Raw genomic sequence first — 129,870 nt, forward strand, 5'->3', positions numbered from 1 at the left:
TATCTGTGTATTGCATGTATCTAATTGTATACATCAGCTTTTTCAGGAAAAAACAATCACACTGATCATGTCGAGAGCTTCAAAACTCATGTATCAAATATGATACGTTTCGTGTTATAGGGTTAAATATGTGAAAAATACCCATAACCCCCTGCAGCATTCAGTTGAAGGATCAGTCTGGGGATTTCCTCTACTTTTGTTGACAGTGTTTGTGTAGATGCGTCAGATAATTCACTTCAGTTTATTGGGTAAATTAACTGCTGCTGGTTTTGAGTCATTATCTGAACCGGACTGATCCTTAGACCTGATCCAGGTCTGAGTCTGAATGTGGGACCTTTAATCCTCCAGAGTTTTCACTTGACTTGACTCGCTGTCTTCCTCAGCACAGCATGAATGCATTATTATTATTATTATTATGATTATGATTATGATTATTACTCTATTTTATTATACTCGTCCTGCAGTAGGAATGTGTACAGCGGTTACCATGGTGACAGCACCGTCACATCACCGTGATCAACAATAACTTTACTAACAGCCTATGCACGGACACTGACAGTGACACGTGGTGTTTCTTCTTCTTCTTCTGTTTTGTGTCACACTGACTTCATTTCTCTGGGTTTGTGGAGTTTTGAGTGACATTGCACTCGGAGGGGGCGGAGCTGCATGCCTTTGCACTCACATTTAGGACTGTTTGTATAAAACCGACATCTGGGTGACAAACTGCAAACTGCTGGAGGACAATTTACATGTGTTTTGTTGTTGTAATCTCAGCTCAGATTCTGACACACCTCATTTACCAAAGAAAAATGTAAGTTTTATACTTTAAAATGTGTATTTACTCCAGAAAACATGTGAAAAAACAGCCATTGGTTTTTAGATGTTATATTATGTCAGTCTTATATTTTATTTCATACATTCTATTCTTTTCTGCCACATAATTATGAGTACATAGGACTTAAAAATCACTTTGTCAAGTTGAAAGTTTGTGCAAAATTAGAAATAAAGTCCCTGAAGGTCCTCCTAAGGTATTACATTCAGTAGAATAGAAAGGCACAACCCTTCTTGACCTTTGACCCCTGAGATCATTTCAGTTCATCCTTGCATCCATTTGATCATTTATGCCAAATTTTGCTACATTCTGTCACACCACTCCTGAGCTGCACTGTACAAATGTAGTGAAAAGACAGTGTTTTATGACACTTATGATAAATAAATGTAATGTAAAGCCAACAGGTTTTTCTTCTGCGTAAATATGAGACAAAAATCTGACTAAGAACAAGTTAAATGTTTGCTTTGAAATATTAACCTGTTCCTTTCCACCTGATTTGTGTTCATTTTCTCCTTTTTACCAATTTCCAAAGCTTATATCTGAAGAACCACAGGGACAAAATTAATCAATGCCATCGCATTTGAAAGGTCATAACCTCTAGTTTCACAAAATGACCTTTTTCAGTAATTGGCTCAAATACAACCTGAACTACATCAGGTTAAATTTAGCAGAAAGAGGGGTGTTTTTTTCCTTTGATTTTTTTTCCATCCATTTTTAAATAAGAATGTAACTAATCATGGACTGGACCGGTCATGTGACCTCATAGGTATAGCACATCTACGTTGACAAAGGTTTTATTGTAGGATCTTTAACATATTTTTAGACCTCTGGACGTAAAAGGGACCGGTATCCTAATAGACAAAACTGGGCAGACTCTGATGATGACAGATCTAACCATTCTCCAATAGTTTCAATAATTTGCTTCTGAAAAGGAAACACCATCGGGCATTCCCACAGAAGGTGGATCTTTAACATATTTAATACAAAATGGTGACTGGATCACTGGACGTTAATAAAGAAATAAACTGAATTTAATTGACCACAACAACAAAAACGATCAATTACATGATGATAACAGTGCAGTTAATAACTCTGTCTCAGGACTTGTGATTTTTGTGTAATTACCACATTTGTAGACAGTTAATGCATGTTGTTTTTGTTTTCTTTATTAAACTTCTTGGGTTTTTTTTTTGGTTTTTTTTTATCATAACTTTTCGATGTCCCAGGAGTTCATTTTAAGATCCTGACTCTTGCAGTTTGCAGGTTTTGTCGCCCAGACTTTCAGCCAAATATTCCTTCAACTGTCTGACAACCAAAACACTTTCAGGAACAAACACCCAAAGGATGCTCTGGGCATTTTACACAACATTATATATATATCTATAAACACATCCAAACTGTACTGTTACAAAGGTGTTCTTTGGTTTCTCTGCTGTGAGACTTTTCTGCTTCTCCCAGTTTTCTTAGTAAGCTGCATATGTTTGTAATTCTTTCACCTCAGACTCTGACTGAACAATTATAATCAGAACATAATCTGTTAATTAATACATAATGAAAATTATCTGAAGTTACACATGTACAAATTACATTAAAATCAGTCTATTTTCATGTAAAAATCTGCAAATATGTTTCTACTTTTCATTTTAAAAACAACATCATAAAAGTATTTGTGTCTCTGGCTGAAAACCTACTGCAGATGATAATTAAAACCACTGACTGATCAGATTTCTGTCAGTTATTGATCAGATAAATCGTCTGAACTTCAGTCAGATCTGAAACCAGTGTGGTGTCGCCCTCTGCTGGCAACAACTGCAAACAACAGGAACCAAAACTTCAGTTCTTCTCATGTCATTTGATTAAACTTGACAGTAATATGCAGGGTATTTTGTATAAAGTGTATTACTCTATATTTGAAGACAACTGTTGCTTTATTAATGTTATTATGATGAGTATTATTCTGATTATTATCACTGAGCACCAACTGTTACTAAAGACATGTGTGTATGTGTGCGAGGGGAAGAAAATATGAATACACACTTTGTCACCCACAGCCTGGTGTTGTTTTTTTACTACTCATAAATCATCATATCTATGTTTTTTTTTTGTTTTTTTTTTGTTTTTTTTTTATTAGACAGATGTTTAGATAAAGTGTTTCCTAAAGAAGAAACACGTCACCTCATGCAACATTAATAACATATACTTTATGCTTTTTATGACCATCCATCCATAGAAGAAATAAAGAATGTGATATTTTAGAACTGATTACATTTCATATTTCATACATAATTGTTTGTTTTTGGGTTTTTTTTTGCAGTTTTGATATAATTTCCTGATGCTAAACAGAAGATTCAAAGTGATGATTATTAAAGTAATATTCATAAAGTGCAATAAAACACACAGAACAGGTTTTGATTTAGGTTTTATTGGAGCTTTTGGACTGAGAAGACCTGGATCCATCTGAGGACTGAGGTGTTGATCTACATGGAACAGAAAAATCAGGTAAGAAGCAGAAAGACTGAAATAATCAACACGAAGTCATGCAGTAACTTGGAAATGGACATTTTCACAGCAGGAAAAATCAGACGATCATAGGTTTTTACACTGTTAAGGTATCATTATTTTAGTATTTTTACTTAATTTACTTTTGTTCACATTGTGTTCAGCTGTAAAGTACATCTCTCAACATTTATATGCACTTATAGTCGAGTCTGTTCATATTCATGACAACATTTCTTCCAAGTTTGTGGAAAATGTTAAGATTTCAATGAAAAATGCATAATATCACTTAATTTTGAGACACCAGGACAGTGTTTTTCAACCTTGGGGTCGGGACCCCACATGGGGTTGCCTGGAATTCAAATGGTGTCGCCTGAAATTTCCAGTAACTGATAAAAAAACCCAACATATTAAGAGAAAAAAAATATATATGGTGAGTTGACAGAGACAATCATAATCCATAAAAGACATGACAAACTGAAGCTGAAACTGAAGCACTGTGGTTCTGTTTATCTTTCAAATGTTCATTGTGGTCAGTTTCAGATGCTGCAGCTCTTTCATAATTCATAGTTTGAGTTCTTGTTTGTTCAGTAATAATTGTCAGCCTTGGAAATCCAAGCTGGACTGACTGTACATATCCTGACCGAGGAAAATCCAATTCTCCCTTTGTGCAGTAATCTACACCTGACTTTACTGCCTCAATCCAGAATAATATACATTATATAGACTAAATGTTGTCTAAAATTAACCTTTATTTGCAACAACTATTACATGATCAAAAACAAATTAATTTTAGCAACAAAAAAAAGTTTTGAATGTTTGGGGTTGCCTGAGATTTGTGACGTTAAAATGGGGTCATGAGCCAAAAAAAGGTCGGAAACCACTGGTCTATGCTGTTTTATACATGTGTTGTATAAAGAATATAAACATCGCTGCCTTTTTATAAGCGTGTGGTGTATTGGGATCCGAGAAGTGCTACCAAAACGTCACAGTATTTAAAATTTACCTTGAAAAGCCATTAGCTTTAGATACTTTAGCGCAGGGGTGTCAAACTCATTTTAGTTCAGTTCCACATTCAGCCCAATTTGATCTCAAGTGGGCCGGACCAGTAAAACAATAACAGTGAAAAAAAGTTACATTTATATTATGGTCAGGTTTACATCTACAAAGTTTCCTTAAAAATCTGAAAAACATGAACAACTTGAATTGTCTGAAGAAAAACAAGTGCAATTTTAACAATATCCTGCCTCCGTCCATCAGTTTATCATTTACACATGTGCATTACAGTCACACAAAACATTTAGTAACAGGCAGAATACACTGGTCTACAATTTTTTTAGAAATGATTTGCTTCAGAGATTAAATGTGCTAAAAGTTACGTATTTTAATAAGATTAACTGGAAAATAAATGACAAAAGTGCCGGTTTGCTGATGTTTTCAAGATATATGATTAAGTGTTATTACACATATTTATTGGTTTATGTACATTTATATAATAGTTTTATAAATCTTCCACTAAATAGAACCTGTAAAGTGAATGTATTCTAATGTGCAGACAGTGTTTTGAAGTAGATCTTGTAGCTCTGAGACAAATATTCCTTTTGAGTCAAACCCATTCTCTCGTTAATTCTTGAGTTTCACATTTTCACCCAAGGCTGTATCTTGGAAAGTTCAGCCAACCAGCATTTTTGACTTGATTTTTCTTTATCAGTGACTCATGTGGTAAAATTTCATTACTTTTATTCTGGAAGCATTTTCCTTGTAGACCAATGATATTGGTAAAATTGCATTTACTTTTCTTACGACATTTCCGTTTGTTCATATTTGTTCAGGTTATTCACATTTTTTGTCAAAGTATAGTTTGGTAATGTAAACATTTTCATGTAATTTTACTTTTTTACACCAAAAAAAAAAAACAGAAAATTTGGGGGTTGTCATTATTTATAGGTTATTATGATAATATTTTACTGGTTCTGACCCACTTGAAATCATATTGAACTGTATGTGTCTGTATGTGCAACCTGAATTAAAATGATTTTGACACCATTGATTGTTAATGTCTTCAGTGTAATATTTGCATTTCACAAATTCATCCTGCAGGCCGGATTGGACCCTTTAGCGGGCTGGATTTGGTCCCCGGGCCGCATGTTTGACACCTATGCATTAGCATTAGCATTTTTCAGTTTGAAGCAGTCAGAGTCAAGTCAAACTTACAAAGAAGGAGAAAGTCAAATTCAATGACCTTATTAACAATCATCAGTAAATTACCTGAGGTTTGCGAATAAAATAAACATTTATCCACAAGTAAAGTTTACTTGATGATCGCCCTTGTAGAATTTAAGGTAATTACAATTCTAAGTGCAAATACGTTCCTAAATTTTCCTAAGTAAATAACATCCCCATTTTTTTTTTTTTTTTTTTAGTGAACATGTCTCTACTCATGACTGTGGCCCAGAATGTTTTGCATTTTTTTGACTGAACATACAAGAAAATCAGTCAAACACAAGAATGTTGGATGCAAATCAGAAGAGCCGATGCTGGAATGAAGCCAGGCAGGAAAATAATGGGACAGGACGTTCTTTTTTAGCCGAGTGAGGGTCTGCAGGCTGTAATTATCCCATCAGCCTCGGGGAGACGGTGGAGAAGATGCTAGTGGTAGTAATAGTCTGTTCTCTGCAGCTGTAGGTGCACTTATAGGGCTGTCACAGAACGTATAGAACAGGGGGGGTCCAACTTATTTTAGTTCAGAGGCCACATTAAGCTAAATTTGATCTGAAGTGGGCCAGACCTGTGAAATAATAACATAATAATATAGAAAAAATGTCCAAACTTTTCTCTATGTACATCACATGCTTTTCATTTTAACCAAAAATCTAAAAATCTGATTGCCTTCACCACTTTTTTAGCTCGTAAATGGAAAGATAAACAACCTCCGACATTAAATTTTGGTTTCTGGATCTTTTTTTTTTTTTTTTCCAAAATGTTTTTATCACATATTGAGTCATCCAGAAAAGCAAAATAGAGTCATCAGTTTGTTTGTTTGTTTGTTTGTTTTTTTGTTTGTTTATACCCAAACCCATGAACATTCCCCTCTATCTATCTATCTATCTATCTATCTATCTATCTATCTATCTATCTATCTATCTATCTATCTATCTATCTATCTATCTATCTATCTATCTATCTATCTATCTATCTATCTATCTATCTATCTATCGTTCTATCGTTCTATCGTTCTATCTATCGTTCTATCTATCGTTCTATCTATCGTTCTATCGTTCTATCGTTCTATCTATCTATCTATTGTTCTATCTATCATTCTATCGCTCTATCTATTGTTCTATCGTTCTATCATTCTATTGTTCTATCATTCTATTGTTCTATCGTTCTATCGTTCTATCTATCTATCTATCTATCTATCTATCTATCTATCTATCTATCTATCTATCTATCTATCTATCTATCTATCTATCTATCTATCTATCTATCTATCTATCTATCTATCTTTTGATGAAGAACACACTTACAGTATAATTAATTGATAATATGTGTAAAAGTCTTGGTCCAACATTCTGTTTGTTGGTTTATTACAGTTCTAGTCTCCACACATATGCATTTGTTTGTGTATTGAGATCCAGTCTGATATATGTGAAGTATGAACAGCAGGAAAAACAACAGTTTCAGGATAAAAACAGCTTCTATAAACCACAGTGGTTGTATTTAGTGTGACCTCCCTTTGTACTTTAACATGTCTTCAACCCTTTTGTTCAGACAATATGAGATTTATGGCTTTAATTTTCTGATGTTTTCTACCAGGTTTCATTCAACACATGTCAGATGGTTCTAATTGTTTGTGCTGCTTCATTTCATGGGGTCAGAGGTCAAACTAAATAGTGACTTTAACATTTACAACACATTTAGTTGAGGTTTTTGTGTGTCTTTTAAGGCTGTGCATATATTTTCTGTATTTTTTGTTGTATATGAAGAAAAGAGAATGAAAAATAAACATGTAAGATCATTTCAACTCTGAAAAACAACAAAAGTAAAGGTGGAATAAGACTTTTGAGCTCTATTGTATATTATTTATTAAGCTGAGAGAAAAGTTAGAAGGGACTATCTGATGATGAGTAAACCAGTGAAAATATTGTACTCTAAAAATGCTTAAAATTATGACTGATGCTTATATTCAAAGCACAATATGTAACATTTCCCTAAAAGATACAATAGCATCCTATAATAATAATATTTTAAGTCATCCCTTCTGTCCATTTGTCAGCGTGTGATACTGTATTTACCTGCAGATGCCCCGCCCTGTTTCTGTATTGTATATTTTCCTCATGTTTTGCTGTATTCAGGATGTTTCTGGTTGTCTGCCTTTAGTTTCAGCCTCTAACAGAACAATATGTGGACAGAACAATATGTAAACAAAGGGGTTCATTCTGCTCTTCTCTGTACTACGTTAACATTGTGATGCAGTTCTGTCTGCGAGACAAAACACAGACCTTTCAACACAAAACCGAACACAAGAAGGAGGCGACAGACACACAGGAGGAGCCTCATTTACTTGCATTGTAAAGGTGAGGGTGTGTTTTCTTCACTGTAAAGGTCATTGAATGTGGAAAAAAATCAGGAAATAGCATTTTATTATTCAGTTTCTCAGCTTTTTTCTCGCTACTGCTCTCTATTCATTTTTTTTACTGAACAGGACGTTAAGTTTGACTCATTTGCTCATGAACACAACAAAGAAATATTACATAGTTTACCTTTAAATATGTAAAATCTTCTTACGTCGGCAGCTAAAATCTATTTTGTCTTGTCCAGGATTGTTTCAATTTCTTTGTAATATTTTATTTTTCCACCAAGGGGCGCCACAAACTTCAACTTTATCCTACTATATCATCGAGGAGTCTCATTTTCCAAACGCAGGTGATTATGGGTAATTAGTGTTTCAAGCCATGATTTCAGCTGCAGATTTTATTGCATCATTTTAAAAGCAGATTTTTAAAGAAACTGAATTAAAAGAATGCAAAAGAGAAAAATCACTTCTTCTTTTTATCTTTTTATATACACAAATTCTCCCAGATATGTGCAGAATAAACCTTCACCAGTCATCCTTTTATGTTTTTAGCTGTTGATTGTTTTGTTGCCTTTTCCTTTTCTCCTCACAGAGAGAGTGAAGACAAATAAATAATAAATCACTAGTACTTGCCATATGATTTATCACCTTTTCTTGCAATAGAAAATGAGGAAAGGAAAAGACTTTTACCTTAGTAAATTAACATTCACAGGTGTAGTGGTGGATAGAAAACCACTGTGGATGTGCAATTGTGTGATATTCTTTCAGCTTTATTTAACTTTATTCAACAAAACATGTACATATGTCAGGTGCTCAAGGACACAATACATACAGGGCACATAAAAAGAAATATATAAACAGTGAATGTAGAAACAAGCACAGAGCACAGCGCTGAACAGTACATGAACAATGTGAAAAGAGTCAAAAAGAAAATGTTGAAGACATCTAAAATTATGTACAAAAATACACCATAACAAACATTTACAATAATAATAGAATGGTAAACAGACAGACATAAAAATTAAAGGCAAATAGAAAATCACTATGGATATTAGATTATGTAATTATAATTGTAATTTGCATCATAACAGTGACGTGTAAATTAATGAATGAATAAATGCATGAATGAATAAATAAAAGCATGAATGAATGAATAAAAGCATGAATGAATGAATAAATGCATGAATGAATAAAAACCATGTAGGAATATTAAAAAATAAAGGAAAAACAGAAATTAAACGTGACAGTAAGGGGTAAATATTGTAAATAAGATAGGTAACATGACATTGTAGGAGCAATAGAAAAATACATAACTTGATAAATTAGCCATAATAATAACAATAATAATAATAATAATAATAATAATAATAATAATAATAATAATAATAATAATAATAATAATAATGGACTGACAAACGGCCTGACGTAAAAACTGCCGTCGCAACCAGGAAGTGACGTAGCTGCCGTCGGCTCGTCAGTGTGTTGATGTTTTGTGGAGTGGACGCTGAGAGGGAAGAGAGAGACGCTTTTTGTTTTTGTTCAACTAAAACACCGAAAACCAGCAGAGCCGTCGGTTCTGTCGTCCGCTTCGGTTCACTAAGGCCCTTAGCTCGGTGATTTTCGACGAACGGCCGGGCCGGAGGGCGAAGAGACCGAAACATTTGATCCAGAAAGGGAGGACTCGTCACCCTCTGACCCCCCCCTGCTCCCCCCCTCTCTCACACCATGACGATTCTTCCGAAGAAGAAGCCCAGCTCCGGGGTCGGCGTCTCGGACCACGCCGATGACAGTGACCGTCGGAGCGGTACAGACCCCCACCAACACCCGCACCCACACCCGCACGCCGGACGGACCGGAGCCCGACCGAGGGCTTCACCTCCGCCGTGGTCCTATCAGTCCGCTCCGCCCTCCGCTCGGGACGACAGGCGGAGCATCGAGGCGAGCTCCCGGCCGCAGCAGGCCTCTCCGCCGCCCGTCGGCTCCGTTTCGCCTGTAGGACCGGGCGACGGCCGGGACAGCAGCGGCGGAATGGTGGCCGGGTCCCGCGGGGAGCTCGTCGTTTCGGCTGGTGTCGTCGGCTGCGGCGGAGGCATCGGCAGCTGCTGCTCCGGGCCCGGGCTCAGCAAGAGGCGACGGCAGGCAGGCACCTGCTCCGGTGGGGTGGTGGCAGCTCTGGCCGGCGGAGGCCAGCCCGGGGTGACCGGCCCCGGGGGAGTAGGGTCCAGCCAAGACACAGAGGAAGGAGCCGGGAACAATAGCGAGGACGAGTACGAGAACGCCGCCCGGCTGCAGTCCATGGACCCGGCGACAGTGGAGCAGGTAGGAAGCTAACGTTAGCTAACACAACATTAGCACTGGAGCTACAGAGCTAATGCTACTGAGGCTGCACAGGTAGGTTACCTGTGAAAGGACGGCTCTTAAGAGGTTAGCATTAACTTTAACCGACTTAAACCGGTTAACTGTAAGACAGGAACTAGAAAAACAGACTCAGAAGGTTTCATAATGACAACTTCATGTACACAGCACCTATCAAAACAACCTTTACACAGATAAAACCAAATGTAAAGAAGACAGAATAAACCACAGAATGTATAATCACTGCCCATAAACTGGAAAGACAATTTAAAACACCTAAAACGGGATAAAATAACGGAATAAAACCGGCCAATATGTAATTAGGAAAAGGCCAAATGATAAAAAATATGTTTTGACAGGTTATATTAAATGAGCCAATGTAAGAAAACAAAACACTCACTATGTTCATGTAATAAGTTACAGTGTGTTCATTGTAAACAGACCTCACATCCATCAGCTCATTGTTTCACCTCGGTCACAGTGTGAGGTAACCATAGCAACACCACTGATAACCCAGGTTTGGACAGACAGGTAACTGACAGGTTAATTAACTACTGTAACAGTCTGTAGTTGTGTTTATAACACACCTGTCTGTGATAAGGAGGTGACAGAACACACTCTCAGGTGTGTTTTTTTTTTTTTTTTCACAGTTTTAATAACAAACAGTAGGTATATATAGAAAAGTAACCCACTCATATTTTATATGAGGTATGATCGCTTCAGGGTTCAAGAGTTTTTCTTTATTTAGAGACTAATAGGAGATTTTTGATTTCAGAGTTTACGTTCAACAAATGTGATGCTAGCATGCGTTGTAGCAGGTAATAGAATCAGATAAATGATATTGTATTGATTTACCATAGGTGAAGAGTGACTAATAATACATCATCACATGAAAGAGAGAATTCAGGATCAATATATTTGGAGATAAATGTACAGACAATGTGGAAAAGATAACAGTAAATGAATTAAATTTACTTTAACTGTTGACAAAGCGAGCAATCCACATTAATGTCCTTTCTATTACATTATATAAATACCTCGGTGCAATGAAAACAATGATCAAAAGTCATGTTCTTGACCTGATTTTTAATCAGATATTAAGTAGATTAGGTGTCGTATCTCCTCATCTTATATATGAAATGATGAAATCAGTCTGTAAATTGACCACTTGACTCATAGGTGTCAACATGAACCTTTAGGTGTTCACATATGTAGAGCTTTAACAGTGTCAGATCAAAAACATTGTGGTTCATGTGAATTATGTATTATCAGAAGATATCAGCGGCTCTGTTTCTAATAGGGATGTATGGATATATTGGCTGAACACGGGTATCATCTGTAATGACAATTAAAATTATATTATTGATGCATGGCTGACATTTATTTATGTTTTTTCATGCATTAGTTTGGCTGATTTTGATTTGTGCTCATTTAGAGATAACACAATGAAGGCCTGAAAGACTTAAGAACATGTTTGTTAGTTTTATTATGATGAGACGTTCTTTGTTTCCTCAGCACAAACGGGAATAAATATTTACATGAATATAATAGACAAAGAGAAAAGAACATCTTTTTTTTTTTCAACATGCATATCTGTACTGACTCAGAATTTTCTCATCCCTAGTTTATTTATTCTATTAAAATTTAAAAAGAAAATTTATCTAGAATGTCTTGAAAAGATGCACATCCACCAGTTTTAATACCAGAATGATATAAATATAATTTAGCCACTTTGACTTAGAAATAATTTGTGTAGAGGTGATTTCTTTTGGTAAACGTTTTCATATCAGTCAGTATCAGTAATTGTCATGATAAATGCCTTATTATTATGTTTTTTTCCAGTTTAGAGTCTGATTTTTGGATGTGAATAAAAGATGTATAAATCAGATGGTTACTGTTCATTTTAAAGTATTCGAAAATCCACAACGAGACAGAAACGATATAAAAGACACAAGATGAACAGGATGTAAAAGACCAAAAACTACCTTAAATGGAGAAACAGGATGTCTAAAAGAAAAAAAACACGGCAACTAAAGTGTGCATTTAGTCAAAGTTGAATCAGACTAAAGGAAATCTGCGTCTCAGTTCTTCTTCTATAGGGTTGGAGTTAGGATTTTTCAATTCAATTTGTATAATATGTCCTAGACAATATATTATCAATATGATAATTAGAGAAATATACATAAATACATGTGAAAAACATTATTGTGTTATTAGAAATTCTGAGGTTATAATGTGGATGTGTGGTTTTAAGTTTGTCTGTAGTGCCTGATCACAAATGAATTAAAACAGCAAAACATTGAAACTTTTAGTTTTGAATGTGTTTTAAGTGGGGGAAAAAAAAAAAGTAAAAACCCAAAGACTTATGTAAACTGCATGTAATCATGAGCATTATTGTGAGTCTGTGTGTAGGTCCAACCCTCAGGTGTTTTTCCTGTTCTGAGGTGAAGTTAAAACACTTGAGCACCACATGTTTTCTTTACAGTCATCTCAGACATGTACAGGTTAAACAGGGAACATTTAGTGCAAGTACACGTGAACAAATGCAGTATAACAGCAGACTGACAGCAGTGGTGGATATGTAGAGTGAATATTTGTGTTTGTGACAGAGGTACATTTATAAATATACATATACAGGTTATAGTCTGTGGTATGAACCTAAATAGTCTGATGCTGTTATGCACTGTGAGCAGTAAACAGGAAGAAATTAAACATGTGAGTATGCAAACTATAATAATTTATATCGTGATTAAAGAAGATATGCGCTTCATTGAGTAGAAAGTTGTATTTTACGTAGAAACACACACTACATGGACAAAAGTATGTGGACACGTTGAATTCAGGTGTTTCCTTTCTAACAGGGGTCTGGGATACAAAACAATAACTAATGTCAGAATATAGTTTTATACTGGGATAAATATCATTACTGTGGTTAGTTTGGTTTACATTGTTATCTTTGCTTCCAAAATGTTTATAAACTATACAGACAATAATTTTGGGACACATCATGTCTACAGCTGTTAGATGTCCTATTCATGATGATTTGAGATAAAAACATCAAAATTTCCTTAAAGTTTAATGGGAGATTTTTCTTCCTCAGTGAGATGTGAATAAAATAAATGGTTAGTTGTGGTAGAAAATTATTATTTACAGTCAGAGCATGAAAAATATTTTAGAAATTTAGAGGTAGAACATTTAAAATCATAGTCATGGATAAAAAATAAAAATGAAAACAACAAAATAGTGTTGAGAGAAATTAACCATCTCTGAGTCATTTTGGAAGGAAAGATAACAATTTAAACTAAACTAACCAATGCAATGATGTTTATCCCAATATAAAAGTATATCAGGACATTAATCATTATTGTTTTGTATCCCAGACCCCTGTTAGAAAAGAAACACCTGAATTCAACGTGTCCACATACTTTTGTCCATATAGTGTAGTACAAGAATACAATGGAGGCATAAAATACTGGGGTTAAATGTTTTAAATCTCTTTTTCAGGTAGTTTTTCCATCTTAAATCGGTCTATTTGTTGCCTTATCAGTAAATATGACCATATTTTTAATGGTGTGTTTGTGTAAAACATGTCATATGTTGTGTATTTTGTGTGTTTTACTGCAGACAAACAGTGTTGTTGTGTTGCATTTAGAAAAACACAACAAAAACAATGCATCTGTTGTCTGTTGTGTAATGCACTGACATGTGACATTTTAATATTTGGGTTTATACGAAGGTTAAAAAATAGAACACTGCTTTAAAACATAATTCAGTGTCCAGCTGCTTTCTCTGATAGTAAAATGACAGAAATAATAATAATATTTGTTGGGTCTGAAGCTGCATTTTCAACAGTCAAAAGCTTAAAAATGGTGAGTTAAAGCAAAAAGAAGCTGCAGATCTTTATTGTTTTTCAATTACTGACTAAATGATCTTGGAAATGCACTGGTGGTTTTTAATGCCTGTGATTAAAACGATCCATTCATCAGTTCATGTGGTGAAGGTTAAACTTACTTTTCAGGTGTTTATGGAAAACTCTTGAGTGACGATGTGTGTAAATGTACAGTTTTGATCCAGTCTCTGTTTTCTACGAGTCTGAAATATTAACAAGTCAAAAGAAATGATGCACATTCCTTGTTAAATCTCCTTCTTGTGAGATATTTCTGTGTAAATATGTTGGCTTTTGCTGGTATTTGATGGTACGCAATGAATTTTAATGTGAAAATCTACAACCTGTGTGTCAGATTTTATTACGCTGTAATAATAATAGTTAGTAATTAATGAGAAAATAGTGTTTTTTGTCAAATAATATTACATTTTGTTCTGGAAGAAAACCCAAAACCTCTGACTCTATTTTTTCCAAAGTTTTGCTTTTTTTTTGTTCCTAAAGCAATGAAATTTTACCTCGAGTTGCACTTTTTATTGTTAAAATATTAAGAAAACATCTCAAACAAGCATCGAACAAATGCCCATTGAGGAAACCCACACACAGTTCCACTTCTGCACCTAATCAAGTACTTTTAAATGTATTTGCAGAAAAAGCAGCGGTTGTCTTGTTTAATATCCTTTGTCTCAGCACAGTTTTCTACTTAATCATCTCAGCTGCTGCACCCGAGTCTTATAATAGTAAAAAAAAAAAACCTTATATTTTCTGTTTAAGATGTTTGATATGTAAAAACATTTGCACATCACATTCAGAATCTGTGTCTGTTTTGCGGTTTTTACTTCAGTGGAATGTTATTTTTCATGAGCCATTAAGTCAGCTTAGTAAGAACTGTGTCTCTTTTAGAATAACTGTAAAAAACAGAATATTTTGGGCACAGTATCATCATTATCTTTGCTCTGCTATAGGTGTACTGATGTATGATGCTTGATTTTTCTCATATAAAGACACGTAGCGGTCACTAACATGAACATCTCAGCAGATTTAATCACTGATTCACGGTTTCAGTTTTTTCAGTAAAACGGGACAAACATTTGCTTCTTAAATGTGCAGTTTTGTCCAGTTTTCACCCCGTCTTTTTGTCGTGTTGTGACTTTACGTGGCTGGAGATTACCAAGGGCTTTGTCTGTGTTTTGACGTTTTATGCAGGAAACTATTCATCCAGAAAATTAATGAAAACACTGTCGGTTGTTGCCGTACATACGATGCTCGGAGGTAATAACACTGTGGTGCATCGTCCCTTTAACCTTTATATCTGCCGCAGAAAGTGGCAGATCCTCCACAGTATTAAATACAGTATATGGACAAAAATATGTGGACACGTTGTATTGAGGTGTTTCTTTTTTTACAGGGTTCTGGGATACAAAACAATAATGACGAGTGTTGTAATATAGTTTTGTATTGGGATAAACGCTAGATATGGTAATATTTTTTAACCTTCGTATAAACCCAAATATTAAAATGTCATATGTCGGTGCATTACATAGCAGATAACAGATGCATTGTTTTTGTTGTGTTTTTCTAAATTTACTGATTAGGCAACAAACAGACTGATTTAAGGTGGAAAAAACTACCTGAAACAGAGATTTAAAACATTTAACCCCGGTATTTTATGCCTCCGTCCTATTCTTGTCATACACTATATGGACGAAAGTATGTGGACACGTTGAATTGAGGTGTTTCTTTTCTAACAGGGGTCTGGAATACAAAACAATAATGACTAATGTTATAGTATAGTTTTATATTGGGATAAATATCATTGCATTGGTTAGTTTGGTTTAAATTGTTATCTTTGCTTCCAAAATGCCTCCGAGATGGTTTTGACTTCATTTCTCTCAACATTGTTTTTGTTTTTTTTTATCCATGATTATGATTCTAAATGTTCTACCTCTAAATTTCTAAAATATTTCTCATGCTCTGACTGTAAATAATAATTTTCTACCACAACTAACCATCTACTTACCTCACATCTCACTGGGGAAGAAAAATCTCCCATGAAACTTTAAGGAAGTTTTGATGTTTTTATCTCGAATCATCATGAACAGGACGTCTTACAGCTGTAGACATGATGTGTCCCAATTGTTTTGTCCATATAGTTTCAAAAACATCAATGTATTATGGTATATACAGTATAAAGAGCCTGTAAAGTGAATGTATTGTAATATACAGACAGTGTTTGCTCTGAGACAAACATTCCTTTGGAGTAAAACACATCATCACTCTGAACTCTCACACGTAATGCCCACAGCCATCATTATAATGAACAGTGTGTAATATATATAAATACATAAGTACGTCAACATTCATTCATCTCATGCAATATAATCATTCCCACGTGTTATATATGTATATCATCTGTGAATATTAATCACCATGTGCACTATAGTTATTCTGTATATATTGAACCATGTGCAATACATTCTTACATTTTTTATACTTTTATTTCTATCCTTTTATCTTCACCACACTGCCTTGTAGGACTTTATCTGTACATATTTTGCACCTTATATTTTTGCACCTTATATTTTATATATGGTCACTTGTTTGCACTGAAAAGGCTCTCCAATCTAACTGTACGTTCTGTAAAATGACAATAAAGGGCATTGTATTCTATTCTGATTCACACAGTTTCACATTTTGGTCCAATTCTGTATCTGTGAAAGTACAACCAACCAGCATTTAGACCAGACCTGGGCATTGTAAGGCCCGGGGGCCACATGCGGCCCGGCAGCTGACCCTAACTGGCCCACATGAGGTCATTGGCAAATTAAAAGTCAATGCAAATATGTATCATCATAATAGACGTAACCAATACAACGCCACTGCTTTTATTTTGAAGGATCTGCTAATTTACCGTTTTTTTTTTCACACATACTTCCTGTACTTGCATAAGGTTTATGCACTGATTGGTTTGTTGGTCAGTTTCAGCTCATGAAGGTGTCAGCTAACAGCAAAAAAGAACGATTGATTCCAAATGCAGAGTTTTTAACAAGACATGGACTTGAAAGTATTTATTTACTGAAGTCAGAGGTAAAGAAAAGGAACTGTGATATGCAAACAAAGCTGGATGCATTCATAGTTTTTCATGTAAAGTTAATGTGGAGCCGGTTTTGCACATTTTCAAAAGTCTTTTTGCGGATATTCATTAAATAGTTGTATTCTGCGCTCCACATTTTCATTTTATTGTTGTATTGTTGCATTTACTGTTTTTGTATTATAGTAAAGTATATATATATATATATATATATATATATATATATATATATATATATATATATGTCAGGGTAGAGACTGCGATCTGGTAGGATCGGCGATTCTACCAGTAAAGACTCCGATCGTAGTCTCTACCAGTAGAAACTCCGATCAGAGTCTCTACTGGTAGAAACTCCGATCCTAACCCTAACCCCTAACCCCTAACCCTAACCCTTCTACTGGCAGGATCGGAGTTTCTACCAGTAGAGACTGTGATCGGAGTTTCTACTGGTAGAGACTACGATCGGAGTCTCTACTGGTAGAATCGCCAATCCTACCAGATCGCAGTCTCTACCCTTACATATATATATATATATATATATATATATATATGTAGAGAGAGAGAGAGATTAAGGAGAGCTGCAAGTGTATTGATCCGGCCCTTAACAACTGTCAAAGTTTCTCATGTGGTCCCATAGGAAACTTAATTGCCCACCCCTGACTTAGACTGAGTTTATATTTAGTAGTGACTCAAACTTAAACTAAAGTTTCACTACTTTTATTCTGGAGGCTTTTTACTTTTAGAGCAGTGTAATCTGAGGAGGCATCAGAATGTAAAGTTTAATGATGCTGTATCCTGGGGTGCCAATAAGGGGGGGGGGGGGGGGGCGGATGTAAACCTGACAAATTCATGGGGCCCAGTGTTTGTGGTGGGCCCATAGAGCAGTGGAGGGGGCCCAGTGGATATAGAAGTTGTGAAAAAGAGTGTTAAGTTTTGTTTTTGTTTTCACAGTATTATAAGTGATGTTGTGTATGGACCGCACCCCCATGTACATAACCCCACCCCTCTCCGGTCTGACAGATCGAGAAGATAGTCAATTTCTGAAGGCTCCACAATGGTTATGCTTTCATGGGGCCCATAATTTGTAGCGGTGCCTCTGGCTGTATCCATAGCAACGCCTCCATGATGCTTCAGGCTGTTTGTGCACCTGTAGCTCTCAGAGCCAATAGGAGGAGAGCACGAGTCCCAGATGTAAAAAAAAAAAAAAAGACAAAAAACAGTTATTAATCAGTCAGGTAACAGCTGCTGCACACCTCTTCACGCTGTAGAAGATTTGGTCTCCATGGCGACACTGTCAGTCATCTGGGCCCATATTTGTTTACTGTGGAACAGATTCTAAACAGTGTTCAGGCTTTACATAGTTTTATGACACATTCATGAGACTTTAGTCATTAAGTCACATATTTGTAAATGAACCCAACCTCAGATTTCTGAATTTATCTGATCTCTTAAAGCAGTTATCCCAAACATTTTTCTTTCAAGAGACCCTCTTAAAAGTGATAAACCAGCAACAATCCAATTAAAAGTAATAAACTTTATCTTTCAATCACAAAATAAGAGAATCTTGAGCCCTTTGACAACCTCATCACATCATAATATTGTAATATATAATTTATAATATATGTAATTATATGATATAATTCTGTCCTGTTCAGCCACTTGTGTTTGTTAATACAACCAACGACTGAACATTTTAGGTAATCGACTCTAAGTTTGGACATATTTTCATCAGTTTTAACTACAACCGCTGCTGCTGACAAACAATTATGTCGTACTCAGAGAAATGTTCATTGGAAGTCTTGACCTTATTTGTACAAATGTCAGAACGTAACTAGTTATAAAACGTAACAAATTAAGCAGAAATTAAAATGGGTTGTAGAAATTCATTAGATTTTTGCCAAAATAAATATAAATTAAAATTCAAACTGTATGAACTATTAGGGTCCAAATACACAAATAAATGAACCAAAGACTAATAAAAGTGGGTTTAGATAAATATGACCTCTTTAATGTATGGAAAAAAGTTTCTCTCATAGTGGAGTTTTAGATAATGTTCAAAGGCACCTAGTCTTGTAAGATAAGAAGTACCCAAGCAAACATAAAAAAAAAAAAAAGTCTATGATTTCAGTAACCAGTCGGTACTGGAAGGATTCTGGTGAAACTTGTTTGTGTGATATTCATGCACTTTTGTGATTTTCATGTGAAAACGTCTCTGTGAATAAAGCATAACTTCACTGCGAATTATGCATTTATTCATTCATACATTTACAGGGATCCCACGTGTCCTAGAAAACCTGGAAAATGATTGACCAATTTTCCAGTCATAGAAAACAAATGAGAAAAAGGTCAAATGTCCTGGAAAAGGTTTAGTTATCCTGGACATTATTTGTCCACCCCCTGCCTTGTGACCCTGTGTGTCTAAACTGAGATGAAACAAAGGAAATTATTTTACAGTGATTTATTGAAAATATGGAAATATTTTTGGGGAAGTGCAAAAGAGAAAGTAAGAGAGAAGAGAAAGTTGAGTAGGGTCTAGTTGAACATTGTAACTGCAGTTTGTCAGGCTAATGAAGTACTCCCCTGTTATCTGTGGGTGTTTTTGCATCGTTCAAGGATACATTTGTCATAATTATTTTTCATAGATAAATTATAGCCATAGACTGCGCAGCAAATGTCTGAGTCACAGGGATGTAATGATTACCGCTATAACAATAAACTGCGGTAAAATTCCTGATGGTTATTATTACCATTTAAATTCTAAAGAGAGAGAGAGAGATGTATGGGACAGAGGTACGGGTGTCTCTCTCTCTCTCTGTCTTTCTCTCTCTCTCTCTGTCTTTTTCTCTCTGTCTCTCTCGCTGTCTTTTTCTCTCTGTCTTTCTCTGTCTCTCTCTTGTCTTTCTCTCTGTCTTTTTCTCTCTCTGTCTGTCTTTTTCGCTCTATCTCTGTCACTCTGTCTCTCTCTCTCACTGTTTTTTTTTTCTCTTTCTCTCTCTGTCTTTCTCTCTCTTTTTCTGTCCCTCTTTCTCTCTCTGTCTTGCTGTCTTTCTCTCTCTCTCTTTCTCTGTGTTTTTTTCTCTCTGTCTTTCTCTTTTTCTGTCTCTCTTTCTCTCTGTCTCTCTTGCTGTCTTTCTCTCTCTCTCTGTCTCTCTCTCGTTGTCTTTTTCTCTGTCTTTTTCTCTCTCTCTCTGTCTCTTTCTCTCTCTCTCTCTCTCTCTCTCTCTCTCTCTCTCTCTCTCTGTCTGTCTCTCTCTCTCTCTCTCTCTCTCTCTCTCTCTGCAAGTTACAACTGTAGAAAAGAGCACTTCCAAAGAAGGAGGGGGAATGCATTAGTGTATGATGTGATAACTTGTCTCTGTAGCAGCTGAAAATGTCCTGGAAAATAATTTCAGGGAAAGAGTGGGAACGATGATTTATTAAAATGAACTTTTCTACGACACACAACAGGTACAATCTCACCCAAAAACAGTAGACACACAAGTATAAAAGTACATAAAGTCAAGGTCTGGAGGCGGAAAAATAGCAGTTTTGAAAAAGTCTGGAATTATTATTTGGATAAAAAGCAAACAGCTGTTAAAGCTGTGCACATATTTCTTGCAATTTATTCTTGTATTTGAAGCAAAGTGAATCAGAAATAAGTATGTATGCACTTTTCAACAGCAAAGATAAAGGTGGAATAAGACTTTTGCACACAACTGTGTATGTTCATTTTATGCCTGTTATTGAAAACATAATCTATACATAAAATGTATAATATTGTTGTGGTGCAGCTGCAGGAAACTGTATGTAAAGGAAACCCTGGTGTTAGTGTTTGAAGCTGATAAATGATAAACTACAGACCAACTTTGTGGAAACACCTCTGTGACTTGTGGATGTTGCTTATCGTCTGAGACAGATTTTCTTTTCTAAACCTTTATTTAACCAGGAAAAAAGAATCATTGAGATTAAAAATCTCTTTTGCAAGAGTGTCCTGGCCAAGACGGCAGCTAAGGTTACAGAAAGTAAAAATTACAGCCATACATCAACACTAAAAACATTACATAAAACACTAAACTAATAACATACGTATAAAACACCTTTAATAAATCAAAAGGTACTAAAAATATAGGACAATGTTCCTTAAAAGCATCTCAAAGCAGAACCTGATTCAATCAAAAAACAACTCTATCCAGATTCATCCTTTTCCCATTCCTTTAAGATGACTTTGATTGTATTTAAACAGACCGGTTCCTTCAGTTTTATCTCCTTCTGTAGCAGAATATTTCAAAACTTTCTCTCTCAGTTCTATTCTTACTTTTGAACATATACATGATTCTTATTCCATATTTTAAATGTGGTTTTGAGTGGAGTTTTCTCTTGCTGGAACCTGGACTTTGGCGTGTCACCTCATCTCGTGTGGAATTGTGGGTAATGTTAATGTTTTCCTGTGGTGGTGCCGGTCCACTAAGCAGCTGACCATGTGTGTGTTTGTGTGTTTGTGTGTTTGTGTGTGTTCAGCAGGAGCACTGGTTTGAAAAAGCTCTGAGGGAGAAGAAAGGCTTTGTCATCAAGAAGATGAAGGAGGACGGAGCGTGTCTGTTCAGAGCCGTAGGTGAGTAACGCACACACACACACACACACACACACACACACACACACACACACACACACACACACACACACACAGCCTCAGCCCATTGTTGTTGTGTTATTGTCAGGGGTGTTTGTGTGTGCAGCTCCTGTGTTGGCCAGCAGGTGTCAGTGTTACCTCAGGTTTGGAGCTTCATGCTCTTTGTTCTCTCCTGTTAGTTTTATCCACAGGGGGGTCTCATCACAGCTCCACAGTTTGAGTGGGTTTGATGTGCAGGTTGCAGAACTCGTAGACGTTCATTCTGCAGCATGAAAGTGTTGAAAACAGTCTGTAAAAAATGAAAACAGTTGAACATTCCAGACACAGACTACAGCAGAGACGTCAAACTCATTTTAGTTCAGGTTCCACATTCAGCCCACTTTGATCTCCAGTGGGTCGGACCAGTACAATAATAACATAATTACTTATAAATTATAACAACTTCATATTTTTGTCTTTGTTTCAGTGCAAAACATTGAATTGAATCATGAAATTATAAAAATATTTATATTTACTAACTATCCAAACAAAAAAAGACATGAATATCCTGGAAAAACTGAAATTTATTCTTTTCTGTTCTATTCTGTTCTGTTCTGTTCTATTCTGTTCCATGTAAACACACCTTCTGTTTTTCTATTCTATTCTGTTCTACGTAAACACACCTGTTTTTCGATTCTATTCTATTCTGTGTAAACACACCTTCCATTATTCTATTTTATTCTGTTCTATGTAAACACACTTTCTATTCTATTCTGTTAACACTCTTTCTATTCTATTCTATTCTATTCTAGGTAAACACACTTTTTATTCTATTCTATTCTATTCTATGTAAACACACTTTTTATTCTATTCTATTCTATGTAAACACACCCTCCGTTATTTTATTTTATTCTATTCTATATAAACACACATTCTATTCTATTCTATTCTATGTAAACGCTTTTTATTCTATTCTATGATATTCAATGTAAACACACCTTCTATTCTATTCAATGTAAACACACCTTCTATTCTGTTCTATTCTATTCTATCTCAACACACCTTCTATTCTACTCTATTCTTTTCTGTTCTAGTCTATTCCATTTTATGTAAACACACTTTCTATTCTATTCTATTCTATTCTGTATAAACACATCTTCTATTCTGTTCTATTCTATTCTATTCTATTCTATATAAACACACCTTCTATTCTATGTAAACACACTTTTTATTCTATTGAATTCTATTCTGTTATTCTATGTAAACACACATTCTATTCTATTCAATGTAAACACCTTCTATTCTATTCTATTCTATTCTGTGTAAACACACCTTCTATTCTATTCTATTCTACTCTATTCTTTTCTGTTCTAGTCTATTCCATTCTATGTAAACACACTTTTTATTCTATTCTATTCTATTCTATTCTATTCTATGTAAACACACTTTTTATTCTATTGAATTCTATTCTGTTATTCTATGTAAACACACATTCTATTCTATTCAATGTAAACACACCTTCTATTCTATTCTATTCTGTGTAAACACACCTTCTATTCTACTCTATTCTTTTCTGTTCTAGTCTATTCCATTCTATGTAAACACACTTTTTATTCTATTCTATTCTATTCTATGTAAACACACTTTTTATTCTATTGAATTCTATTCTGTTATTCTATGTAAACACACATTCTATTCTATTCAATGTAAACACACCTTCTATTCTATTCTATTCTGTGTAAACACACCTTCTATTCTATTCTACTCTATTCTTTTCTGTTCTAGTCTATTCCATTCTATGTAAACATACTTCTTATTCTATTCTATTCTATTCTATTCTATTCTATTCTATGTAAACACACATTCTATTCTATTTAATGTGAACACACCTTCTCTTCTATTCTGTTCTATTCTAGTCTATCTTAACACACCGTCTGTTATTCTATTCTGTTTAAACACACTTTTCATTCTATTCTATTCTGTTCTAGTCTATTCCATTCTATGTAAACACACCTTCCGTTTACTGCTGCTTCCTCTCGCTGCCAGCAGAGGGCGCAGTCCCGCCTCCACGCCGCTCACCTGTTTGTGAGTGTGACTGTTTTGTGCCTCGGAGGTAGACACTGAAATCTTTGATGGTGACCCACATTTCCACATACCTTCCCACCGCACTCACAGCGGCCCATTCAGCCGGGTCCAGGTTGTGTTTCAGATAACGGCTATTATACCGCTGCAGTTATGTCATCACACTGACCTCAGCTCTGTGTGACTGAGTTCCACCTGTAAACTCACACCTGTCTTCCTGTGCTCCCGTTACATAATAAACTCACTGTGGCGTGGGTTTGTTTGCGCCGAGCCGTTTCACCTGCTGTTTACGAGCTCGGTATTTGACATTCGTATATAAAAAAAGAGGTGTTCAGATGGTTTATAGGCACGGTTTGGCAGCACAAAGGGCATTTATCTGATAAATTCGTTATGTTTCTAAAATCCTGTACTAATGTGAGTTTGACGCAGAGTTTACACTTGACTTTTGGATCAGATATGACTGTTTTTATTGAAGAATCTTTTGGGTGTAGACAGCACAGTTTACATAATATGCAGAGTCAAGACAAAGTGCAGCACAACACAATATATATGCATTAAATGGAAAATAGCATAGATGTACAGTGTACCAGAGATGTGAATACTCACCACTGAGGCTGATTCGATACAAGAAGGGAAGGTTAACAACAAAAAAAAAAAAATTACAATAATCTACACCAAACTTATATTTTTGGGTAGGTAATTACTTATATTTTCAGGAAAATGTATTTTGAAATGAGAAAAAATTTGTGCAAAAAAAAAATTTGAGGAGTTTTATGAGTGTGAATGTTTGGAAAGTGACGAAGTTTTGTGCCGTCATTCTGTGTTCATTTTATAAACTCTCATAAATAAACTAAATTTATTCCAAATACGTTGATATTTGACTATTATATTATTTATGTCATATTCTAAACACAGTGTTTAAAATTAGTTAATGTATATATCTACATCTACATCTATCTATTTAATACATTTGAATATAATGTTAATATTATTTGTATGTTGTAAATATTGTAAAAAAAAAAAAAAAAATGTATATGATATTGAAAATTGATGGTCCTTCCTCGAGAATTTTTTTTTTTTTTTTTTTTACAATTTTTCAATAAATATATAGGATCACATCATTTTGGTCCATAAATATTACAATAAACCATGGAAACCTGCTGAAGAACTCCAACCTTTGACCAAGAACAACCATTAAATGTTAGAAAAGCCCTTTAGTTATGATGCTCTCATGCTGATTTTAATTTAATTTGGCTTCGATGCTGCGCTTCAGCCTTATGCTGTTAATGAAAACCTTGAGTGCACAATATGGTACAAGTACTATGTGCTAATGCTAATGCTAATACTCATGTAGGTGCAGATTTCCATATTTTGTGTATCAGCTGAAACCAGTGTTTAATTAATAAGCACTACGGCTCATTCATCATTATGTAACATAAATACATACATATTTTCACTGAAAAATTCAAAATGCTACAATAAATACTACTAAATCACATAGGAAAGGTGAAATATAAATATAACTAGAAAAGCACTCGGAGAGCGCAGACCTCCGCCAAGGCTGATCAGTGGCCCCCCCCCCCCGTGGGCCCCCCCATGCCAAGGAGGTTATGTTTTTGCCAGGGTTTGTTTGTTTGTTTGTCTGTCCGTTAGTGTGCAATTTTCAGGGTTTGTTGGAAATGGGCCCCCCCGTGGGCCCCCCCACCCCCGATCACCACCAAAATTTAATCATTTCTTCCTTATCCCATTTCCAACAAACCCTGAAAATTTCATCAAAATCTGTCCATAACTTTTTGAGTTATGTTGCACACTAACGGACAGACAAACAGACAAACAAACAAACCCGGGCAAAAACATAACCTCCTTGGCGGAGGTAATAACCTCTGAATTTACTTTACATTTATGAATTTCTCCACCATCAAATTAAACACTGAAAAATACCAGATTTTCACTGATAAAAGAGAATAGTATTATAGTAAATTCTTATAAATTGATTTATTTTCTAATCTATGAAATGTCAGAAAATTTTGAAAATTGTTTCCTAAACCCAACATGAGAGGAGAATTTAACTAAAATATATTCTTAGAAGCTAAATGGACAACAAAATAGATATACAGTATATCTGTAAAGCATCTTTTATTTAGTTTCAGTGTTTTTAGTTTCCATATTTTGTGTATCAGCTGTAACCAGTGTTTAATTAAGAAGCACAAGTGCTCTATCAACATTACGTAACAAATAAATACGTATATTCACTGCATTGTTTTAATTTGATAAAAGATAGAGGTCTAAATTTCCGTTTCCATTTCAGTTTTGTCATTTGTACTCACATATGAGGACTGGAATGAGCTAAACCTCGTTTACTCCTGATCATATACAGTACAAGCCTCAGATTATGTGCATAATGAGGCACTTTAAATGCTAAGATGGATGTTATTTACACTGATTGGCCTACATAGAACCGCATAATTGGATCCTTTAATGTTGAGGTATTGTTTGTTTGTTTGTTTGTTGTCTGTTTTGTTCTTTGTTGAGGTTGTTTTGTTTCTATATATTATTGTCGTCTAGGTTACTGACTTTATATCTTTTCATATATGAAGACATGTTGTATTCATGTAACCTATGACTGAAAAAAAAAACTCAATAAAATAAGTTGGAAAAAGAAAATAATTTAATAAAAGGTCATTAGAGCAGTAACTTGATTGTTAGAAGGGGTTTATTTTGCGGAACACTGGAGTAATTTATTACATTATAAGTACAAATTAACCCATAAAGACCCAAACACACACCATCGACCTAAAGCATCCACTGATCTAAACTGTTTAATACCTGTTGATCCACTAATCCTATCAATACATGTAAATAATTGGTGTAAAATATAGTTTATCATCTTTTTATAGTCATTAGATATGACCCATTTGGAAGAAGCTCCATAGTTACCATAGAAACATTGTCATCTTCTACAACATTGATTCACCCGTAAGACCCATGGAGTTGGATCAATGACAGTGGATGGACACACTGGGTTTATGTTCAGTTTATGATAGATTTAGCTGAAAAGGTCAGTTTTTCTTCAGTTTTCTCTGTTTTTGATACAATAACCCTTAACTTTACTCTGAGCTTCTATGAACGTATACATGATCAGTAAATTAAATGTAGAAAAATGACTGATTTCACTGTAAAATACAAAACACAAAATACAGAGCATAATATTACAATAAATGATGATAAATCACTTAAGGACAGTTAAATATAGAGAAAAATTCATTTGGGAACTGCCACAGTTGTCACACTGGTCTTTATGGGTTAATAAATAGTCTTTATTGTTACACTCAGTTGTCATCTGACTGTTTTCTGTCTGCAGATTGGTGACTGATTATTTAGATCAGCAGAGGGACATAGTGTGTATATATAATAATAAAAAATTAAAATGTATAGATCTAGGGTGTCAAACATAAGGGCTGTGGGCCAAAACTGGCCCGCCAAATGATCCAATCTGGTCTGCGGGATGAATTTGCAAAGTGCTGAAATTATTAACAGTCGAGGGTGTTCAGGGGCCCTATAACTCAATGTGATATCCAGTAAAATAGTTGTAAATTAACCTATAAAGTCCAAATTTTCTCCTCGGTTTAACCCATAAGGACCCAGTGTGACATTTGTGGCATTTCCCAAATGATTTTTTTCTCCATATTTACCCATCCTTAAATGATTTATCACCATTTATTGTAATATTATCTTTGTATTTTGTCTTTTTTTCAGTGAAATCAGGCATGTTCCTACATTTAATTTACTAATCATTCTGATGTTCGTAAAAGCTAAGTGGAGGGTTATTATGTCAAACCTAGAGAAGACTGAAGAAAAAGGGACTTTTTCAGCAAAATCTATCATGAATTGAACGTAAACCCAGTGTGTCCATCCACTGTCATTGATCCAACTCCATGGGTTTTACTGGTGAATCAATGTTGTAGAGGATGATGGTGTTTCCATGGTAACTACGGAGCCTCTGAACATCCAAATGGATCATATCTGATGACCATGAAAAGATGAATAACTGTATTTTACACCAATTATTTCCATGGATTAATGGGTCAACATGGATTCAACAGTTTAGATCAGTAGATGATTTTGGTAGATGGTGGATGTTTGGGTCTTTATGGGTTAATGTGAAAAATGTAAAATTATATTATGAAAATATTTACATTCACAAACTATCCTGAGGCAATAAAACATGAATAACCTGAACAAATATGAACAACGTGAAATGCCTTAAGAATAAGAGCAATTTTAACAATATTCTACCTGTAAATGAATCTTTTCTGCGTTTGTAGATTCACTGTCAACTGTGTTAATAAGATGAGACATAATATTGTTGAAATTGCACTTATTTTTGTAATAAATATTTGAGGGTGTTCATGGTTGTTCAGGTTTTTCACATTTTCATATTGTAATTTAACTTTCATACGAAAACAAAAACCAAAAATTCAGTTATTATTTATAGGTTGTTATTTTTCTGGTCCGGCTCATTTTAGATCATACCGGGCTGAATGTGGAACCTGAACTAAAATGAGTTTGACACCCCTGGTCTAGATGGATTTCTGGATATGAACTGTTGTCAGCGATACCTGATCCAGGTGTGTGGTTCAGTGTCTGCATCGGCACATCCATAGTGATGATGGTCAACATTACACCTCTAACCTGGAATTAGTGGCTTTGTGGGTAAATAGTGATCCAGTTTGGTTTTGAGGGTTAGTTTCATGGTCAGTGATTCAGTGCAGCTGCTGTTTGCTGAGTAACTCTATCCCTGTCATATCTCAGTGTGATATTATGATGTAGGGCAGGGGTGTCAAACATGCGGACCGTGGACCAAAAATGGGCCACCAGTAGTTTCAATCCAGCTCGTGGGATGAATTTGTGAAATGCAAAAATTACACTGAAGATATTAACAAACAGGTTTCCCTTATATAACCTTATTTTGGTCTCAAGTGGGTCAGACCAGTAAAATTCAGTCAAAATAATATGTGAATAATGAGAACTCCACATTTGTCTCTTTGTTTTAATGTTAAAAAAAGAGGAAAATTGCATGTAACTGCTTACATTTAGTATCCTTTCTCAAAAAATGGGAATAACCGGAACAAATATGAACAACCTGAAATGTCTTGATAGAAGTAAGTGTAATTTTAAAGGGGTCATATTTATCTAAACCCACTTTTATTAGTCTTTGGTTCATTTATTTGTGTATTTGGACCCTAATAGTTCATACAGTTTGAATTTCAACCCTCCAGGTGCTGCAAAGCTATCTTTATATTCATTTTGGTAAAAATGGAGTGGATTTCTACAACCTGTTTTAATTCCTTCTTAATTTGTTACGTTTTATAACTAGTTACGTCACGACATTTGCACATATAAGGTCAAGATTTCCAACGAACATTGCTCCGAGTACGACATAATTGTTTGTCAGCTGCAGCAGTTGTAACAAAAACTGAGAATATGTCCGAACTTGGAGCTGATTACCTAAAATGTTCAGCTGTTGGTTGAATGGGACAGAGCAGCACAGCCAACAACCTGGAGGGGGCATTTGCATTTAAAGGGCCAGCGCTCAAAATGATCTTTCTGGTGTCATTACTCAGAAATAGGGTTGAAGATGGACCTGTGGAGTTGAATTAAAGAAGAATTCAGACCCGAGCTTATGTAGACCACAGGGAAATGTTTGAAAATGAAGAATTCCATTTAAAAATAGCAAAATATCACTCTTTTGAGACATATCAGGTTGCTCATGGTCATTTTTAAAGGATAGTTTGTAGATGTAAACATTTTCAGAATGTAATTTTACTTTTTTCACTGTTATTATTGTACTGGTCTGACCCACTTCAGATCACACTGGGATGAATGTGGCCCCTGAACTGAAATGAGTTTGACTTTGATTTAAGGAGAGGTTATCTGGCTAAAAGATCATATAATACGACCTTTTGAGGTAAAAATCACGATCTGCCACCTGACTGAGTTTTCTCACCTCTTAAGTTACAACCAAACTAGGTTGTCGTCCAGTTTTCAGTGGTTTTCGAAGGTTTAGTCTATCTGTGTTGACTCTGTGTTGTTGTATTTGACCAGAAAGCTCTGATTTTGGACCTGAAGTATTCCAATGTTTTGGTGATATCCACATGAAATGAACAAAAACATCCACATTTTTCTGCTGCAGTGTTTTCATTAATTACCTCGATTGTTGCCTATTTTGCCCTGTTGGAGTCTGATAATAAACCAGTTCTCACACTTACATCACTCTCAGACATTTGCGGTCCATCTGGAGTTGCACCTGCACCTGAGTCTTCATCGTTATTTTTATTTCAACATCGACAAAACAAGACGTTGCACAAACTCCTCGAGTTAATACGGACTGAAAATGAACACTTTAGAGCAGACACTGAAGTATCACTGCAAACAGACTGAAATAAACGTTCTAGTGACACCAATACTACAAACCCACAGTTAGTGTAAAAGTCTCTGTTAAACATCATAATGACGCTGATAAACACGATGTTTAACCCTTAGGTCCCCCTCAGGCTTTTTTGTACATATTTCTCTTTTTTTTTCATTTGGTGGTTTCATTTTGGCTTTGTTGCAGCTTTTGGCATGAAATTTGGCAAGAACTTTTCTATTTAGTTTTATTTTTGAACTCCAGTGTCTTTTACTCTGGTGGAATACAGTAAATGTCAAATATCATTAGTTTTCTTTAAAATGAAATGGTGACATTAGCAAATGTACGGCCTTGTTTCCAGAGTATGTTCTGTTGACTTCAGGCAGAAGGTACAAAGTTCTGCTGTGGAGATTCAACCGTTTTAAACATTCTTTTGTCCCTCTGTCAATCAAGCTCATTAATGTGCAGCTACCAAAGGGAGGTAGCCAAATGTTGTGTACAAAGGGATGTATAGTTGCAGAGAAAACGATTAGACCATCAAAAGTCATCAAAAACAATGGTTATGCAATCCAGTCCTAACTCTTGTATGTATCATGTGACTAAAACAGACAGAAAAGAAAACATGGAATGTCTTAAATCACTGTTTTTGTCAGTACAGTGCCATAGATATTGATGTAAGCACTGAAGTGGTTTTGTTTTTTAAGAAAACCATGGAAAATGGATAGATATCAGCTCTAAAATTAAACTTTTTTGAGCTATTTTTGTTGTTATCATTATATTCGTCCAAATAAAGGTACCTCTAGTTGTACCAGGCATTAAAATGAACAAGAAATTGAAGGAAACAAGGGGTGGTCTAATAATTTTTTTTCGTAACTGTATGTTTGGGGGATATTTGTGTATTTTAGTTTTTTTCCCTTTATATTATTTTAACTTATTTATTATATGTCACCTATTTTATGTGTTTTTAGTAGCATGTGCTCTGTTTTATGTGTTGCAGTGCAGCTTGCATTTGCCTTTGTCTAAGTCAAATTTTGCCCACGGGAGACTATAAAGTGAACCTTGAACCTTATACAGTGTAATGGCTGTGAGATTAAAAAATGTGATTATAATGGAAGTCAATGGGACAGTCTTGTCCATGAGGGAGTATCTGACACTACAGAAAAGATACTAATGCAATCCAATCAATTTTGTTGCTAATCTTTTAAACATCCAAGTCTCTAATCATGAAGTTTCCTCACTTTGGGATAAATAAAGTCTTATTTTATTTTATTTTATCTTATCTTATCTTATCTTACAATAAAGCACAAACAGTCTATTTTTATAGTGAGTCGGCCTCACTCACTGCTCTGTGTTTTGCCCCCCGTTACACTGGTGAGGGGGTGTACTGAGCATGCCCAAATGTCTATGGAAAGCACAAGGTCTATTCTATCAGCACGTTTTAAAATTTTTTCTATTGAGCAAACGGTTTAATTTTTACAAATATTTAAGTTAAATCATTCAGAATGCTCACCGTAGTCACACCAGCAGTTAAAGGGTTAACTGATTGTGTGTTGTGTTCTTTAACATTTAGCTTTAGTTGAGATGTAAAGGTCCCGTCACTTCTGTTTATGATGATAATGATCTGAGGGGCTTCAAGTCCTCATCATCATCATCATCACGTCTAATGTCAGACCCTTTTCTCTTCTCTCTGTTACATTTCACTGAAATGAGGTGTCAGCTGTCGAGACACACACACACACACACACACACACCCACACACCTGCCAACCTGAAACAGAAACTGGACAACAAGCTCAGAAAACAGTTCTGACACATTAAACACAAAAGGAAACTCACAACTCTTTGTGGATTCACAGGTCTTTGTGTTTCATGTCAGGGTAGTTTCAGTATGAATCATCACCACTGCTGATGTTCACACCTGGTTTTAATGTTCAAATTAACATCAGCGTTTACACTAAACCGTAGATTTCCAACTAAATGACCAGCGTTGGGGACACTTAAACTAACTACGTAGTTCATCTACATTTTTTGCTGTAACTTGCTGGTACTTTGTCACTGCTGTGCTTCATGGCTGGACCCTTCAGCTGCACCCTTCATCTGTTCTGTTGATTGACAGATCTGTGTGTATTGTGGAATGTGTCTAGTGTCTAATATCCTGTCTTTTGCTGCGACCCATGTCTGCAGACTGAATTGCCCCTTGGGGATAAATAAAGTGATCTGAATCTGAATCTGGTAGTTCAGCTACATTCTGCTGTAACTTGCTGGTAGTTAAATTACATTCATATTTTGTGTCACGTCAAGTAGTTCAAGTACTTTTTGGGTAATTTTTTGTAGCTTAACTATTCAATTTGCAAACTACAATTTTGGGCAACAAAATAAAATTAAGGTTGTTTTTTTTTTTTGATTAATTTTTTGTAATATAAATTGTTTTTCAGCATTGAATCTCTGACAGTCTTTTTTTCTTTTATCCTAAATTGCTTTGAAGACACGATCATGTCATGACATCACAGCTAACGCTGCCTCTGATTGACTTGCCCTGACAGTACTCCAGTGCTTCGCAGATGTATGATCATTACTAACGTGTGTTCGTCACCACCATGGCCAACCCTCCCATCAGCCCCACCCTCGATAGTGACATGCCACTCCAACCATGACCATATTCTGTTTCCTATTCACATGTACGTTCTCAATTTAACGCTGAAAATACAAAGTAGTTGCTAAAACTGCTTTTCTCCGGTTGTAAAAATGTAGTTTGTTTGGACTACTGCCGTCATGAACTAGACTTGTAGTATCTTCCCCAACACTGTAAATGACAACCTGCATTTAGACAGATGTAAGTCCAGAGGAGTTCATAATGTCAGCAGTTCTTCCAGCGGTCACACTAACCCTCATAGACCAAAACCATCTATTGAACTAAAATGTTTAATACCTGTTGATCTACTAATTCTATCAATACATGTAAATAATTGGTGTAAAATACAGTTTGTCATCTTTTCATGGTCATCAGATATGACCCATTTGGACGTTCAGAGGCTCTGGAGTTACTGTGGAAACACCATCATCTTCTACAGTTTGACAGATGACAGTGGACATAGACACTTGTTTTCACATTTGTTACCGATATATTTTGCAGAAAAAGTCACTTATTCTTCAGTTTTCCTTCTTCTGATAGAATAACCTTTGAATATACACTGGGCATTTATGAACGTCCATGCAATAGATAAATTAGATATCAGAAAATAGCTGATTTTCACTGAAAGCAAGAGGATAGTATTATAATAAAGAGTAGTAAATCCTAAAAAGAGGAGGAGTAAACTAAAATATATTATTAGAAGCTGGAATCTAAGACTTTGAACTGGATCCTTAAAAATGACTCAACTGGATCCTCAGTTAATGAAATTCTTGCCAACTATTCAATTAAAACAGTTAATTGCTGCAGCTCTAATAGTGTTTATTTGGACTGATTTTAGTGGAATGAATTAAAATATAAAACTGATCTGATTGTTGCTGCAGTATCTACCAAACAACATGTTCCCTAATGTCTTTAAGTGTATGATTTGTACCTCTGTAGCACCAAAATGCTTCCTTTATTATGTGTTCTTAAAAATATTTACTTTTTATCAATGTTTTTGTTTTATATTTACCTACTGTGTTTGTTCAGCACAGCAGGAAAATCATCAGGACATCAAAATACACCAAATAAAACATCTACTATCCGGGATGTTTCAGTGCTATCTGATGCGCCACAAATGCGAAAACTATTTTGTTTACATGCTCGACACACACATACACACACACAGAACAAGGTGTGTGTCCTGTTGTTGAGTAACGTTGGTACAGTGTGATCAAACCCATCCTCACACCTCAATGTACTTTTGGTTTCAGAGTGAGATCTCTCCAAAACAGTAAGACGCCCTGGTTCGGTCATTGTCTAAACGAGGCCCGACCTGTTCAGCAACATCATCAGCTGATCACAAACACACACCTGATGCATACCGACACACACAACACACCTGTCAGCTGCTTCAGTCTGATGATGAAACCGTCCTCTATAAAAACATCCGTCTGCTGATTTTCTGTTATTTTGTTATTGTCAACAAATCCTATTGAAATACTATCAGCAGCAATGAATTCATCCTACAAATAGTATATGTAATAACACACTATATGGACAAAAGTATTGGGACATGTTGAATTCAGGTGTTTCTTTTCTAATAGAGGTCTGGGACAAAAACAGTTATAACAGATGTCATAATATTAAGTAATGCATAAATACTTTTGTACATGTATTGATGTATATTTCATATTCGTTGATAATATATTGTCCAGTACATATGTGTATTTGATATTTATTTATTTATTCTGATGTGATGTTGTCCACACACCATTAAAATTATGCCTATATATACTGATTAGGCAACAAACAGACTAATTTTTGGTGGAAAAACTACCTGAAAAAGAGATTTAAAACATTTAACCCTTGTATTTCATGCCGCCGTTGTATTCTTGTCATACACTGTATGGACAAAAGTATGTGGACACGTTGAATTCAGGTGTTTCTTTTCCAACAGGTCTCTGGGATACAAAACAGTAATGACAAATGTCATAATATAGTTTTATATTAGGATAAATATCATTGCATTGGTTAGTGTTGATTAAATTGTTATTTTTGCCTCCAAAATGCCTCAGAGATGGTTTTTACTTAATTTCTCTCAACATTGATTTTGTTTTTTTTTTAATCAATGACTATGATTTTAAATGTTCTACCTCTAAATTTCTAAAATATTTTTCATGCTCATATTGTAAATAATAATTTTCGGCCATTTTTTTTATTTTTTATCTCAAATCATCATGAACAGGACATCTTAAAGCTTTAGACATGATGTGTCCCAGCATTTTTGTCCATATAGTTTATAAACATCAATATTTCCTTCAAGTTTAATTGGAGATTTTTCTTCCTCAGTGAGATGTGAAGAAAGTAGATGGTTAGCTGTGGTAGAAAATTATTATTTACAGTGAGAGCACGAAAAATATTTTTAAAATTTCAGAGGTAGAACATTCAAAATCATAGTCATGGATAAAAAAACAAGTCAATGTTATTTGATTTTTTTTATCCATTACTATGATTTTAAATGTTCTACCTCTGAATTTGTAAAATAATTTTCGTGCGCTGACTGTAAATAATAATTTTCTACCACAACTATTTTTTCATGTTTTGTTTTGTTCCATGTTTAGTGGTAGTTTGTATGTATGTGGGAAGGGTGGGAGGGAGGGGATTTGTTTGGTTAAACTAAGAAAAACAATTCAAGACACTGTGTCTAAAATGCATCATATATTGTTTTTCCTTTCTTGAATAAAAGAAAAAAAAATCAATGTTGATAGAAATTAAGTAAAAACCATTTTTGAGAATGGATGTGTGAAGATCCCCCAACACTTTTGGACTGGATACATGTTAGGAATGAAAACTGTGACATGGAAAGGCTGACGTTCTCATTAAGACTCACTGCTGACAAATGTAAAAAAAATATTGGGAAAAATAGGATGTTTTTGTCAATCAAAGAAATCCTTGAACTTGTATAATCCTATACTTATGTATGCTTATTTTGACTTTTTTGCTTAATTTGTCCTGAACCTGCCTGTGCTGTGTACTGTAAAAAAAAAAGTGTATTTAAAAAATACTTTAAAAAAAAAAAAAAAAAAAAACCCTCTGAGGCATTTTGGTAACAATTTAAACCAAACTAACCAATGCAATGATATTTATCCCATAATATAAAACTATATTATGACATTTATCATTATTGTTTTGTATCCCAGACCCCTGTTAGAAAAGAAACACCTGAATCCAACATGTCCACATACTTTTGTCCATATAGTGTAGCATAGCATTGTTGTGTATTTTATTATGACTGCTTTTGTTGTCAGTGAAAGACACGTCTGCAACTCAATTTGGGAAAGACAGCCTTACATTATTATATAAAAAAGTCCCCCCTGAGCAACAACACCTTGGCAGCAGCAGACTAGAAAAAGCCCCTTCGAGCAGGAACCAACCTCACACAGAACCGGTGTTACGTCGTGCATTCCCAGATCGTTGTTTTCGTGTTTTACCAGTGGCCTTGGGCGCCATCCACAGCGTGCAATGACAATTCTGATCACTGAGACATGAACACATTATGTATGAACAGAAGTCAGACCGGTTTGACTCGCGTGTTGTTGTCCTCAGGTCTTCACGGTAAAAGACATATGAGGACTTTTATTGAAAATAGTGATAAAGACCAGATTGAGTTATTACCGGTAAGGATGGTTAGAGGGATTGTAAAGATAAAAAAAAAAAAAAAAAAAAAACAGGTGCATATAGTCAATTCTCCTGTCGTTGCTGATGAAAATCTGGAATTCATCCTAAAGCAGTTTCAAAAGCAGCTCCTAATGCAGTGTTTTTCAACCTTGGGGTCGGGACCCTACGTGGGGTCACCTGGAATTCAAATGGGGTCGCCTGAAATTTCTAGCAATTGATAAAAAAAATGAATTAAAAAAAAAAAAAAAAATTACTAATAAAAAACAAATGGTGAGTTGAGAGACACAGTGACAATACATAAAAGACATGACAAACTGAAGCTGAAACTGAAGCACTGTGGTACTGTTAATCTTTCAAATGTTCATTGTGGTCAGTTTCAGATGCTGCAGCTCTTTCATAATTCATAGTTTGACTTATTGTTTGTTCAGTATTAATTGTCAGCTTTGTAAATCCAAGCTGGACTGACTGTACATATCCTGACCAAGGAAAATCAAATTCTCCCTTTGTGCAGTAATCTACACCTGGCTTTTCTGCCTTTGTCCATAATAATATACACTATATAGTCTAAATGTTGTCTAAAATTAATTAAAGTTGATTTGCAACATAGTATAGTAAACTATTACATGATCAAAAACAAATTAATTTTAGCAAAAAACCAAAGTCTCTGTTTTGAATGTCTGGGGTCGCCAGAGATTTGTGACGTTAAAATGGGGTCACGAGCCAAAAAAGGTTGGGAACCACTGTCCTAATGTGTGCTAATGCTAATGCTAATGCTAAATCATGGGTTGGCAACCTTTGCTGTCTAAACGACAATCTATCTCAACAGCAATAACCACCCTCAGTGCCATAAAAAACAATCTCTAACACAACACATATATACAGTGATGGGATCATACAATGACAGAATGAATGGCTGTGTGTGTTTGTTTCTGTATTTATTTATTATTGTGGTGTTTTGTGTCTGTGTTGTTTTTTTTTTTAACTATGCACCGATTGTTTGACACTTTTTTAATTTCGTTGTACATGTTGCATGTTACAATGACAAAAAAGGACTATTCTATTCTAAAGAACAGAACAGAAATAGAAAAACAAAATCGTCTCGAGCCAAAACACATTCCTAAATGTTTTACCTCAAAGTGATGACTGTTTAAGAAGCTCTTTAGGATTAGTTTGCACAGAATATGTTGAGAATAAATCAAAGTTTTGATGCATTTACAGAAGTACACTAAAGAAAATGCCATTATTGTGTTGTGCAGCAAAAATTTACTGCCATCTGAATGCTTTCTTCGCAATGGAGAATACAGATGAATACTGTCAGTCTCATAAAATAAGAAGTACTCTACTATTACTACTTCTACTGTTTCTATTTTTAGATTCATTTGGAGTATAGGCTATATTTTTACAGCTGCATGACATCAGATTGACTTTATGGTTCCAACAATAATAGCAAAATGTGTAAAAAATAAAATAAAATTTAAAAAAGCATTAGTGTTATTCATTTCCATATGTTGTTTTTTTTTGACAAAGCCACATGGAGCCACTAGAAAAGGGCCCAAGAGCCAAATGTGGCCCCGGAACCACAGGTTGCCCACCCCTGTGCTAGATCAAGGGTGTCAAACATACGGCTCATAGGCCAAAACCGGTCCGCCAAAGGGTCCAATCTGGCCCATGGGAGGAATTTGTGAAATGCAAATATTACACTGAAGAAATTAACAGTTAAGGACGTCAAAATCATTTTAGTTCAGGGGCCACATACAGACCAATATGATCTCAAGTACATCAAACCATTAAAATACTGTCATAATAACCTATAAATAATGACAACTACAAATGTTTCTCTTTGTTTTTTTAATGTAAAATATAAAGGAAAGTTGCATGACAAACTGAATAACCTGAACAAATATGAACAACCTGAAATGTCTTATGAGAACTAAGTGCAGTTTTAGCATAATTTTGTTAATGTTTCTTAAGTTTTTATTCATTTTTCGGCTTGTTTTGTTCCTGTTATTGCTTAATTTGATCCCGTTTGTGTTTTTTTTTTTTTTTTCCTGTTAATTGTGTTTATGTTTCTCAAATTTCTCAAACGTACTAAATGTTTTGTGTATTTCTTTTGTGTATAATGTTAAAAAAAAAAAAAAGGAAAGTTAGTTGACAAAAACTGTGAATAACCTGAACAAATACGAACAACCTGAAATGTCTTAAGAGAAGTAAGTGCAATTTTAACATCATTTTGTTAATGTTTCTCAAGTTTTTAGCATTTTTCTGCATGTTTTGTTCCTGTTATTGCTTAATTTTTATCACATTTGTTGTTGGTTTTTTTCCTGTTAATTTTGTTAATGTTTCTCACATTTCTCAAAATTACTAAATGTTTTGTGTATTTGTAGACCAGCTATAATCTGTTAGTTATAATGTACATGTGTAAATGATAAACTGAGACATGATATCCTCCTGAGACCCAGCAATGCATTTTTGTCCTCTGTAGGGGACAAGAATTTCACAGCTTTACTCAAAAAAAAAAACAAAAAAAAATGCTGTCCACTGCAAAGGACATTCCATAAAAGAAATTTAAAAATCTATCTGAAAAAACTGTTGCAAGGTAATTATGTAATGTAAAAAAGGCCAAACTTTTACTTTCTTGGGTCTCAAAAATTAAAATTGCACTTATTTTTCTTAAGAAACTTCAGGTTGTTTGTAGTTGTTCATGTTTTTAAAGATACTTTGTACATGTGAAGATTTTCATTATGTAATTCTTACTTCTTTCAGTCTTTAACACAGATAAAAATTTGGAGTTGTTCTTATTTATAGGTTATTATGTTGTTATTTTACTGGTCCTGCCCACTTGAGTCCACATTGGGCTGAATGTGGCCCCTGAACTAAGACGAGTTTGACACACCTGTGCTAGGTACTGTGTTTGTTTTATGGGTAAAGTACAGAGACTGAATTTCCCTACAGGCATAATATGTTAACCTTAACCATTAGCTTAACATTGTGTCATAACAGCACTGTACAAACTTTCCCACTCAGTTGCCATTTCGTTTTCCATCCTTCAAGTACCAGTGCTAAGCTGACCTGTTTGTTTCAGTCTCTGTTTACTGATTCTGAAACGTCTTTATGCTCTGAATCGGGGGGGTGGGGCAAACTCATTTCAGTTCAGGTTCCACATTCAGCCCAATAAGACCTCAAATGGGTCAGACCAGTAAAATCATAACATAATAACCTATAAATAATGTCAACTCTAAACTTTTCTCTGTTTTACAGTGAAAAAAGTAAAATTGCATAAAGGAAAATCTACAAACTATTCTTTTTTTTTTTTTTTTTTTTTTTTTTTTTTTTTTTTTTTTACTTACAAAATCACAACAAGAAACTATAAGTCACTAGAAATGGAAAAAAAAAAAAGCAATAGGCAAAAACAAAACAAAAAAAAGACAATAGCCACGAAGGAAAATCAGAAAAAACATAAAACTGATAGATGACAATAGACAAGAACCAAGACAATAGACAAAAATCACAAAAAAGAGAGAAAAAAAAAACAATGGACATAATATACGTTTGTATATATACACACACACATTTTAGAAGACAATAGACAGAAAACAAAGAGACTAGACAGGGAAAAAAAACAAAAAAATGAAGGGACAATAGACAAAAAACAGATTAAAAAAGATGATAGACAAAACCAAACAACAAAAGTACCTTGGAGTCCTAAAAATACCCTGTCATCATTTAACATAAAAAAAAAACTCATAATAAAGACAGTAGAATATCAAGGGGAGCTTTATATACTTTATGGAGTTTCCCTTGGCAAAGCAAATTTGCTTAGCACCAAAAGGAGCCAGACTACCATTCTGCTGTTAGGATGCTGGACAAGAGAAGTAAAAAAAAAAAAAAAAAAAATCAGTACATCCCAACAGGTTCCATCTTCCTCCTCCTCATTCCAAGAATCCCTCTCAGCTGACAAACTATTCTTTAAAAAGAACATAAATAACATGAACTACCTCAAATTTCTTCAAATGTCTCAGTTTATTCTTTACACATGTACATTACAAATTACAGATCACAGTGCATCTACAAATACACAAAATATGTAGTAACAAGCTGAATATTGTTAAAATTGCACTTATTTCTCTTTGGACATTTGATTTTGTACATTTTTGTTCACGTTATTGACATTTTTTATGAAAGGATAGTTTGTACATTTTAATTTCATCATGTCTTCTTTCATTTTATATTCCAAAATCAAACATTTAGAAATAACTGATCTAATTGATGTGTGCTTAGAGGAAATGGCCATGGCATTTAACGCATTTCAGCCAATCAGGATCCAGTACCAGACCTATCTGTTTAACCCTGAGGGGTCTGAGCCTATTTTGGCTGTTTTTGAGTACTTTTGATTTTGACTTTATATACTATATAAAGAAATGTTTACTATACCCATATTTGTTTTTTTCAGCACAACTTCATCTATCTCATCTGCCTATTATTTTTTCACTTTAACCTACTATAGCAACATAAAATCCAAAAAACACACAAAAAAGTTAAAATCCGATCTGAAAAATTAGTATAATTTATTGCGTAAATAACACAAAGATGCTTAACAAACCTTTTCAAAGACTTTAAAATTGAATATTGGTTCCAAATATTGGGTATATAAAATCAAAATTGTAATAAATTAAAACTATACTCACATATTTGACATAAAAACAGATCTGTACATAGTCGTTCTCTCCAGTTGTCTCACCCCACCCACCCCCTCCCCGGTCCTCCCGGTTTCAGGTGGGGGGTCATTCTCACCCTTACCTGTAATGCTAATGCAGTCTGTGGATTAGAATCCACACATTTCGGCCAGTTTTGTCTGTTTTGAAAAAGGACAAAAAATGATGAAGATATGGTAGGAAATCTAACGCCCCCCTCCTCATTTTCATACTTTTACTCACGTTTGTTTGCTCCAGTTTCAAAACATCATATCTCCGGTTGTATTTGCTCTATCAACATCAAATAAAAAGTGGGAGAGTGTTTCAAGTCCATACTTTCGAATGCAATTGCTCGCAGTGGTCTATGTGACCGATTTCAGGCGCTATGAAGTGTTGAAAATGTCATGTGATTCAGTCTCGGGGCCGTGAACGTGGACCCCTAAGGGTTAATGGTAATGGTTTTATATCAGAAGAAGCAGACGTGGGGAGTGGTTTTCTTGGCTCTGAACCACTCAGAGTAAAGTTCAGATATTTGGAAACAGCGTCTACGCCACAGTTTGTCGTAAACTATGAAATCCAGGGCCCAGTCCCAGGTCACCCCTTGCCCCCCTTACCCCTCCCCCTTGGTCCTTGCACTTGGCACTACAGTAGTGGTTGAAACATTCCCCTATGAAATGAGACAACCCTTCCAGACCTGTCACATCATCAGCGGTCATCAATACAGCTATAAACAGATGCAGCAAATCCCCCATGCCGTCATCTGCTGTTACCGTCTCTGTTCCATGGGCTTTGGGCATCTTTTTGCAGTAGAAGTGTAAGAAAATTTCGGTTCTGCAATATATCGTGATATTTAATTTCACGATACTGTATTGATATTAAAAAGTACTGTATCGATATTTTTAGGTATTTATTCAAATGCAGATATGGCGGAGGTTCATTTTTGTTTTTTGTGTTTCTTTATTGTTTATATCTTATTTATTATTATTTAACACTGTTTTATTAAATAATGGTTATTTGAAGCATCCTTAAAAGCACTTTTTACTGTCTGAGAGGCAGATGTTAGTTCCTTGGTTGGGACTGCACAAAAATAATGTTATGATGTTTGTTATGAACTAATAGAATATGAACATTTGAACAGGATCTTAAACTGTAATGTCTGTAAAACATAATTTAAGTTTTAACACAGGAACGTTTTGCGATATCGCATTAGATCCTGTTGTGATCAAATAAAAATGTGTTTAGTATTTGTGCATATTTCGGGTGTAATTAAATTCTTCAAGAAAATAATCATAAAAAAGAGACAAACAAAAAATGGCCTTTTAACAGTATCATGATATGTCGTGATATATCGTATCATGATATATGACATATTGTCATTTGTGTCGTATCGTCAGATTCTTGCCTATACACACCCCTATATTGCGGCTATCAAGTGCATACCGCAAAAATGCAATCTATAACACATTGAAACAGTATTAAAAGGACGATCAAATGATTAAGTTGTTTTACGAAGAAAGTACGTACGTTTGTGTGTTTTTCTTTCATCACACTGCTGCACTTTTTTGCGGTGTTTACCTCCATTTTGCAGATAATTTGAACAGAATTATGGGAGATTTCTCATACCCCTCCGTTTATAGTGTGGTTATGAAAAATCTCCGTTTCGAGGACCAAACAGCCCCCCCCCCCCCCCCCCCCCCGACTCTTCAAGAATCAGGACACTTCTACCCCTTCACGTGAACACGCCAAATGGAGGGGTAGGGGTAAAGGGGAGGGGCCAAGGGGTGAATTGGGATTGTGCCCAGGACTTGTTGTTGTCTCCCAGCATGCACTGCTTCTGATTGCCCTGCGTACAGACTGCTGCTCTCTCTGTTGGGACATTTTGTAGTATTTTGATTGAGGACAGATTGTTTTCTGTGACGCGTGAATCACAGGCGTCAGATTGTCTTTGGAAACACATGGTAAATGTGATGCAGAATAAGAACATGTTGACAGGCCGTGTGTGTACCTGTTAAACCTGTCGCACACGCACCTGACCGACTTGTCTGATTTGCATCATCTGTTATTGAAGATGTTGTCACAGCAACCCCTCAGCCAAAACATCCTGTTTACCGTCAGTGTGACACAATCAGGGCAGAATCCAGAACAGCTGATTACTGGACAGTAAGGAGGCAGGAGGTGGAATTCTGGGGTTGTTATACGCTCTTATTTTACACCTTTAAGATCAGGGGTCACATTCAGCCTGATGTGATCTCATATAGGCCGAACCAGTAAAATAATAGGCATAATAACCTATAAATAATAATCCAAATTGTTGTAGTGTGCACTGGAAAAAATCTAAATCTTACCAAGTGTATTTTTCTCATTTCTAATCCAAATATCTCATCACATTAAAAATAAGACATAATCACCTAAAGAGTAACTTCTCAGTGAGATATAAGAGCTTATTTTTAGGCAAAAGATCTTGAAAATCTTATTTCAAGAAGTCTTATCAAGGTAATTTTCACTTGTTCCACTGGCAGAGTATTTTTGCTTGAATTAAGCAAAAAAAAAAAAAATCTTGAATTAATTAAGAGTAAATGTCATCTGTGAATGTGCATATAGCACCTTGAATTTAAGCATTTTTCAAAGAAATGAAGTATTTTCCCCATGTAGATATTCAGATAAATGTAAATTCGAAGTTCAAAACTATAGAAAATTTGACTTTTTCAGGAAAATATATGGGGATAATAGTGAGTTAACCTTAACATTGTGTCATCACAGCACTGTACAAACTTTCCCACTCAGTTACCATGATCTCAAATGGGCCAGACCAGTAAAATAATAACATAATAACCTATAAATAATGTCAACATCAAACTTTTCTATATGCTTTAGAGTGAAAAAAGTAAAATTACGTTAAGGAAAATCTTTACATCTACAAGTTATTCTTTAACACTTTCAGTGCCATGGGCCGATTAAATCGGCTTTACGAAAACAACCTTTAAAGTGCCACGGGCCGATCAGATCGGCTTTGGAGAACACGCCACATTTGTGTACAAACAAACCATCCACCCCCATTTCTTTCTCACATTTCGATGACGTTCTTTCTGTGTCCCCCTTTTGAGACCAAGCAGACGGGAATTTGAGGTCACGCGACCGAATAATATTTTTATATCTTTTTAATGTTTCTTATTCTCCGGTGTTTCATCAGAGGGAGCCCTCCATGCCGGGGGGCGGCTGTGGACTCCGGGGGCTGTGGCACCTTCTCTCACTGGGGTCCGCTCCTTTCTGGTGGGTGGGGGTCCCAGTTGGCCCTCTCCCACTAGCTGGGATGCGGGGCTGTGTTGCTGGTGCCTGGTCGCCGGGGTCGGCGGCTGCCTCCTGGTGCGGATGGCTCCCTGAGACAGCGCCTCCTAAATTGATCTTTTACTTTTACTTGTACATTTTTGTTCTGGTCTACCTGTGCTCAGTCAGTCTTCTTAAGTATGTGTGAGCTTGTGGGTTTGCATGTATATGTGTGTGTGTGTGTGTGTGTGTGTGTGCGGGTGAGTGGGTGGGTGTGGGTGGGGGGCGGTACTGATTTTTAAACTGATATGTAAAGCACTTTGTGCTACAGTTTTTAATGTATGAAAAGTGCTATATAAATAAAGATTATTATTATTATTATTATTATTATTATTATTATTATTATAAATTATGCAAATTACGATCAATAATGAATCGGCTGCATCCGGTGCATTTTGAATCTAATCAGCAATCGGTCGGATGTTACCGAGCGGTTTTCTGCAGGATTCTTCAAATATTATAAAAACGACTCGAAATACTGAAAAACGGCCAAATTCTGTGGCACTTTTAAGGCTTATTAGCCCCTTAACTGTCTGGCACTTAAAGAGTTAAAATCAATGTAACCTCAAATTTCTTAATAAAAATAAGTGATTTTTAACGGTATTATGTTTCAGTTTATGCTTTACACTGAACATAAAAACAAGCGTCTCCATCCACTGTCATTGATCAAACTATATTAATTTATTTGTGAATCAGTGTTGTAGAAGATGACGGTGTTTCCATGGTAACTACGGAGCCGCTGAAGGTCCAAATGGGTCATATCTGAATACCATGAAAAGATGACACACTGCATTTTCACCAGTTATTTACATGTATTGACAGAATAAATGGATCAACAGGTTTTAAACAGTTTAGATCAGTAGATGGTTTTGGTCACTGATCAGGTCTTCATTCATTCTTTCATTTTCTGAACCCGCTTTATCCTCACTAGGGTCATGGGGGTTGCTCGGAGCCTATCCCAGCTACATAGGGGCGAAGGTGGGGTACACCCTGGACAAGTCGCCAGTTCATCGCAGGGCTGACATAACTGATCAGGTCTTTTAGAGTTAAATTTATCCAGATGTTGTCATAATCTGATCCTAAAGCATTCATTCAAGTAAAATTTTTAATCCACATTAAAGTTATGTCCAAACTTGTCATCTCTGACACAATCCGAAATCGGTTTCAAAGGTCGGCAACCCCTGCTAAAATCATATTACAACACTGAGGAAACAGCTGTAGTCATGTTGTTCTTCAGCGCCGTCACATGACTGGCAGATGGATCTTATGACACCTCTGTCGCTGCTGAGTCACGACTCGGACTCAAAACGTAGCTGTCACAGAGATGACGAACACTGACTCATCGCTGGACTCAAACCAGCAACCATTTTTGGACGACTCCACGTAATCACATATTTAAATCTTAAAATAAATGTGTGTGGAGTGCGAAATGTATGTAGGAGCACCTGTTTGGTTAAAAATGTGTTTAAAAATCCACCAAAATAGCTAAAAATTGATAACTGTGATGCATTCATTGGCATTGCATGTTTCTTTTCATACTTCAGGTCATTATTTCCTTCCTGTTTAAAGACTTATTTTTGGTTCTGATGGAAAGTTGGAGAAGCCAGGTGGATATTTGTGGTTTTAAAGTATCCATAAAAGACATAAGACGGAAATTATGTAAAAAATGAAGCCAGACAACAGTGAAACAGTAAAATATGCAACAAAATACCAGCAACCACACAAACATGCACCTGTAGTTTCTGAATTAGTTCTTAGACAGTGTTTGTTTCCTTAACGGTGAATTATTACCCACTAACAAGAGCGTTTTCCTGCCCAAAAACACCTGAATCCAAATCAATGTCAGTTGCATGTTTCCGTGGATGTTGTGACGCTCATACATCACATCAGTGGAAACCGTGAGCCAATCAGCCGCCTCCGTCAGCTGCTGTTGAGTCACCGTGTGTTCGTGACCCGGGTTACTGTTACCGTGATCACGCTGACAGATGTCAGTTTGTGTCCAGACAGTTGCGTAAACTTCAGTGTGAGTAAAGGGGAGACTCTGATGTTTCCTCATCAGATCCTCCATCCACATCAGATACATAGAACTGTATTGATCCTTTGGGCAAACCCTCAGGAAATTAGTGTTCCAGTAGCAGCACAACACCCAAAGTGAATATATAAGAAATATTATGAGACAAAAAGGAAAGAAAATAGTAATAACAGTAGTTATATGAAGAAAGTCATGAAAAATGGGCAATTTAACATTAGAAAGTACTAGTAGAAATAAATGATAAAGTAGTAATAATAAGTAATAATGATGAAAAATTAATTTTGTGATATTATAAGACAGACGGACGGACGGACAGACAGACAGATGGACGGATAGAAAGACGGATGGATGGATGGATGGATGGACGATAGATAGATAGACACAGACAGATGGATGATGGACGAACGGATGGATGGATGGATGGATGGATGGATGGATAGATTGATAGATGGACAGATGGATAGATGGATGGACAGACAGATACATGGATGGACAGACGGATGATAGATAGATAGATAGATAGATAGATAGATAGATAGATAGATAGATAGATAGATAGATAGATAGATAGATAGATAGATAGATAGATAGATAGATAGATAGATAGATATGATGTGCTCAAAAGCAGATTATTTTGTAAAATAAGAAATACATGAGGAAACATAAAAAAAAAAAAACAGAACATGTACGCACTTGAAAACTCTCAGCCTTCAGTCAACACCAAAGTTTTTGCACATAAGGACACTGCGCAGGACACCCCCCCCCCCAAAAAAAATCGAGTTTTAGAGGAAAAAACGGGGATTTTATTTTTGGCCAAAATCGCACAGCCCTAGTTTCTGTCAGTAAAACAAATTTGCAATAATGTGAATTTTGCATTCATGCCTTTATTAAAATGAACTTTTCTACTATACACAACAGATACAATCACAACCAAAAAATTTGCCACGCAAGTATAAAAGTACATAAAAACAAGGTCTGGGAGAAAAAAATAGCAGTTCTGAAAAAGTCTGCAATTTTTATTTGGATGAAGAGTAAAAACCCTGGAATAAACCCCATTGCACCACAGAAGTGCAATCCAATCCCGATAAAAGGGCTCATCTCTGTTTCTGTTCTGTGAGCTCTGAGTCACCTGGTCCATGTGGTGCTTGTTGTGGTGTCGACGGGGCGTTCCGGTGGGCATCCCCTTCAGGGCGGCACAGTTCGAACTAAGAACGGCTTTATTCTGTTTTAGACCAGGAGCACATTTAAGTACTGGTCTGTTCCAGTCCACGTTTAGTCACAAATACAATCATGTACTGTCAGCGCTGCACAGATTCTCCTCAGTCTTCAGCTGTTTTCATGTGTCCTCAAAGGAGTGGTTTGATCAGATTTTATATTTTGTATATCAGAGATGTCGCAGTTGCCTGAGAAACAACAAACACACAACGAAAATAGCAAGTTAAGTTGTTTTTAGTTTATCTGGGTTTTTTTTGCATCAGTTCACTGAATATGTCCATGGACTGGAATTAGGCATGGCTACACATAACACTTATTTATACCAATACTTATCAATAGTCTTATAATAATAGTAATAATGAGCTTTATTTTTGTAACACTATAAAAAAACTGCAGTTTGTAATGTGCCTTGACTATATTCAACTATTAGTAAATGTGATACCATTTTACCAAACAGTAGTGAACACAGCTTAGATAAAAACTGAAAAAAGAACTGTGAAAAAGGAAAATTATACAGGAAAATCTAGAATTAATTATATTAACCTCCTGAGACCCTGGACAGTGCAAGTAGCTCTTTTTTTTTTTTTTTTTTTTTTTTTTTACATTAAAAATACATAATTAAAAAAAAACAGCATGATGAAAAAATCTTTTCAGATACATTTTTGATTATTTTTTTTAAAATAATGTCCTTTGCATTGTATTTATTTACTTACTTCTTTATTTATTTAAGCCGTAAAACTTTTTCATCCACAAACATGGCCAAAAAACTCATAGCTGGTTCTCAGGAGGTTAAATAATTAAAAGAAAACAAAAGAAAAATCAGTAGGATCAATCCTGATAAAACTCAAATTAGAATTGTGACAATAACCTGAAAAAACAACTGATAAAAATACAATTAAAATACCATATTGATAAGCAGTATCAATAAGAGTAGTAGTGTCATCCCTACTAATAACATTAGCATTGATGCTGAATCTGTAAGAATTAGACCAACAGACATTTGTTTCCATCACCTCGCATATCAATCTGAAAACATATGAATCACTTTAGTTTATTTCATTAACGTTCGCTTTTTGTTTCATGTGCTGGTTCATTCTCTGATTAACCCTTTCATGAATGAATTACCTAAAAATGGAGCCAATCACACATGTCCAGTTGGTTTCAGTGTTTATTTTGAGTGACATACACATCTGCATATCGATGGTTTGAATGTACTTTAATGGTAAATATCATATTTTGCATAGACATGTTTATAAACACAGTGGATTTATGACTGATTGTCTCATCAGTTGCCACAGTCATGACTTAATAATACATTAAAACAACTGGTTCCGGGCACAACAAACCCTGCCCCTTGCACGTATTGTAGCTTATTTTGGCATCGATCCAGCTGATGTCATCATGTCTATGCATGTGCTGATTTCAGCATTTCAATTGCGTCTATCTGTATATGTGCCAAGTTTGAAGTGAAGTGAAAGTAAATTGAAGGAAGAGGGACATGTATGTATCATTAATAATATTTTATGGAGAGGGGGTGGGATTAAATACATTGCACTTCTTCCCACCCCTTTTTGGGAATGTATATGGAACTGTTGTGCTGTTCTTCTGTCTAAGATTGTTAGGATTGTCGATATTTGTATTATTATGTATGTTTTGCTTGTTCGCATATATGTTTAATTTCATTGCATGTTTGGAATAAATCACACACAAAAAAGATGTTTTTATAGATGTGAATTTTTCCAATTATAAGTAAATGGGTGGGAAAAAAGTTTTCAAAAATTCATAAAAAATTGAAACTTTGACTTACTTTTCCCAAAATGTAATGACATCTCTTCTGGACCACTGGCAATCTATAAACCCAATTTGGTATGAATTCAACCAATTGTTTTAACAAACCAACAAACCGAACCAAAAACAATACCCCTTGCTTCCCCTTCAGAGGGCGGGGTAATATCAGAAGCATTAATTATCAGGTAATCCATGTGGCAGTTATGGTGTTGCAGTGCTACACTGTTCTGTTAATATTAGTTTGGGTTAATTATTGCAATTATTGTGGTTTTATTTTTTTACACTTAATTTTAATTGGTTATTTTAACATTTTGCAGTACAAAACATAACACAACACATAACAAACAACATTCGGCAGTAGGTACTCGTTACAATCCAGAAGCATAAATCATAAAGGCTACAGTTATAAAGCAGAAATTGAATTACATAATCAAATTTTAGCAGCAGTTCACTCACACTCTCAGGATTATGAGACAAACCAGACATTGTCTTTAAAGAAACTAATCCACTTGTTCCACCTTCTCATATTAAGTTCAGCCTGCAGTCTCAGCATAAATGTTAATCTCTCCATTTTGTGAACCTCATCCACTATCCTCATCCAGTCCTCCAGCATCAGTGGCTCAAGTCGATTGCAGTAATTATTGTGGTTTTAATTGAAGTTTGAATAGCTGTACAACATGCGTGAAAAGATCAAGTTTCTAACGTTTCTTAGATTTATATAAAATATGTTACAACAATGCTTGCTAGCAGGTGGTAGCTAAAAATCAGTACGCTACTAACTGTTTTTGCATGTAAAATAATAATAAAAAATCAATACAGCATTTTTACATGTAGTTACAATATCACAAAATGTCATATTGCTATATTTATATTTATCAGTGTTTTCTCACACCCTTAGTTCTGAGTAAGATCTAATGTTAATATAAAGTCCTGACCTGAATGATCTTGTGACTGATTTTACTTCAGTGCCTTGCGTTCAGGTCAGATGGTGTTTCGGTTTCACACTGACCCGTGTTTGTGTATTCATGCAGCTTCATTTTCATCTGTATTTATCTGCAGTGACACACATTTAAAGTAAACAGTGAGCAGTGAAGGAGACCCAAACAAAGACGTGTCACATTGTGGCGATGAACTAAGAAACTCTTCATTAGAACTGGGACACTGAGGAAAAAGTCATGTGTTCATTCAAGCGTTTATTTAGATCTTATTAATGATGGAGAGAATATGAATAGACGAAGCCATAAAAATGATAGTGAACACCAGAGTACAGTTCAGTTAGTTATATTTAAAAGCACAATCATTTTCAGTGGATGGATTTTCACTGTTATGGTTGAACTGAGCCTCCATCCCTGACTCCGCCCCCCCAGGTCTTCTTAGGTAAACGTGGGTGTAACCGTAGAAGAACGAGCAGCTTCACCTGACCTGAACTCTGTTGGGTTTTTTTACTTCTCACTGGTTCAGAGGTCAACCTGTCCGGTCACCTTGAGCTGATGACCACACACTGACCCACAAACACCACACACCAACCAGGCGTGCTCAGTGTTTGAATCAAAGAGGAGTTTTCTTACTTTGAAGTGTTTTTCAACCTTTACGTGCTTGTTTTCCAGTTGTAGTCGTCGAGTAGTGCTGATGGAGCTGTAGACTTTCTTACTGATATGTTTTTTTTGTTTGTTTTTTTTATCGAGCTAATCATTTTGTCATTCAGTTTGTGGACGAGTAATAACTACAGATATAGGGATGGTTTTTAGCTCAAAGGCCGATTTCTTCAAACATGACGAAACTACTGGTCGGATTCATTTCAAATTTAATATGTAGTTTCCTTGGGACAACATCCACAAACTTTATTCACAGTTTTTAGAAATTTTGATTTTTGAAATTTTGAAGAATTTTTTAAATATCACAAATTTCCCTTTACTTCTAATGGGCCATATTTTTTATTTATTTATTTATTTTTATTTTATTGGTTTAACTAATAGGGACCATGCATATTTATGAACAGTGTTGTATAAAAAAACTCCACCCATGTAAGTATGCCAGAATTAATAAAAATTACTACTTTTCATCTGCAGTCCCTAGGCAAGTGACAGAAACAAGACAGAAACAGCCAACATGAGTACATCACTTGTTCACTATAAATTAAAAAAAAAAAAAATACAAATACAAATAATGATGACATAGGCATAATCAAAACAAACAAATATACATAGTATGATCACAGAGGCATTAACTTATACATTCACCTCTGTACATACATACAACTAAACAGAGAAAGTGTATGGGTGATGAATTTTGATGGTTTATAACAAGTAAATGGTTACAAGTATCAATGTTTTTACTATTGAGCACTGATAGGAACTCATGTATAGACTTTGATTTGGGTCTGTGATCTTTGACCTTGAGTGACCTTGAAGGGTCAAACTGAAGGTCGCCAGTGTTTATATTTCAGCAATCTTCTCCCTTAAACTACTGGTCAGATTCTTTTTTTTTTTTTTTTTTTTTTTTTTTTATGTAGCATCCTTGGGACAGTGTCCACAAACTTTGTACACAGTTTTTAGAAATTTAGGTTTCTGACTATTCTATGAATTTCTGAAATATTACAAATTTGCCTTTGCTTGTAATGGTCCATATTTTGATGGTTTATAACATGGAAATGGTTACAGATATCAATATCATTACTATGGAGCAGAGCACTGATAGGAACTCATATATGGACTTTCATTTGGGTCCATGACCTTTGACCTTGAGTGACCTTGAAGGGTAAAACTCAAGGTCACCAATGTCTATATTTCAGCAATCTTCTTCTCTGAAACTACTGGTCAGATAATTTTTTTAATATGTAACTTCCTTGGGACAATGTCCACAAACTTTGTATACAGTTTTTAGAAATGTAGGTTTTTGACTTTTTTATGAATTTTTGAAATATTACAAAATTGCCTTTGCTTGTAATGGTCCATATTTTGATGGTTTATAACATGGAAATGGTTACAGATATCAGTATAGTTACTATTGAGCACTGATAGGAACTCATATATGGACTTTCATTTGGGTTAGTGACCTTTGACCTTGAGTGACCTTGAAGGGTGAAACTCAAGGTCAGCAATGTCTACATTTCAGCAATCTACTTCTCTGAAACTACTGGTTGCCTGAATTGAAAAAAAAAATGTATGTATGTATGTAGATTCCTTGGGACAATATCCACACATGTTCACAGTTTATAGAAATTTAGATTTCTGACAAATTTTTTAAATACAAAAAATTTGCCTTTCATCAGATTTCTGTGGGGGAAAAAAAAATTATGTCCAAATACTATAAATAGTATTGTGGGGCCCTTGCAACAAACAGTAGAGTACAGTGGCTGATAAGGGTCATTTAATGTCACAGCTTACAGAACACAAAGATAAACTTCTGCAGAAGAAGAAAAAGCCGCAAACCCTGTCATACACATTATTTTTAGATATAGCATTTTCTGCTGATGTCACTTCCTCGGTTGTTTGTCCGGACGTTAGGTTAGCAGTGGGCGGAGCTACAGAGCTGATAACCTCTTCCGAATAGCAGTGACGCACACTGGTGTGAAGAGGAACTACACTACCCACGATGCTCTGTGGGACATCGACCACAGTGAAGCCTGTTAGGCTCAGATAACACGGCCGTCGACTCAGGCTCCGCCCCCTTTTCTCAGAAAACACTGTGGCTGACCAATCGAGGAGGTTGTTGTGGTTTCCTGTGAGTTTTCTAAGTTCTGCTGAATTTCGTGTGAATTAATACCGTGGCCTCATCCTGGTTCAGACTCAGGACGCCTGTGACTCAGTACTTCTACTATATTTGAGTCGAACTATCATATACTTGTACTTTACTGGTATTTCCATTTCATGCTGCTTCATACACCATCTCCACTGCATTTGTCTGACAGTGTTAGTTCCTTTTCAGATGCAATTCATCACCATCCTCTTATTTAGTAAAAATAAACAGTGTTCCTCCAAATTATTTTCAATATTTTTGATTAAAATTAAGGATAAAGTGCTTAATTTATGACTCACATTTTCTCCTTAATCTAAATAAACTCTTGAAAAACCATCTTGGGCGAGAATTTAGTTGGAAAAAATTTAGTACGGTTCTTTAAAGCTAACGCCAAAACAACAGTTTTGTAGAAACTTAAATGCTTCTACATGCTGGAGGTGTTACGGGGACACAGAGGCAAACCACACCCACATTTTTTGGTCCTGTATGAAAATCACAACTTTTTGGAAAGATATTGAAAGAAAAATAGAACTTTTTTTTTTTTTTTTTTCATTTATTTGGATCTCCTTTAGCTTTGGCTTAGGCCATCACTATTCTTCGTGGAGTCCACACCCAACACAATTGTCTTTACACTGCAGTACACAAACTACCAAAAACACCTACACACAAAACAACACAAACAACAACTGAAAACCATTCATCACAATTACAAAACAAAAACTTTTGGGTTTTAAATTACAGCAACCCACTTTGTTACTATTGTTAGGAGATGTTCCTGATCATTTGACAATAAATGATAAATATCTTCTAAAAAATAATCATAATGGCTTCAACTTGACCCTCCGGTGCTGGAGGTTGAAAATTGTTGATGAAATTCACAAAATGGAGAGACTAACATTTATGCTGAGGCTGCAAGCTGAATTTTACATCATAAAATAAGGGCTAAAGGATTACTTTCTTTAAATACAATTAATGTGCGGTTTGTCTCATAGTCCTGTGAAATGCTATATAAACTGCTGCTCTAAAATTTTAATTAATTCTGTAACTTGATTACTATTTCATAACTGTAACCTAGATTATCGTTAGCTACTATTAGATTGTGACTATTATCTGTTACCGATTGTTGTTTATGTTCTGTATGACAAAATGATAAATAACTAATAAAAAATAAGTGGAAAAAAAAAACATCTTGGATTTGCTAGAAAATACATGGTCACGAAACTGACAACAGTTCTGTTTTTCTGAGCTCATTTCTCCAGTTCTGTGTCAATATATTCTCTAAATCAGAGGCGTCAAATTTATTTTAGCTCAGGGGCCACATTCAACCCAATTTACTCTCAAGTGGGTCAGACCTGTAAAATAATAACATAATGGCAACTGCAATGTTTCTCTTTGTTTTAGCACAAAAAAGTACAATTAAATAATGAAAAGTTTTACGTTTACAAACTATCCCTTCACAAAAAAGCTTCAATAACCTGAACAAATATGAACAATGAGAATTTTCTTCAGAAAATAAGTGCAATTTTAACAACATTATGCATCAACTTATCATTTATACATGTGAATTACAACTTACAGAACACAATGGATCTACAAAGACACAAAACATTACATACGAATTTATAAATAAAATCAGAAATGGTCTAGTAGGATTTATTATTTCCAAAACTGCATTTAATGTAAAATAAGCTTATTTGTTATGTTGCATTGTGTTTATAAAATTGCAAATGCACTAACAAATAAAACACTTGCACCATATTATGTAATGTAATGTTCTTTTTGTTAAAATAAAAAATTAGAGCCAGTAACGAAGAAAATTTTAACACCCAGCCATGTCACGTTGTACTTATTTCATCATGTTATACTTAATTACGACTGTTTTACTCCACTATGTTGAAAATGTAGCTGCATATACAGTTGCGGAAAAAATTATTAGTCCATCAAAAGTCATCAAAAACAATGGTTATGCAACAATGGTTATATGTACTAACTCCTGTGTGTATCATGTGACTAAAACAGACAGAAAAGAAAGCATGGAATGCCTAAAAGCACTGTTTTTGTCAGTACATTGACATAGATATTGATATAAGAACTGAAGTGATTTTGGTTATTATCAAGAAAAACATGGAAAATGGATGGATATCAGCTCTGAAATTAAATTACTATGAGATATTTTTGTTGTTATCATTATATTTGTCCAAACAAATGTACCTTTAGTTGTACCAGGCATTAAAATGAACAAGAAATTGAAGAAAACAATGGTGGTCTAATCATTTTTTTCGCGACTGTTTATGAAAGTAAATGACTGGAATGCACACATTTTAAAGCTGTGAGGACTGATCACGTTTTAACAGTTATGGTTTAACGCTTAAATATGTCCACGCAGCGTTAAACAGACACATAAAGTGAAGTGGAGCGAAAAGAGTCAAAACAAAACTATCACACAGTTATGTTTTAGCAGGAATCACCAACACATCAACCGTGACTGTGTGTGGTTGAGAAGCTGAGGCGACGTGATGTGGTTCATGACACGAATGATCTTTTCAAACACTGTCACGCAGAAAATATGCATAAATCACACAAATAATCAAACCAAGGCTCTTTTTATGCATCTGAAATGTATAGGTTAGTGACTGCTGTTTGTCTCAGTCCATAAATACACCTATTGCACTATGTGGATGCTTCCGCTGCTGAAAATAGTCCCTGATCAGGAAACTCTGCTCAGGAAAACGGGTGTCACAAAAGCTCAGAGGGAATCTCCCTCCAGATCACCCACTGTCAATGAATAATCACATGAAGTTTCCACTGATTCATTCAGACGTGAGCAACAAAGGAAGGAGTATTCAGATCCTCTGCTGCTGTAGAAGTACATCATGGGGTTTATTTTATACACAGATCAGCCATAACGTTCTGACACTGACAGGTAAAGAGGTATTAAAGTTGATTATGTCATTCCAATGGACCTGTCAGCGGGTGGATAGATTAAAAAATTAATGAAAGAGAACACGATAGTCAACAAAATGAACCCCAGAGTCAACACAATGGACAAGAATGAACAAAATATACAACAAAATTAACAAGAAATGGGCAAAAACTGACCAAAATGTACAACAAAATGAACAAAAATTATCAGAAGAGAACCAAAAACTGAACAAAAGTAAACAAAACCAAACTAACCAAGAAATAAATCTAATAAGAAAGAATACGTTTGTCCTCGAAGTAGAGAGGTGGACCTCCAAACACTACAACTATGTCCACACCATTCTAGAGCCAACTTTATCCTGCAATTTTTTATTCATTTTGTCATAATCTTTTCCTTAATTTTTCTCAAATTTGCTCATTTTGTTTTTTATTTTGTTCATTTTTTGTCAACTTTTTGGATTATTTTCCTCATTCTTGCCCTTTGTGTTGAATATTTTCTACATTTTTTTATTAGCTGAGGAGACGTGATAAGGTATATGACATGACAGATCTTTTCAAAGCTGTTACATTGGGAAATATGCATAAATCAGACAGAAATAATCAAACCAAGGCTGTGTTTATGCATCTAAAAAGTATAGGTTAGTGACTGCTGTTTGTCTCAGTCCATAAATACACACCACGGCACTACATGTGGATGCTTCCGCTGCTGAAAACCATATATTTTTTATTAGTACGTTTTTTTTAATATTTTTATCAATTACTAGAAATTTCAGGCGACCCCATTTGAATTCCAGGTGACCCCACTTGGGGTCCCGACCCCAAGGTTGAAAAACACTGGTTTAATATCTGTTCTCTGACTTTAGCTACATCAGTGTGAAACTCAGGGAATCACTGTCCAAGTAATTTTCTTACGAGCTGCAACTCATGAGTATTTTTGTTTTGAAATACAAGGAAATCTGTAATTTGTGCGAACTTCATGCTAGCTGCTACTAGCCAACACTGAGGTCATACCTGCAGCCTCCACTCGCTCAATTCACCTGTTCATCTGTTGAGGCAACATGGCCATTGTTCTTTTTTTTTTTTTGCATTCTCTTTTATTAGGTTTATAGAGTTATTTTCTTTCAACCGCACTTTTTCTGTTTCAAAAATCCTTAAAGATGTTTAAAGAACCCAGAGGTATTGTAATGCTATGTTTGCTTTTAAGTCAGAAATACCGAAACTGTAAGCACCCAGGTCATATGTTCGTTTTTGTTTATTTTTGGGTTTTTTTACACTTTTGTATGTATAAAATAAGAAATACAAAAAGGGCTCTAATAGATAACATCTGCATGAATGGTAATGTTGGAGATATTTTGCCACCTTTTTCAATAAAACCAAACAAAAAACAAAACAAAAAAAAAAACTCATTGGATTTTTTGGGGAACTTTTTGGGGCTGGAACAGATTAATTATATTTCAGTTAATTCCAATAGGAAAAAGTGATTCGTAAAACAAGTAAATTACAAAACGAGCGTGGAAATGGAACAAATTAAACTCACACTGCAACATTCTTCTGTATGTGATAAAATATTGAAACTCAGCTTATATATAAAAGAAATGAGTTGCCTGAAACAAGAGAAAGAAGGTGTAAAACGTGATAAAACCAGTTAAAAATAAAAGGGAGTCTGAGTCCCAGCTGCACAGTTTATGGTTAAAACTAGATCCTGAGACGCGCCCCTGACAGCGAACTTACATGAAACACACACACCGCTGATGAGAAAGAGGAAGTTGCCGGGGTGATTCTGAGAATCACTGTGGCGACGGACCATGTGACTTGCTGGAAGTCAGACCGATATGATGCTCATTTGCATACCGCTTCTCTGCTACAGGAAGGAAGTGTGTGTGAGGTCTGTGTTTACATGTTTATGTTAGAGGGGTTTCTGTCGACAGGTGCAAGAGGTCAGAGCTCCTGCAGCATCCACACTGTCGATTAGTGTCATTGGGTTCACCGTAACCTTTAACGAACCCGACTGGTCCAACCTGTCGGTGTTTCGAGTTGAACAAGTCTGTGTTTTACTCAGATTTGCAGGGTTTGTACAGATGCTTGAAATCCTTGAAAATGCTTGAATGTCAGTGTTGTGTTTTCAAGGTCTGGAAAGGGCTTGAATTTTAGTGCAAGTGCTTGAAAGTACTTGCAATTATAACTGTGTGATATGATTTAATATTAATTCAAGCCAAAGCTACTTAGAGAGGTGACACATTTTGAAAAATAAAAGTTTATGTCAAAAAAGAAAATTAACAGGTGCTCGCAGGTAGGGGTGTAAGAAAATATCGGTTCTGCAATATATCGCGATATTTCACTTCACAATACTGTATCGATATTAAAAAGTCCTGTATCGATATTTTTGGGTATTTATTCAAATGCAGATATTGTGAAGGTTCATTTTAGTTTTTTGGGGGTTTTTGTTTGTATTTTATTTATTATGATTTAACACTCTTATATTAAATAATGTTAGTTCCTTTGTTGGGATTGCACAAAAATAATGTTATGATGTTAGTTATGAGGTACTAGAATATGAACATTTGAGCAGGATCTTAAACTGTAATGTCTGTAAAACATAATTTAAGTTTTATATGTTATAGCATTAGATCCCGTTCTGATCAAATAATGTGTTTAGTATTTGTGCATATTTCTGGTGTAATTCAATTCTTCAAGGAAATAATTATTTGTTAAAAAAAAAAAAAGAAACAAACTAAAAATTGCCTTTTTAACAGTATCATGATATATCATGATATATTGTATCGTGATCCTAGTATTGTGATTTGTATCGTATCGCCAGATTCTTACCAATACACCCCTACTCGCAGGTCGACTCCAGGTCCATTTTAATCTTAATCTTTGGCTCGGTGCAAGTGCCCCCCCCCCCTTTTTTTTTTTTATAAAACTTTGTGTTCTCCTTGAATTTCTAAATTTTCTGCTATTATGAAACATAATTTTAGATGTTTTTAGCATCATATAGGGTTATTCAAAAAGAATGAACATATTTCATTACGCAATATTTTAATAAGGAAAAGCAATAGAAAACTCCAGCCCAGTCACAAGTATTCTACTCACAATCAACTTTTATTTCCTGCCTTACAAGTGTTGAATGTGTCCACCACCTGCAGCACAGACAGCTTCAATGTGATAAGAGAATTCCTCCCAGACACTTATCAGCATATCACAATCCACTGAGTTGATCGCTGTTGTTATTCGATGTTTAAGGTCATCGAGGTTAGTGGTAGCAGTGGAACATAAACACAATCTTTTACATATCCCCACAAGAAAAAAATCACACATGGTGAGGTCTTGGGCCCCCCTCTGACCAATCCATTGCTGGGGCACTTTTTTATTTAAAAAAAGCTCAAACTTAGAAACCTCCTCTTTCAAATGGTCACTGACTCCTTCCATGACGATGCTTGAGAACTGAAGCAATGCGTCATGAAATCGGTTCATTCTTTTTGAATAACCCTGTACAATGAATGAATGAATGTTTTTATTATTGTGTCTTGCATAAAAAACATGCCCAGCCCTTCCATGGGCTTATAAGACACCAAAAATACAAACCAAAAATCAAACACCAGACAATAGGCACAATAGATATGAACAAAACAAAATACTGACCTATTTAAACAAACATGTCTGCCGCTTTTTCCAGGCTTTACAAACAAATAATGCTAATTTATATACATTAGAACTAAACAACCATTTCATCTTGTCATCATCAGTGCTCCAGAACAAATCAGGATTTCGGATACACATACCATCAAACAAAGGGGCTCTCAGTTCATCATCTAGAGGACAATACAAAAGAAAATGTGATTCATTTTCCACTTCCCCCAAATCACACAGTCCACAAAGTCTATTTTCTTCTGGGGTTTGAGTGAATCTCCCAGTTTCTGAGGCCAAGGGAAGGATTCCTGTTCGCAACTGAGCAATTAGGGACCTTTGGTTCCTGGTCAAATTTGCGCTGACATAAAATTCTGTTTTCTATGTGTTTTTTAGTTGAATGTATGTCCGCAGCTTCGGTTTAGTCAGGATGCCACTCATCCATTTTTCTTCAAAAGCAGACATTAGGTTAGCTCTAATCTTATTAATACTACATGAAAGGTTGTTGTGAAATAACATACTGAAGTTGTGCTTCTGCAAAGACAGATCTGACCTCTGCCGCCCAAGGGGACCTTGTCTTACTCCAGCCAAATACTGTTTTGGTTATTCGATTACCTGGCATATTAATAATTCGATTCCATAATCTAACCATTTCACATTTTCTTTGAATTGCACCAGGAACCCAACCCATGTCACCCTGCGCTGCCAAAACTGGGACAAACTTATGAACCCCAAGAAAGCAGCGGATGGCTCTGTTTTCAACAGCGTCTAAAGTTGGACATTGTACATCATTGTGATTAAAAAGTGAAAAAAATAATCATAAGTCTTTGTATTCCTGGAGATGTGTAGTTTACCCCAGCGATAAGGTGCTGGAAAAATATGAAAATGACCCTTAAAAAGTGCTTGAAAAGTGCTTGAATTTGACCTCGAAGTATGTGTACGGGCCCTGGATTTACTGACGCTGTTACCCAGATATTTGTTTATTTGTTTTGATCCCCATTAGCTACTCTTCCTGGGGTCATTAACAACATAAAAACAAAGCACCACAATTCCCCACAACTCGCTCAGTAAACAAGAATGTGCATACACAGCAACACAAAAACCAAAATTCAACAGCACCCACACAATGCAAAACAATTCCAATAACTCTGATAGTACCAACAACAAAATAAATAAATAGAATGTATTTTTGTTGTTGGTACTATCAGAGTTATTGTGTCAACACTCAGTATTAACAGGCAAACACTTAAAGGTGAACTGTTGAGAATGGTGAAAAACAGAAACATTCTCCAGCACGTCATATATCCGATCCATCTGATTTAAAAAGTTTGCCCATCTGAAGGATTTGGGTTTTTTATTTATTTATTCATTTATTTTGTGAATGGGTCGCAACGCCATCAAACCATGTCAACAGGACTGTGTAAAAGTCCTAGACCACCATTGGACTGGATTTTTCACTGTGTCATGATGACTATACTTGTGCATGGAGGTACAACCGGAATAAACAGGAAATACGTTTGAAAAAATTAGGAAAATAGCAGTTTTGACATACCAGAATGTCAAGTATTTGGTGTCACCTTCATTTGCGTCTAATATGTCTTCCTCTGTTTTGACTCGACACATGCTTAACATTTCTTACTGTTTTGGTGATTTTTGTCCTGTGAAAAAAGGTCACATGCTCTTCTTCTTCTTCTATTATTATTATTATTATTATTATTATTATTATTATAATTATTATCATCCACATTCTTCTTATTTTTAGTGTTATATCTGTTATGTATGTATTTCTGCCCATATTTTCTCTTATTCCTTTTTACTTGTAAATAAATACAAAGAACCATTTATGGTCATAAACGGTTTGTGATTCTACAAAACCAACTGAGCTAAATGACCTGAAGCTTGTGCACAGAACTGTTTGTACTGTAGGTTAATTCTCCTGTTAGCTCCCCTTGGCGACAGTGTTGATGAATACCTGGCAGCTCACTACTAGTTATATGCTAATGCAAATGCTAATGCTAGGTGCAGTATGTGTATTAGGATGCATAAAATGCAGACACAGAATTTCCTCAAGGGTGTCATAAAGTGAGTTCATCTTAACCTTAACAACAAAATTTTCACCTATTTATTTGTAATGTCCAGCAGGAACTCCATTATTCATGATTGAAAAAAAAATGAAAAAATTAACAAAGATAGGTTAAAAATCATTTCAAATCACAGAGATGTCACTTTGAAATGAGGCTGAGGTTTTTCTATCCTGATCATGTGCGCTACTGTAGTATCGCAATATTTTTTTATCACGATAATCTACATTTCAATTATCTACAGAAAGCACAGTCAACAACCTGGAGGGGGCAGGGCCTGAAGTGGTTCATTTGCATCTAAAGGGCCAGCGCTCCAAACCACCTTTCTGGTGTCATTACTCAGAAATAGGGTTGAAGATGGACCTGTGGAGTTGAATGAATGAAGAATTCAGACCCAAGCAGAGCATTTACAGTTTATGTTTTAAAATGCATAAATCCATTTTTTAAAAAAAGCAAAATATCACTCCTTTAAGAAACTAAATAATTAACTATGAGAAAATAAACTACACATCAATTAGTAATAAAACGGATTCTTATCCACATCCAGAAAGACTATTTTACTAAACCACTGTCAGATTTCTGCCTTTTTATATTGAAACTTCTGTGTTTGTAAGAAGTGAAACCTGGTTAATGTGACCGAAGGGAAATGGAAAATGATCATCGTGTTAGTTTTATTTCTTAAATTTTGGTTTGTGTCGGAAAGAAGTGAAACAACCACAGACAAGGATTCACACACTACCAGACGTGGAAAATATCAGCCTTTATCAGCTCCAGAGTGTCATTATTATCTTGTGTTAAACATCTGTTGTATTGTTTTTATTTAGACACTGGGATGTGGAAGTGTCTCCTGGGTTAAATATGCACCATATACAGTAAATATAAGCATTAGATCAGGGTGTCAAACATATGATGATGATAGGATGAATTTGAGAATCACAAAACTTCCACTGAAGATATTAAACCTCAAGGATGTCGTGGAGCGGGTTGTCCAATAACTGAAGGGTTGGCGGTTCGAATCCCTCTCTGTCGTAGTCAGGTGCTGTTGTGTCCTTGGGCAAGATACTTCACCCTCTTTGCCTCCAGTGCTGCTACTCACACTGGTGTATGAATGTGTATGTATGTTGGGTAGTGGTCGGAGGGGCTGTTTGCTGCAAACTGGCAGCCATGCTTCCATCAGTCTGCCCCAGGGCAGCTGTGGATACATAGTTTACCGCCACCACAGTGTAAATGTGAGAGTGAATGAATAATGCATTGACTGTACACGCTTTGAGTATGTGTTCGTAGAAAAATCTAATCCATTACTATTATTACATTTCATTTCAGGGGCCACATACAGACAAATATGATCCTAAGTAAATAATCACATAATAAGTGTCCTGTAGTCCAATGGCATATTTAAATCAAATCAAATTGTATTTATATAGCGCCAAATCATAACAAAAGTTATCTCATGACACTTTACATATTGAGCCGGTCGAAACCAGACTCTGACGCCAATTCACAGAAACTCAACAGAATCCTCCAGGAGTAAACACTTGTGACTGGTGACAGTGGAAGGAAAAACTTCCTTTTAACAGGCAACAACCTGGAGCTGACCCAGACTCCTGGAGGAGGGACGTCTGCCTCGACCAGTTGGGGTTAGAGATAGAGGGTAAAGGAGGAGAGAAAGAGAGAGAGAGATGGAAGACATGAATTGACATTTATCTGACGTTTCAAGGTCACTCAAGGTCAAAGGTCATGGCACCAAATGAAAGCCCATATGTGACTTCCTATCTATTGCCAATAGTAATTATATCAATATCTTCAACTGTTTTCAAGTTATAGCAGTTTGAAATGTGTCCCATTATAAACAAATGGGGATTTTTTAAATTTCAAAAATTCATTAAAAAAAATCAAAAATCAATATTTCCCAATTCTTTGAACATACATGGCAGATCTTACCCCAAAGATGTTCCACAACAAATATCAAGTCATTCAGACTGACGGTTTCGGAGAAGAAGATTCTTTTTTTTTTTTTTTAATACTTTGTTTTTGACAGATTTAAATTTTTTTAACAAACAGACAAAACGAAAATGCAAAGACAGAAGAAGCAACAGACGTTAACAAGCAGACAGGGTAGTATCAAAATGGATTAGAAGATTCTTGAAAACTGTTTACGGACGGACGACAACTGACACCAATAGTCCATCGGACCTTTGGGGCTGTTGGACTAAAAATGATGACCACTCCAGATTTTGTCCTTGGTTCAATGTGGAAAAATGTTACATTAGAAAAACAATTTACATTTACAAACTATCTCCCACAATGAAATGTGAATAATCTGAACAAACATGAACAACCTGAAATGTCTTAACATTATAATGCCTTCTATTAAATGTTTTCATCAAATGTTGGGATCTGTAACTTGTTTTGATAAGTTGTGACATAATATTGTTGAAATTGCACTTGTTTTTCTTAAGAAATTTCAGGTCGTACATGGTTGTTTTACTTTAATTTGACTTTTTTCACACTTTAACAAGGACAAAATTTTCCATAATTATTTATAGGTTATTCTGCTGTTATTTTACTGTCCGACTTCAGATGACACTAGGCTGTATTTGGCCCCTGAACTAGAATAAGTCTGACATCTAATCCACTGATTTGACATAAAGTTGCTACTGTTTCTACACTGATTTACCATTTGAATGGATTAAATACAATGAAAATATCCAAACCTTTGTCTAAATGTTCTGTCTGTATTTGTGTGTTTCAGCTGATCAGGTTTACGGAGATCAGGACATGCATGAAGTGGTCAGAAAACACTGTATGGACTACCTGGTGAGTCTCCCTGACCTCTGACCTCTGACCCTTAACTGAATCAGTCCTGTTTGTCATGTTCTGTGCGTCAGTATTAGATGCTCTGTTCGTGTCATAAAGTTTTTTTTCCTTCTCTTCCAGATGAAGAACGCAGACTATTTCTCCAACTACGTGACGGAGGACTTCACCACATACATCAACAGGAAGAGGAAAAACAATTGCCATGGCAACCACATCGAGATGCAGGCCATGGCGGAGATGTACAACAGACCAGTGGAGGTGTATCAGTACAGCACAGGTGAGTCCAGGCAGCCAGTCACAGACCACCGTTCGGTCACGTGACGTCAGTTTTGTCTCTTTGTATCTTTTCAACATGTTATGTTAATTTTGTCTCTTTATGTGTTTTATTTCATTTCCATTTCTTTCTTTTTTGTTACTTTTCATTATTGTCTATTGATTTATTCTAAGATTTTCATCCATTTTAGACTCTGTTTTTTATAATCCTTATGTTTTTTTACATTTTTTCTCAACTTCTGTGGCATGAGTTCATTTTATTTCTTTTTTGTAGTTGTTTGGATGTGTTTTACATCATTTTTGACTTTTGTAATTTTTGTCTCTGCGTTTTATTTTTTCATCATTTTCACATTTTATTTTGAGGTATTTTGCCTCTTCATCTTTATCTTTTATGTTATTTTTGTCCTTTCTCGTAATTTACATAATTTTATCTTCTATATATATTTTATTGTCTTGACATTTTTTCCTTCTTTTTTGTTTTTTATGCCAATTTCTCTATTTACTTTTCTTAAAAGTAATTTTCATCTTATGTTTTTGTGTCTTTTTGCATCTTTCAGATAGTTTTAGTCTCTTTGTGTCAATTTCGTCCATATTTTTTGCATCATTTTTGTCTTTTTGTAGTATTTTTGTCACTTTACATCTCTTTACACTTCTGATGTCATTTTTTCACTTGGCGTCTGCATAATTTTTGTCTTGTATTGTTTTCATTTATTTACATAACTTTCTATACATTGTTTTGTCTTATTGGTTATTTTACGAACAATTTAAAACCACATCTAAAATCTGATTTCTTCAACTTTTAAACTGGAAAGAAATAATAATTTGACATTTATATTTCTTTCTTTTATTTAGGTTTTATTTATTCTTCTGTACAACACTGTTTTTTTGTTTTTATACAGTTGTTCTACGTCTTTTAATCTATTCTTGTATTTTATTCTTTTATTTTGTTTTTTTTAATTATTCTTCTGTACAGCACTTTGGTCCACTGTGGTTGTTTTAAAGTGTTTTACAAATAGAGTTGGATTGGATTTATGACACATTTTATGTCTTCCTTATTCCTCGTCTTCCTGCAGAGCCAATCAACACGTTCCACGGCATCCACCAGAACAACGACGAGCCAATCAGAGTGAGCTACCACCGCAACATCCACTACAACTCAGTAGTGAACCCCAACAAGGCTACGATCGGGGTCGGACTGGGGCTGCCGGCCTTCAAACCAGGGGTACCAGAACTGAACCGGCCTCAGTTTGTTCAATGTGCGTTCTGTGTGGTTCTGTGGTTAACCTGACTCCTCCCCCTTCCCCCTCCCCCTTCCCTCAGTACGCCGAGCAGTCTTTGATGAAGTCGGCCATCAAGACGTCGGAGGAGTCGTGGATTGAGCAGCAGATGTTGGAGGACAAGAAGAGGGCGACCGACTGGGAGGCCACCAACGAGGCCATTGAGGAGCAGGTGGCCCGGGAGTCGTACCTGCAGTGGCTCCAGGACCAGGAGAAACAGGCCCGACAGGTACCAAAGGGGAGGGGGAGGGGTTTACCGGTGTAACAGGCCACTGTATACAGGGTTTGTACGGGTGCTTGAAATCCTTAACCCTTGTTTGGTGTTTGGGTCTGTGGGACCCGTTTTCATTTTCTCATTAAAAGAAAAATGGTGAGTATTTTTTTTTTAAAGAATTTTTTCCTTTCATATTTTGATTTTATTACATTTTATTTAAAAAAAAAAAAAAAAAAAAACTAAAAACGAGTAGCCCCTTAATTCATAAATGTGATCTACCAAAGGCAAAAGGCAAATATTAAACATATATGCTTTTTATGTTGCTAGTAATTGGGATGAAGTAAACGTATGTTGAGTATTTTAACATAAAATTGTTTATGTTGAATTAAAACCCCACAAATGCAGTGGGACCACCACACCCATGAACACTGGCTGAATAACAAAAATCTGAATATTCGCGCAAAGGTCAAAAATGCTTGAATTTCAATGTTGTGTTTTTAAGGCCTGAAAAGTGCTTGCAGTTATAACTCTGTGATGTGATTTATTTATTGTTGTTCCGTTTGTATTTTTTTTTTTTGCGTTCGCAGCCCCGTAAGGCCAGCGCCACCTGCAGTTCAGCGACAGCAGCGGCATCCAGCGGACTGGACGACTGGAGCGCCCGGTCACCACGGCAACGTGACTCCGACCCCTCCCACTCCGACCTCACAGCCGCCCCGGCAACCAACAACAAGCCCCCATCTCCAGCCGGGGCCGCGCTCATCCTGAGCAAACCCCCCTCACCCTGCGCACCAGGTAACACACACTTAAACGAATGAATGAATGAATGAATGAATGAATGAATATAGATATGTAGGATAATAGTCATATATGTCCGTTATCACCTGAGAATATCAATGCACTTGGGCATCTGTTATGTTTTATTAGATTAGATTGGATTGGATTGGATTGGATTGGATTGGATTGGATTGGATTGGATTGGATTACATTAGATTAGATTGGATTAGATTAGATTAGATTGGGTTGGGTTGAATTAGATTGGATTGATTAGATTACATTAGATTAGACTAGATTGGATTAGATTACATTAGATTAGATTAGACTAGACTAGATTGGATTAGATTACATTAGATTACATTAGATTGGATTGGATTACATTAGATTAGTTTGGGTTGGATTAGATTAGATTACATTACATTACATTACATTAGACTAGACTAGATTGGATTAGATTACATTAGATTGGATTGGATTACATTAGATTAGGTTGGGTTGGATTAGATTAGATTAGATTAGATTAGATTAGATTAGATTAGATTAGATTAGATTGGATTGGATTGGATAGAACTTTTTTGATCCTTTGGACAGAACACTCAGGTTAAGGATCCAGTAACAGCACAACAATGAATGTACACACAGAAGAAATATTACAAGAGAAAAAGGGAAAAAAATATTTATTAAAAAAACAGTAGTGAAAGACTACTAAAAAAAATACTAGTGGAAAGAAATAATAAAGTAGTAAAGATGATAAATAATAATAAAAAAGTAATTATATAATATTATATGCATGATAGATAGATAGATAGATAGATAGATAGATAGATAGATAGATAGATAGATAGATAGATAGATAGATAGATAGATAGATAGATAGATAGATAGATAGATAGATAGATAGAGTAAAACTACACCTATCAGTTCTGCTGTTTAATAGTTGTGTGTTTAATCGTTTCCAGGGTGACAGGACTGTTGTGAAATGCTTGTCGTTGCGTTTGTTCAGGTCCCAGTAATCAGAGTCGTCACCATTTGGAGTACAGAGCCATCATGCAGGAGATGTCACCTACAGCTTTTGGTAAGAAACACCAACAGAAAATATGAAGAACTAACTGGGAAAATGGTATATATACATATAAACTTTATATACATGCGCTGTAGAATAACTGGGCCGATTTACTCTTTCTGACAAATGGAGTGTTACTGTTAATTCAAAGCTGATCTAAACAGTTCTATAACGGGTCAGCACACATTAGAGCGGCACATTAACATCCATTCACTCACTCACTCATTTTTTCATTCAGTAACTGCTTAATCCTCTGCAGGGTCGTCGGATGCTGGACACTGTCCCAGTTACCGTCAGGCCAAGGCGTGGTTTAACCTGTACAAACCACCTGATCACTGTCACATTCACACCTACAGCCAATTAGATTAGACCAATTAACTAATTAACAGTGTGTCTGTGGATCCTTAAAAAGCCTTTACTGTGACTGTCCTACATTAAGGCCATAATTATCCTTAAATCTGACACTCAAAGGTCTTAAAGAGCCCACAGACGCAATAAATGATGTTTAATAATAATAATAATGGATTATTCATTGTCTCTCACACTGGGGGTCCACGCCAGCAGCCCCTCTAACCACCACCTAACACTCATGATACAGGGACACAACGGCACATGACTAGGACAGAGCGGGATTCGAACCGCCAACCCTCTGGTTATTGGACAATCCACTCTATCTACTGAACCACAGCTGCCCCTCCTCCTCCTCCTTCTTCTTCTTCTTCTTCTTCTTCTTCTTCTCCCCCTTCTGCTCCATCTCCACTCCCTCCTTCTCTTCTTCCCCCTCCATCTTTTCCTTCTCCTCCTCTGCCTTTTCCTCCTCCACCCTTCCTCCTCTTCCACCTCCTCCTCTTTCTTCTCTTCCTCCTCCACCTCCTCCCTCTCCCCCTTCTCCTCCATCTCCTCTTCCTCCTCCTCCACCTCCTCCTTCTCTTCTTCCCCCTCCATCTTTTCCGTCTCCTCCTCTGCCTTTTCCTCCTCCACCCCTTCTCCTCCACCTCCTCCTCCTCATCTTCTTCCTTCTCCACCTCCTCTTCCACCTCCTCCTTCCCTTCTTCCTCCTCCTCCTTCTCATCTTTCTCTTCCACCTCTTCCTTCTCATCTTCCTCCTCCACCTCCTTCTCTTCCTCCTTCCCCTTCTCCTCTTCCTCCACCTCCTCCTTCTCTTCTTCCTCCTCCACCTCCTCCTTCTCATCCTCTTCCATCTCCACCACCTCCTTCTCCTCTCCCCCCTCCTCCTCCTCATCTTTCTCTTCCACCTCTTCCTTCTCGTCTTCCTCCTCCACCTTCTCTTCCTCTTTCCCCTTCTCCTATTCCTCCTCCACCTCCTCTTTCTCTTCTTCCTCCTCCACCTCCTCCTTCTCATCCTCTTCCTTCTCCACCACCTCCTTCTCCTCTCCCCCCTCCTCCTCCTCATCTTTCTCTTCCACCTCTTCCTTCTCGTCTTCCTCCTCCACCTCCTTCTCTTCCTCTTTCCCCTTCTCCTATTCCTCCTCCACCTCCATTTTCTCTTCTTCCTCCTCCACCTCCTCCTTCTCATCTTTCTCCACCACGTCTTCCTTCTCATCTTCCTCCTCCGCCTCCTCTTTTTCTTCTTCTTCCTCCATCTCTTCCTTCTCCTCCTCCACCTCATTCTCCTCTTCTTCCGCCTTCTCATCCTCTTCCTCCCCCACCTCCTCCTTCTCGTCTTCCTCCTCCACCTCCTTCTCCTCTTCTTCCCTTTCCTCCTCCACCTCCTCCTCCCATTGTTGTTGTTGAATCCGTCACCCTCCTCTGTCAACAGGAAGTGCAGGGCGTGGTGCAGAGTTCATCTGGGGTGAAACTCACCAGTGTCGTCCTGAAGAAAAACCCTCAGTTTCACTCTTTGTTATGAGTTTAATCAGACCTTTACCGACATGTGAAACTTAAGCCTCCGTTCAACTGTTTTTCTTTTGTATTTTCAGACGACGCTCAAAGAAAGTGTCTAAATCCATCTCAGTGTGTCATTCAGCGGTTCGGTGTCTGACTTACAGGGCGTCTGAAGTGTTATTTTATTGCTCGATACTATTGTCTGTTATGTAAGACCCATAATGACCACAGTCTGCTCAGTGGAGTGAAAATATCCTCAACAAGATTTAGTCTCTGTTTGATTTTATGCCAGATGATGAGTGAATTATTCAGATTCTAGGGATAAAATGTTTGTTGAACATCAGAATATGCAGGATTAAAAGGAAGTGAAACCAAACAATGAAAGATTTTTGTCTTTGAAAAAGAAGAAAAACACTAAAGATAAAATTACATGTAAAGTTATGTGATGATACTCATAGCCGAAGAAAATGATGATATATAATTAATTTAAAACACAATACTGAGCTAAAGTCTTAGTTCAGGGGCCACGTTCAGCCCAATTTATTCTCAAGTGGGTCAGACCAGTAAAATAATAACTTACAAATAATGTCAACTCCAATGTTTCTCTTTGTTTTAGTGCAAAAAAGTACTTCAAAGTAAAACATGAACTTTTTACAGTTTTTTACTTTTACAATCTATCCTTTGACAAAAAGAAATATGAACAACCTAAAATGTCTTCAGAAAAGTAAGTGCAGTTTTAATATCATGGTGTATCTATGAATACACAAAACAATTATAACAGGCAGAACATTGTTAACATTCAGACGCACCATTTTTGGCCAAAACGTACTGTCAATAGTAGGAGGTAAACTGTGGAATACCACCCCCCCAATAAGACAGTGTCCAACATACAACACTTTTAAAACAGTGGCTCCTGGAAAACCAGAGATGCACTTATTTTTAATTGACATAAATTTCAACACCCATACACTTTCTGTTTAGTTGTATGTAAGTGTAGAAGTGAATGTATAGGCTAATGCCCCTGTGATCATCCTATGTCTATTTGTTTGTTTGATTGTTTATTTGTTTGTTTTGATGATGTCTATGTCATCATTATGTATATTTAAAAAAAAATTTATTTATAGTGAACAAGTGATGTATTAATGTTGGTTTGTCACCTGCCTAGGGACTGCAGATGAAAAGTAGTTATTTTTACTAATTCTGGTATATTTACATTGATGTATTTTTTATACAGCAATGTTCATAAATATGCATGATCCTTATTAAATAAACCAATAAAATAAATAAAATTTTGGCGTTTGTAATTTGGAGTCATTGTTTATAGGTTATTATGATAGTATTTTACTGGTCTGACCCACTTGAGATTTAATCGTTCTGAATGTGGAATCTGAACTAAAATTATTTTGATACTGTTCATAGTCTGTCTCAGTCCAACATTATGTTTGTTGGTTTAGTAAAGTTGTAATCACCATAAATGCATTCCACCAATCAGTGTTCTCCAGCATGTAGCCCCGCCCTCAAGACTTCTGCAGAATCTGAGAAGTTCCACCCCGTTAGTTTTTTTTTTTTTTTTTTTTTTTTTTTTTTTTTCAGGGAAAGTTTGGGGTAGAGGGAAAAAAATTTTACCGGGTAATTTTTGGTCGAAACGCACTGAGGTTTTTCATGGTTAAAAAAAAAGTTCCTGCTGTGGAAAAGAGGCGATTTGACAGCGTTACACATCCTATGTTATTCACAGGAAAACAGAATGAATTAAATGTTCTTGCCTCTATGGGTTTTTTTTTGTTTGTTTTTAAAAACTACACTGCTCTTTGAAAAATGTAGGGAAATTCTTGCTATTATTTTGTTTAATTACTAAATTGTTGCCGTGTTTTTGTAAAAGGTTTATTGTTCACACCAATCTTTTAATCTGTTTTTCATTATGGTATAGTGTGTGCTGCTTGATGTCTTGGCCAGGTTGCCCTTGTAAAAGTGATTTCGATCTGAATGGGATTTTATCAACTTAAATACATTTACAGTTACATTTATGCATTTGGCAGACACTTTTTTTCAAAGCGACTTACAGTGGAAAAACCAAAATAAAATAAAATACAAGAATAGATAAAAGGTGCTGGAGACTTTCGTGACCAATTTTATTTTTATGCCTATTATTATAGTTTTTATTTATTTCAGTTAACAAAAATGTTTTTACAATTATAGTTTTCATCATTTCGTTAGTTTTCGTTAACGATAATAACCTTGTTCCGAAGTGCCATCCACCATAAACAAACCGTGTGTTTACATTCAGAGCCGGGAGGTAAGTTGGGCATTTTCGGAATTTTGTCGCAACATGCATTGTGGGAAACGGAGGTTCGTGCAGCCACCTGACAGCGCCATATGGTATTTTATGGATGAAACAAACACGTGGAAACGGCTGGAGGAATACGCATAGAGGGAAGGGAGTTCCTGCCGTTTCAGATTTTGTCTGTTCCAGGTGCCTCTGTCAGGTGACTGCACGAACCTCTGTTTCCCACAATGCACGTCGCGACAAAATTCCGAAGATGCCCGAGTGACCCCCCCGGCTCTGAATGTAAACACACGTTTTGTTTATGGTGGATGGCACTTCGAAACAAGGTTATTATCGTTAACGAAAACTAACCAAATGACAAAAACTAGAATTGTAAAAACATTTTCGTTAACTGAAATAAATAAAAACTATAATTAAAAGAAAAATAACAATAACTAACTGAAACTGTATTGTGTGCTTACAAAACTAACTAAAACGGATAAAAATTATGGATAAAAGTTCCTTAGTTTTCGTCTTTGTCAATGTCAGACTGATATGAAATTGATTTATTTCACTCAAGCAGTTTTAACTAGCGGCACCAAATGATATTTAAAGGTCCGTCACTTGTGGTCACTTGTGGTTTCCAGTCGTCTTCTGGTCCCCACTCTACCTGGAAACATGGAGACTAAAGTTGGGAGAAAACAGCAGAGTCCTGTCTGGGATTTATGTGAATACAACAGAGGAGAAGATAAAAGATATTAAAAAAAAAACTAAAACTAAGCATTTAGAGAATAATGAAAACTAATAAAAACTAGCAAACCTGTTCTAAAAATGAATTAAAACTAACTGAAGTAGAGAAAACAAAGTCAAAACAAAATAAAACTAAGCTTTAATGAAAAATCCAAAACTATTAGAACCTTGCTTCGAAACTGTTCCCCATAATGTAATAGATTCAGGTGAGTAATCACAGACAGACTTACAGATTCATGATACTGAGGATGTGACTGAGGTTTTACAGATTTGATGAAAAACTGGTCATGAAAGTCTCCAGCACCTTTAAAGACATAAAACAGCTGTACAATTAAAAACAGTGTCGTACAGATGAATAAAAAAGCAAAATGACAGACTAAAATACAAGAATAGATTAAGAAGACATAAAAACAAATAAAGGTTACATAAATAAAGAAAAATTAAAAAGTTTTCCTCCAGTTGTTTGACGTCTTGTGGAACACGTGGTGGTCGCTGTGAGTTTGCGTTGACCCTGTGTGTGTTGGTGTCCCCGTCAGGTCTGACGGACTGGGAGGACGATGAGATTTTGGCCTCGGTTCTGGCCGTGTCTCAGCAGGAGTATCTGGACAGCATCAAACACCAGAGCGCCGCCATGCATCGAGAGCGAGAGCCGTCGCCCGACAGCAGCTGATAGACGGCAGACCCACACAAAAACACAACCATGATCCTCCTCCTCCTCTGCCCTAACCCCACCCCCCCCTCACTCCAAACCTCCTCAGCCCCGCCCCCCTCCCCTCACCGCTGACCTGCAGGAGATCGACCAGGGAAAAAAATAAAACCCGAAAAACAAAGAAATGCACACTTATTTTTTTCGCCACGTTTCCGCTCACGTCTCCTCTTCCTTCCCTCCAAGTCTCATCTCCTCCTCCAGTCTCCCTCCAGCCAATAGTAATCCAGCATTATCAGACCCCTCCCCCTTTCATTTACCCTTAACTTGGTCTTAACACTGATTTGGGATCAGTCGGGATTTAACTCTCCTGACATTTAAACGTCATATTAGGCAGCTTTCAGGCGACATTCACAGAAAACTGTTCATTAGCATCAGATCAATATTATCGTTTAATCCAAACCTGTTTATCTAAACTGAAATGTGACCTTCAGTCCTCAGCAGTTAGCATTTTTACTCATTTTCACAGTTTTATCTCTACTGCACTAGTGCAATTGCACTGTAATAATCAATAGAAGACAATAGAAAACACTAAAAAGCAGTTTATAGTCATCTGCGAACTGTTTTCTGGTGGGAATATCACAGCTAAAGAATGCTAACGATGTTACTTTAACAGTTTCAGATTCACGCTGCGTTACTATTTCAGACTTTCTGTAACTTATCAGAATTTAAAAAGGGGATATTGTCAATTTACAAGTTGGAAAAAAGTTCCAAATATCTGATTATACAAAAATAGGTAAATGTTGGTCTGTGAAAGTGATAAAACCCAAATTTTGCAGATGTATTTTATTTTACCTTTGAGCTATGCCTTGTTTTACTGGCAAGCTAATGCTATAGCTTCAGTCATTTCTTTTAGGATTTACGTTGCACATGTGCAGTTCAATCAGTGTAAGAATGTTTCAGGCTATTAGAAACGTCCAGCTTTTGTCCAGTTAGCTTTGAAATAATAGTAATATTTCAGTATGTAAACCACAAACACTGCTGCTACCTGCTAGCTAGTACTAGCTAGCTTTTCAGAGTCAGTTAAAGAGAGTGAATATCAAAACAGAGAAATGAAATGTTTCCTGGACCACTGACCAAAAAATGTGTCCCTTAAATAGTTAGCTAGCATTAAAAAGCATTTGTCAATTATTTTTTTGGCCCTACTTTATGTTTTCAAATTACTTTTGCACAACAGTCTAATTATGTTAGCTCAAAAGACAATGCTAATTTAAGTGTCTTGTTAGCTGATTTAGCATGTTCTTTAGCAAGCAAGATATCACCTTAAGTCTTACTAAGTTTTTTCTTACACCGCTAACAAGTGTTGCTGTTAGCTTAGCTGCTTAAAGCTCGTGGTTTTACCTCATCTTTTGACCTGAAACCCTCAAAATAAATGCTAATCAGAAACAAACGCTGCCCCTGCTAATCAGAGTTGAAAAAAATGATGAGTTGCTAATCAGAGTTTTATATAAAAAGGAAAAATAAAAAGAGTTTGAACGTGTTAAAGTGTCCCGTAGATAAAGTTAGCATGCTTTTTAGCAAGCAGGCTATCACCTGGAGTCTTACTCTGTTCTGAAGCTAGTTCTGCTAACACTGCTAGCAAGCAGCGCTACAGTTAGCTTAGCTGCTGATAGCAAAGTCATCTCCATCATGTTCACAGCCACCACAGATTGACTTTCCATCGTTAGCTTGGAAATGAAACTCCACCTCAACCATCTGTAGCACCATCTCCCTTCTCCTCCTCCTCCTCTTCCTCCTCCTCCTCCTCTTCCTCCTCTTCCTCCTCTTCATCCTCCTCTTCCTCCTCCATCACCTCCATCATCGGACTTATTTAGCTGCATGTTTAATTGACCACGACCAATATCATCATAGAGAAAAAGTGACAAATAAAAAGGAGAGAAAAAAAAATAGAAAATTGTCATACTTATCCTCCTAATGTTTGATTATTGTTGTTATTATTAATAATATAAGTTTGTTTTATTTTATTTTCTCGTTTGGGATGAAAATACCTTTTTTTTTCTTGGAATAAAAAGAGGAAAATGTTTCTGAAAAAAAAAATGTTTGAGAGTTTTTTTTAATTTTCTGCAAACAAACACAAAGTGAAGCAGCATCAGTAACACATTTATACTGATACTAAAATTTATTATTGGTAAAAGAGTGAGTTTTTCATATTTACTTTTAACACAGCTTTTGTCCTGGCTTTGCTTTTCATGCTTTTGCATATATAATTAGCAGATTTGTTCATTACTCCTATGACTCTGTCCTGAAGAGAGATTTACCCTGGACCAAAAAAGACAGAAGTACATACAGTAGGCATGAGTCACCTGCTTTGTTTTCTACTTCAATTCATATATATTCTCTGTAACTGTGTTCATGACCTATTCCTGAGGTGTCTCGTTATTTTACATATAATATCACAGAGATGATTTGAAGGAAAATCTTTAACTTTGACATAAACATTCATTATGATTTAACATTGAACTGTTAATTAACCCTCAAACACCTGATCAGCTGGCAGCAACAAGAAGCATCTACTGATTATAAAAAAAAAAAAACATTTAACACCTGTTGATCCACAAATCCTATCAATACATGTAAATAATTGGTGTAAAATACAGTTTGTCATCTTTTCATGCTCATCAGATATGGCATTTGGACGTTCAGAGGCTCCATAGTTACCATGGAAACACGTCATCTTCTACAACATTGATTCACCAGTAAAACCCATGGAGTTGGATCAATGACAGTGGATGGAGACACTTGTTTTTATGTTCAATTAATGATATATTTTACTGAAAAAGTCACTTTTTCTTCACTTTTGTCTGTTTTTGACATAATACTCTTTGAATTTACTCTGAGTTTTAATCAACATCTACATGATCAGTGAATTAATTATGAGACAATACCTGATTTTCACAGAAAAATTCAAAATGCAGAGGGTAATATAATAAATGCCAATAAATCACCTAGGAAAGGTTCAAGGTAGAGAAAAATGTGGAAAATAGTTCTAGGTGTTTAAGGGTGAACGGAAACTGTCCTTATACAGTATGATTTTAACTTGTGAATTACTGGGTTAATCATTTCACAAGATTAGAAATAAACTAATAAAAAAAAAAAAAATTAATCACATGAATCATTAATTATCTGTTGTTTTTACTGTAAGAAATGCCAGGTGTATGTTATTGTCTAGTTTCTGAGGTCATGTAGCTTCAGTAACTCATACAATTTAAATATCCAATACTATAAATATACTATATTATACTGTAAATACCTTACAAATAATTATCGTTCCACTGTGATGTGGTTTTAAATGTATTTTCTGCCTCTTCTCTTGTGGATTTTGTTGAGAATGATTGTACATTTTGTTCTGGAAGCTTTCAAGAATCAAGATGTCTCTAATTTTGGTTGAGTTATAATTTACTTTTGATGCTTTTATATATATATTTTTTTATTTGTTTATCTTTTTTGAGCAATGTATAAATGCTTAGTCATACAGAGGCTAAAGAGTCCCATTTGGACCAGGAGCCAAGGTTGCAGACCCCTGTACTAGTGAATTAGTAATATACATTTTCTGGCATTTCTTACAGCAAAAACAACAGATTGCACTGGTCAACAACAAATTTATTACCTCCGCCAAGGAGGTTATGTTTTTGCCAGGGTTTGTTTGTCTGTTTGTCTGTCCGTTAGTGTGCAACGTAACTCAAAAAGTTATGGACAGATTTGGATGAAATTTTCAGGGTTTTTTGGAAATGGGATAAGGAAGAAATGATTAAATTTTGGTGGTGATCGGGGGTGGGGGGGCCCATGGGGGGGCCCATTTCCAACAAACCCTGAAAATTTCATCAAAATCTGTCCATAACTTTTTGAGTTATGTTGCACACTAACGGACAGACAAACAGACAGACAAACAAACAAACAAACCCTGGCAAAAACATAACCTCGTTGGTGTGGGGGGGCCCACGGGGGGGGCCACTGATCAGCCTTGGCGGAGGTCTTCTCTCTCCGAGTGCTTCTAGTTGTTTAAGTTTTTTGAGCTGATTTAGTTTAATTTTGGTGTGCTGAATCCAAAAATCACATTTATTTTGCTCAATCAGTTCAACTTTCTGAACTATGCTACATATTGGCTTTTTAACATTTTTGCTTACATGTATGGGTATTTTCACATCATATGATACAAAATTCTTTCATATTTCTTGCAATAAACGAGTTCTGAAGATTTTACTTTTGCCAATTTATGATTAATTTTTTTTTTAATATCACAGGTGAATGAAATGGCTTCGACTAGAAGATCTTGCAAAAATAAGCCTGATGTATTCTGCTACATCTGCGGTGAATACACCATTGTACCTAACAGGAATCCTGTTAGAAAATGTTTTTTTTTCTCTTAAAACCTATTTTGGGTGAGAACTATATAAAAAAAATCAACTGATAAAGTCACAAAAATGTAATCAATTTTGTGAGAAGATCAAATTTTTCAAAATCAAATCAGCAAAAAAAACCTGACCTGATTGAGAAAAACAGATGTCATTTTTGGATGTAGCGGTGCAAAATGGTCCTAATTCAGTTGAAAAAACCTAGACAACTTGCAAAAAACATTTTTTTGTAACCAAGTGTAATTAATGATTCATGTGATTGCATTTTTTTTTTATTATTAGTTCATTTGTAATCTTGAGAAATGATGTAAACATTAACACATTTATTCACAAGTTCAAATCATGCTTTATAAGGACAGTTTCCTTTCACCTTAAAAGACCTAGAACTATTTTCCACATTTTTTTTAACCTTTCCTAAGTGATTTATTGCCATTTTTCAGTGCAAATCAGGTGTTTTCCTATATTTAATTCACTGATCATGTAGATGTTGATTAACCCTTTCATGCACAAATTATGAGAACCTTAATCAAGATTTTTTCCTGAGTGTTTTTATTCCCCTTTAGGCATGAAAAAACAATGCGATTGAAAATTTTCTTATGGAAAAAAAAAAAAAAAGTAAAAACATACATCAAAAAATAGTAATAATAATAAAAAAATTCTTATGAACCTATTTTTCATGAAGTTGCAAAAATGTCCACTCAGCTGGACACCATGTGTTTAATTTTCGAAGCAAAGAAACATGTATTTACTGAAAAAAAATTGCGTGAAAACTATGACTATTACGCTCAGGAGAGATCTACACGATGTTACCAATTCATGTCAGAAAACATATCTAATGTGTTAAAACAAAATGTGCAAAAAAACAAAACAACAAAATCCATGAATTTACAAGAGAACAGCTGTAGAATAGTAGTCTATTATAGTGACCACTGTGCATGAAAGGGTTAAAGCTCAGAGTAAATTCAAAGGCCATTATATCAAAAACAGACAAAAGTGAAGAATAAATGTTTTGTTTTGTTTTGTTTTTTCAGTAAATCTCTCATTAACTGAACATAAACCCAGTGTGTCCATCCACTGTCGTTGATCCAACTCCATGGGTTTTACTGGTGAATCAATGTTGTAGAAGATGACAGTGTTTCCACGGTAACTACGGAGCCTCTGAACGTCCGAATGCGTCATATCTGATGACCACGAAAAGATGAAGAACTGTATTTTACACCAATTATTTCCATGTATTGATAGGATTAGTGGATCAGCAGTAAATAAACAGTTTGTATCAGCTGATGCTTTGTGTGGGTGGGGGCTGTTTGGGTCTTTATGGGTTAATTGCGTGCGTTCTTCATCATCACACGTCTCGGTGCTAATCACGCTATTGTCGTTTCGTTGATGGGACATTGTCGACGGTGCCAACAGAAACTATTCCACCTCAGTTTCACCGCAGACTGATACAAAACCCAGGCCTTCAGAGCTGAAACACAATCTGAATAATAGCGTTATGTCATTTCCATCGTTCAACAGAGGGAGTTTCACAGGTTTAACTTTGTTTAGGACATTGAAAACATATGAGTTCAAGGTGATTAAAGTCAGGTTTACTCACAAATATGACGTCTAATTTGGATGTTGTGGGTTTTTTTGTGTTTGTTTTTTGTTTAGAAAATATGTAACAAAATAATAATAATAATAATAATAATAATAATAATAATAATAATAAAAAATGTAAAGTTCTGTTGTGTTTGCTTATTTAGAACATATTTCATAATGAAATGAATGAAACGTCACAAACTGCTCTATCAAATTATTCTAGTCAGGAAATTAGTTTGTTGACTTTTATTTTGTTGCTTATTTTCTTAAATTTGTTGTTTATTCAGTTTTTGTTTATTTGGTTTCTTTTAGACTTTTTTCATACTTTTGGTCAATTTTGATGCTTATTTCGTAAATTGTTGGTAGTTTTAATGTTTATTTTGTTCATTTTTTAGTTTTTTTTCCCCCATTATTTTCTTAATTTTGTTGTATTTGTCAATTTGTTGGGGTTTTTGTAACTAAATTTGTTCACTTTTGTTGCTTATTTTCTCCAGTTTACCTCTTAACTGTTAATTTTGTTTCTTGTCATGTTTCTTCTGATGCTTATCTTGTTCATTTATGTTGTTTATTTTGAAAATTACTGTTTTATTTTGTAAATTCAGAAGCTTATTTTATTCATTTGTTACTTATTATATTGTGAGCGGTTTAATTTGTTAATTTTGCTGGTTGTTTTGTTTATTCCGATGCTAATTTTGCTTATTTCTGTTGATTATTCATTCTTTTTCTTTACTTTCTTTAACAGGAAGAAAAAATACCATTTTCAAAAAAATGTACTATTTTTTCAGCAGTATTATTTGTGTTAATTTTCTAAATCAACAGACGTAATACAAAAATAATATAAAATAAATCTACATCTCCAACTTCCATATTTGCCCGTTGAGACATAGTCACCTATTTATTTATTGACATTTCAAATGTCTTTCCTCATACTTTATTTAAGATCTTGTGGTTGTCTGAGGGGAAATGTTGACCACTGTTTATATAATAATAAAAAAAATTAATAATTAAAAAAAAAAAAAATTGTGGAAAAAAGAAAAAGAATTACTCCAAGGTTTTCTGTTCATCTAGTTCACTTTTTTTTTGTTTTTTGTTTTTGTTCATTTCATATCTTGTAAATCCATTTATTATTTTGTTTTGTTTGTTGCTTTTTTCTGTTAAATGATTAATTTGTTAATTTTGCAGCTTGTTTTGTTTATTCTGATGCTCATTTTGCTTATTTTTGTTGATTATTTATTCATTTTCTTTCAACAGGAGAAAATATCAAAACAAGTCATATCAATAAAAATATAATAAAAATATTAAGTACTATGACATTTCTCCACAAAAATATTATTTTATTTTTTCCAATAATATTGAATGTGTTATTTGTTATTTGTCCCACTTTACCCCAGATGAACCATATTTGGCCTGTTGAGATCTGACCACCCTTTTATTTATTTATTTATTTATTTATTTATTTATTTTTTTTTTTGCATTTCAACTGTCTTTCCTCATCCTTTTTCAAAGAACATGTGGTCTTCTGAGGGGAAATGTTGACCACTGCTAATATAATTTAAAAAAAAAATGATTAGGGGAAAAAGTGAATCCATTTATTATTTTATTTTGTTTGTTGCTTTTTTTCTGTTAACTGATTAATCTATTAATTTTGCAGCTTGTGCTGTTTATTCTGACGCTCATTTTGCTTATTTTTGTTGATTATTTATTCATTTTCTTTCAGCAGGAGAAAAAATCAAGTAATATGATGTTTCTCTGCAAAAAAATGTAATTTTATCTTTTTTTTTTCAATAATATTGAATGTGTTGTTTGTTATTTGATGTTATTTGTCCCACTTTACCCCAGATGAACCATATTTGGCCTGTTGAGATCTGACCACCCTTTTATTTATTTCTTTTTTTTTTTTTTTTTTTTTTTTTTTTTTGCATTTCAACTGTCTTTCCTCATCCTTTTTCAAAGAACATGTGGTCTTCTGAGGGGAAATGTTGACCACTGCTGATATAATTTTAAAAAATTTTAAAAATAAAAATGATTAGGGGAAAAAGTGAATCCATTTATTATTTTATTTTGTTTGTTGCTTTTTTTCTGTTAACTGATTAATTTGTTAATTTTGCAGCTTGTGTTGTTTATTCTGATGCTCATTTTGCTTATTTTTGTTGATTATTTATTCATTTTCTTTCAGCAGGAGAAAATATCAAGTAATATGACGTTTCTCTGCAAAAAAAAAATGTAATTTTATCATTTTTATATATTTTTTTTCAATAATATTGAATGTGTTATTTGTTATTTGATGTTATTTGTCCCACTTTACCCCAGATGAACCATATTTGGCCCGTTGAGATCAGACCACCCTTTTATTTCCTTTTTTTTTTTTTTTTTTTTTTTTGCATTTCAACTGTCTTTCCTCATCCTTTTTCAGAGAACATGTGGTCTTCTGAGGGGAAATGTTGACCACTGCTGATATAATTTAAAAAAAAAAAAAAAAAAAAAAAAAGCGATTAGGGGAAAAAGAAAAAAAAACTGCTTCTATTTTTTTGTCTCCTCTTTCTTGTAAACTGACGTGTCCATTTAAAAGCGGCTAATACGCAGAAAGGGATGTACGTAACCCGGCAACGTGTGCGTGCGTGCGTGCGTGCGCGTCCGATTTCCCGTCATCCACCGTACGCCGGCGGGATTTGAATATTTAATGAGCCGCCTCAGCTTCAACCTGATTGGCTCCTAGGTTCAAAACATTGAGCACACGTCTTGAATTTGATTGGACCTTAAGTACAAACAGGGGCGTGGCTTACACGGGGAGTATAAATACGGAACAATAACAGACCCGGGAAGGCGGTCAACAGAAACGGAGCAGCTCGAGACCGTTTGACAGTTATTTTAAGTATTTTTTAGCTCTTTTAAACCGGGAAAGTGCGTTTTTTTCCCCACTCTTTTCGGATTTAAAAACGTGGAAAAGCGACGGAGGATAACGCCAGCTTCTGTCTGAATAAACAGGAATTACATTTTGACTTCGAATTTTACTTGACGGAATGTATTTTATCATCCCAAACTAGCTTAACTTTACTCCGAAGTTTTCTGAAAATGTTGGATAAAACTGTGGAACTTCAACTGGAGGAGGAAGTCAGAGGAAAACACGGTAAGAAGACAGTAAAAGTGGGAAAAAAGCGGGTGGTTTCGGGTGAAAACAGGTCGGCTGTGAGGTCTGTTTACACCCTCCAGGCTTATAGTGAAACTTGTTGTGTTTTCATGTTACTGTTGTAAACAATGATTTGGCGGGTTTAGCTAACGTCAAATTCTGCTAAAATACTTGTATGTTACGTAGAAAAAGACTATGTTGCAGTAAAAATCATCCCTGTCAGTGTGTTTTAGTGGTATATCTGATGTTTTTGATTAATTTTCCTGTTGTATTTATGTGTATGATGATTTTTTTAAAGTTTTTTTTTTTGTTTGTATTTCAGTTACTGCATTATGTATTTGTTGTGGTTTGATGTTAAAATTAGGAAAATTGTATTGTTTGATTCTTGTGTTAAGTTAGTGATAAAGGTGTAAAAGCACTGAGGGGTAGGATCAAATAAGTTTATACTTCTTCCTACTCCTTTTAGACCATGCAAAATTCAGACTTATATGTGCTTGAAGATAGATTCTGTTCGTTTAAATGTTTTGTTTTTGTCTTAATTTGCTTTGTTTTGTTTTTTTGTTTCTTTGCAGGTTAGAAATAAATTAATTAAATAAATAAAGTTAAACTACTTTGTATTTAGTTTTATCTACAGTATTTTCTATAAGATCATCAACTTTTGCTGCATCATTGTCCTGTGAGAAGTTTATCTTTAGAAAGAAAGTTTTCCTGATGTATTTTCCCTCAATTTATCACCATCAACACATCTGACTACAGTTCACTGGACTTTCAGGAACTGAAAAAAAAAAATTACGACTACAGTACTTACCATTATGATCTAGTGGTGTCTTTGGAAATATTAAAGCAGAAGTAACTCATATTTTTTACATAATCACAGCTGCAATAAAACATTAATGACATCCCATTTTAGCCCAAAGGAGAATATTTTTTTTAAGGTTAATTGTTACCTGACCTCACTTGTGCCTTTTTTTTTTTTTTTTTTTTTTAAAGATGCTGTACACAAAAATGCAACACACCACAGGGCAAATATGATAACAGTGACACTATTTTAATTTTTGCCTGATTTTTTTTTTTTTTTTTTTTTTTAATTTATTTTTTTTATGCACTCTCAAGTTTTTATTTCCATTTAGTTCCAACACAGCAAAAACCAGAAGGAAACCTGAGATTACTACATCTGTGGATTATACCAGGTGTTTTTTCTTCTGCTCCACCAGTCAGTGTGCAAATCAGATGACTGATACTGTCTTTTTTCCCCCTTTCTCTCTTAGTGAAAGAAGCGTTCACAGCTCAGTATCGTTGTGGTCCTCTGCTTGGCCGAGGCGGCTTCGGTTCAGTGTTTTCAGGCCAACGACTTTCTGATGGACTGCAGGTCAGAGCACAAATACACATCAAATCACATGGTGTTTGAGACTTACATTGGTATTTATAGTCAGAATGAAGTGGAAGTTCAATGCACTGACCTACTTCACAGTTTCCTGTTTTGTCCCTTTGCTCTACATTTATATAAACTCCAGTTTTTTTGGTCCCTGCAGGTGGCCATTAAACAGATTTCCATTGATAAAGTCCAGCAGTGGGCCAGACTGGTGAGTAACACTGCAGGTTTATTTATTTCTCTGTTATTTAAATATACTCAGACAAACAGTTTAGTAAACAAATGTCAGAAAACTGTGGAAAAAATCCTCTAAAAATGGAGAAGTGAGAGCTGAACATCCCAGTTTGTCTTTTCTCATCCTCATTGAGGGTCAGTAGCGCCCTCTGTTGGACACTCAGGTGAAATACAACCGTGTGGGTGGGGGCTGTCCTCGGGTTCCCACGGAAACATGTGTCGTCACGGCTCCAGTAAATAAAGTTGTAGGATTTCCCCTTTGTCACAGATGTGTTTCCCTCTCAACCGCGATAAAAACACCTAATCTGAAAAAAACACAGAAACACGAAGGACTTGCATGATTCATAACGGAAAATGTAAATGTTTTTGAGTCATAATAACTTTACAGTGTAAGTGCAGCCCACATTAGAAACCTTTAACAAAAAAAGCAGATTAAATGAGTTTTTCCTTTTCAAAAAAAACAACAAACCTTTTAGCCTGATTTGCAGGATGTTGATACCTTTGCCGTTTTCTGACATTTATATAAAGAAGGCAGTTTATTTATCAGCTGGCAGATCAATAATAATCACCCTTTAATGAGTAAATCCTGATTAAGTATTAAACTCCGCCTCCTCCCCCGCAGCCTGATGAGGTCAATCCCGTTCCCATGGAGATAGCGCTGCTGCACAGGCTTTCAGAGGTCGGGGGTCACAGCGGGGTGGTCCGGATGCTGGACTGGTTCAGGGTGGAGAATCAGGGTTTCCTTCTGGTTCTGGAGAGTCCGCCTCAGTGCCAGGACCTGTTCGATTTCGTCACAGAGAGAGGAGCGCTACCTGAACGCCTCGCCAACAGGTAATGCCCTGATCCTTTGTCTTGTACTGATGTTACTCTAATAAGACTAATATGTTCTGTTCCATTTTACATCTCGTTCTGCTGTTTTCTATTTATTCTGTTCTTTTCTGTCTCTGTGACCATCTGACTTCTTTTCACTCAACCATTTTTTTTTGGTCCAAGTGTTTTTATTACATATCGAGTCACAGAAAAGCATAATACAGTCACTGAATTTTTTTTGTTTGTTTTGTTTTGTTTTTTAACCCAAACCCATGAACATTCCCACCCTGTTGCACCAAAAGAAAAGATAATTGATGATAATAATAATAATAATAATAATAACAATAATGATAAATAAATAAGGATCACAGATATTAGTCACAGACTCATATTAATAAGACTACTGTGGAATAAGTGAGGGATCTACCTCTGTTATGTGATTCAGAACAGGTTGCCAGGTACTAAAAAACTTACTGGCTCGTCCTCTTATAGAATATCTGATTTTTTTTTTTCCAATGTGAAATGATGTAAAAGATCCAGACACCAAGATTTAAATGTTGGAGGTTGTTTATCTTTATCCACTCGACCATTTTTAACCATCTCCCTTTTTTCATCCCATCAGGTTTTTCCGTCAGATCGTAGCGGCGCTGCTCTTCATCCACGCCCACGGGGTCGTGCACCGAGACATTAAAGACGAGAACATCGTGGTCGACATGAGGACCCTTGACATCAAAATCATCGACTTTGGTTCCGCAGCGCTGCTCAAAGAGACGCCGTACTGCGAGTTTGAAGGTACAAAGAGAGAAAGACAGAACCTGAAGAACACCGAGTCTGTGTTTACCACCAGGTTTAACTCCGCCCCCTTCCTGTCCTCAGGTACGCGGGTCTACAGTCCTCCAGAGTGGGTTGTGTCTCAGAGGTACCACGCCATCCCGCTCACCGTCTGGTCTCTGGGCGTGCTGCTCTTCGACATGGTTTGCGGCGACATCCCGTTCGAGCACGACGTGGAGATCATCAGAGGCCGACCCATTTTCACCAGACGCGTCTCCAAAGGTCAGTTCGCTTTCTTTTCATTTTCTTTTCTTGGATCTGGAAGAATTATTACTCTCTCCAAAACATCGCTTTTTTTTTTTTTTTTTTTTGCATCTAAATATGCATCATGTGAAAACATTACATGTGAAGAGGTGAAAGATTTTATATTTTAGTACACAAAATTCAGAACACAATAAAATGAAGCCCCTGCAGGAGGTTTGATCTAAAGCCAAACCTCCTGCAGGGGCTAAAAACACAGTAACCTATAAATAATGTGAACTGCAAACTTTCATCTATGTTTTAGAGTGAAAAAAGTAAATAACATGACGGAATGTTTGCATCTTAAAACTATTCTTTAAAACCATATGTATACAAAATGACATGAACAACCATGAAAAAAAAGGACAGTGCAGTTTTAACAATATTCTGCCTCAGCTTCTCATTTCTACATGTGCATGACACTTACAGATCACAGTGGATCTACAAATACAAAAAACATGTAATAACAGGCAGGATGTGGTTAAAATTACTATTACTTCTTTTAAGACATCTCAGGTTGTTCATATTTGTTCAGAATAGTTTGTAAATGTAAACGCTTTCATGTAATTTTCCTTTTTTTTTTTTTAGACTAAAACCAATAGAAAAATTTCAAGTCAATATTATTTATAGGTTATTATGATAGTATTTTACTGGTCTGTCACACTGGAGCTGAATGTGGAACCTGAACTAAAATGATTGTTAAATATCTTTGTTGTAAGTTTTACATTTCACACATTTATCCCACGGACCAGACTGGACCCTTTTGGTGGGCCGGTTTTGGTCCGTGGGCCGTATGTTTGACACCCGTGCCTTAAATAAACCCGGTCTTTAGCTTTAGTCTTAACCTGTTTCATCATTTTAACGTCCCCTCGTCCATTCTTCTATTTCCCAGAATGCCAGTCTCTCATTCACTGGTGTTTGTCGTACAAGCCCGAGTGCCGTCCGACGCTGGAGCAGATCCTGTCCCACCCCTGGGTGGAGGCGGCAGACTGGGAGGATGAGGAGGAGGAAGAAGAAGGGAGGGCAGGAGACTCTCTGACCGCTCACTCGCTCTGACTCTGATTGGTCCACTCTAAAACTTCCACTGGACTGAACATTTACGGAGTTCAAACTAGAATCAAACACTGGTCACAGAAGAACTATTTATGTTTTATTTAACGCCTCGTCTGCAGTCGAGTCGACTGGACTTTATTTACGTTTCTACTGAGCTGACAGTTGGGTTCATGTCTGGTTTTTTGTTTTTTTTTTTGTAATTTATTGTGAATCACTGTATTTATTTTTTATGTTACGAGGACAGTGGTTCTTTACAGCTCCTTTGCTGGTTTTGTTTTGTTTTTTTTTTTGTTTTTTTTTTATAAAACTGTCAACACTGTAATTGAGTCAAACTTTTTATTTTTTTCTCCAACAAATGTGTAAAAAAGGCAAAATAATCTGTCACTGAGGTGAGCAGACTGCCAAAAAGGCTTTAAAAAAACAGTGACAGAATCAGCACAAAAGCAATAAATGGAAGAAAAAGAAGTGAAAGCATGAAACGACACATACCTGAAGTCCAGAAAAACGTCCAAAAGATGCATTTTTGTGGCATTTATGACAACAAACGTCTCAAACTATGTGGCTTTTAAGTGTAGTTTTTCATATTGGAATATCCACTAATGTTTGACATTGCGTTGTAACGACCAGTGGGTTTGTTCTCCCACATTTTTGTCCCAAACGTCTGTACAGTGGAGACTTAACACACATGATCCAAACAGGGTCTGATCCAGTTCGTCAGGGCTCAGTTCAGAGGTCAAAGGTCACTGGCCTGTAGGGACTGGTCCTGATGTTGCTGTAAATACTTGTGTATTGTTGGGGTTTGAATGAAGTGGCTGTTGGTCACTTGTTTGTGTTTATTTACATTAAATATGAAACTTATGGATCAAATACTGATCCCATGTCTGAATAAAAGAGGTTTTTTCATACTTTTGTGTTTCTGTGTTTTTATAAAAATAACAAATGTCTGAGTTCAGATGAAACAATGACTCATTTTTATCTGGTCCCAGTTTTCTGTCGGTCAAAGGACATTCAAATCTTCTATAAATGGGGCAAGAAAATGCTAAATCTTTCTGTTTTTTCTGTTTTTTAATCTTTATTTAAACAGATAAAGCCCCATTGAGATCTCTTTTATGAGGGTGACATGGTCAAGAGATATTTGTTTCTTTATTCATTAATGAAATAGAATAGATTTTCTTCTCATCCATCAGCATTGGCCCCACCCTTTAAGTGCAGTTTAATTCGCAAGCAAAACTTTTGAAGTTGCAAGCAATGAGGAGTGATTTATAAGCAAAATGATCTTTTTTTTTATTGCCACTTACTGTCTTGCTGTCAAATCTCTTTTTTGGTTGCAAATCTATTCTATTTGATTAATGAATAAAGCAACAAATGTCTCTCCATAGAATGACCCCAAGAGTCTGTTTCTAAAACTCTGGGTCAGAAACGAAAAGTCGAGTACGAGACGAGTTGAATGTTGAGTTCATTAAAGACGAGAGACCTCAGATGGAAAAGACAAGTCCCTGTTTTTAAAGCATCACTATGGAACTTTTGCTCGTGGGGTCCCCCTAAAGTCAAGAAACAGTATTGCAGGGTTCCAGCGGGGTCTTAAAAAGTCTGAAATGTTTTGAATTAACAAATCTGCATTTAAAACATAAAAAAGATTTTAAAAGGTATTAAATTTAACATGCTAGGTCTTCAGTTATGTAGCCTCAAACTTCCATAAATGTGTTTAAATGTGTTTGTTAAATGTCCAAACTACAAAGAAAGTATCGTTATTCTACTCAGTTCCACCCATTCCAACCTGACGATTTCTACTGAAATTAAGATCCAATTATCTCTAACTTTGCAGCTCCTGGTGCTTTTCTATGTTTTTATGCTTTTATTACCTCCGCCAGGGAGGTTATGTTTTTGCTGGCATTGGTTTGTCTGTCTGTCTGTCTGTCTGTCTGTGTGCAAGATAACTGAAGAAGTTATGGACGGATTTGGATGAAAATTTCAGGAAATGTTGATACTGGCACAAGGTGGGGGGGGGCACTGATCTGCCTTGGCGGAGGTCTGCGCTCTCCGAGTACTTTTCTAGTGTTTTTATGTTTTTATGTGATAGGTAGAAAACACATCTTGTCTTTGAAGTCTACTTCGTTTTAATCTAAGTTATTCACAGCCACTTATACTCTGCATTTATTTATTTATTGATTGTTGATGTGGTATGAATGTGTTTGTGGAGCGGTGACCGCATTCTGTATTCTGAATTTCCCCCAGGGGATTAATAAAGTAAATCTAGCTAGCTAGCGGTGGGAATCCAGGTGGAGTAAATAAGTACATTTTCTTAAATTCTAGGAGTCACGAATTTTTGTCAGTTTGGCCATGAAATGGACATTAAATTCTGTTCTAAGTCATCTTTAAAAGGTCCTAGAAAGTCTTACATTTAACTAGTAGACACCTGTAGGAACCCAATATTTTTGAAAATATTGCATATTTTTGAAGTAGCTCTGTTGATTTATGTTTACATGTTTTTTTTTTTTGGGGGGGGGGGGGGGGGGTTGGCTCATTTTTTGGCTCAACAGGGTTACACTACGCATAAAGCAGCAACAGTTTTTGCTTAAGACATTTATTTATTTATTTATTTATTTATTAGACAGGGACAATGCAGTCAAACATAGTTACAAGTTTGCAGCAGATGTGATGCATATACAGTTTATAGCCAGTGCTTATTCTCAACTCCAGTCCTCGGTTGGACTCTTCCACAACGTTACAGTACAATATAAAATATACATCATTTAAAAGAATCATTAACCTTCCAAAGTGATTTATCACCATTTATATTTATTATAGTATTATCCTCTGAATTACCATTTTTTTCCAGTGAAAATCATCTGTTTTTGCTGTATTTCATTGTATTTCATCATAAAAGCTCAGGGTAAAGTCAAAGGTAATTGTGTCAAAACTGAAAAAAGTGTCTTTTTCAGTCAAATCTGTCATTAACTGATCATAAACCCAGTGTGTCCATCCACTGTCACTGATCCAACTCCATGGGTTTTACTGGTGAATCAATGTTGTAGAAGATGACGGTGTTTCCATGGTAACTATGGAGCCTCTGAACGTCCAAATGGGTCATATTTGATGACCATGAACAGATGAAGAACTGTATTTTACACCAATTATAACAGTTTAAATCACAGGTGTCAAACATGTGGCGTGGGGGCCAAATCTGGTGCCGCCAAAGCTTCCATTCCAGCCTGCGGGATGAAAGTGCAAAAATTACCTAAACAGCCCAGGTTGTCCAAATCCTTTTGGTTCAGGTTCTACATACAGACCGATTTGATCTACAGTAAAAATAACAACACAATAAACCCATAAATAATGACAACTACAAATTTTCTTTGTGAAAAATTCTGTGGAAAAAATGTAAGTGAAAAAAAAAACATTACACTGTGAAAATATTTACATTTACAAAACCATTCTTTCACAATATAATGCAAATAAAAACATAAATAAAAACAAAGATGAGCAACCCGAAATGTGCAATTTTAACAATATTATGTCTGTTACTAAATGTTTTATACATTTATGGATCCACTGTGATCTGTAGTTGTGTTAATAATAAGAGACAGAATATTGTAGAAATTGTTCCAATTTTAGCTCCAAACTCCGAAATTTTAACAATATTCTGCCTGTTACCAAATGTTTATGGAACATTTTGTATAATGTACATGTATAAATAATAAGTCAAGGCATAATATTGTTAAAATTGCACTAATTTTTCAAATGAAATTTCATTTTTTTCAGGTTATTTACAGCTTTTTTGTAAAATGTAAATATTTTCATAATTTAATTGGGGTTTTTTTTTGTCCTAAAACAAAAAGAAAAACTTGAATTTGTCATTATTTATGGGTTGTTAAGTCATTATTTTACTGGTCTGGCCCGCTTGAGATCAAATTGGGCTAAATATGGAACTGAACCAAAATGAGTTTGACAGCCCTGGTTCAGATGGTGGCTGTCTGGGTGTTCATGGGTTAAGGTGTAGATACATTAGTTAAAGTTTGGATTCTTTTGCTCTCTGTTAGTGTGTAAGAAATGCCCAAAAACTGTCAATAACTACCCCAACTTCTTCCTTTTTTCTTTTCAGGTCATGTTTGGTTGTAGTTTCAATCCTCCAGAAGTGTGTCAGGCCACAGTTCCTCATCACAGGTTTGATCACAGATAAGACTGAACACAGGATCCACCTCCACCTCAGATCCTCCACAAACTCCTCCATCCTCATGTTAGGAACACAGACGGCCTCAAAGATGACACAGATTGATTTCCAGGTCACAGACAGAAGGAGGTGAGTCAGAAATACTAGAACAATAACAGGCTTTTAACCCTGGGAAATGGTGAATTATGGGCAATAAGTCGTGCAATAATCCTCTGTTCTTACGATAACTATGCAAGTTTTAATACATGTGCACGCTGATAATACTGTAAATATTGTCTCTATTCATATTCTATGTCTTTTATTTTATTCTGCTTTTAGTTCTATTCATATGTTACTTTTGATTAATATTGTATTCTATTTTCCTATTTCAATTTTTAGTTTTGTTTTTTTCCATATATTCACTCTATTCTTATATTCTGACATTTTTATTCATATTGTTGCACTGACTAAAGTAGCTCTCATAAATTAACTGAACACAAAATGACAATAATACAGAAGAGGATTAGGGCCACTGGAAAAAAAAAAAAAATTAAGGTCCAGTATATTTATTATTATTATTATTATTATTATTATTATTATTATTATTATTATTATTATTATTATTATTATTATTATTATTATTATTATTATGAGAAAAAAAGTCAGAATTCTGAGAAAAAAAACTGAATTCTGACTTTTCCCCTCAGAATTCTGACTGTTTTAAATGTTTGTTTTTTTTAATTATTGTTCTGAGATTAAGATCACGCAGAAAATCTGAACAGGACCTTTAAAGTCAGAATTCTGAGGAAAAAAAAGTTTGAATTCTGACTTTAATCTCAGAATTCTGACTTCTTTGTCAAAATAATAATTTTTAAAAAATGTATTGGACCTTAATTTTAATATTTTTTCCAGTGGCCCTAATCCTCTTCTGTACAATAAAGGCTATTCTATTCTATTCTATTCTATTCTATTCTATTCTATTCTATTCTATTCTATTCTATTCTATTCTATTCTATTCTGTTCTATTCTATTCTATTCTATTCTGTTGAATGGAATGAAGCTCAGTCCCAACAACTGAAAGAAGCTTTTTGTGGGTATGTCATTTGTTGGATTTGGTCTTTCTACAAAAACATTTCTACATAAAAGGGATTTAATCTGCCACTGATACATGTCAAACTAAAGTGTGACTTTAAAAGATTTTTCACTCTTCAGAATGTTTTATCTATTCAATTTCATGGCAACGGTCACGGTCTATCCTAACAAATCCCTCCCACAAAACTGGAACAAAATGATAAAAAAAAAAAGAGTGGATTCATGACCTTGTTGAATTTGAATATCTATCTATCTATCTATCTATCTATCTATCTATCTATCTATCTATCTATCTATCTATCTATCTATCTATCTATCTATCTATCTATCTATCTATCTATCTATCTATCTATCTATCTATCTATCTATCTATCTATCTATCTATCTATCTATCTATCTATCTATCTATCTATCTATCTATCTATCTATCTATCTATCTATCTATCTATCTATCTATCTATCATCTATTATCTGTCCTCTGTTTCAGTCAAACCTCAGTTTCTATTCAAACTCCTGTAAACTGTCAAACCTCCTTCCTGTCTTACACAGGTTTCTCCACCAGGTGGCGCTGAACACAGACACACAGTCCCTCAGGTGAGGCGTCTCCCATCAGCCAATAGGATTCATCCTGATGAACCTGAAGCTCAAACAAGGAAGTATTTGTTTTACCGTTAGAGAGGAGAAGGAGGAGGAAGAGGTCTCACTCTGTTAGAAAAACCTGAGCTCCTCAGCGCTGTCAGTTTCTGTTAGATTGAAATAAAGTCTGTAAAACAAATTAGACGCATGAGGTTGTGTTTAAATGAATTAATTATCTTCTGTCCAACTCTCCTCTTTTCCAGCTGTTACATATTTTATTAGAACCTGTCTAAAGGGATTTGTTCTCATTCCTCTCCCAAATCTTCCTTTATACCATTTTAATCGATTACATTTTTCACAGTTTTTTTGTCATCAGTTGTGTCTTTTGTGATATTTTTGTCTTGTTACATATCTTGCAAGAAACTGTCTTGTGTTCTAGGTTGTTTTGATCTCGTTTTTTTATCTTGTTTAACCTTTTACAATATTTTTCTCACATTACGCCCTCTGCTTCAGGTTTATTTTATGTTTGTAATGTTATTTTTGCCTCATTATGTCTTTTATAGTGTTTTCATCTTATTACATTTCTAATGTTTTTATCTTGCGTCATCTTTTATAATGTTTGCAGCTTGTTATGCCTTAGGATCAGTTTGTCTATGTGTTATTGTTCCATTTATTTAGGTTGAAATCAGCACTGATATCATGAAAACATGCATTGATGTGAAATAGAAACTGATCAAACTTAAGTAATGAGTCTGTAAAAAAAGATGCAGATATTTGTGTTTAAATATAAACAGTGAACGTATAAAGTTTTCAGATAAATAAATAGATATTTGAAAAATCAGCCCATGTTCTATTGCAAATAAGTTCTTTTTCAGTCTCTACAATCATCATACCCTTGACATGATGATAAAGATAAATAGTAGTAGGAATGCACTGCAAAAACTGCAGATATGCCATATTTTATAGATGTTTTTTTTTTATTATTATTTGAACAGTATATATATACATAATAGTATACACCAAACAAGGGTAGAAAGTTTCATAATTCACAGAATGTTTTGCGTTACAAATATATAGAAATACATGTAAGTAAAAATATCAGGAAAATAAAAATAAATAAAATTATAATAAAAATAAAAATAGCTTGAGGTATAAATACAAATTATACAAATTAAATAAGATTATACACTTGACATTTTTTTTTTTTTTTTTCTGCTTTAGAATTTATGCTGTTCCTCAAATTGTCTACATAATTGGAAAAAAGGGCTTTGAAAACAGTAATGTTTGGACATTGATGTGCAAATTTGGAGCAATAAATGTGAAATTTGGCAAAAATAATCAAAAGGTTAATAATATATCTTTTTTTCTGGAGTTATTTTGTCAGTGTGTGATAGGCCAAATATAATGTGTTGAGAGTTCAATGCATATGAAGAGTCAATGTTTGTGTTTATAAAATTATTTAAATCAATCCAAAATATATGTGTGTAGGTGCAATCCCTAAATAAATGACATATTGTTTCCTCTGCGTTGCTGCAAAAAGAACAAAGAGTATCAATACTTTTTAAAAATATTTTACCAGATAGGTCTTCACTGGATAACATCTATGAATCAATTTAAAAGTAACTTCTCGTACCTTATTAGTAATAATACATTTCTTTGACAGGATTCAAGTGTTTTTCCAGTCTATGTCATAGTAAATATTATTCCAATTAAAAACAGCTGCAGGTTTGGAAACAATATCTTTTTGAATAATTTCTCTAATACATTGGTTTGTGGCTTTATCACTCAATAAAGGACAGATGTTACTAATATATATGTTAACCCTTTCATGCATGAATTACGACAACCTTAGAAAATATTTTTTTCTTGAGTGTTTTTATTCCTCCTTTCACATGAAAAAAAAAATAATAAAAAAACAATGCAATCTTTTTTTTTTTTTTTTTTCATGGAGTTACAAAAATCTCCATGCATTTAATTTTTGAAGTAAAGAAACATGTGTTTAAAACCCAAGTATGGAAGAGGATTAGGGCCACTGGAAAAAAATACAATAAACTAAGGTCCAATATGTATTTCTTATTATTATTATGAGAAAAAAAAAGAATTCTGAGATTAAAGTTAGAATTCTGAGGAAAAAAAGTCAGAATTCTGAGATTAAAGTCCAGTGGTTCTAATCCTGTTCCCTAAGAAAGTAATATGAAAACAATAAAATAAAAAAAAAAATTAATGCTGCAAATCTGATGTTTTCTCACATTTTACAATATTCTAGGCCTAGTTATTACTCATGTCATGGAAATAACATGCAAAAAAACCAAAAAACCAAAAACCTTTGTGTCTAACAAATAACAGGTGATTTACACTCAAACATGTCAGTGCAGATCAGGTTTATGAAGAACAGCAAAGTGACAGTTTGAATATCAGTGAATGGGATGGTGCGTAAACAGCCTCTGTGTTGGCTGACGTGGAACTAAACCAGCAAAACCCATGAATACACAATAGAACAGATGTGGAATAACTGTCCACTGGAGTGACCACTATGCATGAAAGGGTTAATAGGATTTAGTTCTGGGACAATACAACTTCTACCTTTAGGAGCAGACATCAATAACCTATTTTTTTCTATAAATGTTTTTTTTTTTTTTTTATATATATATAGATGTTGTATGTGTCTAATGCTTTGCACAACAATAATAAAGGTTCGTGTTTTTTTCCACAGAGTGAGCCCTCTGTCAGTAGATCCTATCTCCGTGCGGGTCCTGTTCCTGCTCAGGTTCCGTGGATCCAGACTCCGGTGTGACACCTGTCCAGGCTGACGGGGCCGCTCATTCACGGGAACCACACAGACAAACCGGACCCGTGCTCCGGTTGGGATCTACACTGACAGCCGGGGCTAGCTCTGAGGCTAGCCGAGCGTTAGCCGGTCAGGCAGCGGGGCGATCAGCGGGCAGAGGGACAGCAGCATGGCCGGAGGGAACCACAGCAGGGCCGGGGAGGAGAAGGCATCGAGCCGGGGTCAGAGTGACGGTAAGGGGGAGCGTTTTACACGGCCCGCACGGCTCTACCGCTGGCAGGCAGCACACGACAGAGGCCGGTGGTGTATTTAACAAAACATACGCATTTGTAAAAAATATAAGTGAAATATTTAACACATATTTCATCAGCGTTTCAGCCTGAACATCCAAAGCACAGACAGGCTACACACACACACACACACACACACTTACAGGGTGTAGGAGCTAGCGTTAGCAACTAGCGGCTAAACTAGCCAAACTTAGGAGACTTAACAAGGGCCATTTTAACAAAATAAAGTTATGTAATGTAGTCAGCGGTTAATGTTAGCGTTGGTAAAAGTTATCATACAGCCTTAATTAGTAAAACTGACCACGGAATATGAACTTAATATAAATAAAATGTCATATTAGCATGCTAACTGAGCAGGAAGCTAGTGTAACTACAAGGCTGGTCCACATCCATTAACTAATGTTCTTTTAAAGTGAAATGAATCAAGTGTAACTGAGCTGAACATCTGTTTGTGTTGTGTCACAACTGTGTAAAGGCTTGAACATCAGCAGCTGGTGTTAAAAACCTCATTTATACATTTTATGATTAGTAGAAGTGGGGCTGATGGGAGGTGTCAGCTGGTGACGTGGAGGTTTGTCTCAGGTGGGTTCGGTTTAGATTCAGAAATAAGAAATAAATGTCCACCCTCTTTGCTTATTTTGTCATAATTCGGATGAAACATTAACTCATTTGTTTTGGGAATGTGCCTTCTGTCAAATGTTTGGGTGTGATGTCAATCTTTTTTTTTAAATAGAAAGCTGGATATTTCTTTTAACTTCAAAATTGATTATATTGTCTTTAGTTTCTTTATTACTGATCTGCCTGCTCAGAAATCGTTTATTCTTAATCTCATTTCCTTATTAGACAGATTTCATGTACATGCCAACAAATTTGCCAATCAGAAACCCAGCTTTGTGGTCTTTAAGTCTTACTTAAAATCCTACCTAGACACACTTAACTTTTGCACTAACCCTAAAGCTGTGAAGACTAAAGCCTTATGTGACGAATTTAAGTTGTAATTATTTATTTTAATGTTATTTATATTTTTCTCTTCTTGTTTATTCCTTTACTTTTACTTATTTAATTTACTTACCTATATTTATATTTAATTTCTTCCTGCCTCACCTCGAGCACTATGTTTTTTCTCCATGCCATGTTCTGTTCTATGTGTATATGATATTATGGAAATAAAGTATGAGAAATAAAAAAGTTTAGATTCGGGAACAAACACACGGTTGTGAGGCTGGTTCTAATTCACACCAGGGGCTTATTCAGGAAAAGCAGGTTCATTTAACGCTAACACTGGGCCTCAAGGTGGAGAGACTAAGTTTTCATCTGCAGAACAGCTGATCTGAGTTCAGTCCACTCAGTAACCTGAGAGGACCAGTGGGCTCTGGAGACCCTCCAGATCAGATCACAAACAGGGACTTTGTGGGGGATTTCTAAGCAAGATGTTTCTTCTTCTTGTCAGTTTTGAAAATGCCATTGCTGGACATGGGCCTTCCCTAGGTTTTGCCATGTTTTTCACTCTTTTGCTGCTGTTGACCACACTGGCTCATCTCTCCACTGTTTGTTTTTCTTTTTTTTTTGCTGGCCTTCTGGTGTAACCTTGAGGTGTCCATTCTGTGATTCTGGCTGTCCATCTGTTGTCTGTCCGTCTAGCTTCGTGTCCTGCCTATGTCCACTTGAGTGTGCTGCCAGTCTCTGATCCACTTTGCTTTATTTTTGTCTTTCCAAGTGATGTTCTGCATGATTCTTTCATGAGCCCTTTCTATGGTCTTGAGTAGGGCTGTGTATGGGCAAGAATCTGGCGATACGATACAAATCACAATATTAGGATCAAAATACGATATATCACAATATATCATGATACTGTTAAAAAGGCAATTTTTTGTTTTGTTAAATGATTATTTTCTTGAAGAATTGAATTACACCAGAAATCTGCACAAATACTAAACACATTTTTATTTGATCACAACAGGATCTAATGCTATATCACAAAATGTTCCTGTGTTCAAACTGAAATTCTGTTTTACAGACATTACAGTTTAAGATCCTGTTCAAATGTTCATATTCTATTAGTTCAGAACTAACATCAGAACAGTATTTTAGTTCAATCTCAACAAAAGAACTAACATTATTTAATAAAAGAGTGTTAAATAATAATGAATAAAATAGAAACAAAAAAACAAAAGTGAACCTCCACAATATCTGCATTTGAATAAATACCTTAAAATATCGATACAGTACTTTTTAATATCGATACAGTATTGTGAAATGAAATATCGTGATATATTGCAGAACCGATATTTTCTTACACCCCTAGTCCTGAGCTTGAGGGACATTTAGTTTTCTCAGATTTATTTATCTCCCAAATAAGGTGTTAAAGGAGTTTTAATATCTGTATAATTATGTTATTATTCATTGTACAGAATTCCATGTTACTACAGAATAGTGTATTAACGGAGAACAGGATACAACCTAAAACAGTTTGGCTTTGGTTACATAGTTAATGTATAACTCCACATTTCTGTAAAGGGAAAGTCTTTAAATGGTTGAGAGGAGGTGAGGAGGGTCTGAATGTCCAGGTAGATGTGAGACAGTTCAGGGACTTCCATAGGACAGACACCGAGGTAGATCTATTTGAGGATCGAAAGGGTTAGTTTGGGTTTTTGTACTGTTTTGCCTCCTTAAAGGCCCACATACTAAAAGCAACACCACTTGAATTGTATACTATATGCATTTTGTTTACTGCTCTGCCTTGTGGTCATGCAGGCCTTTCCTGTTGGACTAGAAGTCCTGCAGAATTCCTCAAACCAAAAAGACTCGTCCAACAGTAACAGTGACTTGGCAGCTGCTTTATCCAGTCTGACGGGAGTGTATGGCATGTGTATTAGATCAGATCCAAACCCAAGAATGAAATGGTTGATCGTTGCAGCAGTTTGAGACATTGAAATGAGCAAATCTGGTGGATTTCTATAGAGTCATAATGGCTTCAGTTCTATGTTTTGCAGACTCATTTGATTAATCAGTTAGTTAATGACTGAATAATGGTGCAGCTCTAGACGACACAAGCACCACACTGACATGAAGTAAACATGGAGAGACACTGAAGACAGCGTTAAGTTTATTTATATGTTGAAGGGCGGTGGAGGCAGAGCAGGTTGTGAGTAGATGTTGTCATGGCCTGGCTCAAGACCATAACAAAAGAAGACCAAACACCAAGAACAATTAACCAAATGTTATTGTAAATGATCAAAATCAAAGTAAGAGTACAAATCAACCAAAGCTGTGAGTGATCCATCTGTATTATCAGTGTGAATGCGAGGTGTCGCATGAGTGGAGTTGAATGTGTGCAAAAGGAAAACAACCACAGCTAGTCACCATACCTGGCCAGGTCAAAACCCAAACAACAGAAAGAACAAAGGACAAAGTAGATCTGGGTGGTATGGCAACACCGCCCAAATGAGCAGGGAGGGAGAGCAGGAAAGCTTAAAGCCTCCCAGACTTTATAGACCTGCCCTTGGTAATTACTGAAGACCCAGAACCTGCAGAACCTAGAGCTAGAGTAACTAGAGAGGCAGGATAATGACAGTCTGGGCCATGACAGTGTACAGCAATACTCCGATCATTATCTGAAATGTGGAGTTATCAGATTATTCAAGTGACCAGGATAATTTGATCTGTTTTATCAGATAACAGCAGTAATCTGATTATGAGAAATCAGATGAACACACCTGGATTTCTCTTCAATACTCTGATGTCTTCCCCCAGTTAATCTGATATTAGTTACTTTACGTCTACTCTGCACATGTGTAAACAGTTAAAATTATAGAGAATGGAAGGTACAGTCGTGGAAAAAATGATTCGACCACCCCTTGTTTTCTTCAATTTCTTGTTCATTTTAATGCCTGGTCCAACTAAAGGTACATTTGTTTGGACAAATATAATGATAACAACAGAAATAACTCATAGTAGTTTAATTTCAGAGCTGATATCTATCCATTTTCCATGTTTTTTTTTTTTAAATAATAACCAAAATCATTTCAGTTCTTACATCAATATTTATGGCGTTGTACTGACAAAAACAGTGCTTTAAGGCGTTCCGTGTTTTCTTTTCTGTCTGTTTTAGTCACATGATACACACAGGACTTAGTATTTGATTGCATAACCATTGATTTTGATGACTTTTGATGGTCTAATCATTTTTTCCACAAGTGTATATAGCGAAACATGAATGGAAGACAATAACAAGAAGTTTGATTCTACCATCACTACATATGTTCGTACTCCGGAAGAAATCCGATAATGGGCTGGAGCGTCTAAACTAGGGTTTATTGATTATCACATTTCTTAAGTGCCTGTAAATGCGTCAGATCTGATTATTACAATTATCCAATTACTCCCAGTTATCTGACTTTCACAGTTATGTAAACAGGCTCAGTGTTTAACAGAAAGAGGATGAAGAAAAGGAGCTTTTTCCACCAACGGTCACCTTCACCAGTGCTCAGACTGAATACTGGTTTACACTGATGTAAAAGTCACAGGAATTCTGAACAGATTGTTGAGAAAGACGTTGCATCTGTATCTTGTCGACAGCACACCACAAATGAAAATACCAGATTCCATGTGGTTTTTGAAATCCACTCCCACTATAGGCTACTCCCATTATTTATACAGACTGTGATGCTCCACCAAAGGCTGTTTCATTCCCCCACAGTCAATACAAACATTAAATTTGCTGAGGGCGTAACCAGTGTTCATTCATTTCAGGATGAGTTTAGGACGTGCAGCTGATGGCGAAGAAAATTAAGCTTATCACACATTTATTGTGCACATACGTGTCACTGTTACCATTTAACAGCTGTGTAGACTCAGATGCAGCTACAGCAGAGAACTCAACCCACCTTAGTGAGATAAACTTTATTGTATTTGTTTTACCAAATAGTCAGTGTTGCTTTTCCACTGAACTGAGCTCCTTCTGCTTAGTTCAGGGGCCACATTCAGCTCAATGTAATCTCAGGCGGGTCGGACCAGTAAAATAATAGAATGATAACCTATAAATGATCTCAACTCTAAACTTTTCTCAGTGTTTTAGGGTGAAAAAAGTGAAATTACATTATGAAAATATTTACATCTACAAACAACTTTCAATTTCTTAAGAAAAATGAGTGCAATTAGAACAGTATTCTGTCTCAGTTTATCATTTACACATGTGCATTACAACTTATGGTAATTTTGAGAAATTTGAAAAACATGAACACAACTAGAAGCACTCGGAGAGTGCAGACCTCCGCCAAGGCTGATCAGTGGCCCCCCCCCCGTGGGCCCCCCCACCCCCGATCACCACCAAAATTTAATCATTTCTTCCTTATCCCATTTCCAACAAACCCTGAAAATTTCATCCAAATCTGTCCATAACTTTTTGAGTTATGTTGCACACTAACGGACAGACAAACAAACAAACAAACAAACAGACAAACAAACAAACCCTGGCAAAAACATAACCTCCTTGGCGGAGGTAATTAACATAAAAAATGAACACAATAAAGAATAACAAGAAAAGACTTGCACAAAATGAACAAAAATTTGAGAAAAATGAAAAGAAATAAACAAATAAATAAAATATAAGCAAACCAGTATGATCAAATGAACCAACTAGAAGCACTCAGAGAGCGCAGACCTCTGCCAAGGCTGATCAGTGGCCCCCCCGTGGGCCCCCCCACGCCAAGGAGGTTATGTTTTTGCCAGGGTTTGTTTGTCTGTCTGTTTGTCTGTTTGTCTGTCCGTTAGTGTGCAACATAACTCAAAAAGTTATGGACAGATTTTGATGAAATTTTCTGGTCTGCGCCCCCCCCCCCCCCCCCGTGGGCCCCCCCACCCCCGATCACCACCAAAATTTAATCATTTCTTCCTTATCCCATTTCCAACAAACCCTGAAAATTTCATCCAAATCTGTCCATAACTTTTTGAGTTATGTTGCACACTAACAGACAGACAGACAAACAAACAAACAAACAAACCCTGGCAAAAACATAACCTCCTTGGCGGAGGTAAAAATTAACAAAAACTTGAGAAACATAAACAAAATGAATGAATTCTCAGCACTGCTGCAAAAAATTCAAATCATAACAACAGAGAGTATAACAGAAACACAGAAGCTGGGTCCGACGGTCAAAGCATATTAAGTTTCACTGTCGGTTTTCGGTTTGTTGTAGCTTTGTGGGACAAAAGAGTCCACGGCTTCCTTTATAGTAAAAAGGGTTTTATTTTTTTTAACTCAAGTTGGCAAAATCCAGTGAACATGTTCCTCTTCTCCTTCACCGTGCCTTTGCTGAGGTGTTACTGTGAGGTCACATTCACAGCACCTCAGGGGATACTGTGAGGCATTCAAAAACGCTCAGTAAATTACAGATGTTTTTTTTTTTTTTTACCATAAATGAACATTCAAAACTATAAAAATTCATAACCTGTGGGGTGCCTGTTAATGCACAAATGACTGAACAATATTGTGTGGAAATGTCCAGTGTCCCACAGGTAGTTATGGAGCACACCCCCTTTATACTCCCTATAACCCCCCATCCCCACTGGTCTCCTTCACTGTACTGAAAACGTACTGAACCGAAATTTTTCTGTACTGTTACACTCCTAATGTCCTGAATTAAATAGATTTTGACATCCTTGATTGTTAATATCTTCAGTGTAATTTTCACATTTCACAGATTACTCACATGGGCCAGATTGAACCCTTTGGCGGGCCGGTTTTGGCCCACAGGCCTTATGTTTGACACCCCTGTGCTAAGAGACACAAGGAAGTTACCATCCTCATTAGAAAAGGTGGTTGAAAGAAGAGAAATCTGACATCAGGTTAACAGAACATCCTGATGCTCTCTGTGTGAATGTGTGTTTGTTACAGTGATTGAACCTGGTCTGTGGTTTAATTTTCTTTTTATTATTATATAAATGACAGAGACACATCCTTTTGTTTAATACAGTGAAAAATAATAACGTCATAAAGAAATAAATAATAATATATCAATAATGAAATAATCACTTCATAAAGGAAAAAAAAAACATGACCTGACAGCTACACACATGGTCAGACATACAGGACTGAGTTAGTCGCCATGGTAACGGAGATGCTCTGGGTCTGTCTGTCTCTGTGCCTGTTGTATAATCTGATAATACAACTTAATTTAACTTTATACAATGTGCTCTGAAGTCTCATCCAGTTGCATCTTTTCAGTTTCATTCAAGTCCAGTAAGGCTCAAATAAAAGCGCTGATGTTGGTCACTGATCGTTTATTGACGACAGATCACTCAGATTGTCTTAGAAATCAGTCACTGCTGATCTGAAACCGATCTGATCACTGCAACATCATAAATACAGTCAGTTATCTGTGCTTGAGGGTTTGATTTGCCAGAAGGTGTTTATCTAGTGTCTGGATGACAGCCAATAAAACATTAATCATAAATATTTTAGATATTGATTATTATCATCATCATAAACATCAGATCATTATTTCTTTACAGTTGAAAGACTGATTTTGGTCTTGGATGAAAGTTGAAGAGATTAAATGGTTGGCTATTTGTGTTTTTAGTTAGAGGTAGATTAGTTAGAAATAGAAAAAAGTTCAATCAACTTAAAATAACACACATTTTGTGAAGGAAATAAAACCTATAGACAACAAATATGAATATTATTAATATTGTGATAAAGGTAATTACTGTGACATAGAATTCTATTGTACTTTTATTTAGTTTAACTAGGTAAGTCATCAAGAAACTGTCTTTTTTACAACATTGTCCAGGCAATAGGTTCAAGGTGACTTTATTTGTACCCGTGGGTAGATTTGTTTTGCAGCAAGCTCTCGCTCACTGCCGTGCGCATGCGCCCAACACAAATTGTTCAAAAGAATTACAGTCAAGATAATGCAAGCACATACGTCACATACATAAGACATAAAACATTGTAAGCACAGTACACGTGGTCATGTGATGGAACTTTTTCAATGGATTTGGTTGTGGGAGGGGGACAGGAGGAGAAGAAGAATGTTGTGAGGCAGACGGAGATGGCGGGGGGGGGGGTTAAATGCTTGTATGTGGTGAGTCCTTGAAAGTCTGTTTGTGTATGAAAAATAAGAAACTCAGACTTCTGTCCTTTATCAGTTCATTCAGTCCTGAATCTTGACCTTGGAAGGATGTTTGGACTGCAAAGGAACAGATTAGACCAGAGTGGCTCCAACTGCTTTAGCAGCTCCCAGGAGAAACAGAATTAAACGGGGAAAAAATTATTTGATTTATGCTTAATTTAGTTATAACTTAATTTTTGTTATAACTGGGCCTCAGCATTACTCATCACTTCAGAGCATGTAGATCCTGCACAGTTCGTCTTTTTACCCTCAGTCCCACGATTTGCCGGAGCTCATCCACGGTCTGTCCAGCGATGTAATCCAACTTTTGTGCGAGTCCACAGCTCATGCAAAAAGTAAAAAGCTCTTTAGTGGATGTGGATGTGTGTGTGTGTGGGGGGGGGGGTCATAAAACATACAGCCATGATATGAAAAAAAAAATACAAGGTGATTAAAAAGGCACAAAAATAAAATACGAACATAAAAGCAGCAGAAGGGGTGTCAAACATTCGGCCCATGGACCAAAACAGGCCCATCAAAGGGTCCAATCCAGCCCACGGGATGATTTACAAAGTGCAAAAATTACACTGAAGATATTAACAGTCAAAGATGTTGAACTCGTTTTAGTTCAGGTTCCACATACACACCAAATAAAATAATAGCATAATAACCTATAAATAATGACTCCGAACTTTCTTCTTGGTTTAATGTGAAAAAAACATTAAATCCTGAAAATGTTTACATTAACAAACTATACTTTAACAACAAAATGTGAATAACCTGAATGAATATAAACAACCTGAAATTTCTAAAGAAAATTAAGTGCAATTTTAACAATATTCTGCCTGTTGTGCCTTTGTAGATCTGATCTTCACATGTATAAATGATAAGTTGAGGCATAATGTTAAAATTGCACTTATTTTTCTTAAGAAATTTCTTTTTTTTTTCAGCTTATTCACATTTTCTTCAGAAAGGACAGTTTGTAAATGTAAATATTTTCATAATCTATTAGATATTAAGTTATTCATAAGTTACTTTTTGCACTAAAACATTAAAATTTGGAGTTGTTATTATTTATAGGTTATTATGCTTATTATTTTATTATTATTTTACTGGAACCTGGAAGAAAATGAGTTTGACATCCTTGGTTTCCACAGTCACAGCTGCTGATGTCCAAGGAAAATGATGATGATGATGTGAAAATAGTGCTGAGATGTGATATAATCAGTATTGTTTTTTTTCCCTATATTTAACCATAGTGTTACAGATCCAACTAAATGTTTTATGTTCTCTTGTTTTCCTTCAGTCAACAAGAAGTTGAAGTACATCAGCCTGGCGGTGCTGGTGGTCCAGAATGCTTCGCTCATCCTCAGCATCCGATACGTGCGCACGTTGCCAGGCGACCGCTTCTTCGCCACGTCAGCCGTCGTCATGGCAGAGGTCCTGAAAGTGTCGACGTGTGTGATCATCATCCTGCTGCAGAAGAGATGTAAGTGAAGGTGACGGTGACGCTTTAGAGGTGGAGTCTAAACCATGGACGTCAAAGTCATATACTTTTAGGTTCCACATTCAGTCCAATTTGATCTGAAGTGGACCGGACCAGTAAAACAATAACATAAGACATGACTTTATTTATGCCACCGTGGGGAAACAGCAGCAGCATACAAGAGCAGAGAAAAAGACAGGTAGAAAAACACCATATAAATGAAAAATGAAATAATAAAGTATAACATAATATAAAGAGAAAAATAAAAAATTTGTTATTTATTTAAATATGAAATTAGAATTCCAAATGAAATATTATTTACATATTATAATAATAATAATAATGACATATAAATAATGACAACTCCAATTTTTTTCTTTTAGTGCAAAAAAACCCTTATGAATAACTTGTTAAAAAAAAAATTCAGTTCTAATACCTGCACTGCATCTCACATTTTTAACTGTTTTGATTGATTTGACATTAAATTCTTAATTTTAATCAAGACTGTTTTTAGCTTTTGTTTTAACCATCTCTTATTCTTGTTGTAATTTCAAGGTCAAGGTCAAGGTTCCTTTATTTATACCTGTAGGTAGATTTGTTTTGCAGTCTAGGTGATTGCCTTGGCATTACAACAACACATACATTAAACATGCAAGACAGGCATGTGATCACACTTACAGACAGAACAAAAAGACAGGACAAAAAGTGCTCAGTGTTCCACCATTCATCGGTATAGCAGCATGGATAAGTAAATAAAATAGGTACGATCAAATAAATAAAAACAAGATGCAATAAAACACAATAAAAACCAGAAAAGATAAAAAACAATCCGGGATAAAAACCAGAGCAAGAACATACAATTAAACATTTTTAAAAATTTGAAGTCACAATAATAATAAATAGAGCAAAGAAATGGAATAAATAACTAAATAAGGTGGTAAAGTGCAAGAATTTCTTTCTTTTTGCCACTCAGGTTTAAGAAATGTTTGCATTACCAGGGTTAAAGGTGCTAGCAGGCAGTTCAGGGTTACATAATTTGTGCAGGGGGACCAACTGGTTTGGGCTTCAAGGTTTTTCAGACTCGGGACAATAGAGTTAACCTGATGTTCACAGAGAAGCTGTTAACAACCAGTTTAGCTTCTAGGATTCTTTGAGTGCCCGGGGGCGCAAGTAGCGAATTGCGCTCACAATGAGGCAGATAACCCCAGGGACGGTGGTTTCCGCTGGAGTGGAGAAGCTTTTCTGCACTTTCCTTTTGTTTAATGTTTTATTCTGCTATTGTTCTTCATCATTTTATGTGTTTCTACGCCTTTGTAATGCACTTTGAATTGCCTTGTGTGTGAGTGGTGCCATGCAAATAAATTTGCTTTGCCTAGTAACTTATAAATTATGTTATATTTAAGGGCTCATATTTATCTAAACCCACTTTTATTAGTCTTTGGTTCATTTATTTGTGTATTTGGACCCTAATAGTTCATACAGTTGGAATTTGAACCCTCCAGGTGCTGCAAAACTATCTTTATATTCATTCCAGCAAAAATCGAGTGGATTTCTGCAACCTGTTTTAATTCCTGCTTAATTTGTTACATTTTATAACTAGTTACGTCATGACATTTGCACATATGAGGTCAAGACTTCTGACATAATTGTCAGCAGCAACAGTTGTAGTAAAAAAACCGAAAATGTGTCCAAACTTGGAGCCGATTACCTAAAATGTTCAGTTGTTGGTTGAACAGGACAGAGCAGCACAGCTAACAACCTGGAGGGGGCGGGGCCTGAAGTGGCTTATTTGCATTTAAAGGGGCAGCACAACCACCTTTCTGGTGTCATTACTCAGAAATAGAGTTGAAGATGGACCTGTGGAGTTGAATGAATGAATGAAGAATTCAGACCCAGCATATTGTTAAAACTGCACCTAATTCTCCTTAGACATTTCAGGTTCATAATGCAAATATTTTCATAATTACCTCCGCCAAGGAGGTTATGTTTTTGCCAGGGTTTGTTTGTTTGTCTGTCTGTCTGTCCGTTAGTGTGCAACATAACTCAAAAAGTTATGGACAGATTTTGATGAAATTTTCAGGGTTTGTTGGAAATGGGATAAGGAAGAAATGATTAAATTTTGGTGGTGATCGGGGGTGGGGGGGCCCACGGGGGGGGGCGCAGACCAGAAAATTTCATCAAAATCTGTCCATAACTTTTTGAGTTATGTTGCACACTAACGGACAGACAAACAGACAGACGGACAGACAAACAAACCCTGGCAAAAACATAACCTCCTTGGCATGGGGGGGCCCACGGGGGGGGCCACTGATCAGCCTTGGCGGAGGTCTGCGCTCTCTGAGTGTTTCTAGTTTAATGATATTTTTTCACAATAAACCAAGAAGAAAATTTGGAGTCATTTTTTTTATAGGTTATTATTTTAATTGAGATCACATTTAGTCTATATGTGGAACCTGAACTAAAATGGCTTTGACATCCTTGACTGTTAATGTCTTCAGTGTAATTTTCGCACTTTACAAAATCCTGGCATGATTGACACCCCTGGTCTAAAGGGTCGTCCGTCTCTAACTGGTCAAACCCCTGTGTTTGTGTTCTGTCTGTGCAGTCAGCGTGAAGGAGACGGCGTTGTTCCTGTTCGACTCCATCGTGTGTCAGTACAAAGACACTCTGAAGCTGGCCGTCCCCTCACTCATCTACACTCTGCAGAACAACCTGCAGTACATCGCCATCTCCAACCTGCCGGCCGCCACCTTCCAGGTCAGACACACACAGACACACGCTCATTTAACAGACCAGTCTACCTCTTTGTCAACACATCCCATCATGCTTTGCAGTGGCAGACTGTCCTTCTGTCTGTAGTTCCTAATGAAGCCTCTAGAGTTTTCATTATATGTTATACTATGTTTTAATTTGCAGATTAAAATGTTATGGAATTGGAAAGATTGCTTGTAATTTCCATCCCTCCAAATTTCAATGAAGTAAAACCTTTAATTATTTCTTTGTTCATCGTTTAATACAGTGTTTCCCAACCTTTTTTTTCTCCAAAGATTTTTTATTGAATTTTTATATTGTAACAATCACAACTGTACAATTGAATATACATAAACTAGAACAACATAATTCTGTACCCCCATTCTAACAGAGTCCCAACCCTGATGCACCTCATACTCCAACAAAAATATATAAACATACACATCCAAAATGAATACAAAAAATAAAATTTATTCATTAAAAAATAAATAAGTAAATAAATAAATAAATATATATACACACACACACACACACACATACACACACACCGCCCAACCCGATATCCAGGGTTCACAGGTAACTCACTCATTCACACATAGGGGTGTAAGAAAATATCAGTTCTGCAATATATCGTGATATTTCATTTCACAATACTGTATCAATATTAAAAAGTACTGTATCGATATTTTTAGGTATTTATTCAAAAGCAGATATTGTGGAGGTTCATTTTTGTTTTTTTGTTTTTATTTATTATTATTTAACACTCTTTTATTAAATAATGTTAGTTCCTTTGTTGGGATTGCACAAAATAATGTTATGATGTTAGTTATGAACTAATAGAATATGAACATTTGAACAGGATCTTAAACTGTAATGTCTTTAAAATATGATATAAGTTTTAACACAGAAACATTTTGTGATATAATAATAGATCCTGTTCTAATAAAATAAAAATATGTTTAGTATTTGTGCATATTTCCGGTGTAATTAAATTTTTCCTGGAAATAATCTTTTAAAAAAAGAAACAAAACCAATAAAAAATGACCTTTTTAACAGTATCAGGATATATCGTGGTGTATTGTATCGTGATCCTAGTATTGTGATTTGTATCGTATCGCCAGATTCTTGCCAATACACACTCCTATTTGCGCATCACTAGTGAGGGGGGCTTTATCAACAGAACGCACCACATCAGGACCGGTTCACTTTCACTTTTATTTTGCAAAGGGAAACAGGAAACTGTGGTTGTGGAGTGGATCATTGGTGTGTGCAGTCGTATGTGTCTATATCATGCTGTTCGCTTACAGGTGAAACTAGACAATTTTCCACGGCACACCTGATGACTTCTCACAGCATGCTGGTTGAGAAACACTGGTTTATCATATATGTCTCTGTTTGATCTGATCAGGGTGTGTTTTATCTTTAAGTGTCAATAAGCTCCCTCTCCTTCCTCAGGTCACGTACCAGCTGAAGATCCTCACCACAGCTCTGTTCAGTGTGTTGATGCTCAGAAAGTCTCTGTCCAGAGTCCAGTGGGTTTCTCTGCTGCTGCTGTTCGCCGGCGTCGCCATCGTACAGGTCAGTCCTGTCACCTCAGCATGAAAGCATTGATTTTATCTCACTGGCTGATGGGCCATGAGCTACTGTGTAGTCTTTGTCGTTGTCTTCGTTAGTGAATTCTCCAAACATCTTCTCCGATGAACCTACTGGTCCTTTTTAATTTCAAATTTTTTATGTAGCCTCTTTGGGACAATGTTTACAAAGTCTCTTCACAGTTTTGTGATATTGTTAGTTTTTCATTTTTGATGAATTTTTGAAATATTAAACATTTGCCTTTACTTATAATGGTTCATATTTTGATGGTTTATAACATAATGGTTACAGATATCAGTATAATTACCATTGGTCACTGGACTTTGATTGAATTAGCTGAGTTCTCCTCCAGTGAAAGTACCGCCCACTTCTATTGGGAGATTGATCTGGTACCATCCAGACCACAGGACTGGAACATAGAACAGAACCTGACAACCTCACAAATTCAACTGGGGATTGATTCTTGATTCAATAAAAAAAAATCATTTAGTATGAGTGTATTAACCCTTTAGGTGCCACTTTTTTTTATTAAATATTCAACTTTGATATCAAGATTTCAAAAGCAGTTTTTTTTCATTAAGTTATGTTACAGTATTACAACTTTGGTGCTTAAAGGGTTAATTAGCCTAAGTGCTTGATGTTCTGTGTCATTTGAGTTCAATACACAAAATATTTGATGAATGCACTAGAATAGAAATACTGATCAGTACAATCATTCATTTCTACTGATGTTTCATTATTTTTTGTTGGTTTATTCCACTATAGAGCTGTTAAAATGTCTTCACTTCTCTGTCAGGATTTATATCACAGTAAACATGTGGGCATTTATTTAAATCTAACCCATTTTTTTTTCTTAATTTTTAACTGAGGGTTCATTTAATCTAATTTGTTGTGGCTTACATATGACTTTACTTCTAACTTATCTTAATCTTTAAAGCTGTGTATGACTTTCGACACCAGTTTTTCATCAAATCTGTAAAACCCCAGTCATAGCCTAAGTATCACGAATCCATTTCCGTGATTACGCACCTGAATCTCTTCCCTCACGGTGAACAATTTCAAAGTGTACTCCACCATAAACAGTCCATGTGTTTACAAACAGAGCCCGTGGGTCACTCAGGCATTTTCCGACAAATTTCCGACAGCTTTAACATAGTAACTGTTCACTTGTGTTGATCAGTGACCGACGTCATCCGCTCGTCTCCTTTCAGGTTCAGCAGGAAGGAAACAAGGAGAAGTCGGTGTCGGACAGCTCCAACCAGAACTACATGGTGGGTCTGGTTGCCGTGGTGATCAGCTGCCTGTCATCGGGATTCGCCGGCGTTTACTTTGAGAAGATCCTGAAGGGAAGCTCCGCCTCCGTCTGGGTACGAAACGTGCAGCTGGGGATTTTCGGCACGGTGCTCGGCCTGCTGGGAATGTGGTGGAACGACGGAGCTGCCATCATGGAGCGCGGCTTCCTGTTTGGCTACACCAGCATGGTGTGGTGCGTGATTTTCAACCAGGCGTTCGGCGGGCTGCTGGTCGCCGTGGTGGTGAAATACGCCGACAACATCCTGAAGGGCTTCGCCACCTCCTTCTCCATCATCGTGTCCACGGTGGCGTCCATCTACCTGTTTGGCTTCCACGTGGACCTGATGTTCACAGCGGGGGCGGGGCTAGTGATCGGCGCCGTCTACATGTACAGCCTCCCCAAAGCACCCGCCGGCGGATCTTCGTCCCCGAGCTCCTCATCATCTTCCTCTGCGTCTTTGGCGTCTCCGAGGACAGACGTAGGCGCAGAGATGGAGGCGTTCCTGCCAAAGTCAGTGCTGGTGAAATGACTTCCTCTTTCTGTCCTCTGTTTCTCTCTCTCTCTCTCTCTCTGTCGGGCGTCTGCTGGTGCTCACTTCCTGTCTGCTCTCAGCGGGGTCAGAGGTCAAACTGGGCAAAAAAAGCAAACCTTACCAAGGTTCATCTGCTGCTGGCTCGCTTGCTCATCTGCGCTCTGTGAAGTCTGTCGCCCCCTGGTGGACGTGAGACGGCTCTCCTCCTATCGACCCCTGACCTCCTCCTGACCTCTTCCTGACCTCTGTTAACGTCTTAACATCCAGGGGTCGTTTTCACAAAGATCCACAGACAACTGATGGTTCAAAACATCTAGAGCAGGGGTCTCAAACATACGGCCCATGGGCTAAAATGGGTCCAATCTGGCCCGTGGGATGAAATCGTAAAAATTACACTGAAGATATTAACAATCAGTGGTGTCAAAAACATTTCAGTTCAGATTCCGCATACAGACCAGTTTGATCTCAAATGGGTCAAACCTGTAAAATACTAATAACCAGTAAATAATGACAATTTTAGTAATGCCAAATTTTTCTCTTTGTTCCAGCGTAATAAAGTAAAATTATATGGAAATGTTTTATTTTTTCAAGCTGTTCTTTTTAGACAAAAATGTGGAAAAACTTGTAAAAGTATGAACCTGAAATGAAAGAAAAATAAGTGCAATTTTAACAATATTCTGCCTGTTACTAAATATTTTGTGTATTTGTAGATCCACTGTGATCTGTAAGTTGTTATACACGTGTAAATAAGATGAGGTATAATATTATTAAAATTGCATTTATTTTGTATAAGAAAATCAGGTTGTTCATGCTATGCACATTTTTTTAAAGGATAGTTTTTGGATGTAAATGTTTTCATAATGTAATTTTACTTTTTTCTCTCTAAAACATAGAGAATTGATAGGAGTTGACATCATTTAAAGGTTATTATGTCATTATTTTACTGGTCTGGCCCACTTTAGATCATATTGGGCATAATGTGGAACCTGAACTAAAATGCTCTAGAGTTAATAAACATTAAAACTTTAACGGTTATTTTGAATGCAGTTGAGTTCTTTAGGCCTTGTTCAGACTGCAGGTCAGATTCTATTCCAATCATGGAGGTGGATTAAAATTCTTTTCCAATCAGAATTCTAGAGATGCCTGAGTCTGGACGCTGGGCTCAAGTCAGATTTCAGAGTGTTTTGCATCGATGCAAACCCTGAACAAAGGACAGAATCGATGCAGATTCCAGTTGGATGCTGTGAAAAAGGATGCGGACAGACACTGAAATAAACTGTGTTCTGGCTTCTGTCCAATCAAAGCCTCAGCAGCACAGTGTTGTAACTGATACCTAAGTGATTACAGCTGCAGTAGAGGCGGCTGCTGATGTTTGGACACAAATCTTATCACTTTGAATACCAGTGAAATAGATCCTGTCTGTCCTCAGTCTGAGCAAAGCCTACAGGTCCAGTGGAGATTATTCAGATGGTTATGGTGCAGCTTCTTCACCGGGGGAATTCTTAACTAGAATATATCATAGGTAAAATAAAATATGTCACTGCTTTTCAGGGTTATTTTTGTTTTATTTGGCGTTTTATGAACTGCTTGTCCATAGTCAGTTTATTTCATTCATGGAAAATTTAGCAGCATTTAGGAAAAGCACATGAGACGCAGCACAGAAGCAAAGTGATACCCTGTTGTAGACGAGGCAGACGGCAAAATCGGACTTCATCCACCTCAACCTAAAAGAATTCAAATCAAGTCATATATTTATATGTTTCAGAGCCGTTGAAACAGAGGTCTCAAACAAACAAACGGCCCGCCAAAGGGTCCAGTTTGGCCCGTGGGATGAATTTGTGAAATGCAAAAATTTCACTGAAGATATTAATCATTTTAGTTCCATTTCCATATACAGACTAATTTATTCTCAAGTGGGTCGGATCAGTGAAATACTATCATAATAACCTATAAATACTCACAACTTCAAAATTTTCTCTTTGTAAATGTGAACATTTTCATGTCATTTTACTGTCTTTACACTAAAACTATCATGTCACAAAAACTTGAATAACCTTAACAAGTATGAACATTTTCAAATGTCTGAAGTGCAAGTTTACCAATATTCTGCCTGTTATTAAATCTGTTGTGTATTTGTAGATCCACTGTGATCTGTAAAGTGTAAACTGAGACATAATATTGTTAAAATTGCACTTAGTTTTCTTTAGAAATTTCAGATTGTTCATGTTATTCACATTGTTTTAAAGGATAGTTGGTAGACGTAAACATTTTCATCGCTTAATTTAACTTTTTTCGCTCTAAAACATAGAGGAAAGTTTGGAGTTGACATTATTTCTATATTATTATGTTATTATTTCACAGGTCCGGCCCACTTCAGATCAAATTTGGCTTAATGTGGAACTGAACTAAAATGAGTTTGACACCCCTGCGTTAAAGCAACAATTCAAGGTGTCAGAATCCACTTACGTGACTTCAGTTATTGACTTGCCCCTGTACACATGGTTTTGTTTATTACCTCCACCAAGGAGGTTTTGTTTTTGCCAGGCATTGGTTTGTTTGTTTTGTCTGTCTGTGTGCAAGATAACTCAAAAAATTATGGACGGATTTGGATGAAAATTTCAGGAAATGTTGATACTGGCACATGGAACAAATGATTAAATTTTGGTGGTGATCGGGGGGGGGCACTGATCTGCCTTGGCAGAGGTCTGTGCTCTCTGAGTGCTTTTCTAGTTCATTTTCCTCTGGTTTCATCCGTATGAGCAGTTTTCGACAGATAGAAAGGAAGCACGATAAAGTATTATTGTTATGACTTTTATATATAGAAGCTTAAATTTATCTGTAACTGAGAAGATGTACAAAACAAAGGGCTTTGTGACGAGTGGTGGAAATAATCTGTACTTGATGTTTCTATGGAGGTTCAAATGCAGCCTTTTGGCCCCATTGTCACGTTGCTTCTGTGCGGAGGGTGACTGTGATATGATAAGTGCATCATAAACCTCCTTCAGATGGTCCATACAGTCTGTTTAATGACCTGGAGAAACGGATATAAATGTGACGACCGATCACTGTCGATTTGTGAAACCTGATGTTTCTTTGTGAAGACGACTCCTCCCCCCTTAAACCCCGACTCCCTGACATTCACCTCCTGATTCTCCTCCTTTGATAACCCTCTGACTTCCGAGGAGGGGAGGGGAGGGGAGGGGAGGGGAGGAGCTGCGTTCTTCTTCTTCTTCTTTTTCTTTGTTGGCCTGTGTCTGACCACCTCCTCCTCCACCTCCTCGTCCTCCTGCTGTGATGAACAGGAGCTCAGAGGAGAACCTGAAAATGAATCTGTGGGTTGTTGTGATGCAGAGGAGACTGACCGCTCCCCCCCCGTCCTCCTCCACCTCCTCCTCTTCTGATGACTGCTGTTAACTCTTTCCCTCCTGAACTCTAACATCTGTCTCCTCTGATTCAGAGAGCAGCAAGGCGTCGCGTCTCCTCCTTCTGCTGTCTACGTCACAGACTAACAGCTCAAAGCACAACAACAGGAGGAGGAGGAGGAGGAGGAGGAGGAGCATCACCGTCTCAGACACCCCGACCGTCACCCACCTGTCCGTCTGTCTGTCTATCTGTCTCGGCCTCTTTGCCTTAAAACAGTTTACTTTGCTAAGTGAATGAAAAGAGAAGAAGCCTTATGCTGGTTATAGATTATCTATGGGTTTATGATGTTTGTGCTGGAGGAGTGGAGTCGTTCTGCAGTTTGATCGGAGCCTTTTCACTGAGCAGCGGCAAGGATTGGTGTCAAAACGGGCAGAAATAACCATTAAATTAATCTATTTACTGGTTCCAACAGACGGCTGCAATATTTTAAAGCATTTCCTCAAATAATGACCTTTATTTATTCAGAATTCTAGCTGTAGGCGGCACCAGGAATAGAATAGAATGGAGTAGAATAAAATAGATCTTTGTTACAGTATCAATAGTCGCTTTTCCATTGGACATGAGCGCAAAACTTTATCGATATTTACTAAATGTCAAGAAAACAGAAGCGCGTAATGTCAGTTTTTCCATTAAATCACAAATACACGGTTTTGTTTATTTATTATCGTGAGATGACACAAGAAGTCGTTCCCATAAACATGGCGACAAACGTAATTATGGGGTTGATTTACAGATATATTCATTATTATTATATATTACCCCTCTATCTCATACTAAATTAAAAAATGATTCAGTTTCCTGGTGTCCACACACTGTGCCATGTTTCTTTTAAAACTCTTCTTCACTTGTTGTAACGTCCGTCAACATCAGTTTTTTTTTTTTTTTTTTTTATTCATGTGACTCTAGTCGCAGAAAAAGGTCTTTCCATTACAGTTTTGCATGGTATACCATTTGTGTTACACCTGAAAAACCACCTCTTACCAGCGCAAAACTGTTTAATCAAAAAACGAAAATGGCAAAATTGTTGTTTTTCTGTTAGGTCAATTTTTATGTGCAATTATATTCGCACAATTTGAGAGTCAATAAAAAAGCAACTAATGAAAATCCATTTAGCAGCAAACACTTAAAATGCAAACAGACTGTATAAAGATATCACAAAATACAAAAAATATTGGCAATATACAAAAACTACAAGATAAACTATTAAATATACAAATACTACTAAAATATACAAAAGCTAACTCTGCTACAGATAAAAGAAATATATGCAACATATAAGGATATATATATATATATATACAGGTAATAAAGGATATTCTTATTAGTGACAGGCCTCTGTTTATAATTTCCGCTGTTTGAGACTCATATTTGTCCTATTTTAGCCTCTTTGATGGGATTACTCATTCTGTCTTCAGTTTTAAAGCCCTCTAACCTTTAAATGGATCGACAAGGAAAATTAAGCCAAACCGCTGCCATCTTGTGGTGCTTTTGCATTACTACAAACCACAGTTTATCTGAAGTATTACAACAGATTCACTTGGAGCAACTAAAACCTGACAGTACCTCTTAAAATCAGTATTTAGAATAATAAACCGTTGAATAGTATGATTATATTGTTGAATATATTCCATTAAAGTGGCAGGAGTATACATTATTGTGCCGTTTGGGTCGTCATGTAACAGGTTCCAGGAGTTTTTCCACCTTTAGTTTCTTTCTTGATCAATTATTTGTGGAAGTCGTTGTTGCTCCTGGACTTTGTCTCAGACCCAGGTTGTAGTCGAGTCCTGGTTTTTATTTGAGGAAAAACAGTTTAACCCAAAGACATGAGGAAACACAGTTGCAGTTGGTCTAAAAATACAACATTTCAGTTGTTTTTCTGCATTTTTACAGAATGAAAGTAATAGAAATCGACCTCACAACCTAAAAAAAGCCTGATAATATAATAATAAAGAATCTAATAAGTAAATGATTGGATGGATTAATTGATAAATTTAATACTAATTTTAATAGTTTTCAGTCGGGGTTAATATTTGGGTCGATGTGTTTTTTGTTTTTATGTTTTGGTCTTGTGTGGTGATAAAAGCCATTGTTTTGATGCACAAACAGAAGTCATCCGTCGTAGCCAATCAGCTGCTGCTCAGTGAAAATGTGTCCGCGGTCAGACGAGGCGTTGCCTTCGGGTGTCGTTGGCGCAGACGGCTGCGTTCGGTGCCTTTTCTTCTCATCTGTACAGAAGCCATACGACTGTGTTGGTGTAACGTTCGCGGTGTACAGTTCGCCTGGCGCTCGGAGCTGCGAGGCCAACGGGAGCTCCTCTTTGTTTTTAATTTGAGGGAAACGGGCTCCTGTCTGCTGACGGGGGCTGGGGGTCTGTGCTCGTTGATTGGAGCACCTTTTATTATTAATCCTGACTATGATGACGTTGAATCCGCTGCAGACGTCCTGCAGAGGCTCATGAATGTTTTTCCGTTGGAGCGTTTTAAACGTTCACTAAAGTCGCCCAGCGGCTTCGAGGTGTTTACGTTGTTCTTTCACTTTGATTGGGAAAACTTTCGATCACGGGTGTCAAACATCCGGCCTGCCAAAGGCTCCAGTCCGGCCCGTGGTATGAATTTGTGAAATACAAAAACTACACAGAAGATATTAAAATCATTTTAGTTCAACCTAATTTAATCTCAAATGAGTCGGATCAGTAAAATACTAACATAATAACCTATGAATAAGGACGACTCCAAATTCTTCTTTGTTTTAGTGTAAAAAAGTAAAATTACAATAAAATTACAAAATGTTGACATTTACAAACTATCATTTCAGAAAAAATGTGAATAACCTGAACAAATATGAACAACCTGAACTGTCTTAAGAAGGGAAATTGTACCAATATTCTGTCTGTTATTAAATGTTTTGTGTATTTGTAGATCCACTGTGATCTATAAGTTACAATGCATGTGTGTAAATGCTAAACTGAGGCAGAATATTGTTAAAATTGCACTTATTTTTCTTAATGAATTTCAGTTTTGTCATTGTTCATGTTATTCAGATTTTTTTAAAGTATAGTTTGTAAACATTTTTATAGCGTAATTTTATTTTTGTCACTCTGAAACATAGAGAAAACTTTGGAGTTGCCATTATTTCTGTATTATAATATTATTTTACTGGTCTGATCCGTTTCAGATTATATTGGGTTGTTCGTGGCCCCCTGAACTAAAATAAATTGGACGTCCCTGCTGTAGGTTCTTGTCTCCAGGTTTCTTCTGGAGTTTAACCATGTGATCATTTACACAGGTTTTACTTCCTGTGATCGTTTCTCCTGTTCATACTGGACTTTTAGAGGACAGTCTGGGGATTTTCTGTCTCTTTTTTATTTTCAATTAATTCTTTGAGCAACTAACAGCAGCAGTGAATTTACATAAAGCAGTGAATTACCGGATTTATTTATTTATGTGATCGGTCTGAGCTGTGTGATGTGTTAACAATTCACATAAAACTTAAATTAAAACCCATTAGTTCGGTGACCAGTTCCATTTGAATAAAACACACACTATCACATCATCAGATGTATTTTACAGATTTAAGACACAAACACACTTTAGTTCTTTAACCTCCTCAGACCCACCTGTGGGTTTTCTGTCCATGTTTGTGTACAAGTTTCACAGCTTTATACAAAAAAACAAAATGTCCACCGCAAAGCACAGTCCATATAAATTGAAAAAAATGCACCATGATGTTTCCAATATAGGCAATTATTTAATAAAAAAAAACAAAAGCCAAATCTTGTACTTTCCTGGTTCTGAGAAGGTTAAATGAAAAGGGAAGTGAGAAAACACTGCACCAGTAAAAACGGACAGGTAAAATATGCATTCATAAAGGCAGGTAAATATGAGCAGAAAATTTATTTTATTTATTTTGTCATGCCAAGTTTGTCACTAATTTGGGAATATAGTCCTTGGAAAGTTTTTAATTATCAGATCTGGGCTTTGAGTTACAGAAGTTTGAGAACCCCTGTTGTCGTTGCTGCTTCTTCTTACACTAGTTTCAACCTAAATGTGTCCAAAGTTCAATGAAATTTACCGTCAGTGACAAGAACTAGTGTGAGGTGTAGCACTTTTTAATATGAAAACTGAATTTTCTTCATTTACTGTCAACAACAATGCTCATATTTGTACGGAATTCATATTGCATTCACACGGAAAAATAAAAATCGGCTCTGTTTTTACGAGATAATTATCTCGTTAATTCAGAAAAACAGAGCCGATTTTTATTTTTCCATTTGAGTGCAATACGCTTCTGAATCCCTCCACCTTCGATTTAAAATCCCAAGTGAATTCTCTTTTGTGAACCATGTAACTTCTTTGCTCCCAGAAACACAGAAGGTGAAATTTTCATCTTGATTAAGCAAGAAAAATGTCCCTTTGTGACCTCAGTGGCTCTGTACAGATCAGAACTGAAACCTAAAGAATGTATTTTCTACAGAAACAATAGCAAACAAATATTTTATCATTAATAATCAAGAGGATTGATAAGTGATATTTGAAACATTTGCATTAAATAAAAAAAAAATGGTGTGAAAATTTTACAGGAACTATGACGTCAGCTCAAGTAAAATATAGTTCAATAATATTTGTATATTTTCACATTGAACTGGAAGGATTATAAATATATAAACAGGGTCAAGCCATTTTATCAACCAACTAAACCAAATACACATAAAATCAACTAAATAACAGTTTTCTCCAAAGCTTTTTTGTTTATTGGTTTTGAATGCTTTAGTTTTTTTTTTATTTTTATTTTTTTATTTATGTATTGATTAGAATACCTTATTAATCCCAGGGGAAATTGTTGTAAACACAGATGAAGAAAGTAGTAAGAGACAAGTTAAAAAGTATGGGAAAAATGTACAAACATGGGCACAGATCTTGCAATAATAGGTACTGAAAATTATGCAAAATTCTGTATTTTTATCCAAAAAATATATTCACTTCACAAAAACCCAGACATCAGCTAAGCCTCCATTAAAACCATGGAAAACCTGATAAAAGTAAATAAACACAGTTTGTTTTCTCATTTCGGCTTTTAATCATGATATCTTTAGATTGTTGTCATGTTTATATTGAACGTATCATAATATTTTCCCAGTGATGAGGGAATAAATATCAGCAAAAGGGAAAAATACTGTTGTATTTGATGCAAAATTCTATATTTTTTTTATCATCAAACATTTTCACTTAAAAAAAAACAACAAAAAACAGACATCAGCTAAGCCTCGAGAAAAACCCTGGAAAACCTGGTAAATACAAGTAAATAAATGCATTTAATTGTCTCATTTTGGCCGTTAAACACAACAACAAGATAAAGATGTCAGGATTGTCTTGAACACATATTTTAGCAGTGATGAGGGAATAAATATCAGCAAAAAGGAAAAATACTGTTGTATTTGGAGCAAAATTCTATATTTTCATCCACAAACATTTTCACTTAAAAAACAAAACAAAACACAGACATCAGCTAAGCCTCAAGAAAAATCTGATAAATACAAGTAAATAAATGCATTTCATTTTCTCATTTCAGCTGTTAAACACAACAGGATAAAGATGTCAGGATTATCTTGAACACATTGTAATATTTTCCCAGCGATGAGGGAATAAATATCAGTAAAAGGGAAAAATACTGTTGTTTGATGCAAAGTTATATATTTTTATTCACTTTAAAAATAAGTGGTTCCAGACACAACAAACCCCGCCCCTCGCACGTATTGTAGCTTATTTTGGCATCGATCCAGCTGATGTCATCATATCAATTGCCTTTATATATGTGCCAAGTTTGAAGTAAATTGAAACAAAGTGGATGTTTTTATAGACGTTTGACATTTCGCCCATTTTAAGTAAATGGAAGAAAAAAATAGAACAAATTTGAACTTTGACCTACTTTTCCTAAAATGTAATCACATCTATTCTGGGTCACTGGTAATCTATAAACCCAGTTTGGTATGAATTCAACCAATAGTTTTGCTGCTAAAGTGTTAACAGACAAACAAACTGAACCAAAAACAATACCCCTTGCCTCTCCTTCGGACACATTTAAGCCTCTAGAAAAACCCTGAAAAACCTGAAAAGTACAAGTAAATAAATGCATTTATTGTTACTGATGAAATTCAGGGGGCGACAATATTAGATTGAGATAGTGAGATAGTTTACTGTCAAATATTAGATAAAGAAAACACAGATCATACAGTCATAATAAAAATGTGAGTATGTGATCGAGTTTGTTTATCCATAATCATAACTTGGTGATTTTTTGTCCAGTATGAACAGGAGTACAACCGACTAAAACCACCTGGTGTTTATATTAACAACAGACGATTGTTGTAAGACTTAACGTGGTCTTCAACTGGTTCGACCTGTACGAGCCCCCATGAAACCGAAGACGCTGAAAACACCAGAGCAGCTTCTGCAGTCGCAGAAAAAATTATTAGACCATCAAAAGTCATCAAAAACAAAGGTTATGCAATCATGTACTAACTCCTGTGTGTATCATGTGATTAAAACAGACAGAAAAGAAAACATGGAATGTCTAAAAGCACTGTTTTTGTCAGTACAATGCCATAGATATCGATGTAAGAACTGAAGTGATTTTGGTTATTATCAGGAAAACATGGAAAATGGATAGATATCAGCTCTGAAATTAAACTACTATGAGCTGTTTTTGTTGTTATCATTATATTTGTCCAAACAAATGGCCCTTTAGTTGTACCAGGCATTAAAATGAACAAGAAATTGAAGAAAACAAGGGTGGTCGGTCAGTGTATCTTTAGGTAATTGGATTTTCTTTTCAGAAACAGAAGAAAAACTAGTGATTAATTAATTTTTCTTTTAAAATAGAGGAATTAAAATTTTAATTTCAAGGTGTTTTTCTTTTTCAGTGTCAAAACAGATAAACCAAATTTTAAAAAATGAATTTTCGTTTTCTCTTTCTAATAACAAAAAAGAAAGTTACTACCTGACAGAAATGGAAAACAGACCAAAAACACCTGTTTTTTTTTTTTCATTTTCTGAGACCGGATGTTGTTATTTTTAAGGAAAGAGCGCTAATGTCTCAGTTACAAAGATTCTTATGAACAATGGGTTTGTACAAATCTTCCAGTTCGTATGAAATCTGGACATCGTAGACATACTCCCTCCACGAAAGTCTACAAACTGTTTTGACTGTTGTGACACTGAAAAAGAAAAACGCCTTGAAATTCAATTTTAATTCTTCTGTTTTAAAACAGAAATCAATGAAGTACTAGTTTTTCTTTTGTTTCTGAAAAGAAAATCCAATTATCAAAAGGTACACTGACTGTGATCTAATAATTTTTTATTCTGTGACTGTACGTCGACTGAAAAACTCTCAGACCAAAACACCGACGTCTCATCTATTGTTTTCGTATCGTTCAGCACAAAAAATAATTCAAACAAATCCAATAATTTTCCTCTTATTTCAACGTGGAGAAAGACACTGATTTTTTTTTTTCCTCCAAAGTGTAAAATAAAATTCTAATTTTGTTTAATTATAATCACAATCAAATGGAGGTTTTCAAATCAAACTGTGAAAGAAAAAGAACAAAAAATATGTTATTTTCTGTTTTTGTACAAAGGAGCTCAATAATAATATATCTGTTGTTTTATTTAACGGGATGGAAGTTAAAGATTACGTTTTTGTTTTGTGTTTTTCCGGTGGTGGTGAAGAGGAGGAGGAGGAAGCCGCTCAGGTCGCTACATTTTTGTTACAGCCAATCAGAGCTTTTTCATTTAGTCAGCGGTTGCCATGACAACAGCTGGAGATTTCACTATGATTATCATTATTAGTGTTTGTACGGAAGCCCAGAAAGACCCAAAAAAACACCCACTGTTTTTTTGTGTCTTGTTTCAGAAGCAGAAAATAATCTTGAATTTTTTTTTTTTTTTTATCTTAACTTTAATAAGAATATTTTCATCTCAGGATTCAACATAAGCATCAATATTTACATGAGACATATCATAAAAATGTCTTAACTTCATTTAATGTATTTATCCGATTTTAGGCCAGTATTTCCACAACACTGGAGTAAAAACGTTCATGTTTGCACTGACAAAATATCATGAAACTGCAGTAAATGTATGGAGGAAACTATCTTTATCTTGTGTTTATCTTGAATATATCGTAATTTTTTTTCCCAGTGATGAGGGAATAAATATCAGCAAAAGGGAAAAACACTGTTGTCCTGAGATGAAACATTATAGTTATTATTACATATTAATGGTTATTAGTTCATCATGTCCATTTTTGTCTATTTTATTCCAAATATCTAACAAGAAAAGTACTTTGTTTCAATAAAAATATCAGTCATTGAGGTATTTGTCTTGTTTTCCAGATGAAATCTCTGTAAGTAAATAATAAATAAATGTGGTCCATCTGGGCTTCCGTATATTAAAGCTGTTGAATTTTCCAAATATTTTGCATCTGAAGATAAAATCAGAAGGTAAAGCTGAGTTTCAAAGTAAATTATTTTCACAGAAACGGCGGAACACTAAACATGAGTTTGTTTAAATGTGTGTTTTTCAGTTTGTTTTTTTTTAATCTTCTCTTTGTAACGTTCGCTCTGGTCGCCTCCTGCTCGGCTGCTTTGGAATAAATCCTGCTGATTAAATGCAGTTCATCTGAGACCGATCCCTCTGATCCGATCAGATCAGGATCGGTTTCTCCTCATTGGATGATGCGGTTTGAAAGCATCCAATAGGATCGCTGCAGTTCACAGGATTTATTGTCCCTCCTCTTCCTGTTTGGGATGTTTGAAGTCTGATTGGACAGATTTCTGATCTGTTAGTTTGCACTTGATTCTTGATTTGTACCAATGCCTCTGAATTTGTACATACTTCTTTTGGTAAAGTTTTATATAAACAAAGATATGGATTCAACCTTTGTGGAGTTTGTCTTAATTTGTAGGAAAAGTAGTAATTATTTATTGTTTTTTTATTTTTATTAAACCTTTATTTAACCCTCCGGTAACCCGTCCAGCAGGGCCCTTACTAAGCACCAAGTGTGCCTTTTTGGCACACTCGTGGAATAATGTCAAAAATGTTTTCATACAGTTTGTTTTTAATTCTTTTACACTTTTTTTCTATTTCATCAACTTGAGCCATAAATAAAAAATACCAAATACTCAATAACTGTCACATTTTTTAACCCTTTAAATGCCGTGTTTGTAATGTAAACAAACCATTTTTTTGGATGCAAAAAACACCAAAAAAATTTTTTTTCAATACACTACATAAAAAGTGGATCACATTTGATTTTTTCATCCTGGCATATGCCAATGATTAACTCCAACATCGGTTAATTTGCATTATTATTTTTGGCGCTAGGTGAAATGTTCAAAAATACTAGCATCTGTCACCAAGTGTGCGTAAAATGTACACTTATAAATCAAACTATTAAATATTATATATTGATTTATTTTTCTGCTCTAATTTGATTTTATTTTGTAAATCCAGGTCAGCCCTAATCATACAGATCAAATGGAAGAAATAGTGCGTTTTAGGCACACTTGGCAGACAGATGCTAGTCTGGTAATTTTCTTTTGTTTACAATGTGCACATTTTAGTCGGTGGCCAGAATTTTAAAGATCATGCAAAAATGAACAACTTTTGAATTCTAACCTAATTTAAATTGTGAAAAATAATATGAAGTTTTTTTCAAAATGAAGTGCAAAGTGTGCCTAAAAGGCACACCCGGATACCAGAGGGTTAACCAGGCAAGATGGATGAAGAAAATACTCTTATTTACAACTGTTTAAGTAAGACTGTATGTGATACTTAAGTATAATCTCCTCAAAACCATCAGATTCATTCGACAAAAGTGGAATTTTACCTCAGTTTGTTTGACTTTGATGTTTTCAGGCATTATTTAGTTAATCCATATGGGGAGACATTTGTTTCTTTATTCATCAATCAAAAAGAATGGATTTGCAATTTAAAAAGAATAGATTTACAACCAAAAAAGAGATTTGAGAGGAAAAGACAGTGCCAATCAAAAAAGAAAAGATCATTTTGCTTATAAATCACTCCTCTTTGCAACTTCAAAAGTTTTGCTTGTGAATGTAACTGCACTTAGTGGGCGGGGCCTACGCTGATGGATGACAGAAGAGTTTCTATTGGTGGGTTTGACCTGGCTCCAGCTTCTGCGTTAAACCCACTTATCCTTCATTTATAAGCAAAATGATCTTTTTTTTGATTGCCACTTGCTGTCTTTGTCAAATATCTTTTTTTGGTTGCAAATCCATTCTTTTTAAAAATGACTGTTTAGTCGAAGGAGTCTGGTGGTTTTAACAGTTTTAATCACTTCAGTTTTATCAAGCTAAAGTCACAAAACATCAAACGCTGTTTCCATCCAGAGGAGTATATTTGTAATCTAAAGTATCCCTTTGATGCTTCCCCAGATCAACAGGAATAATTACATTAAATATTAATGTTCCAGGGGTTCACAAACTTTTTCAGCTCGAGACCTAAAAGACAAACTTTGGAGTATTTCCAGGACTCAAACTTACGCCAAAAATATATCATGACTTGCCTTAATACCTTCATTTTTCTTGAATATTTGCTGCCCAGTTTACATTAGATTTACATCACATTCATTGAAAAATCTAACACACAAAGCTGATTCATAACAAACACAAACACAAACCCAGCTAGTACAGACTCAGCTGGACCAGTGACTGCAGAACCTGTCCAGTGTCGACTTCCTCTCAGCTTTTTTAGTTAAAAACCAGTTTTTCCTCTGAAGAAGAAACGTGCCCCATGTGATGTGTTTTTAATGGTTTTTAGAAGATGGTGTTTCTGTACAGCACAGACCAATCAGATAAATGAAGTTAGAGAAAAACAAACAATACTGAATAAGAAACTGAACTCACTGATGTGATCTGATGTCACCAGTGGAAGAGATAAGATAAGATCAGGTAAAATAAGGTAAGGTAAGGTAAAGTAAGGTAAGGTAAGGTAAGGTAAAGTAAGGTAAGGTAAGGTAAGGTAAAGTAAGGTAAGGTAAGGTAAGGTAAGGTAAAGTAAGGTAAGGTAAGGTAAGGTAAAGTAAGGTAAGGTAAGGTAAGGTAAAGTAAGGTAAGGTAAGGTAAGGTAAAGTAAGGTAAGGTAAAGTAAGGTAAGGTAAGGTAAGGTAAAGTAAGGTAAGGTAAGGTAAGGTAAGGTAAGGTAAGATAAGGTAAGGTAAGGTAAGGTAAAGTAAGGTAAGGTAAGATAAGGTAAGGTAAGGTAAGGTAAGGTAAGGTAAAGTAAGGTAAGGTAAGATAAGGCTTTATTTATCCCACCTGTAAACAGCAGCAACATACAAGTCCAGAGAAAAGACATGGAAAAACAACAAAGGAGTGAAAAATGAAATATAGAAAGAAAAATTAGAAATGTGTTATTTATATAAATATTTATAGAATAGGATTAAAATTTAAATTAAATATTAGATAAACAGGATAAGACGTGATCAGAGCCCAGCGTAGAACTCACCTTCTACTTCTTCTCCTCCTTCTCTTTCTTCTTTCTTCTCCTCTTCCTCCTTCTTCTTCTCCTCTTCCTCCTTCTTCTCCTTCTCCTTCTTCTCCTTTTCCTCTTTTTCTTCTTTTCCTCCTCCTTCTCCTCCTTTTTCTTCTTCTTCTTCTCCTCCTCCTTCTTCTTCTTCCTCTTCTTCTTCTCCTCCTCCTCCTCTTCTTCCTCCTCCTCCTGCTCTGTCTCCTCCTTCTTCTCCTTCTCCTACTCTTTCTTCTTCTTCTTCTTCTTCTTCTTCTTCTTCTCCTCCTCCTCCTCCTTCTTCTTCTTCCCCTTCTTTTTCTTCTTCTTCTTCTCCAGGTGTGCAGGTAAACAGAAAGGATCCTAATGAACCTCCGTCTGGATGAACTGCTGCCTCCTTCACCGCTGAGGTCTCAACATTTCACCAAACATCCCTTTTATTTCATTTTATTGTATGTTCTCATACTCTGCCCCACAGCGCCCCCTCTGGTTCTTTGTGGTACTGCAGTGAATCCATTCAGCTGCTTTAATTACTGAACATTTCAATGATCTGCTCACATTTTTGTTTTATTTTATTGGATTATTTAACAGAGACATTGGATGTTTATTCACATTACTGTAAATGCACCAAAGTTCACCTAATGACTGTTTTTCATCTGCAGTCACCACGATTTACACACAGTATGTTTGAAATCTATTTTCTAAAGCTTTAAGATATTCTTACATGTTTATATGGAAGACAGATTCTGCCAGGAAATAAAATAAAAAAAAAAAACAACTAACAAAATGTCAGAAATAACAATGTAAAAATTAAAGTTTATTTTTATAAATCTGTGAAAAGGGATTTATTGATAACATTTCAAAAGTAAACTAGCCAACATTTCTATTTAGGATGATAAATAAATAAATAAAATGTCAATGCATTTTTATAAAGATAATCTGTAACCATAAATTAAATACTTTTATTTTACAATTGTGACAAAAATCAACATCTAAAAAGGGAAATCATCAAAAAATCTAATTAATTTTATCATTTTAGGTATTTGAACATTTCAAAATAAAGGTCATAAAATTTCCACTTTTCACTTATATACAGGTACATTGCTAAAATAGTCTTTTTATACTAAATAAAAATAAGCTATTTAACTAAGAGTATTAACTCCATAGAATGATGAGATAAAATATTAAACATTGCACATTCTTCTGTTATTTACAAGCAGTTTTTTTTTTTTTTTAATAAAATCTATGATGAAATTGAGTAAAGTTATTTCAAAATTGGCAGCAAAAAGACTCACAACTGTATTTATTTTTTTAATATTTCTCGTTAAAGGTCATATTTCTTATTCAGACTGTGTTTTATTATTTAAAGATGCAATAATTGATGGCGTTTACATTTCTAATAAAGTCAGTAACACTAAAGTGCCTTTGAGCAAAGCAGGGAACTGACACCTGATGTGACTTTAAGCTTTTAATGTGAAAGTTTACACCGTTTCCTCTGAAGCTGTTTGAGTTCACAGGTTTTTATAAGGAAACATTATTTATTTCTACTTTTATTTTCCTCTAAACCCTCTTCCTATTTCGGATGGATATTTGTTTTTTCACCTCGATGCCTTAAAAATGTCCTGATAGTTTGTAAATGTGTTTATTTTTTGGACAAATTAAAAGTGAATCTGCTTCTTATTGCCCAGTTTTAATACGATACTGTGTTTGGGTTTTTATTTTATGCAATCAAACAATGATGAGATTCATTTTAAAGCTTTAAAAGGGAGGAGCTTTACTTTTTTGTGTACATTTTTTTTCTGTTTTATTTCACATTTCCATTTAATCCACGATCTTAAGTGAAAATAAAAGCCGTATACTTATTCATTATTTTTAATGTGACAGATAATGTTTTCTTTATTAATATTGGGAATATATTTTGTATTTATTTCATTTTCTTCAAACTCTCTTATAGTTTGAATCTGAACTTTTAAGTTTATTTTTATTACTTTTTTTTGTCACATTAAAATCTGGTGCCAATTTTAATCATAAATAATCAGTTAATAAATAAAATGTGTTTTGTTTTTTTTTTCTCATTGTTAACTTTAACTTTTCATGCGACAGATTTTTTTTCCCAGTAAAAGAGCTGTTGAACAAATGTAATCATGAAAAAAAAGAAACAACTAATAACACACTTCTATGTTTTATTTTTTATTAATTGTACTGTTTTATTGAATAGTCTCTATCATCCTGTATTAATATGTTCATTTTTACCTCCGCCAAAAGGTATTGTGATTGCTTTGCTTTGTGTGCGTGCATGTTTGTTTGTTAGCAAGATACCTCATAAAGTTATGGATGGATTTTCATGAAATTTTCAGGCCCAATCACCACCAAAATGCAATAATTTGTTCCTTGTGCCAGTATCAACATTTCCTGAAAATTTCATGAAAATCTGTCCATAACTTTTTCAGTTATCTTGCTAACAAACAAACAAACATGCACGCACGGGAGGCAGATCTGTCTTGGCGGAGGTCTGTGCTCTCCGAGTGCTTTTCTTGATAATATTATTTTTAATTACACAATGACAAGTTGCATTTTAAAGCCTCAAAAAGGATGAATCTGAGTCTTTCTCATAGTTTTATTTAAGTTTTTCATGAATTTATGTGTGTTCAGATTG

General features: G+C 35.6%; 3 protein-coding genes across 6 annotated transcripts; all 3 read left to right on the forward strand.

Moving 5' to 3' along the window:
• Positions 1 to 9,370: 9,370 nt before the first annotated feature.
• otud5a (OTU deubiquitinase 5a) lies at positions 9,371 to 75,468 on the forward strand. Of its 2 annotated transcripts, none has more exons than XM_030138074.1 (9): positions 9,371 to 10,223; positions 21,734 to 21,824; positions 64,774 to 64,838; positions 64,959 to 65,115; positions 66,185 to 66,333; positions 66,432 to 66,617; positions 67,190 to 67,394; positions 68,380 to 68,451; positions 73,834 to 75,468. In XM_030138074.1, the coding sequence occupies exons 1-9, from the start codon at positions 9,630 to 9,632 to the stop codon at positions 73,965 to 73,967; spliced, it is 1,653 nt and encodes a 550-aa protein (XP_029993934.1). In that variant the 5' UTR covers positions 9,371 to 9,629; the 3' UTR covers positions 73,968 to 75,468. The 2 variants fall into 2 exon arrangements, with proteins under 2 accessions (XP_029993934.1, XP_029993933.1); XM_030138073.1 differs by having other exon boundaries at positions 9,630 to 10,223; positions 21,731 to 21,824.
• Positions 75,469 to 82,766: 7,298 nt separating this feature from the next.
• On the forward strand, positions 82,767 to 88,508 carry pim2 (Pim-2 proto-oncogene, serine/threonine kinase). Its single transcript, XM_030140011.1, has 7 exons — positions 82,767 to 83,063; positions 84,332 to 84,432; positions 84,596 to 84,646; positions 85,292 to 85,500; positions 86,102 to 86,271; positions 86,356 to 86,532; positions 87,443 to 88,508. Exons 1-7 carry the CDS (start codon positions 83,009 to 83,011, stop codon positions 87,604 to 87,606), a joined length of 927 nt encoding a protein of 308 aa, XP_029995871.1. The 5' UTR covers positions 82,767 to 83,008; the 3' UTR covers positions 87,607 to 88,508.
• A 7,671-nt stretch (positions 88,509 to 96,179) lies between these two features.
• slc35a2 (solute carrier family 35 member 2) lies at positions 96,180 to 129,142 on the forward strand. Of its 3 annotated transcripts, none has more exons than XR_003935876.1 (6): positions 96,180 to 96,442; positions 105,917 to 106,099; positions 108,702 to 108,853; positions 110,303 to 110,425; positions 111,652 to 112,455; positions 115,724 to 115,776. XR_003935876.1 is itself a non-coding variant. In XM_030139345.1 (6 exons), the coding sequence occupies exons 1-6, from the start codon at positions 96,379 to 96,381 to the stop codon at positions 127,579 to 127,581; spliced, it is 1,143 nt and encodes a 380-aa protein (XP_029995205.1). In that variant the 5' UTR covers positions 96,180 to 96,378; the 3' UTR covers positions 127,582 to 129,142. The 3 variants fall into 3 exon arrangements, 2 of the variants coding, with proteins under 2 accessions (XP_029995205.1, XP_029995204.1); XM_030139345.1 differs by lacking the exon at positions 115,724 to 115,776 and adding an exon at positions 127,554 to 129,142 and having other exon boundaries at positions 111,652 to 112,244; XM_030139344.1 differs by having other exon boundaries at positions 111,652 to 112,244; positions 115,724 to 116,220.
• Positions 129,143 to 129,870: the final 728 nt, after the last annotated feature.

The sequence above is a fragment of the Sphaeramia orbicularis genome, chromosome 7 (assembly GCF_902148855.1).
Source record: "Sphaeramia orbicularis chromosome 7, fSphaOr1.1, whole genome shotgun sequence".
Taxonomy (NCBI): domain Eukaryota; kingdom Metazoa; phylum Chordata; class Actinopteri; order Kurtiformes; family Apogonidae; genus Sphaeramia; species Sphaeramia orbicularis.

What these genes read in the sequence shown, in the direction of transcription:
- pim2 (XM_030140011.1), top strand. Translation starts at nt 83,009, where the DNA reads ATGTTGGATAAAACTGTGGAACTTCAACTGGAGGAGGAAGTCAGAGGA. An exon ending in GCCGTACTGCGAGTTTGAAG is followed by an intron (nt 86,272 to 86,355) that starts GTACAAAGAGAG and finishes TCCTGTCCTCAG; the next exon opens with GTACGCGGGTCTACAGTCCT. An exon ending in CACCAGACGCGTCTCCAAAG is followed by an intron (nt 86,533 to 87,442) that starts GTCAGTTCGCTT and finishes TCTATTTCCCAG; the next exon opens with AATGCCAGTCTCTCATTCAC.
- otud5a (XM_030138073.1), top strand. Translation starts at nt 9,630, where the DNA reads ATGACGATTCTTCCGAAGAAGAAGCCCAGCTCCGGGGTCGGCGTCTCG. An exon ending in GTGTCTGTTCAGAGCCGTAG is followed by an intron (nt 21,825 to 64,773) that starts GTGAGTAACGCA and finishes TGTGTGTTTCAG; the next exon opens with CTGATCAGGTTTACGGAGAT. An exon ending in GATGTCACCTACAGCTTTTG is followed by an intron (nt 68,452 to 73,833) that starts GTAAGAAACACC and finishes TGTCCCCGTCAG; the next exon opens with GTCTGACGGACTGGGAGGAC.
- slc35a2 (XM_030139344.1), top strand. Translation starts at nt 96,379, where the DNA reads ATGGCCGGAGGGAACCACAGCAGGGCCGGGGAGGAGAAGGCATCGAGC. An exon ending in GAGCCGGGGTCAGAGTGACG is followed by an intron (nt 96,443 to 105,916) that starts GTAAGGGGGAGC and finishes GTTTTCCTTCAG; the next exon opens with TCAACAAGAAGTTGAAGTAC. An exon ending in CATCCTGCTGCAGAAGAGAT is followed by an intron (nt 106,100 to 108,701) that starts GTAAGTGAAGGT and finishes CTGTCTGTGCAG; the next exon opens with TCAGCGTGAAGGAGACGGCG.